At 35.6% G+C, this 141,793-nt stretch overlaps 2 protein-coding genes and 1 long non-coding RNA gene across 10 annotated transcripts in view; 2 read left to right on the top strand and 1 right to left on the bottom strand.

Annotated features, from left to right (window-relative positions):
* Positions 1-29,123: 29,123 nt before the first annotated feature.
* Positions 29,124-114,088, bottom strand: LOC136027884 (uncharacterized). Of its 6 annotated transcripts, none has more exons than XM_065705306.1 (7): positions 113,972-114,088; positions 94,594-94,670; positions 87,847-87,950; positions 71,884-72,007; positions 50,526-50,740; positions 35,645-36,666; positions 29,124-29,908 (listed from the first exon to the last, which is right to left on the bottom strand). In XM_065705306.1, exons 3-6 carry the CDS (start codon positions 87,945-87,947, stop codon positions 35,667-35,669), a joined length of 1,440 nt encoding a protein of 479 aa, XP_065561378.1. In that variant the 5' UTR covers positions 87,948-87,950; positions 94,594-94,670; positions 113,972-114,088; the 3' UTR covers positions 29,124-29,908; positions 35,645-35,666. The 6 variants fall into 6 exon arrangements, with proteins under 6 accessions (XP_065561378.1, XP_065561377.1, XP_065561380.1 ...); XM_065705305.1 differs by lacking the exon at positions 113,972-114,088 and adding an exon at positions 102,291-102,425; XM_065705308.1 differs by lacking the exon at positions 113,972-114,088 and adding an exon at positions 102,291-102,369 and having other exon boundaries at positions 94,594-94,667.
* LOC136027885 (uncharacterized) lies at positions 102,503-115,029 on the top strand. The gene is made up of 2 exons (XR_010617684.1): positions 102,503-102,594; positions 114,731-115,029. It is a non-coding gene; the product is annotated as an uncharacterized LOC136027885 (long non-coding RNA).
* A 14,730-nt stretch (positions 115,030-129,759) lies between these two features.
* The window catches only part of LOC136027883 (myb/SANT-like DNA-binding domain-containing protein 3), a 105,939-nt gene continuing 93,905 nt past the window's right edge, over positions 129,760-141,793 (top strand). For 2 of the 3 annotated variants that reach the window (XM_065705300.1, XM_065705299.1), the window contains exon 1: positions 129,760-129,904. In XM_065705300.1, the coding sequence (XP_065561372.1) occupies positions 129,831-129,904 (74 nt within the window). In that variant the 5' untranslated portion in view covers positions 129,760-129,830. Of the gene's footprint in view, positions 129,905-130,322; positions 130,515-141,793 lie in introns of those variants that run through there. The other variant, XM_065705301.1, reaches the window with a different exon arrangement.

The following is a 141,793-nucleotide window of genomic DNA, read 5'->3' as shown; positions in this document are numbered from 1 at the left end:
AGGTAAAATTATATGACAGAAAGGTTATGAAGTTTTTTAGTTACTTGTCAGGGCAATTCGCAGTTAAGCTGAAATGAGATGGTACCAAAGAATCAATCAGACTCATCGATGCTCTACAAAAGGGAAAAGGAATGAAGTTTGCACAGAGAGAACTTGTTTCCACCTCCAGTTATTCCTTGAAATACTTGCATTTGGGCCAGTTTCAATTAGAAACTTAAATAAAACTTTTCCGCACGCAGACGATAGTCCATAAAGGACAATTACTAACCACCTTATTCCCTGAGTTCGGTCGGTAGTACAACTTTTGATTGAGTAATGAAGAGTTACTGGAACTCTGCCAGAATAACCTTATTATAAATACTAAGCACCAATTTTTTCGAAAATTGGAAGTGCACACTGGACGGAAAGTCCAGGGAGATGTGAAAAACGGAAGTGAATAGGAATAAGACATGTTCGTTTGTTAGTTTTTAGTGGTACCCTATTTGTCATTCAGTTGAAAAGCTGCCAGCTCGTTGCCTAGTCTCTTCCTGTTGGATTTACAAGGTATTGATTTATCCAAACTTTGTTATACAGATGATATTCTCCAGGACCACTGGCGGGTCGGAAAATTGTTTTCGTGAAATTTCCAAAAATTATCGTTAAATTGGCTTATCCCTAAATGCAACAAAATGTGAAATTTGATTCTCATTGTGTTAGGTGCGACTAGAGGTGATATTGTAAATATAGATTTGAAAATGTTAAAGTTAAGCGTTGTGATAAGTTGACTTATCTTGGTCTCCCAAATGGTAAAAATTTTCAGAGAACTAAATTACCAATGTTAGCAAATATTGAGAGTAAAATCAACCGTTCATATGGCACGATAATTAGTTCAAAATTCAATTTAAATATATGGAAGCTTTGCAACACAGTATATTCACAGTATGTTTATTTCCATAGTATGTTTCTGTATGTTTTACAGTATCTTCATTATATTTCTTCCTACAGTATGTTTCTTTATGTTTCACAGTATGTTCTCGAAAAAGTTTATGATAGTTGACATGATTTTATGTCAAAATACCACAATTCAGGAATAACTGAGTATATTAATTTGCGATTTTTAGGAAGGTATAAGGGACAGGATCAATTGACCAAAAAGGTAATATTTGCACGGTACTGCTGCTACTACAACCACCACCACTACTACTACTATTACTACCACACTACTATATTTACGATATTGAGGGGAAATTTGAACTAAAGTAAAACAGTTCAAAATAGGGGTGAAACCTTTTTATTGACAGTGAACAGATATAAAATTTAACTGGATATTTCGGACACATATACAGTGTTCATCATCAGCAGTAAAACTTCTAGTTCACTGTCAATAAAAAGGTTTCATCCCTATTTTGAACTGTTTTTTCTTTCGTCATGGAAAGGCAGTGTCGTCTTCGAAGTTATCAATTCGAATTAAATGAAAAAACACTATGTGCACGCGTATTGTCAAAAGACCATATCTCAACAATGGATTTGGTATAAAGTTGGAACTTTCAGAGAATGCTTAAAGTTGAAGAGGAATTGATCAAAAGACGATATGTGCACACTACTAGAAATATTACTATCATTACAACTGCTAAATATATTACTACTACTACTGCTACTACTACTACTACTGCTACTTTAACTACTACTTCTATAAACACTAGTTGTAAGATTAACAGGATAAGGATGAAAATATCAAGAAATATCTGAATATAGAGGTTATCAAAAGGACATATCAGAAACGTCGTAGCAACGGTTAATTGTTTCAAGTTGAAGCTTCAAGGACTTGATGAGAAGGATTTGGTTCAACTGATCAAAAGGCAATACGTTAATATTACTGTTGTTAATAGTTTCAATGATATCACTTTTAATACTACTACTATTAATACTAATACTACACTCTGACAGCTATTACAACTATGCCTAAGGGTATAACAGTGAAATTTCAACATTTTGAGGGGGGTATTAATGTGAATCTTTTAGGGAGCGTTTAGGGGGTGTTTCAATTAAACAAAAAAACTGTATGTGTGCATAGCTTTAAAGGAGCTAGTTTTATTGGAAATTGAACGTTCTAGTGCCCTTTTCAAGAGTAAAAGCGATTGGAGGGTAAGCAGTCCTCATCCCAAGCGAATTCCTTTTCCAAACAGATTTAATCAAGATTTTGAAACAGCCATTTTGTTCAACAGAGTTGAAGGGTCCGCCATTGCAGACATTCTTTCAAAACCTTTGTCCGTACTTTTTAATTAAATTACTTCTACTGGTAAGCTCCCTGATTGTTGGAAATTAGGTTTTGTTAGCCCCGTAAAAAAGAAGGGTAGCAAACAAAATTGTGCTGGTGTCTGGCTCATTAATCTTACTTTAATAGTAAGATTACTATAATCACCTTATATGAAAGCTTTTTAGCAGATTGGTTGAAAGTAAGAACAGTCCCAAATTTTGACCAATGGCAATGCGGAAATTTGCGCTCTACTTCTACCACAGACTATCTTGTTCACCTCTAGGACACTATTAAATAAAAAAAAAAGTTTTTTTAACTGCAAGTAAGGAGCGAAACTAAAACTTAAACAAACAGAGATTATTCCGTATATGAAAGGGGTCACTCACCGCAAATGAATAAATAAAAATAAATTTGAATATTAATTTTTTTTTTTGCTAAATGGCTTTCTCATATTTTTGATCGGACAATTTTGATAAAAAAAAGGGGTGAAGGAGGAGGCCTAGTTGCCCTCAAATTTCTGGCTACTTAAAAATGACACTGGATTTTTTTGATTTTTTTACGAACGTTTTTGTTAGTAATAAACTTAGGTACCTTACAAATTAACTTACGTAACGAACTTCTATATTTGTGTATTTTTTTTACGTATATTATCTCGCTTATTACATTAGAGTTTGAATTTTTTCCCAAATCTTTAAGAATGACCCCTGAATCACAAAGGCCGTAGAATAAATAGCTGGAATTTCTAAAAATACTTTAGCGTAAAGAGGAAGGTATTGTGGAGGAGACGAACCTCCTTATATACGTGATATTTTATATTCGATTTTAAGCTTTAATGCTGGTCATTACTTCCAGCTGAACTTTTTTTTATTTATTTTCTCTTTTTCTTAAATAATACTAGAAAATCCTGCACCCCCTTCACGGATATTCTCTTCCATCATGAAAAATTCTTCCATGGAAAAATTCTCCAACATGAACCCCTCCCCTCGAACCATCCCCACCCCAACGTGAATAAGTCCCCTGAAAACGTCTGTACACTTCATAATAACCATTACTACATGTAAACAATGGTCAAAGTTTTTAACTTGCAGCCCCTCCCCCGGGGACTGTGGGGTAGTAAGTCGTCCTCAAAGACATAGTTATTAGGCTTTTGACTAAGCTGACCAGAATGAAATCTCAAAATTTTGAATAGAATGTCAATAGAATGTTTAATAGTGATATCAATAGATCAATAGAATGTTTATTAAACTAAAGAAAAACTATTTCAATTAAGGTGAATAGAACTACATTTAAAAATAATTTTTCAAAGAAAAGTAAAAAAAGCTTTTGAAACAAAGGTGAAGAGCCATATTAAGCCTAAGATGAGCGGAAATGAATTCAAATAGCAATTCAAACATAAACAAACGTTCTGTTTTAATATGGCTATTTACTTTGTGTTTAACTTTTTTTTAAGATTAGTAAGATAAGTCTGCAAACCAAGATCAAACAGTTCGTGGTAACGAACTGTAGTAAGGAGCGATCCGGCTCAATAGTAACCAAAACTCTAAAAAATTGAATTTTGATATCAATAGCTACATCAAAAGAATCGCATTTTAATGCTGATTTTAAATATATAAGTTTCATCAAGTTTTACCCATCAAAAGTTACGAGCCTGAGAAAATTTGCCTTATTTAGGAAAATAGGGGCAATGACAGGAAATGACACCATCAGATTCAGCGTATCAGAGAACCCTACTGTAGAAGTTTCAAGCTCCTATCTACAAAAATGTGGAATTTTGTATTTTTTGCCAGAAGACAAATCACGGGTGCGTGTTTATTTGTTTGTTTTTTTTTTTTTTTTCTTTTCCCCAGGGGTCATCGTATCGACCAAGTGGTCCTAGAATGTCGCAAGAGGGTTCATTCTAACGGAAATGAAAAGTTCTAGTGCCCTTTTAAAGTGACCAAAAAATTGGAGGGCATCTAGGCCCCCTCCCACGCTCATTTTTTTCCCAAATTCAACGGATCAAAATTTTGAGATAGCCATTTTGTTCAGCATAGTCGAAAATCATAATAACTATGTCTTTGGGGATGACTTACTCCCCCACAGTCCCTGGGGGAGGGGCTGCAAGTTACAAACCAGTGTTTACATATAATAATGGTTATTGGGAAGTGTACAGACGTTTTCAGGGGGATTTTTTTAGTTTTGGGGGTAGGGTTGAGGGGAGGGGGCTATGTGGGAGGATCTTTCCTTGGAGAAATATGTCATGGGGGAAGAAAAATTCAATGAAAAGGGTGCAGGGCGCAGGACGAATCTGGTCACGTTAGAAAAAAACGTCAAATTCAGAGCTTAATATACAATGCTCGGTGTTTGGAGTCTCTCTATTATGGAGTATAATTTGAAAATAATACAACTATACGAGCGATAAAACATATATACCACAACCATAACTCGACTAACAAAAGAACTGCTAAGAGATAACACAACTATAAAGCGAAAACAGGTGAAAACTAACGGGAAAATAAACGAACTAAGAGGTGGAAGGGGCCCAGAGAAAAAATATAATCCTTTTCCAATTTTGAGCCTAACTTCCGCAAAGGAGTAATAAGCCCCGAAATACTGAATTATTTTCTTTTTCCTATAACACCGGGGTAAATGAAACAGAAACTTACAATAGCAGAAATATAGTATACACAATTCAGCCAGATCTTGTTTTCTTTTCAGGATAGGTGAAATACCAGATAGGAAAAGTATTGAATGGTCGCAAAAACTAGTGTATAGCAATGCAAGCGCTTTTCGATAATAATGACCACGATTAGCTACTATTTTACCATAACCCGCTTTAAGTTTTCTTTAATATGCCGTACAATATTGATCCTAGAAGCTAGTAGATTCCAATAAATATGAATGCTTGACCGCCGCAAATCAGAGACACAATGGATGGAGAAGTTAGAACGCGGATTTCAAATGGGCATAGACTTTGCAGTAAAGACTAGGTACTCACACTTATCAATATTCAATGACATACCAACAGTTTTGAAATGTTTTGAAATAGATGATACGGAATTCGAGAGGCTAGATCTGGAACGGCTAGATCTAGAAATTTATCATCCGCATATGCAATACAAGAGACATTTACCAAATGAAACAGTTCGTGGTAACGAACTGTAGTAAGGAGCGACCCGGCTCAATAGAAACCAAAACTCTAAAATATGGAATTTTGATACCAATAGCTACATCAAAAGAATTGCATTTTAATGCTGATTTTAAATATATAAGTTTCATCAAGTTTAGTCTTACGCACCACAAGTTACGAGCCTGAGAAAATTTGTGTTATTTTAGAAAATAGGGGGAAACACCCCTTAAAAGTCATAGAATCTTAACAAAAATTACACCATCAGATTCAGCGTATCAGGGAACCCTACTGTAAAAGTTTCAAGCTCCTATCTACAAAAATGTGGAATTTTGTATTTTTTGCCAGGAGGCAGATCACGGATGCGTGTTTATTTGTTGTTTTTTTTTTTGTTTTTTTTCCTGTTCCCAGGGGTGATCGTATCGACCCAGTTGTCCTAGAATGTTGCAAGAGGGCTCAGTAAAACGTAAATGAAAAGTTCTAGTGCCCTTTTTAAGTGACCAAAAAAAATTGGAGGGCACCTAGGCCCCCTCCCACGCTAATTATTTTCCCAAAGTCAACGGATCAAAATTCTGAGATAGCCATTTTATTCAGCGTAGTCGAAAAACCTTATAACTATGTCTTTGGGGACGACTTACTCCTCCACAGTCCCCTTGGGAGGAGCTACAAGTTACAAACTTTGACCAGTGCTTACATATCGTAATGGTTATTGGGAAGTGTACAGGTGTTTTCAGGAGAATTTTTTGGTTGGGGGGGGGAAGGGTTGAAAAGAGGGGGATATACTGGGGGAACTTTCCATCGAGAAATTTGTCATGGGGGAAGAAAATTTCCATGAAGGGAGCGCAGGATTTACTAGCATTATTGAAAAAAAACAATGAAAAAATAAATATGAAAAAGTTTTTTTCAGCTGGAAGTAAGGAGCAGCATTAAAACTTAAAATGAACAGAAATTATTACCCATATGAGGGGCTCACCTCCTCCTAATACCTCGCTCTTTACGCTAAAGTATTTTTAGTAATGTCAACTATTTATTCTACGGCTTTTGTGATTCAGGGGTCATTCTTAATAAATTGGGCCAAAATTTAAGATTTAGTGTAAAGAGAGAGGTACTGACGAGGGGGCGAACCCTCCCATATGTGTAATAAAAACACGAGAATAAAAAATTCTTTACGTAAGCTAGTTTATAAGTTACGTATATCTTTTACTAATAAAAAGATTCGTAACAAATTAAAAGTTCTAGTTGCCTTTTTTATTAACCAAAAAATTGGAGGGCAACTAGGCTTCCTCCCCCGCTCTTTTTTTCTCAAAATCATTCGATCAAAACTATGAGAAAGCCATTTAGCCCCCCCTCCCAAAAAAATGCAAATTTCGTTTTAATTTTTTCTCTGCGGAGAGCCAAAATCAAAACATGCATTGATTCAAAAACGTTCAGAAATTAAATAAAAAAAAACAAGTTTTTTCAACTGAAAGTAAGAAGCGACATTAAAACTTAAAACGAACAGAAATTACTTCGTATATGAAAGGGGTTGCTTCCTCATCAACGCCTCGCTCTTTACGCTAAAGCTTTTTACTGTTTTAAAAAGAAGAGTTGAGAGAAAGAGTCAAACTTTAGCGTAAAGAGCGGGGCGCTGATGAGGAAGCAGCCCCTTTCATATACGAAGTAATTTCTGTTCGTTTTAAGTTTTAATGTCGCTTCTTACTTTCAGTTGAAAAAACTTGTTTTTTTTATTTAATTAGAATATTAGAGGCTACAGTGATGGCAGTAGTCATGTATGGTTCTGAAGCACGAGCGCTCCGAAAAACGGAGGAAAATTTGCTTGATTTTTTCCAGAGAAAATACCTGCGAATAGTTTTGGTTTTTAAACAGTGGACTGTACAAAAATTGTGGTTTAATACCCCTACTTCTAGGGATTATAATGAGAAAAAGGTTGAGATGGCTAAGTAGTGGCGTAGCAAGGTCTTTTGACACCCGGGACGGAATTTCAACTTGTCTCCCCCCCCCCCAACAACAAACATTTAAACATTGTTGAATCAAATTTGTCTATGGTGGAAATATACAATTAAAAAAAGCTATTTGAAGTGTTTAGATTAAGGAGTGAAAGGAAAAGTAACTTGCGTGCTGTATAATATTGGTATGTAAGCATTTTACTGTAAATAACATAAATTTAAGCAAAATACAACATTTTTATGCATATGAAAATTATTATTACAATATCAAACAACATAATTTTTATTCTTGGCTCACAATAAGCAAGGCTAAAATGGGCAAGGGCTTATTATAAACGTTTTAAGAAGAAATAGAAGAATAGCTCTAGTTTTCGTATTTTACTATAGGCCTATCCATTTTTTTTGTACTTTGACTTCAAACACCCAGGTGATTGAATGATCTGCACGAATTTACAAAAAATTTACTGAATTTAAAACCCATATCTTCATTCATGGAATTTTGCAAATTCCATTGCCTTTCCTAAAAGACCATCCCTATTATCATTCAAAAATGCCTTTAAACTCATAATTTTGATAAGGCACTTTACGAAACTTATTTCAACAATTTGCAGGTATTTTTTGGTGTGCTTGACTTCTTCAAACAGACTTTTCCATAAACATAAAAAGCACAAAAATAAGAAATTGCACATCGAAGTCTACAAATTTTGAGCTGCTCCTCTAGTGTCGAGAGTTTCTGAAGAATCACAAAGATTTTCAATGATATCGAAAATCTTCTTAAAGCATTTAAACACTGGCTTAACAGCTTCATAGTGAGCACTCCACCTGGTCTCTGCAAGTCGTTTGACCGTAGCTTCAACATTTGCTACGAGGACATTCCATCTGTTTGTTGAGCAAAAAAACATGCAAACTTTCCAAAGTACCAAAAACTGTCATGCAGGAAGGAACTGTAGCAAAAGAGTGCACTCTTCAAAGATTTAATGAATGGTTGGCATAAGGTACAAATAATGCTTTAGGCTTCAGCCAACAAATACTAGCTGGCACTCCTGAATGTATTCCAGCCGTTTCTGGAGCATTGTCAGCAGACTGCTGTATCCAGACCATCTTCTTCAATTGCATTTAAAATATCCTGTGTAATATCCATGGCTTTCTTTCCTGTAAGCTGATTAAACAAAAAAAAAACAAGTTTTTTTTAAATGAAAGTAAGGAGCGACATTAAAACTTAAAACGAACAGAAATTACTCCGTATATGAAAGGGGCTTTTCCTCCTCAACACCCCACTCTTTACGCTAAAGTTTGACTCTTTCTCTTAACTCTACTTTTTAAAACAGTAAAAAACTTTAGCGTAAAGACCGGGGCGTTGAGGAGGAAAAGCCCCTTTCATATACGGAGTAACTTCTGTTCGTTTTAAGTTTTAATGTCGCTCCTTACTTTCATATGAAAAAACTTGTTTTTTTTTTGTTTAATTTCTGGACGTTTTTGAATTAATGCATGTTTTGATCTTCGCTCTCCGCACATAAATAATTAAAACGAAATTTGCATATTAAGTTTTTTTGGCTAAATGGCTTTTTCATAGTTTTAATTGGAAGATTTTGAGAAAAAAGGAGTGAGGGAGGAGGCCTAGTTGCCCTCCAATTTTTTGATTACTTAACAAGGAAACTAAAACTTTTAATTTTTTTACGAACATTTCCATAATTAAAAAATATACATAACTTACGAATTAACTTACGTAGTGAACTTCTGTATTTGTATGTTTTTACTGCGTATATGAGGGGGCTCATCCCTCGTCGATACCTAGCTCTTTACACTAAAGCTTAAATTTTGTCCCAATTCCTTAAGAATGACCCCTGAATCACAAAGGCCGTGGAATAAGTAGTTGTAATTACTAAAAGTACTTTAGCGTAAAGAGCGAGGTATTACGAGGAGGTAAACTCCTCATATGCGTTATAATGTCTGTTTGTTTTCAGTTTTAATGCTGCTCCCCACTTTCAGTAGAAACAACTTTTCTCTAGTTTGGTCAAGTGCTCTCTGAGTACAGGGTCATACTTTGATAACAGTTCAATCAGTTGAAAATTTTAATGACCTCCCCCTCTCTGCATAGGTACCTTGCTTTCCCTTCTTCATTGTAGAATAAGTTTTCAAACATACACTTTTATATTTTCAGACCCCTGAAAATTAAACAGAATAGCAAAAGAAAACAAAATTTAAACTCACGGTCCAGCCTTTTAAAATAATTCAATTTGCATCGATGCTCAGAATTACAGTGAGCGTAAACGCGTTCAAATGAAATTCCTTACCACGAGTCACACGAGAGTCTTTGATGAAATGATATAGTCTTGTAAACATTATGCTTTTACTAGCATAGGAAGAAAGGTTAGTAATTCAATGATCTATGTCTGGTTTTTGATGTGTAGTAAATAATTGAGACAAAAACTTTGGAAAGTGGGGAAAAAATTTTGTCAAGTTAAGTGAAAGTGATAGTTACTAAGGGTGGATCGCCACTAGTGATAAATCACTAGGGGTGGCAACCCTGAACAAAAGGGGATTTTCGTGGAACCGATCTTTTCTCGAGAAGACAAATTTTCGGGGAAATCCCCAAAAATTTGGGGATAGTGGAAGCCCTGATATTTTCAGAAAAAATCTGCCAACAAATTTTACTAGGCCATGCAAACTGCCAAGTATCATTGCTACTATGCTACCTCCTTTCTGCACGGAGCACAACTTGTGTTTGACAGCTTTTCTTTGAGCCAAAATTATATATATATATATATATATATATATATATATATATATATATATATATATATATATATATATATATATATATATATATATATATATATATATATATATATATATATATATATATACTAGCTGTTGGGGGCGCTTCGCGCCCCCCAAGCCCCCCCCTGCGCGCTTAAGTCGTTACGCGCCATATTAGTTACGCGCCATTGTAGTTGCGTCCCTGTGTCCCACCTGTGAATATAGATAGATATATATACATATATTTTTAACTACGTAAAACTTGCGAATATACAACATTCTTGGCCGGCCCATTGTCTGTGCATATAAATAGATTGTCAGGTTTACCGACTCTTGAACATGCAACATATAATTGTCCATGGGAAAAACAATCTGTATTCAGATCTATACCTCATTATTCTGATGATTGCCCTTGAGCTTTGTTGATGGTGATTGCTAATCGAACATTCCCTGTGTCCCCGTCGTCATTTATATATCCCCCTGTGCCCCCCGGCGTCCCTGTTGTAGTTGTTTCCCTGTGTCCTGGTCGTCATTTGTGTCCCGGTGTCCCAGTCTGTAATTTCTCTTTGAGTGTCGCGGTCGTCATTTATATTCCCTGTGTCCCGGTGTCCCGGTCGTCATTTTTGTCCCGGTCGTCATTTGTGTTCCGGTGTCCCGGTCTGTAATTTCTCTTTGAGTGTCCTGGTCGTCATTTATATTCCCTGTGTCCCGGTCGTCATTTGTGTCCCGGTGCTTTGTTGATGGTGATTGCTAATCGAACATTCCTTGTGTCCCGGTCGCTTTCTCTTTGAGTGTCCCAGTCGTCATTTATATTCCCTATGTCCCGGTGTCCCGGTCGTCATTTGTGTCCCGATGTCCCGGTCTGTAATTTCGTCAGTCGACAAACATGACGTCAGTCGACACATAAACATAAGGTCAGTAGACAGACACACAGACAAACAACTTATTTTTATATATATATAGATAGATGTCCCGGTGTCCCGGTCGTCATTTGTGTCCCGTTGTCCCGGTCTGTAATTTCGTCAGTCGACAAACATGACGTCATTCGACACATGAACATGACGTCAGTAGACAGACACGCAGACAAACAACTTATTTTTATATATATAGATATATATATATATATATATATATTGTTCAGAAAAAAATCTGCCAACAAATTTGAAAACCACCAAGTAGCATTGCTACTCCGCTACCCCAATTTTCGCACCGCGGGCCCTAATCAATCATAAGTCCTTTTAGATCCTTTTTCGTCACCCCTCCAGGACTGGCATCCGGAGCGGTCCAAATTGATCCTTTTTTGGCTACGATTTTACATAAAGCGCAACCAGATTTTGTTGGAGTTTGGACAAGTTTTTTTCTGGATAAGCATTCCAGGGGCAATTATTCCTTGGAGATAAGTTTTCCCGAAGCAAATTTAACTGGGTCAAATTTTCCAGCGGCCAATTTTCCTTTAGAGCAAACTTTTTGGGGACGTATTATCCAGAAGTAAGTTTTCCAGGGGCAAGTTTTGCTATTGAGGTTGTTGTTGAAGGATTTTTCATTTAATAGTTCACTGTAGTAAATATATTCATGGGACATCCTTTAGCCTCTTTCGAAAAGAGGAGGGGGCAAGTTTTTTTCCACTAAAAGTGGGTGCAAACCTCAGAAGGGGTTTGGTAGTCTTTGAGCGATGCATTCAAAACGCCTTTTGTTTCTCATTAAGGGCAGATTATCCTGAAGAATGCATAATGGGTTTGAGGAAGCCATCTTTTTTGCTCCAGTTCCTCGTATTGCTGGATTTAAGCTTGCATTTACTACTCTTTACTAGATGAAGGTTTTTTAAACGTAAGATTCTATTAAACTTCTCCGATGTTTTAAAGCGAAAATGAGGGGATGAAGATCGTGTAGGCGTCGGTGGGTATAAACTGGCATGAGCCACACGTGAAGTAGGTGTGCTGTACAAGGCTTCTGATCTAAGTTTCCCTTGTGCAACCTAAAGTGTACTGCGCATGGTTTAACAGGCGGCACTCCAAAAGTGAACCTTGAGCTAAAATTAAGAAAAAAACAAGAATTGGTATTAGTCTTGGAAATAGCACCAAGGTTGGTTTAGTACTTTAAACTGATAGATCACTCAAATAATTGACAAGCTAAATATAATACCGGATATTTGGTCTAATAGCAATAAACAAGAAACTTCCGATATTCTTTAACAAGGTGGAGAAAATTGAAAAAGTTATGAGGTATGTCATCGCTATTTTCTTGATTGATGAGATTAAAAAAAACTCAACTTTTTGCAAACCTTAGCCTTGAAACAGTATCCTACAAATTTGATTTTTCAGGTCAAGTACAAAATTCGGAGATTTATTTCAAACGGTTATTTGGACTCAATCTTTTAAAAACGATCTGCCTTTACATTTTATTTATTTCTAAAGATAATTTGAACTCTTTTTTCTATAGTGTTTAAACCCTACCTCCTTTTCACAAATGTATGGCTGTCATTGGGGTAAGGGTGAAAGGGAGCATTTAATTTCCCTTGCCCCCCTAGATTTTGAGGCTGTGTTTATAGCTTACCTCCTTTTCATAAACATACGGCCGTCTTTGGGGTAAGGACTAAAAAAATTATTTGACTTCCCTTACCCCCCCCTTGATTTCGATAAAACGAAAAAAATCGTAAAGAAAATAAAACAAGGATAATAAGAAATTGAAGAAAACTATGCAAATATTTATGTCAAGACCTCCGTTCGACCGTCTTCAATGCAGAATAAAATAATAAAAATAATACAAATAATAAAAAAATTAAATTAAAGTAAAAACTAAAACTACAAGAAGAAGATCCTCTCTAGGTAACGATGAAAGGGTAACTGAATAAAAACACGATAGTGAATATAAGATTATGTAAAGCCTTTTCAATGGCTAAATGCCTACCAGATTTGGTGTTATCAGAGAACCTATTAATTCATTATAAATGGTGCTTAGATTCGTATATTTTCTGGGAACGAACTGAAAGTAAGCTTTGGCTTGGGTTAGTAGCAATCGAAACTGTAAAAAAGGAATTTCGATAATAATGGATACATCAAAAGCATTGACTTTCTATTCTGGTTTCAAAGATGTTAAATTCTTTAAGTTTCAAGTTACCCATTAAAGGTTATGAGCTTGAGAAAATGTACCCGATTTTCGAAAAATTAGAGAAGCATCGCCAAGGCAATTAATCTTAATGAAAATCACACCATCAATTTTAGTAAATGAAAGAACTTAGTTACGGGGTGGTTTCAAGCTCCTATCTACAAAAATGGGGATTTTTGCATTTTTCTGATGTTAGATAACCAGAAGATTGATCAACTGGAAAGCTTTTCTCAGCTGAATAGTATGATTAGAAAAGATGGTGGATACAGTGAATCTATAAAAAGTAGATGGTGGATATAAAAAGTAGAATACTCAAGACTCAGGGTGTTTTCACAGTCAAAAAAGGTTTTGAAGAATTGAAAGATAAGTCGTCGAACAAAGCATTAAATATTAGAAAGTACGGTACTGACAAGGTCAAGTATCTTTCTATAATGCGGAGAAGCAATTGTTAACAGCTTTCTAGAGGAGCTGTATAGCTCCTAACTTTGTAGCTTTCTAGATAGGTTTTATTTAGGTAGCTATGTAGCTTTTAGGCAACTGTCCGGCTGAATCTATGTCAAAAAGAAAAATGTGCGAAAAATGTGACTCTGTCCCACTTCAAGGGCTACAAAAGCAAGTTTAAAGTGGTAAGGGCAGATTTTATGAAAGGATGGCAGATTGCCAAAGATTATTCTTTTCGGCCGTACATCTGAAATCAAACGAAAAGTAACTAATCTTCGAATGAGTTGTAACGAGGTCAGAAAAAAATTAAAGAAAATTCGAACTTTGTGGAAGGGATTATATATGGGAGGCTTTGAATGGATTGGGGTAAAGCAGGAGCTTGCGTTGCAGTGTGAGCCTTTGGTGGATTGATGCTACAGTGCATGTTAGTAGTAGTAGTATTAGTAGCTGGGGAGTTTCCTCAGGGTAAATGCGAGTTTGAATGCTCTTTACCTCAAATGCTCTTTATCTCAAGGTAAAGAGAAAGTTTGAAAATTATAGTACATTCAAAGCTAGTTTTATGTAAGTCTGTTTGCGTTGATAAGAGGTTACTTTTTAAGTTTAATATTTCATTTTCTGTTATACAAGTAGCTTTTACTTGAAATAAATATCATATCATGATTCTCAATCAGATACCAGATTCCTTATATTGCAAATAGACTTAACTTAGTAGAAATGTCCCGAAATTTCACAAGTCGATTCTATTTGAAAAGACATATTTCAAAAATAAATCTTTGCCTGGATGTCGGGATTGATCAATAATAGATTTTAGTATGTATTTTGCTGTGGTGTTCTTGCGCTGGGGTGGCTTCCTCTATGATCGCCTACCTTGTATGTTTTTTTTCTCTCGTATGTTTTTTTTTGTCTTAGTTTTTTTTTCTCTCTCTTTTTGGAATTATTAGTATGACGAGACGTTGTGTTTTTTTATGCATTTGTGCTGCCCCAGCCTTACGAGCTCTGCTCTCTGTTGGGGCATAATATTGTTTTTTTATATTTTTAATTTGAATTAATAAATATTGATTGATTGATTGATCATCTTCATACTTATACATAATTGGAAGTAGGGGCACGTTCAGCATTATTAATGCTTTACAATGAATTGTCCCTTGAAAACATAAATATTACGATCGGAAATGTCATTTGGCACTTCAAGTTCTTCTTTAAAATATCTCAAGGGGTTATCTTTTCAAGGGCAATTTTCATTTTCAAAGCAGTGTTATGCACAGGCTAGAATCAAACAGTTCATGGTAGCGAGCTGTAAGTAAGGAGCGACACGGCTCAATAGTAGCCGGAACTCTAAAAAACGAATTTTGATACCAATAGGCACATCAAAAGAGTTGTATTTTTATGCTGATTTTAAACATATAAGTTTTATCAAGTTTAGTCCAACTCATCCAAAGTTACGAGCCAGAGGAAATTTACTTTATTTTCGAGACAAGGGGGGAACCCCTAAAACGTCATAGAAACTTAATGAAAATCACATCATCGGATTCAGCATAACAGAGAACCTTATTGTAGAGGTTTCAAGCTCCTATCTGTAAAAATGGGGAATCTTATATGTTTTGCCAGAAGAAAAATCACGGATGCGTGTTTGTTTTTTTGTTGTTTTTTTTTTTTTTTGCCAGCGGTGATTGTATCAACCCACTGGTCCTAAAATGTTGCAAGAGGGCTCATTCAAATGGAGATCTAGTGCCCTTTTTAAGTGACCAAAAAAATTGGAGGGCAGATAGGCCCCTCCAACGCTCATTTTTCCTAAAATCGCCGGATCAAAATTTTGAAATAGCCATTTTGTTCAGCATAGTCGAAAAATCTAATAACTATGTCTTTGAGGATGACTTAAGTCCCGAGGGAAGAGCCGCAAGTTATGAAGTTTGCCCATTGTTTACATATAGTATTGGTTAATGGGAAGTATGCAGACGTTTTCAGGGGGGATTTTTCTGGTGGGGGGAGAGGTTTACGTGAGGGGATCTTTCCATAGAGGAATTTTTCATATACATGAAGGGGATGCCGGATTTCCCAGCATTATTTAAAAAACCATCAGAAATTACATATATAAAAAAAGTTTTTTCAACTGGAAGTAAGGAGCAACAATAGAACTTAAAACGAACAGAAATTGTTACGTACATGAGGGGGTTTGCCCTCTCGTCAATACCTCCCTCTTTACGCTGAAGTTTTCTTTAGTTCTTTCAAAAGAGCAATTTATTCTAATTAAACAGCCTTTATGATTCAATGGTCATTCTTAAAGAATTGAAACAAAATTTGAAGTTTAGCGTAAAGACCGAGGTATTGACGAGGGGGCGAACCCTCTCATATACGTAGAAATTCCTTTTCGTTTTAAGTTTTAATGTCGCTCCTAACTTTCAGTTGAAAAAAACTTGTTTGTATTTTTATTTAATTTAGTGTAAAAGCCCGGGCAGTTGGGACGGCTCATCCCATGATGGGTGCCATCGTTTTTATATTAAACCAGTTATGATATTAAAAAACAGCAGAAACTAAAATTTCTTATAAGCAAGTTTATTCAAATTTTAGTAAAGAGCGAAATTAAAACTAAAAATAATTATCTCATACATGAGACGCCTACGACCTGTTCAGTCCCCACATTATGTGCTAAAAAATGACGTCTTTCCATGAATACTTCAAGAACAAATCCCCTTTTAGAAAAATAAAGTGATAAACAGTTTATTAATCTTTTTCACCATGACTCGAGAATGGAAGGTTGATTTGTTTACATTTGACTGAACAGTAAAACTTTTCGTTTAGGTGTTTGAAAGACAATTGGCAATTAAAACATCTTCAATTACCATCTTGTGGGACTTTCAGCACTCTGAAATACTTTCACTTAATTGTTATTTAAACTTTAGCTTAAAGAGAGGGGCGTTGATTGCGCGGCAGCCCCCTAATATACATGTTAGTTTTTGTCCCTTTTGATTGTTAATGTTACTTTTTACTTTTATTTGAAAAACCTGTTTTTTTGTTTATCCAGACAACGAGCCTCAATTGCATATATATATATATATATACATATATATATATATATATATATATATATATATATATATATATATATATATATATATATATATATCAAAGGCGAGGCAAGGACCCCATGTCATATGTAAATTATCGTCCCATTACAGTATCGTGTTTTTTAAGTAAGTTGCTTGAACATTTATTACTATCAGAAATTGAGTCAAATTTTGATTTTACGCCTTTTCAGTTTGTTATTCAGAAAAGTTTCGGTTGCTCCCATGCACATCATGTTTTAAGCCGACTCATGAGAGTGCCGTAAAAACTAAAATGTCTTTATAGTGTCTTACTGTTGACGATTTCGGGGCTTTCGACAATATTGCGCATTCTCAGGCTCTATTTTCCCTTGTGTCTTCAGGGGTTAATCCTTCTGTACTATGTTTATTCTCTTCTTGGTATTAAAAGTGTAAAATTCAAGTTACCTGGAATGGCCAAATATCTGACCCGGTAAAAATTAATAAGGGAGTTCGGCAAGGTGCCGTGTTGTCTCCTAGTATATTTAAATGTGTGCTTGCATCGTGCCTGCGTCCCCTTAAAAGTTCTGTTTCTTGTTGCCCGAACTCGCCATGGATTGCTTTCCAATTTTACTATATTAACAAATGAACTATCTAAGATCGGACTGTCAGTTAATGCTTCAAAATGCGAGTTTATTTGTTTTAATAGCCCTTATGCGGTCGCTCCATTCGTTGCTGGGAACGCAGTTCTACCATGTTCTTCTTTAGTTAGTTGGCTAGGTCTGTGTTTGGTCCAACACTTTCCACCACCTGTGCATCCCTGGTGAATCAAGCCGTGAAAAACCTACGCATCGCTTACGGAAAAATATCCCCAAACAAAAGCCGTTGCCACCGCAACGGTTTGTGCATGATTTGTAACGCTTATTGCACCCCTGTGCTTTTGTTTTTATCAGGCATGGCTCATCTGTTTCGTAAGAAAGATCGCAATACTCTACGTGCGGCTTATTTCAGATATTGCAAATTCCTCCTGCGCTTTCCTAGATGGTACCGAAACAGAAAAATATTTGCTCGATTTGGTTTAATAGATGTGCCTTCTCGTATTCGTTCTTCTAGTGATGGTTTATGTAAAAAGACTAGTAGTTACCCTTCCGAAATTTTAGCTTTAAATTAGCACTAGACACTACTAAATGATGATCTTTACATTTAACTTCAGTAACAGCACTCCTATATACACTAATTCAGAAAGACAGGGATTAAGAGAAATCTGTAAAAATCTTTCTTGCTAAAATTATAAAATTTAGTTTGATTATGACTTAATTGTTTTATATGTTGTACAACAATGTGTCTTTGGGATAGATGAGAAAAAAGATGAACAAAAACTACAAGAGAAACTATGAAATCAAAAAAGTCAAATAATTGAAATCTAAAACATTAACAAACCAAATATGCAATCCGAATTAGCAAGAAAAGTGGTCTCTTTTGTCAGTCCAAGTTTTAACTGTCACTAATTTTGGCAAAGTTTCCCCCGTGTAAAATTTCCTCTGTGAACTTTTAGTTTTTGTTCAAATGAGCCCTCTCCTTATTCTCTAGGCCCATTGGTTCGATACGATCACTCGATTACGCTTAAGCTCTTAGCACTCTTAAAAAAGAACTCCTTGTGATTTTTGCACTCCTTGTGATTCAGGAGCCGTTCTTAAAAAATGGAAAAAAACAGTCAGACTTCGCAGAGAAGAAAAAATAAACAAAAAAAACTTATGGCCAAAAATACAAAATTCCACATTTTTGCAGATAGGAGCTTGAAATCGCTACAGTAGGGTTCTCTGATAGGTTGAATCTGATAGAATGATTTTCATTAAGATTCTTTGACTTTTTAAGGGTGTTAACCCCTATTTCAAAAATCAGGTAAATTTTCTCAGGCTCGTAACCCTTGATAAGGAACACTAGACCAAATAAAATTTATATATTTGGAATCAGCATAATAAGTCATTTTCTTATATATCTATTGGTTTAAAAATTCTGTTTTTTAGAGTTCTGGTTACTATTGAGCCCCCCGCTACTTACTTACAGTTCGTCACCACAAACTGTAAAGGTTTTGCCACTTTTAAAAAAAGCTTCCTGCTCTAATTAAAGAGTCCCTATGTTTCAGTTGCCGTTCTGAAGAAATTGGGACAAATAGCCAAACTTAAGATTAAAGAGCAAGGTATTGAGGAGGGGACAACCCTTCAGATACGAAATAATTTCTGTTCATTTTGAGTTTTAATGTTTCTCCTTACTTTCAGTTAAGAAAAACTTGTTTTTTATTTAATTTCTGATTGTTTTTCAAATAATGCCGGTAAATGTGGCTCATCCTCCATGAAAAATCGTCCCTCTCAAAGGAAACTTCTACATGGAAATTATATCCCAATTAAAGTGCAAATTACCTCCAGAAAGTTCCATCCTTGCTAAAAATCCCCCCATAATTCCTTGCGGACTATTCAACCTGAAAAAATTTTCTTAGAATACTTACATTTGAAAAAGACTTCAATTTCTAATCGGTTTTTGGATCACTCTGTAAATGCCCCCCTCCTTGTCAAATTTTTCATGGAAATCAAAATACACAGAAAAAACACCTCCCCCCAGATAATTCCCCCGGACGATCTCCATATGCAAAATTGAGTTGACAAAGACAATGTAAGATAATTAACAAGACTTTCCTAGAGGAATTCTGTCACATCTCCCAAGTGTAAAATTTTCCCTTGAAAATTCACCCCCCTTCCCAGAAATATTCTTTCACAAGAAAATTCTCTCTATGGAAACCCACCTTAAGCACAAAATCCCACCCCCCCCCCCTCGAAAAATGTATGCATTCTTCTCAATAACTAATACTATGCGTAAACAATGGGCAAATTTCAGAACTTACAGGCCTCTCACTGCGGTCTGCGAGGGGGTTATTTTTCTCTTAAAGAGATATTTGTTGGATCTTTCAAATATATTGGAAAAAAAAGGTTATCTCAAAATTTTGATAAGATAACTTTGCAGAAAGAAGGGGCGTGGAGGGGGTCAGTAGCCCTCTAAACTTCTGGTCACTTAAAAAGTCACTAGAACATATTATTTCCGTTTGAATGAACCCTCTCCCTATGTTCTAGGACTATTATTTCGATACAATCACCCATGGAAAAAAACAAACAACAAATAAACCCGCGTCTGTGACCTTGCTTCTGGCTAAAATAGTCGAATTCTACATTTTTGCATATAGTAGCTTGGAAATTCTACACGAGGGTTCTCTGGTACGCTGAATCTGATCATATGGTTTTAATTAAGGTTTCTTGAAGTTTAGGGGGCGTTTCTCCCCTATTTCAAAAATGAGGCCAATTTTCTCAGGCTTGTAACTTTTGATGGGTAAATCTAAACTTGATGGACTTTATGTATTTGAATCAGTATATTAATGAATTTCTTGATATCAAAATTCAGTTTTTCAGACTTTCGGTTACTGTTGAGCCGAGTTGCTCCTTACTTATAGTTCGTTACAACGAACTGATTGACTGTGTTTTGAGAAGAGTAACTAGTATTTAGATACCTGAATTTGAATTTGAATTAAGATTCAGAGAATCACACTTATAATTGTCCTACATTTTATTTTATTTTTTAAATAGCGACGAAGACCACACTACCTTTCCATAACAAATCAAATACAAAGTAGAAACAATAGGGGAAATCTTTTCAAGATAGTGGAAATCAGTTCTGTGAAAATTTCGGCCCTATGTCCACGGGCCGTCTTCAGCACAATACGAGAACAAGAAAGAAAATATGGGTAAATTTATAGCAAACAGTATTACTGGCTTTTGTATAAAGTGAATATACCATTCAATGCCTTTTTTATGCTCTTTACAAATATAATAATCACTTCTACCGGAAATTCATATTTAAGCACTTTTTGACCTCTTAAAAATGACCTAATTATGGGGTATGAAAAAGGCTTAAAACATTGGTCTCAGACTTTAAAACATTGGACTCAAACTTACCGTTTCATTATAAATCCATTTTTTTAATGTTATATTATCACAAGCACTGTAAATCATCACAAGCACGTGTAAAATCACAAGCACTGATTTTCCACGATTAAATTGGATAAATAAATTTCATCAATGTTATGGCATTTTCTTCTTCCTTGTCGCCGAAATTTCAATTAAAGCATGCGTTTTCGGTCGTTTTTTACAAAATAATAGGAAATTTGAAATTGCAAATCTATAATAGTTTAGAAATAAATTTGGGCTATATATTTGCAAATCAGGGAGGTGGGGGTAAAGCATAGCATATATTGAATACGTAAAATAGCCATTGTTGTATTTAATATAGGTAAATTTATATCAAACAGTATAACTGGCGTTCGTAATAGTCGGCTTTCATATTTTTGACCAAAAACGCATGCTTTTATTTAAAATTCGATGTCAATGAAGAAGAAAACATCATAACATTGGAAAAATTAATTTATCCAAATTAATATAGTAAAATCAGTGCTTGTGGATTATATTACATTAAAATAAAATGGATTTATAATGAAACAGTAAGTTTGAGATCAATGTTATAAGGTATTTAAGGTTTGAGACCAATTTTCTTAGCCTTTTTTATACCCCATATTTAGGTCATTTTTAAGAGGTCAAAAAGTGCTTAAATCTGAATTTCCAGTAGAAGCGATTAATATATTTGTAAAGAGCATAAAAAAAGGCATTGAGTGGTATATTCACTTTATACGAAAGCCAGTAATACTGTTTGCTATAAATTTACAAAAATATGTATATATAAATAAACTTACATTAAATTGTGAGAATTAAAACTAAATAATGTTATTTAAAAACTTTTTTTAAAACAGCCCTAGCATCCTTACTTGAACAAATTTCAACCAGGATTGACAAAAAGAATGAAGTGAGAATATATGCATTATGGAGCAGAGATCTGGGGCTATCGGAAAGGTCCAAAACTTGAGGTGGTTATGATGAGATATTATAAGAGGATGTTAGGCCTATGGGATTCGTTTAGTAATTTGGTAATCCAGGAAGATTTAGGGATAGTATCGCTGCGATCTATGAGGCTAGTGACCATGGTGAGATATTGGGTTAGGATACTGGGTATGCAGAGATTTACGGTAGCAAAGGCAGCATACTTAGATGCGTTGAGACAGAATAGTAAAACAGGGTGACCGGCGGAGATTAAGGATATCTTAGATAAGTGTGGATTAGGGGAATGGTGGAATGAAGGAAAGAGGATTATGGGTATGGAGGAAATAGTAATAAGGGAGGTACAAGAGAGGTTGAAGAACCAAGAAATACAGATATGGTGGGCAAGTCTGGATCGTTAAAATTGTATAGACAGATAAAGGGTAGTTGGGGGGAGGAGGTATTTTGGAAGGTTGGGTTAAGTAAAGAGGATTTGAAGGCTTATTTGGATTCGAGGGGAAATGGATTTTTGATTGGGGAGAAAAGAAAGTATCAAGGGAGAAAAGGGGAGAAGGTAGAATCTATTGCTTGTCCTATGTGTGGATCTCAGGATGAAAGTTTAATACATTTTTTGTGTGAATGTGTCGAATTGAATGATTGGAGGCGAGAGATTTATGGTAAAGAAAAATTGAATGAGATATGGATCCTAGATAGAATGAAAGAGACAAATTTCCTGAGTATTAAAAGGATAGCAAGATTTGTAAGGATTGCAGCGGCACATCGGGAGCGTTTTCTTTAAATAGTATTAATTTAATGTAGTTAATTTGTTGTTTGTTTGTTGTTATGTAATTTTCCTATGGCCCACGGGCTTTTTCTGGAATAAATTATTATATTATTATTATATAAACTCATTCAAACTAAAGAGAACAAAGTGATTAAATGCAATTTCTCAGAGCCAACCTTGCTTTTTTAGCAGCCTGTCTCAAAGGCCTTTTCGTAGCTGGTTCAGTACTATTATTAAATAAAAAAAAACAAGTTTTTTCAACTGAAAGTAAGGAACGACATTAAAACTTAAAACGAACAGAAATTACTTCGTAAATGAAAGGGGCTGCTTTCTCATCAACGCCCCGCTCTTTACGCTAAAGTTTGACCCTTTCTCTCAACTCTTCTTTTTAAAACAGTAAAAAACTTCAGCGAACTTATAGCAAACAGTATTACTGGCTTTCATATAAAGTGAATATACCACTCAATGCCTTCTTTTATGCTCTTTACAAATATAATAATCGCTTCTACTGGAAATTCAGATTTAAGCACTTTTTGACCTCTTAAAAATGACCTAAATATGGGGTATAAAAAAGGCTAAGAAAATTGGTCTCAACCTTAAATACCTTATAACATTGATCTCAAACTTACTGTTTCATTATAAATCCATTTTATTTTAATGTAATATAATCCACAAGCACTGATTTTACTATATTAATTTGGATAAATTAATTTTTCCAATGTTATGATGTTTTCTTCTTCATTGACATCGAATTTTAAATAAAAGCATGCGTTTTTGGTCAAAAATATGAAAGCCGACTATTACGAACGCCAGTTATACTGTTTGATATAAATTTACCTATATTAAATACAACAATGGTTATTTTACGTATTTAATATATGCTATGCTTTACCCCCACCCCCCTGATGTGCAAATATATAGCCCAAATTTATTTCTAAACTATTATAGATTTGCAATTTCAAATATCCTATTATTTTGTAAAAGACGACCGAAAACGCATGCTTTAATTGAAATTTCGGCGACAAGGAAGAAGAAAATGCCATAACATTGATGAAATTTATTTATCCAATTTAATCGTGTAAAATCAGTGCTTGAGATTTTACACGTGCTTGTGATGATTTACAGTGCTTGTGATAATATAACATTTAAAAAATGGATTTATAATGAAACGGTAAGTTTGAGTCCAATGTTTTAAAGTCTGAGACCAATGTTTTAAGCCTTTTTTATACACCATAATTAGGTCATTTTTAAGAGGTCAAAAAGTGCTTAAATCTGAATTTCCGGTAGAAGCAATTATTATATTTGTAAAGAGCATAAAAAAAGGCATCGAGTGGTATATTCACTTTATACAAAAGCCAGTAATACTGTTTGCTATAAATTTACCCATATTTTCTCTTTTGTTCTCGTATTGTGCTGAAGACGGCCCTTGGACATAGGGCCGAAATATTCACAGAACTGATTTCCACTGCATTGAAAAAGATTTTCCCTATTGTTTCTACTTTGTGTTTGTTTATTATGGAAAGGCAGTGTAGTCATCGTCGTTATTTTTTTTTTTTTTTTAATAAAATGTAGGACAATTATAGGTGTGATTCTCTGAATCTTAAATCAAATTTAAATTCAGGTATCTAAACACTAGTTACTCTTCTCAAAACACAATCAATCAGTTCGTTGTAACGAACTATAAGTAAGGAGCAACTCGGCTCAACAGTAACCGAAAGTCTGAAAAACTGAATTTTGATATCAAGAAATGCATTAATATACTGATTCAAATACATAAAGTCCATCATGTTTAGATTTACCCATCAAAAGTTACAAGCCTGAGAAAATTTGCCTCATTTTTGAAATAGGGGAGAAACGCCCCCTAAACTTCATGAAACCTTAATTAAAACCATATGATCAGATTCAGCGTACCAGAGAACCCTCGTGTAGAATTTCTAAGCTACTATATGCAAAAATGTAGAATTCGACTATTTTAGCCAGAAGAAAGGTCACAGACGCGGGTTTATTTGCTGTTTTTTTCATAGGTGATTTTATCGAAATAATAGTCCTAGAACATAGGGAGAGGGTTCATTCAAACGGAAATAATAGGCTCTAGTGCCTTTTTAAGTGACCAGAAGTTTAGAGGGCTACTGACCCCCCTCCACGCCCCTTCTTTCTGCAAAGTTATCTTATCAAAATCTTGAGATAACCTTTTTTTCCAATATAGTTGAAAGATCCAACAAATATCTCTTAAAGAGAAAAATGACCCCCTCGCATATTTGGTTTGTTAATGTTTTAGATTTCAATTATTTGACTTCTCTGATTTCATAGTTTCTCTTGTAGTTTTCGTTCATCTTTTTTCTCATCTATCCCAAAGACACATTGTTTTACAACATATAAAACAATTAAGTCATAATCAAACTAAATTTTAAAATTTTAGCAAGAAAGATTCTTACAGATTTCTCTTAATCCCTGTCTTTCTGAATTAGGGTATATAGGAGTGTTGTTACTGAAGTTAAATGTAAAGATCATCATTTAGTAGTGTCTAGTGCTAATTTAAAGCTAAAATTTCGGAAGGGTAACTACTTTCCGGGAAGCTATGTCGTTGGTAGACGGTTCTATTCCAACTGAACCACCGTGTAACTGAATCCCTGTGCATCTGAACCAACTGGAAACCCGTATGACTGAGCTCTCGGGTAACTGAACCCTCGTGCAACTTAATCCTCGTGTTAAGATGTGTTTTTTAAAGTTTTTGTCCCCCTTCCCACAAAAACAGGTAAACCCCCCAAAAAATTCCTGGATACGGCCCTGGTATTATTTATGTTATTTGTTTTTATTTTAGATTTCCCATTATTTTCTCTTTCTAGTATCTTAGTTTCTCTTGTTGTTTTGTTCAACCTTTTTTCTTTTCATCCGCTCCGAAGACAGATCATTTTACAACATGTAGAAAAATTAAGTCATAATCAAACCGAACTGGTAATTTTATAAAAAAAAACATTTCCACGGTTATATACATAGGTTTCTCCTAAGTTTTGTCCTTAAGAACCATTCTAAGCCTACCCTATAACTAGATTCCTAAACAAGAAAAATATAACAATGTTCAACTTTAAGGTTATTAGCGCTATTCTTATTATTAAATAAAAAAAAACAAGTTTTTTCAACTGAAAGTAAGGAGTGACATCAAAACTTAAAACGCACAGATATTACTTCGTATATGAAAGAGGCTGCTTCCTCATCAACGCCCCGCTCTTTACGCTAAAGTTTTTTACTGTTTTAGAAAGAAGAATTGAGAGAAAGAGTCAAACTTTAGCGTAAAGGAGCGGGGCGTTGATGAGGAAACAGCCTCTTTCATATACGAAGTAATTTCTGTACGTTTTAAGTTTTGATGTCACTCCTTACTTTCAGTTGAAAAAACTTGTTTTTTTATATTTAATTTCTGAACGTTTTTGAATCAATGCATGTTTTGATTTTGGCTCTCCGCAGAGGAATAATCAAAACGAAATTTGTATATTTTTTTTGGGGGGGGGGCTAAATGGCTTTCTCATAATTTTGATCGAATGATTTTGAGAAAAAAAGAGCGGAGGCGAAGCCTAGTTGCCCTCCGATTTTTTGGTTAATTAAAAAGGCAACTAGAACTTTTAACTTTTTACGAATCTTTTTATTGGTAAAAGATTTACGTAGCTTATAAATTAGCTTACGTAAAGAATTTTTGTATTCTCATGTTTTTATTACATATATGAGGGGATTCGCCCCATCGTCAGTACCTCGCTCTTTACACTAAAGCTTAAATTTTATCCCGATTCATTAAGAATGACCCCTGAATCACAAAAGCCGTAGAATAAATAGTTGAAATTACTAAAAATACTTTAGCGTAAAGAGCTAGGTATCATAAGGAGGTGAGCCCCTTATATGGGTAATAATTTCTGTTTGTTTTAAGTTTTATTGCTGTTCCTTACTTCCAGCTGAAAAAGCTTTTTCACATTTATTTTTTAATTTTTTTTTTTAAATAATGCTAGTAAATCCTGCTCTCCCTTCATGGAAGTTTTCTTTTCCCATGACAAATTCTCGATGGAAAGTTCCCCCAGCATATCCCCCTCTTCTCAACCCCTCCCCCCAACCAAAAAAATCCTCCTGAAAACGCCTGTATACTTCCCAATAACCATTACTATATGTAAGCACAGGTCAAAGTTTGTAACTTGTTGCCCCTCCCACGGGGACTGTGGGGGAATAAGTCGTCCCCAAAGACATAGTTATAAGGTTTTTCGACTACGCTGAATAAAATGGCTATCTCAGAATTTTGATCCGTTGACTTTGGGAAAATAATTAGCGTGGGAGGGGGCCTAGGTGCCCTCCAATTTTTTTGGTCACTTAAAAAGGGCACTAGAACTTTTCATTTCCGTTAGAATGAGCCCTCTTGCAACATTCTAGGACAACTGGGTCGATACGATCACCCCTGGGGAAAAAAAAAACAAAACAAAAAAACAAATAAACACGCATCCGTGATCTGCCTTCTGGCAAAAAATGCAAAATTCCACATTTTTGTAGATAGGAGCTCGAAACTTCTACAATAGGGTTCTCTGGTACGCTGAATCTGATGGTGTGATTTTCGTTAAGATTCTATGACTTTTAGGGGGTGTTCCCCCCTATTTTCTAAAATAACGCAAATTTTCTCAGGCTCGTAACTTTTGATGGGTAAGACTAAACTTGATGAAACTTATATATTTAAAACCATCATTAAAATTCGATTCTTTTGATATAGCTATTGGTATCAAAATTCCATTTTTTAGAGTTTTGGTTACTATTGAGCCGGGTCGCTCCTTACTACAGTCCGTTACCACGAACTGTTTGATTCACGTTAATACCCAAAAATGAAGGAGCAAAACCGTTGTTAATTACCAATTAAGACAAGCCAGTGCAAATTTAAGATATATAATAAACAATCAAACCTACCAATGCATATGTGCTTAAGGGGAGGAAATCCTTCTTGAATGTTAAAATAAGACGGGCTTTATATAATATTAAATAAAAAAACAAGTTTTTTTAAATGAAAGTAAGGAGCAACATTAAAACTTAAAAGAACAGAAATTACTCCGTATACGAAAGGGGCTTTTCCTCCTCAACGCCCCGCTCTTTACGCTAAAGTTTGACTCTTTCTCTTAACTCTATTTTTAAAACAGTAAGAAACTTTAGCGTAAAGAGCGGGGCGTTGAGGAGGAAAAGCCCCTTTTTTTCCATTTTTTAGAGTTTCGGTTACTATTGAGCCAGGTCGCTCCTTACAGTTCGTTACCACGAACTGTTTGATTAATTAAAAAAGAACAAGTTTTTTTTTTTAAGACGGGCTTTATATAATAAACAATCCCTTAACTAGCCCCATCCCTTAGATTGAAAAACCTACTTACAGTTTTTTTTGGGGGGAGGGCAACTTTGGTGTGATGTCCTCTTCATGGACAATGTTTTAATTTGGTGCGAAAAACTGAATAAAGCGAAGGTTGAAATGATCAGACCAAAGATAATGGGTAATTCATAAAAGTGGAAACCTGCCCTAGTGTAAAAAGATCGCGGACGTCATCTAATTATTGAACACTCTTGACATCTTTGTAGTTTAATAATATCCCAAAATTACTCTAATAAGTGCAATGGTCAAAATCAGTGTAATAATACGTGTATTACCTCAGTTTTAAAAGAAATACAACTGTGAAGTTTGAAAAAGAATTACCAAGAAATGTCAAACGCTAGATGACGTTGATGATCTAACACTAGCGTCAATGTCCACTCTTATAAGCTACCCATACTCTTTGGATCATTCCTAAAAGGGATGCAGTACCAAAAAGACCCGTGGAAGCTGCAGTCTAAAGATTCTAAAGCATTACAAACTTATTGATAGCTTCTCAGTCAAAATGAGTTTATGAAAAACTATTAAAAAGTTTATAACTGTTTACCATTAACTAATTTATTCAGCTCCAAATAAGAATCTAGTTTAAGTAAGCAGTCGCAGGCACTTGTGTATATAGTTGAGCAAATGTCCCCATTCCCTCCCCTTGCTCTTGCCAGAGACCAATTATTTGATTACTTCATCCAGAACTGTATAATGTAGACAAGCGGCCTACATTCGGGAATGTATCCCTAATGTACTTAATTCGATAAAACAAGGACTGTTCAGGGGGGGGGGGGTTCCTCTAAAAATTCAGAGCTTTAAGGACCTCCTGGGTCTGAACCCAACCTTGAGCCATAGACTATCCTGTAAGTAATCAAAGCTAGCTGCGTCTATATATTCCCACTGTGTCCCTTGATTGATTGAGTTGTGCTCCTCTATCTGAGGGGCACAAGCTCCTCAGATAGACCTTCACTGTCGTTTTATGGACAAATATATAGTCAAACAACCAACAAAATTGTGAGAGATCTGTTTTCGTTTTAATACAGCATAAGAATTAAGTACTGGCATATCATATTATTTGTTGTAGAGAGCACAGCTTAGATACTAATACAGTTATGAAAACTCCTATCTTGCCCATGAGAAGCTTTTGGTACAGAGCTCTGAACTTGGCGCCTCCTCCAAGCCCGCGTTCCGACGCGTAGATCGTACTGCAACACCATAGTCGGGAATACAGTTATGAAAACTCCTATCTTGCCCATGAGAAGCTTGAATAGTTTTGTTGAATACGTGCCAGTTTCCTGTCTCCAACCACTAGCATCGCTACCGCGCACTGTTCTCCAAAAATAAATCGAGTTTTGATAACTATTGGTATCCAAGCTGTGGTAGAGAGGCATTGAAACTACATTGTATCGTCCACTTACCTTTTCTGTTTCACCTACACCCAAAAAAATATAGAAAATTGTTTGTATAATCTTCGTATAATTAGAGAAAAATGTTTAATTACAAAATAATGCATTGGAATCTTCACAAAACTTAAAACCAGCAAAATTTTCTATCTGTACAAGCTAAAATATTTTCATAACGTAACTTATAAATAGCTATCACAGAGACATCTAGGATTACAATTGATTTTGTCACGTCAGTTGATCAAAGTAGCTTATTGGAATTGTCCAAGTCCCAAAACAGTGTCTTTACTATTCCTCTTGCGCTAATTCAAAAGGGGATATAGTGCCCGTAATAAATTTTAGACGATATCGGTAAAACTGGTAAAAACGAGAACAATAAATATTTATGAGCCAGAATTAGATCAATTGATCTAACACACTTCGTCTAATATTTTGGATTATAAATACCCCTTCGTCAATGTCTCACATAGCGCCGTTTGAATTAGAGCAGCCGATTTGATCTCTTTCGCTCCAGAAAAAGATGTCGCTAACAGTCTTTTACTTATCAGGATGGTCACTAAATCAAAGCATTCGTCTTGAAGTATTCGTCTTGAAGTATTCGATTTGAAGTCCAGTCGAAGTAAAATGCAATTGCCGCTCACTAATTCAAATTAATTAGTTATCATTTTCTAGTCACAATTGCCAACAAGCAAATCTGAGAACCATTAAAATGGAAAGTATTACACTGAGCCAATTAAGTGCCAACTTAGCCAAAAAATGAATAGCCAAGAGTTCTGATAATTCGTCCGACGAAACGAAGCACGCCAATAATATTGAATCGTTGTAAAAACGGCCGCGTCTAAAGAGGAAAAGAGCCAGTCAGGTCAAGTCTTAGTCATAAAGTATATAACGCCTTTTGAAAGTTCTAGAGTCTTAACTAAGGTAGCTAGGCATATCTCGGACACGAATACATTGCGGACATAAGCGCAACCACTTTGTATTATGGCTAAAATTAGTTTTACGGTGACTGGCCGCATTTCTGGAAGTGGTGACAATGATTTTCAGAAAAAGGGTATATATTTGTTCACTGTAAGTGCGGATATTTTTATAGAGTATCGATCTACCAATGCAATATCGCTTAGTGCCAATATGTTGGAAGCGATTCGAGTATCGTGTGAAGTTATACCTATACACGAGCTGGGTCGCCATCCCAAATGATTTATCACTATTTCAATGGGTTTTTCTTTCTTAATGTCGTAATAATTAAATAAAACCGGCTATTTGAAAATGAAAATTATATTGTCTGGGAAAGCAGCTAAATTACAATTTTAGCGATTTTTTGTGACTTAGCATTTTTTTTCAACATTTTTGTAATTTTTTCGCCTGGTGGCAACCCTGGTCAGATATACCCACTGATTCATTTGTTAAGCATTGTTAAGTTAGAAAAGGGTTTGGTTTTTTAAAAAATCGGTGGGGGAAACTGTGCAATTGTATTGCAGGCTAAGGCAGATCCAGATTGCAGGCGTACACCGCCAGAACGGACGGGAGGGCCTGGGCCCCCCTAGATTTTTCTTGGCGCTCTCTTTTCCTATTTTTTCATCACTTTTTTTAGAATAAATTTGTCAATTTGGTCAATTATTGACACCATCATTACACCCCCCTCCAGATTTTGCTCATTGGCACCCTTGCCATACCGGCCCCCCAAGATTTTACTCTAGATCCACCCCTGCCATAGTACTTAGGTATGCATAAATCTTTTCCCTCCCGTTTTCTTTGGCTTACTATATGAATCTGATTAAATAAGAGCATTATCCAAGAAGCGATTTTTAGCCGATTATATAGAAATATCAAAATACTGAATTTAGTCTTTAATTTAAATTAAAAATGGCAGTTTAAAATATTTCAAAACACGTAAGCGCTGTCAACCAGAACTTGCTGGGATTTGGGTCCCGAACATGCTTAAACTTTGGGTAAACCTTTAATATTTCCTTGCGAGTTGAGGAAAAGTATGTATCCTGTTCCCATTCCAAGGTATAGTGGAAGGGATGAAGAACAATTTTGTACCACAGGACCTTAGGAGGAAGATTTTGGATTGCAAATATACTCAAACTTTCTTTAAAGATTTAAGAAGTCATTTTTAAGTTTAGGAAAAGTATAAACCTCATTCCCACCCCAAGCTATAAATCAATGTCAGGTCAAGTATTAGTGAGAAAGTAGGTAATACTTTATCGCAAAGTCCAAAAGTCTTAACAATATGAACTGATAGTATTTAGTCAACGATTTGAAGCACAAGTTTATCGCTTCGAAAAATTTAACACACAAAAGCACTGTCATACAGCTTGCATCATTAAAATATATACAATATATAATATATCAATAATACATCTAGTGATTTGGTAGAAATATTACCAGCAGAACAGAAGCAGATATATCTGTTTCACACCTCTTTATCTCTCTCTATCAAGCAATATCGGTGACTCGAGATATTAGACCAATCAAGAACAGATCTGTGCTGGTTTTTTTTTTTGGGGGGGGGGGAGAGTTTTTGGGTTCCAATTACACCCAAACTTTTGATGGAGATTTGAGATTTCTTTTAATATAAGGGAGAGTATATACCTCACCCACGGCCTAAGCATAGTCAACTCACGCTTACAATCAAATAACCGACAGCTGATAACAGAAAATTTATCTCCTTTAGATTATCAGTGAAAGTACTACCCCTCATTCATCCCTTAACGGTATCTGAATTAAATTCCATCAAATAAAGTACGGATAAACAAAAATCCTAAATCGAATCAGATACTGAACTAGAAATTTTTGTTGAATAGTCGAAAGTAAAATAATAGCTATAAATAAAACAATGAAACGTTTTGCTGTTATGTTACAGGTGTCGTTATACATAAATTTTTACGAAGCAAAGTATTAAATCTGAAGCGTATATTTTCAACGGAGTCTTACGGAAATGATTATTAAAATTATAAGTTAAAATGAATTTCAAAAAAATTTAAAAGAATAAAATAAGACAATTATATGGGCCCAGCGCTCGCTTTTGAATTCACTGCGTCTTTATTGTCGGTCGAAGGAGATTTGGGGTGAAATGTTATTTTTTTAGGCATGTTTGAATAGAAATTAAATAAAGTTATTGATAGAAATGAGGGCTGATAGTTTGCCACTGGGCCAAAGGAGAAAGTTTACTTATTATTGTCCTATGCCTGGATGAGAGCGTATATCACTTCATGTGTCGGTGTGAGGAGCTGACTGATTGGAGATTTGAAGTGTTTGGTAGTGGGGATTGTGATTTTTAGTGGTTGGTGAGAGTGTGTGCGAATGAGTGTTTTATGGCTATCAGAAGCTTGGTGAGATTCCTTAGTTTTGGGATGAATCATAGAAGTAGATTTCTGTAGGATTATTTTAGGCTAGGATTTGCGCAATTTCTTTGTAATTGCTCTTTATTTTATTTTTTGCCCTAGCCTTTGGGCTTTTAGCGCAAATAAATTTTATTCTGTACGAGAGAATTTAATACTGTCGCCATTCTACATTGCAGTGAGATAATAATCCATAGTCAGTTTTCAATTCAGATTAGATTTAGGATTAATTACATGACAGTAACAATTTTAAGGATAAAATTTTCAATTCAGGTTAGATTTAGGATTAAGTGCATTATTACCACAAATGTAATGTTGTCAATGTTTAACGTTGACAATGCTAATAACGTTGACAATCACTTTCACCACTGTTCTCACAACTCATCGGCATTAGAATAAAATCGAATAGATTTCAATAAAACATAAAATCAATCGTTAAGCTATAACAGCCAAATAACGTAATAACTTTCCAATTTTATACTGGATTTCCTAACTTTCTTTCAGCAAATAAAAATCCAACAATTCTTTCTTTTAAGTGGACATTACAAGTGAAACGAAAATTAATAAGCAAACTTCACCCAGGTTCTGATTGTAAAGCAAAGCGGTATCCAGGATTTTTTCAGGGGGGGGGGGGGGTATTTTTTAGAGGCAGGGGGTATTAGAAAAATCGAAAACACATCAAAATTCGTGTATATGCACTTTGTTAGGTTTTTACTAGTCAAAAAAAAAAAAATGTAAGAGAGGTAAGGGTCACAACCCTGAATTCCCCACCCCTGGATACAGCCTTGCTGTAGAGGGTAAATTTTGTCATAGGAAAAAAAAATCATGTGACGTTAAGTAAAATCAGACTAGCATGTTAAAATGAAATTGAAATTTTATAACCTTCCCAAATAGTTTCCTAAAAAAAAGAGGTTCCACTGGATGTAAAATAAAAGTAGGATATCAATAGGAGCCTTTTATCTTGTCATAAAATTTTTTTTTTTTATTTTAAACATAATTTTACTGGCAGGAGAAAGAATGATCCGAAAGTAAATAGAATTTCCGTCCACACGAAAGCATTTTCACTTCAGCCTGTCACTGCCAAGCTTCGACAATGATGTCCATTTTAAACTGAAATCTAAAACTAATTGAAAAGATAGGTCATGAGTGACTCACTCTAGAATGTATGCTCTGCATCACCAAATGAAAATATGTCTTAATCCCAGTGAATATTCGGTTAGCTTCTTGTTTTGATTACAATAAAATATCGCTTCTCTTGGCAATAAAATTGCGTTTAAAATGAAAAAAATTCCTCTTGGAAGTAAAGCAGTGGTGAATATGCCTTATTGTTTAGAGGAAAAACAGTAATTACTCTCTTGGACTTCTGCATTTAAAACTGAGTATTATTTCTATATTCTTTTCTGTGACGTATTTCATAAAATCAGATTTACTCCTTATTTGCGGATTGGTAGGTAAATTTGAGATTGAAATTCCTACTGCATGCAGCAGAGCCTGGTGGTCAAGTCTGACACCATTTTAACACCTGATTGGTTCTTTTGTGTGAAGTTGTAAGCGAATAAAAAACAAGAAAAATTTTTGAGTCACGAACTTTAAATCAAACTCTCTATTTTTCTGTGAATTTACATTCAGTAATTGTGAAAAACAGTAATTACTCGCTTGGACTTCTGCATTTAAAACTGAGTCTTACTTCCATGTGTTCTTTTCTGTGACGTATTTCATTTACTCTCTATTTGTGGATTGGCAAGTAAATGTGAAATCAATATCCCTCCTGCATGCAGCAGAGCCTGGTGGTCAAGTCTGACACCATTTTAACACCTGATTGGTTCTTTTGGGTGAAGTTGTAAGCGAATAAAAAACAAGAAAAGTTTCTGAGTCACGAAATTTCTATCAAACCTTGTCAATTTTTTTGTTAATTTACAATATTTTTTTTAGATTGTCATACCGGGAGAACCCTTTTTTCCGGAAAATCTCTGGAAAGGTTTGAAAGAACTAGAATGGCTAGAAAGTACAAGAAATTTCGGGAAAGACTTCACTATTTCAGTCACACACACCAGACAAAATCACTTAATCGTTTTAGCTTGACAGAACTTACCCTCTTCTGTTAGATTTGGCGTAAGAATAAAAAAGAAAAATTAGATTCACTAAAATGCGGTTAGAAAGCCATGACAGCAGGCAAAGGCAGTTACAAATTCATAGATTGACACACAACAAAAAAAATGTCAAAAAGTTGTTAAAAAGAAAGTTATAGAATTCATTATTGACGCATTTACTAGATATGGAAAGCTTTTAGAAAGATTTGGAACGCTTTTTGCAACTATTCTTTTTATTTTTTTATCTGGATTATCTAAATAATAAATCTTGGCTTCCCGTTCAGCTATAAGTTCAGCCGTATCCACATATTCTATAAACCATATTTAAACCGCCGATGCTTCCCCTCAATCATTCACAAGATAACAACGATGGAGTTTTTCAAGGACACTTTTCCTGGAGAGGGGTGGCTAATAACTTCAAATATGTAGGGATAAACGATAAAACTTTTACAATCTTGTTTTTCAAGGTTAACTTCAATCATTGACATCAAAAATGGCATAATTAAGTGGAAGTTCTTCTTGTGAGTGAGCTCATGGTTTGTCACTTGATCGATGTTGCGATCGGAATTTGGACTGAAGGGGGGGGGGGGGGTTATCGGTTCATATATTTAAGAAAGGGTATTTAGCAGTAAAAATATAATTTTAGGGACTTATATTCATTAGATAACCAAAAATGCGTGTTTTTAAACAGATTTTCAAAACTCTTCATCTCCCCTCCTCCTAGATGGACTTCAAGCTGCAGAATTGAAACATTGCATCAGCCTAATAGTTAGCACAGTAAGTATCAAATTTTTCATTAAATTCTGAAATCAGCTAAAATTATTTTGGCAAGGCTTTGGCTAATATTTAAAGTTAGTTATTTTTATTTTTATCTCCCCACTTTTTCATTTCTTTGTATCCTCAATCAGGTTTACAAGATCAACTTTTAAGTTTTCACAACATGTTTATAAGCATTTAATGCCTTTTTGCAAATTTTATATTCTTTTCTAAAAGTTTTTAGCCACAACTGATATTAAAAACAGCCAGATGGCCTCCATACCTCATTGAATTAATTTCAAGAAAACGAGTTCTTTTTTCACAACCCATGAGTGCAAGCAAGTACAATACTTAAAACAGATAAACTTCTCAGTTAATTCTTACCAATAATATTATCACCATAAGTTTAAGCAGTACTATCCCCTGAATAAAATTGACTTGGAGGCACGTATATGTCAGTAATTTCCAATTGGCTGTCACGTGCTACACTGACACCATTAATTGCTACGTTCATGGGTTCACTAATAGCTACAGGGTACTTTGGAACATTAGTGCTCACAGAACTGACATCTGAAACAGTTAGTGCTGTTGTTGGGTTACGGGGAGGAGGCTCTGGAGCCCTCTTCTTAGCCCTACTGTGAGAATAGTTCAGCTTGCGTGGGGGTGAAGCAGGCATTGATGCTGATACAGTAGGAACCACAACGGGTGAGTGAAGAGGGACGGAGACGACTGAGTGGGAGATTGTGATTGGTGCAGTGAATGTGGGCACGTTTTTATCTGTCTTAACAGACGAGGGATATTGTGATGTCACATTTTTCGTTAGCCAAAACCTTCTTTCTTTTCCATGATCTTTTATAAATGCTTTTACGTAAGCATGACCTCTATAGAAATAGACAATAATGCATAAGAAAAACAATAGCGTAAAAAGCAGCGCTCCTAATATAACCAATCCAGCAACATAAGGTGCCAAATGTGGCACATGATCATATCCTTCATATACCCCAGGATTTGAAGGTGTAGTAACTGGCAGCTCTGAAGTTGTGAGATTTTCTGTAGTTGTAGCCATAGTAGTCGTCGTTGTTGGTGGAGTTTTGGTTCTTCTCGGTGGTGGCACATATGGTGGCCTTGGGCGACCTGTAAGAGGTACTCTGGTACTTGGTTTTGGAGTCGGAGCAATGGTGGTGGTGGTATTATCTGGTAGACCGTCGTCTGTGATGGTAATGTCAGCGCAGGCGCGGAATTCTTCCTGTGTGCCGCATCCTACCTTGCCAGTACCGTCTGGACACATCCCCCAATTGTTGCCAGCTATATAGCGCCACTGTAGGACACAGTTTAAACAAGTTAGGTCCTCTGGCAATCGAAACGTCGGTTTGAATACTACGTTACTTCCAGGTCCTGGCTGCCACCTGAAAAGTAATTTTATTTATAAAAGTGTTCAAATAAATTTAAAGAACGCTGAGCCTTCAAAGATATTGTAAAGATAGTTGATGAATAAACATCCTGCTACTGCTAATTTTAGTCACTGTCCAGACACTGGCCGTCCTGCCCAGTGGCTGAACATGAGGCATGGTATTTTGCCCAATGTACTTCCAAGATTTTACGAATTGAAGCCGTTAACAGCTGCCAAAATCATGCCCCAGGAGACGAATCTCAGGAACATATGTATTAAGGTCAAATTAGTAGTTTTTCAGGCTAAAAATGAACAAAAATTCCACTATGTTATTGTTCAGCGTCTTTTGTCATTAGAAAAGGTCAGACTACAAAAGGTAAAAAAAAACTCTGTTGAAACAACAAATTCTGTATTAGAAATAAAAATGATGTTTTAATGCCTCTTTGCATTCCATACCGTCTCTAGTTTGATATTGCTGCCCCAGATTTATTTTTCCAGCCATGTTTTCAAGAACATAGCCGAAAGGTTTATATTTCTTCTGAGAAAATTATGTCAAAAGACAACTGCCAAAACTTGCACCAAAATTAAAAGATGCTTAGATTACCATTAGTCTCATATATATTCATTCGCCGAGTGAGAACTGTTATTAATATTTCTTATATTTCTTAGACAATGATCTACACGTGCTTAAAACTGAAAAAAATTTCCCCTTTTCAAAAATTTTCAGCCAAGTGTTTTTCGGTATAAAAAACAGAGCAGATTTAAAAAGTGCGTTTCAATCAAACAGTTCGAGGAAACAAACTGTAAGTAATTAACAACTTGGATCAATAGTACCCAAAACTCTGTAAACCCCCCCCCCCAAACAGCCTTTTTATCCAAAGTCGTCCAATCAAAATTCTGGAACAACCATTTTGTTCTGCATAGTCGAAAGGTCCAATAACTTTGCCCTTAGGAGTAATATGACCCCGCACAGCTCCTGAGGGAGGGCTATAAGTTATAAACAATTTTTGAGAACACACTGGATAATAATATCAAGATGAAAAACCGTAAAGAAGAGAGAAATGAGGATAACAATAGCCAGTCAAAAAACGAAGAGGACAATGCAAATATCAAACAGTTCGTGGTAACGAACGGTTGTAATGAGCGACCGGGCTCAATAGTAACCAAAACTCTGAAAATGGAATTTTGATACCAATAGATACATTAAAAGAATCAAATTTTAATGCTGATTTTAAATATATAAGTATCATCAAGTTTAGTCTTATCCCTCAAAAGTTACGAGCTTGAGAAAATTTGCCTTTTTTTAAAAAATAGGGGCAAACAACATAGAATCTTAACGAAAATCACACCATCGAATTCAGCGTATTAGAGAACCCTATTGTAGGAGTTTCAAGCTCCTATCTACAAAAATGTGAAATTTTGTATTTTTTGCCAGAAGGCAGATCACGGATGCGTGTTTATTTGTTTGGGCTGTTTTTTCCCCAGGGCTGATCGTATCGACCCAGTGGTCCTAGAATGTTGCGAGAGAGCTCTATCTAATTGAAAGTTCTAGTGCCTTTTTAAATGACCAAAAATAATGGAGGGCACCTAGGCCCCCTCCCACGGTAATTATTTTCCCAAAGTCAACGGATCAAAATTGTGAGATAGTCATTTTATTCAACATAGTCGAAAAACCTTATAGCTATGTTTTTGGGGACGACTAACTCCCCCCCAGTCCCCGTGGAAGGGCTACAAGTAACAAACTTTGACCAGTGCTTACATATAGTAATGGTTAATGGGAAGTGTACAGACGTTTTCAGGGGGATTGTTTGCTTGGGGGAGGGGAGAGGGTTATGCGGGGGAAACTTTCCATGGAGGAATCTGTCATGGGGAAGAAAATTTCCTTGAAGGGAGCGCAGGATATTCTAGCAACTATTAAAAAAAAACAATGAAAAAATAAATATGAAAGTTTTTTCAGCTGGAGGTAAGGAGCAGCATTAAAACTTAAAACGAACAGAAATTATAAATTTATCCGAAATCAGTTTCAAAAGTAGCTATATGCATGTTTTTATTTATTTAATTCTCACCCCCTCGGTGATGCCTGCTTAATTCATAATTCAAAGTTACCAGCAGATTCTTATTAATTCTTATTGGCTCAAATTTCTATTTTTTTTTATTTTGCTTTTACGGAAACGAGCTATTTTTCACTAATCATTGATTACTTGTTTGCCTCTCATTTTCAGGCAATCTAATGGTCCTATGTCAATTTTAAATTTTGAATCAGCCTGCCTGAGACTCTAGAAAGGTGTGACTTTCTAAAAGATAACAAACCGTGCACTGGTCCAATAGGAGAGCCACACACATAGACAAATAAATAACAGGCAAACAAATAATAAAAACACTATAGGTAGTAATATTCCTATGCTCAAAAACATCTAGATGGGATACCAACATATGTACAAGCATAAAAAACATTTAAATCCATTTTTCAGTACAATTACAACTTTTCAATATATTTGCCACTCTCCCGACGTACTATTCAATATATTTCCCAACTATCAAATATATTGGAAAATTTTCTATCATAATGGAAGAACCGAGCGTGCTGAACCTGAAAGAACCTAAACACAACTATTTCATTTTAATTCAAAAGTAGCTTTTTTGCTTTTACAGACACGAGTTATTCTTCACTAATCATTGATTACTATGGTTTCAGCCACTTTCCTTGATTTTCAAGCCAATGTTTTTTCCTCGCTATTCAAACCAAGGGACGGTAAGCTACCTGTTTAGGGGTGTCAGACAAGGCGGTTCTAATAGTGTACTTCTGGTTTTTTCTGACTCTATTTTAGGAGTTACCGGTCATTATATTTCTTAGTAATGTACGTGATCATCTGCTAGCCACCGCTGTATCTTTTACAGGAATGTCCACAGGATTTAGGCAACGAAAACAGATAATATTTGATAATCTGAATAATTACAAACCTTCTTCTGCCATTTAAATACCCCTGGCCTACAAAGATATTTTGTTCTTCTACTACTACTACTAACAACTCACTGCACCACCAAGCTGCCTGAGGCAAACGCAGCTACGCACGCTGCTTCTCCATCCCAATCTATTCAAAGTTTTCTTCTTTACACCATCCCAGAAGGTTCCCACTTCCCTTAAATCTTTCTTTACGAGATCCTTCCACTCCAGTCGCAGACTATCTCCTTTGCGTTCAGCTGAAAAGGCCAAAACAGACAATCTTTTTTCTTGGTTCATAAAATTTTGTATAGTTTTTTGGTTCTTAAAGACAATCTTTGTTCTATCACTTCTTAAATTGTGAAAAATATAATACCATACTTAAGCCATGTTAGGAGTGTTTAACCATTTCAAATGTTTACTCCCCTATTCAATGGCAAAAACGCCTTACCATAGATGAGCTCTACTACTCCCCCCCCCCTTGGGAAAGTAATTTTTTTTTACGACACTGTAAATACAAATTCAATCATTTACTTAAATGTTGTTACCATTGGTAAATGAGGTAAATGAGTGGTAAATGAGGAATTCAAAGTATTTGACGTTTGATGCAATTAAAGCCTTAGGTTTAACGGTAAAGTTGTTTTGAATTTTGGGTAATAATGACTTTATAATTATAGTTTGCGAAGATATGCTCTACTTTGCTGATAAATTTGAAAAGTATCAATGAACCACAGGCAAATAAACCCGCCTTCTGATATGATATTGGGTAACGGTAATTAAATAAATAAAAACAATTTTCAAGTTTAGAAATAAAAACTTACACATTGAATAACAAGAGCTAAGAGCTCATATGGCACTTGTGACAAGGCCAGAAGAGCTAAGAGCCAAGACCTCATATGGTATGAGCTCTAACAAAATTCTAAGAATCAATAGGTTGATTTAAAAGGAAAATCAGAGGCTTAATGCCGGTCGGGATTTTTAAATAAGAGCTCAGAGTCACGATGTCCTTCTAAATATTAAAATTCATTAAAATCCTATCACCCACTCGTAAGTTATAAATACCTCATTTTTTCTAATTTTTCCTCTCCCTTTAGCCCCCCCAGGTAGACGAATCTGGGAAAATGACTTTATCAAGTCAATTTGTGCAGCTCCCTGACACGCCTACCAATTTTGATCGTCCCAGCACGTCCAGAAGCACCAAACCCGCCAAAACACTGAACTCCTCCCCCCAACTTCCCCAAAGAGAGCGAATACAGTACGATTACGTCAATCACGCATCTACAAAATTTGCATATTCTATCTTCCCAGCTTCATCCCAATTCCTCTACTCTAAGCGTTTTCCAAGATTTCCGATTTCCGCCTCCAACTCCTTCCAATGTCAACAGATCCAGTCGAGATTTGAAATTAGAGCTCTGAGATGTGAATTACTTCTAAATATCAAATTTCATTAAGATCCGGTCACTCGTTCTTAAGTTAAAAATACCTCAATTTTTCTAATTTTTCAAATTAACCCCCCTAGCTCCTCCAAAGAGAACGGATCCGTTCCAATTATGTCAATCACGTATCTAGAGCTGGTACTTATTATTCCCATCAAGTTTCATCCGATCTCTCCACTCTAAGCGTTTTCCAAGATTTCCGTTTCCCTCCTCCAGCCCCTATGTCCCCGCATCCGATTCGAGTCAAAAATAGAACATCTAAGATAAAAGATCCTTCTATATATCAAGTTCCATTAAGATCCGATCACCTATTCGTAAGATAAAAATACCCCAATTTTCACGTTTTCCAAGAATTCCGGTTTCCCCCTACAACCCCCCCCCCAATGTCACAGGATCTGGTCGAAATTTCAAATAAGAGCTTCAAAGCACAAGATCCTTCTAAATATCAAAATTCATTAAGATCTTATCACCCGTTCGTAAGTTACAAATACCTTATTTTTTCGAATTCCCCCCCAACTCCTCCAAAGAGAGAGGATCCCGTCCAGTTACGTTATTCACGTATACTAGACTTTTTTATTCTTCCCATCCAGTTTCATCCTGATCTCTCCGCTTTAAGTATTTTCTAAGATTTCTGACCCCCCCCCCCAATGACGCTGGATCTGGTTGAGATTTAAAATACGAAACCTGAGTTACGAGGTCCTTCTAAATATGAAGTTTCATGAAGATCCGATCACTCCTTCGTAAGTTAAAATACGTCATTTTTTCTAATTTTTCAGAATTAACCCTCCTCCCCCCAAATTCCCCCAAACAGAGCGGATCCTTTCCAATTATATCAACCATGTATCTAAGATTTATGCTTATTTTTCCCACCAAGTTTCATCCCGATCCCTCCACTCTAAGCCTTTTCCATGATTTTAGGTCCCCCCAAAACTCACCCCAATGTCACCAGATCCGGTGGAGATTGAAAATAAGAGCTTTGAAAAACGATATCTTTTTAAATATCAAATTCTATTGAGATCCGATCACCCGTTCGTAAGTTAAAAATACCACATTTTTTCTACTTTTTCGGAATTAACTCCCCCCCCAAATACCCCAAAGAGAGCAGATCTGTTCCGGTTATGTCAATCATGTATCTAGGACTTGTGCTTATTTTTCCCACGAAGTTTCATCACGATCCCTCCACTGTAAGTGTTTTCCAAGATTTTAGGTTTCTCCTCCTAACTCCCCCTCCCCCAATGTCACCATATCCAGTCGGGATTTAAAATAAGAGCTCTGAGACACGATATCCTTCCAAACATCAAATTTCACTAAGATCTGATCACCCGTGCGTAAGTTAAAAACACTTGTTTTTTCTATTTTTTCCAAATTAAGCGCCCCCCCCCCAGATGGTCAAATCGGGAAAACAACTATTTCTATTTTATCTGGTCCGGTCCCTGATACGCCTGCCAAATTTCATCGTCCTAGCTTACCTGGAAGTGCCAAAAGTAGCAAAACTGGGACCGACAGAATTTGCGATTGCCATATGTCACTTAATTAATACCAAATGCCATAATTACACACTAATCGGATATTGCATTATGAAGTGTTAATAAAATAGGATATTCGGTTACATCCGATTTTAATCTGAAATAAATACAATTTTTGAACTTGAGTTTAATATTTTTCCAGTTGAAGTACCGGGGGGGGGGGGCTTGGTAATTGTTTCGTAACTTCGCTCGATAATAATCGCTTCGTGATTATAACTTTTGCAGGCATATTATCTTCTTTTAAGAAAAATTTGATTAAAACCGTTCACCTTTTTTGGATTATTCTCATGAAAAATGTATTTTTTGGTATTTTAATAGAAGAAATTGAAAAAACCACAATCTCCCAGCCCCCTCTACTCCAAACATACCTTCGTGAATTGACGCCACTAGACCAGCAACTATAGGAAATTAGAAGAGGGCTCACTAGAAGGGACACTTAAAACTGAAGCACACTCTTTAAGCATCAACAGATCAAATCATAATAAAAAAAAACTTGGGCCACCAAACAATTGTTTCCCGGTCATTGAGCCTTGGTAGGCGATGTATATCCTTTTTCCTTTTTTTATTATTATCTGAATAAATATCTATCTGTGAATCTGTGTATCAAAATGTGTATCAGATAAGTGGTTGTAGAATACCTGAAATGGCCTTATTCCAAAGAAAATTTGAAACTCAAGCGCCTTGTTTAAGTAGCTACAGATGTCGTACAGCAAGGAAGCACCATAAATTATATGCACCATTTTTGCACCGTTTGGTCCGAATGGGACCTAATTTTATAATCAGTGACAATTATGCAATAATTGTAGCAGAAGTTGCAAGAGATTGGGGCTTTACACGGAGGCTGAACCGTTTAACCGTTATTCATCCGTCTAACACTATACCGTGCAATGGTAAGCCTTTATACTTCTCAGGACTGGGCTTTTTTGTCACGTGCTTCTTATGGGAATCGTAAAAGATTGCAAGTTCGACAGAATAAAGCCGTTCGATTGTTGGGAGTTAATGACAGCATCTCGTGACAACCAGACTGCAATTTTTGCATATAAATGCTGGAATAATCATTGTGTTTAGTACTCAGTCACTTCCTTCGTGTTCATAGTGCCCTTCACACATATGAAGCCACATTATTATACAGGACTTCATTGCAGATTCTAAAGTATGTTCTGGATTGTAAAAAAGAATTTATGAATAACAAAACTTGATATAGAGTAAATCTGATGATTTTATGTGAAAAGCCAGTTTGCGCGTAGGATTTACTTGTTTAGCATTATTTTGTTTAAAAAAAAAAGTATTGATTCGCGAGAATTCCTGAATTGCAATGAAGAATCCAATATTATTTTGTATTAAACAGAACAATTATTGTGCCTTCTAAATATGACGTACTTAAATCAATTTTTCCCCAAAAGTATGGCTTTTACCAATTTTCTCAAACTTCTGACCCATCCAATTTTCCCCAAAGAATATGGAGCCGTTATCCAGAAGAAATAAATAAATATATAAATACCCAATTATTGTTCGGTATATATATATATATATATATATATATATATATATATATATATATATATATATATATATATATATATATATATATATATATATATCTTTATTAATTAATTTAAGTATTTTAAGGTATGAACCGTAGCAGGCAAACTTGATGGCAGCCCCCCTGGTTTTCTGTTAAATAGTGTCCCTGATTATAAATATTTGAAAAAGGGCTGGTCTATTCATAAGACCTACGTTTATTTTACTAATCAGGTTTTCTTTTTCATTTACTATGCGTGGATTATTCCCACGTGTCACGGACATTATAACTGTGCACTAAAGCCAATTAACTGAATGTTGTTTTTAGTTTTTTTGTGGTTTTCTCATTTTACGGGTATTTTAATAACATATTATATGAGGAGATTATTACTCCTGTATGTACGATAATGAAAATGACACCTGTCTCAATACTATTCTTTTTACCGTAAAGAAGCTGCATTGTTGATTTTCAAATCTAATTCATATTTTTACCGCGGGGTTGTCCAATTCAACAACTCTGGTTGTCGGCGTTTTTAGGGTTGTCCAATTTCAAAAACCCTGTACACCATGCAACAGCAAAGGTCAAAGGCCAAAGGCCTACAGGCCAAGTTGAACTGCGCTGTGCAATGCTTTAGTGAAAAGCGGCAAGAGAGGAGTGTCCCTACGCGGGGCGCGGAGTGCACTGCATTTAGCAGAGCAAGGGGCACTCTGAGATGTAAACAAGGTGAAGAGGAGTTACTAATCCCTATTCCCTTGGTTATTAGTAATATTAGATACAAAATTTGATGTACAGTCAAATATCAAGTTTCGTTTCATCTCAAATGATATGGCACTACCGGGGCTTGAAATTTGTAACCCAAATCATTTTTAAAAAAAGATCCGCATGCAGGACCCTACATGCTCTAAAAACCTGGAGCCCTATATTTGTTTTTAGATCTCGAATCAGAGTGTGTTTTTCTTTTTTTATTTCGAATTATGGAGGAGATTAAAACTCCTATTTTTCGCGGTGACGACAGAGACAATTACCCTAATGCCGAAGGTGTTTGGACTGGCAGCACGGGCATACACAGGGGGTTGGCCTCATAGCTCAGTCCCTGTACCCTTCCGAAATCCTAATTTTTCGATGTTTTGGGGGATTTCTTATTCAAATTATCAAATTTTCAAAACGTGTGACAATGAGAAAAACTTTCATTCTAAACATGGTAAAACAAGCTCCTTTTAGTACTCCATCTTCCCCCTTGCCCCTAGGGAAATCTTCTAGCAGCCCTCTTGAAGCTCATTCAAGTATATGTGTGTTGCAGTTTCAATATGGGGAAACGTTCGTTGCTTTTCAGGATTTTCTTCTACTATTTTGTTTGTTATTAATTTGTAAACAATTTATTGTTTATTAATTTTTTTTTGATGTTCCTTATTAGTTTTGGATCATATACGATTTATTTTGTCGAATCTCGACAGGCACCTGATTCCAGCTAAATTTAATTACGTTGGTATTTTGATTAATAAAATACATTCATGCAAATTATTATTTTGAACATTTTATCAATTCAGGTACTCGTGTTAAAATACCACCGTTTTTGAACACAGCTAGTGATTCTCAGCAGGACTCGTGGCGCCATCAACAACTCGAATGAGCTTACAATCAGAGAGAAAGGGGGAGTACCCTCTAAGTGGTATGGACTTAAAATCTAAGCCTAATTATAGCCACGTTTGTCAAAAATGAAGCCAGGATTTACGAAGACGACGTGCTCTCCTTAAAACATAAGCCATTTTATATATATATATATATATATATATATATATATATATATATATATATATATATATATATATATATGGCTTGAAACTTAAAACCTAAGTCATATTACAGTCACGTTTGTCAAAAATGAAGCCAGGATTTATGAGGAGCCGTGCTTATGAAGGAGGCGTCGAATTAATGACCAATTATAGGTCATTTTAAAGGTTAATTTGTTCCTATGTATTTTATAGTTATAGTAAGTCCTTTGTATCTTTTCCCAGATCCAGCATAGAGACAGGGAAACTGCTATTTTATTTAAGAATTAACTACGCTTCTTGACTACTATGGTCCCTGCGTCGACCCTGCAGGGCATTCCTGCAGCGTGATTCGATCTCTGGGTCCCGTATTACCAAGCTAAGGTCAAATCCACTGCGCCACCACAGGACAACTGCTATTTTAACCTTCAATCATTTCGAACTTTAAAATTATTGCCTTATACTACCAAGGACAGTGAAAAAATATCTGATTTTTTGAATTGGTAAAACAGGAACTTACTCACCAAATAAAAAAAAAAAAAAAAAACAACAAACAAAAAAAGCTGATGTCAAAAGGAAAAGAAATGTTGGCGAAAAATGAGCGAAAATTTGGCTAAAACACACTGCACCAAACAGCTTAAGAAAGCGTTCTTCGAAAGTATAGCTGTCTTTGGGAATGAACAGACTGTTAATATTTGAATATTTACAGACTAATAGCGTTGCCAAGTTTACCTAATTTATTCTCCAATTTGTTTTAATGGTTCAACGTGGCAATACTGAGCGAAATGTGACGCAGCCCTACGAACTTCATTACTTTTAAAACTATAAGTTGTCTTAGAAACTCGTATCAGATATGAATACTTCTAAAATGGGTCCAGGAGTGGACAAACAACGTTTTATCCAACTATCTTTAGTACTTCTAATCATCCTTGATTTTTCAATCACGAAATTTGAAATTCAAAAATTAAACAATACTTATTTCTCCAAAGTATGCACCCAAAATTTTAAATGTAATCTAATCATGCGTAATTTTGTATTTACCTTGCGATTAATGTAGCCCGGACAAAACTTTCAATATTTATGATTTTATTCAATTATATATGATTTAGGAAATGGAGAGAAGGAGGGTAAAATATTTCCGTCTAATTCTGGGTTTTAGATTTTTAATCTAAGTCTTTGATTTGTTTTTATTATTGCTTCATTTTTTTTATTTTTTCGAATTTATTCTTTGCAGTTTGTATATATATATATATATATATATATATATATATATATATATATATATATATATATATATATATATATATATATATACAGATTTTAGTGCTCATGTCAGTTTTTTAGCTTTATTTTTCGTCATACTACATTATCTCCTTACAGCTGTTTCTAAGAAAGAATAATTTTTGTTGTTATGTATGAGTTACTTATGTTGGTATGCATGTTGTTATTTATGAGCTATGTAGTTTTGAGCAATTAAGTGAGCCAAATAAGAAAAAATAATATGGGTGAGAATCAGAGAAAAATTAGCTAAAGTCATATTACAAAAAACACAATAACAAGGTGTAGTTTTCGTTTGAAATTATTGTTTTCAATGAACAGGTCCCATTTAGTTCGTATTGACGACAAGCATAGTCAAATTTTACTAATTAATTTTGTTTATTTATTTTCACAGTTGACCGTGACAGCAATGAAAAAATCATCAGGCAGAAAAGAATCAACAGGAAAACCTTATAAGAAACTTGTTGTTTCCAGGTGTGAATTGACCTGAAACGGCAAGGGGTCAGTTGACAAAAATATTTGTACTGTGGCGATTTTTGATACTTTTTCTATGTCAGTTTTTGTTTTTCTACTTTCCTTTTTGATACTTTTTCTTTGTTTGTTTTTCTATGTCAGTTTTTGAATGCAGTTTAGATTAGGCCTCAGAAGCGGTTCTAGGAGGGAGGGATGCAGAGGGGGCGCTTTCTCGGCGTAAAGGTTTAAAATTTAATTTGCGCGAGAAACAATTTTTATATTCGGAAGAAACATAAAAAGTAGGCATCGAGCGGTATGTTTCATTTCATTTTGCAATTTTATTTTTATTCAATTATCAAACAGTTCGTGGTAACGAACTGTAGTAAGGAGCGACCCGGCTCAATAGTAACCAAAACTCTAAAAAATGGAATTTTGATATCAATAGCTACATCAAAAGAATCACATTTTAATGCTGATTTTGAATATATAAGTTTCATCAAGTTTAGTCTTACCCATCAAAAGTTACGAGCCTGAGAAAATTTGCCTTATTTAGGAAAATAGGGGGAAACACCACCTAAAAGTCGTAGGATCTTAACGAAAATGACACCATCAGATTCAGCGTATCAGAGAACACTACTGTAGAAGTTTCAAGCTGCTATCTACAAAAATGTGGAATTTTGTATTTTTTGCCAGAAGACAAATCACGGGTGCGTGTTTATTTGTTTGTTTTTTTGTTGTTGTTTTTTCCCAGGGGTCATCGTATCGACCAAGTGGTCCTAGAATGTCGCAAGAGGGCTCATTCTAACCGAAATGAAAAGTTCTAGTGCCCTTTTTAAGTGACCAAAAAATTGGAGGGCATCTAGACCCCCTCCCACGCTCATTTTTTCCGAAAGTCAACGGATCAAAATTCTGAGGTAGCCATTTTGTTCAGCATAGTCAAAAACTATAATAACTATGTCTTTGGGGATGACTTACTCTCCCACAATCCCTGGGGGAGGGGCTGCAAGTTACAAACTTTGACCAGTGTTTACATATAGTAATGGTTATTGGGAAGTGTAAAGACGTTTTCAGGGGGATTTTATTTTGTTTGGGGGTGGGGCTGAGGAGAGGGGGCTATGTTGGAGGATCTTCCTTTGGAGGAATCTGTCATGGGGGAAGAAAAATTCAATGAAAAGGGCGCAGGATTTTCTAGCATTACTATAAGAAAACAATGAAAAATAAACATGAAAACATTTTTTCAAATGAAAGGAAGAAGTAGCATTGAAACTTAAAACGAACAGAGATTATTACGCATATGAGGGGTTCTAAAAATACTTTAGCATAAAGAGCGAGGTATTTAGGAGGAGATAAATACCTTGCTCTTTATGCAAAAGTATTTTTAGTAATTTCAACTATTTATTCTACGGTCTTTCTGATTCAGGGGTCATTCTTAAAGAATTGGGACAAAACTTACGATTTAGTGTAAAGAGCGAGGTATTAACGAGGGTACAAACCCCCTCGTATACATAATAAAAACATAAGGTTATGAAAATTTGTTACGTAAGTTAATTCTTAAGTTACGTATATTTTTTACTAATAAAAACGTTCGTTAAAAATTAGAAGTTCTAGTTGCCTTTTTAATTAACCGAAAAATTGGAGGGCAACTAGGCCTCCTTCTCCACCCCTTATTTCTCAAAATCGTCTGATCAAAACTAAGAGAAAGCCATTTAGCCAAAAAAAGAATTAATGTACAAATTTCATTTTAATAATTTATGTGCGGAGAGCCAAAACCAAACATGCATTAATTCAAAAACGTTCAGAAATTAAATAAAAAAAAACTAATTTTTTTAGCTGAAAGTAAGGAGCGACATTAAAACTTAAAACGAACAGAAAATACTCCGTATATGAAATGGGTTGTCCCCTCCGCAATCCCTCGCTCTTTACACTAAAGTTTGACTCTTTGCCACAATTATACTTTTTAAAACAATTAAAAGCTTTAGCGTAAAGAGCGAGGGATTGCGGAGGGGACAACCCATTTCATATACGGAGTAATTTCTGTTCGTTTTAAGTTTTAATGTCGCTCCTTACTTTCAGCTAAAAAAATTAGTTTTTTTTAATTTAATTATAGTAAGGGCACCGTTCATCGATGAAAATAATCAATAAATTATTAATTAATTAATAGAATAAAGATAAAAAAAACAATAACTAATAGTCACATAATTTAAATAATAAATAATGAAAGTTATTATTATTTAATTTTTAAATTGATTTTTTTTGCTACTAAATAGAAATGTTGTTGAAATTTGTCCTGAAAATTTTTTGGGAGACATGGGGGGGGGGGCTATTCGAGGTTTTGCCCTGGGCGCAAGAGAAGCCAGAACCACCACTGTTGAACCTGTCTGTCATTTAATTGTTCTGTAGCAATTCTTAAGAAGGACCTTTTAGTCTCCTAGTTTATTGATAAATATACAACTAACATATACAACTAAATATATACAAATATGTATTTGTATATATACAAATTATATACAAGTATATATATAAAAATATATTTACAAACATATATATATATATATATATATATATATATATATATATATATATATATATATATATATATATATATATATATATATATATATATATATATATATATATATATATATATATATATATATAATATATATATATATATATATATATATATTATATATATATATATATATATATATGCATATATGTATATATGCATATATATACATATATATATATATATATATATATATATATATATATATATATATATATATGTATATATATATATATATATATATATATATATATATATATATATATATATATATATATATATATATATATATATCGTATGTATGTATTTGTATATATACAAATATTTACTATAAAAATGTATAAAATATACAAATGTAATTATATACAACTAAATACTCACTTCTCTCCTTCTCCGTCTGCCCTTTTCAGTACATGTTTATCGAAACATTCGTTCGTTTCTGGTTCTCTAGGATTTTCAGTTTGGCATATTCGGAATTCGAAATGTCCATGGTGGTTTGCTGTCAATTCTATACCAAATTCGACTTCAGATCCTTTTTGATATGTTCGCACAACTGTTCCGGTTCCATATTTCCCTCCTCCTTCATTGGGGCGGGGCTAAAAATATGAGAAAATCAGAATGTTGTCCCTATCCGATGGCTAAGTAAACTCTCCTATAGAGGACATCTTAACGGAAGGCCAAATTTGCCGAATAATTCTTTAAAAGAAAATACACATGTATCAGACATACGGACCTGACCTACCCTCGAAATTCAAGAGGGTATAGGAAGCTTGTGGGTGCAGAAAAAATTTTGAAGTTTCAAAAGGTCCTTTACGTATTTGCTTGATTAGATTGATGGTAAAGGACTTGGGCCCAAACTTTACCAATCAGGAAATCTGAGTTTTGCAAACCGTTTGATTGCATTGTAAAAGGAAAGGGTTTCCAACAAGCGTCACAAGTGCCTCTGAGGTGCAGAAAAGGATCTCTGGGGTGCAAAAAAATTCCTTGGGGATTGTTTTGGAGAGTATTTCAATGCAGTTGCATACGAGTGTACATAAACAAAGCAGTATCAAAAAACAATAATTGGAAAACATTTGAGAGCTATAGCTGTAAGAAAAAAGTAGCAGTACTGCCAATAGAGGAAGGGTGTTTGCCTTTCGTGTTCTCTATATTCTGAAAAAATAAATGTTTTGTATCTTCATTTTAAAAAAGTGAAAGATTTTATTTTATCTCCCTACGTTTTGGCAAATTAGCCAAACTGGCGGGATAAGTAAACCCTGATTTGCAAATAACATGACTCTTTATCCTTTATTAAGCAGCTTGTAAAAGCATGTTCGTCTCTTTCCTTATAATACTTGGTATTAAAATATGGCCAAAAATGTGGACCAGACCAAAACTCATTAGTTACAGACCAAAACGTTATGACGGACCATTAGATTCAGCATATTAGACAACACTACTATAGAGGTCTCAAATTCCTATATACCATCACAGCACCATCAGGGAATTAGAGTATGCACCACCATCACCATCACAGCACCACCATTAGAGTATCAGAGAACCCTGCTGCAGGGTTTTCCTTTTTTTTCAAGCTCTAATCTTTAAAAATATGGAATTTGCATTTTTTTTTTTTTTGCCACAAGGAAAATCACGGATGTGTTTTTATTTGTTTGTTTTTGGTTTTCCACAGGGGTGATCGTGTCGAAACAGTGATCACAGAAGAACGGGAGAGGACTTATTTCATCGAAAATCAAAAATTCTAGTGCATCTTCAGTAAATCCAAAAGAATAGAGGCTAATTAGCCGCACCCCCACGCCCCTTTTACCGGAAGGCATACGATCAAATTTTGAGACAAGTATTTTGATAAACATAGTTGAAATGTCCAATAACTATGCCTTCTGGAATTATATGACCCCCCACGGTCCCTGGGGAAAGGGCTGTAAAATATATAGTTTTCCTATAGTAAAAGTATTTGCAAATACTTTTTGCATAGCACAAAATATTTGCTATTTGGAAACATATGTATTTTTGTGGGGGGGATTCTACTGGGGAAATTCTCCATGGAAGAGTTTTCCGTCGGGAGTAAAATTTTCCGGGACAAAAATTTCCACGGGGTGACGCGAGGAAAGAGGATTTCCTGGAATGATTTGAAAAACGGTCAAGAATTGATATATATTCAGTTTTCAACTTAATTTCGCTTGGTTGAAAGTGAATAGCCTACATCAGTTGATGCTTTTTTATGCTCTTTCGTGATTCAATAGTGGTTCTGGGGTAAATCACATTTTGAGCCCTTAAGGGGCTAAAAGGGCACAAAATAGCCCATAATTTTGAAATTGTATAAAAAGAATTGCTTGAGAGAAAAAATTTTTATTTGCAGTTAATTTAGGAATGGTAATTATTATTTTTTGCCACATGTAAATCTTAATAGTAAAATGTTATTATGAAAACAAATTTGCAGGAATTTTTAAAAAGAGTTGAAACTCTTCGAAAATGACGTCACAGCAAAATTGACGTTTGAATAATTCCATTGTAAAAGTAAATTAACTTAACAACAAAGTTTGTGAAGTAAAAGTGCAATATTAGTACGCAAAATCAACAGAATTTAACTTTACACTGCAGTTCATGACACTATAGCTTTGCAGAAAGCTTTTTTTGCATTGAATACCTTTGGTAATGATGAAATTTCATAAATAATTTTTTTCTTGTCTTTATTAATTCATTTTAACTAAAAGCCTTGACATATTTGCTTTTATATTCGTTTAAAACAAATAATTTAAACCGTCTTTATATTTCAGAGAGACATGCTTCGTCATAGTGCTTTTTTTTCCTTTTTTTACTGATGAATAATTTTTTTAATTTCTTTTCTGATTCGATAACACCCAACTTCTGGAGTATAATGATTGCATTAGTCACGTTTTTCTTCTTAAAATTGCTTCAAGCATGGGTGTGCTGTCTATGCTAAAAGATCATGGAACTTAGGCATTGAAAAAATCCGCAAACATTTTGCAAATTACCTGAATGGCTGAACTCCAAACAATAATGTATCCGTTGTTTCTTTTGCTACCATTACAACTTAACTAGCCAAAATTGGAATCTTTTTAAGACCATACAATTCTACACTGAAAAAATCCGTTAAAGCTGTTTTTAATGATATAACTGTTGGACACCCAACAATTTAATTTTCTGACCAGAAAATTAATCCTGTTAATTTTCAGGAGAAAAAAATCTCCTGTTTTTTTGGTTTGCTTGTTTTTTTTTATTTTTATTTTTATTTATTTTTATTTTTTTATTTATATTTTTTTTATTTATTTATTTATTCAACTACTAGTCTTGGTGCACCAGATTCCGCCAAAGTTAAACCCACAGGACAAATATGATTGCCTAGTTTTTCTTGAATTATACCAGCCCTAATAGCTAAAATAATTTACAAAATCGGGCTAATTTTAGCCTGTTTTCACCTCAGTTTTTAAAATATGAATTAATTTTTTAAATCTGATTAGATGGTAATTGGCTATAAATTTCATCACTGATAACAAAAACTCCTCCTTCTTCCCCTTTCTCCTCCTTTCTCAAAATATTCCTCTTTGGTCTCCTCCTAAGAAACCAACAAAGATTCGTAGGTGAATTCACGGCTGATTCTTTTAATTTTACACCAAGTTAATAAACAACAAAGAGAGATAAAACTCTACAAAAAAAAAACTTCAAACGAGACGACGGCCAGTAGAGAGGAAAGACTAAAACAACGCGGAGATACAGGCGAAATATCCGCGTTGTTTTAGTCTTTCCTCTCTACTGGCCGTCGTCTCGTTTGAAGTTTTCTTTTTGTAGAGTTTTATCTCTCTTTCTTGTTTATTGTCATGTCTGGCCAGTTCGGCTTAAGAACTTTCATACACCAAGTTAATCTTAGTCGCCCTTTTCCTGCGAAGACTCATTCACTTTCCATCACCTGTACGTCTCGGAGGACCATATGTGTCACAGAATTCTACCGCGTGCGGTACAGTTCCACCACGCGTTGCTATTTCCACAACGCTTGGCACAGTTCCACCAGGCTTTGAACACTTGGAACGAGGTATATAGATGATTCTATCAATTTTGCACCAAATCCTCTTTTTCCTGCAAGGGCTTACCCGCTTTCCGCCACCTGATCTGCAAGTTAGAATACCACGTTTGCCACCCTGTTACACCACGCCTGGCAGTCTCTGTAGCGCTTAGTATAGTTCCACCACACTTGGAACACTTTCGCCACACTTGGCACACGCCACCTAGTGTACGTAAATACTGAAAGTCGGCGATCCCTCGTGTTCGTGCCCTTGTGGCAAGAACTAATCTTGTTTTTTGGTCGTACTACAATCTGAGGTCATGTCACGCTTGTCCAGAAGAGGGGGCTAAGGGAGGAAAAATTCCCTTATGATTGGTAAAGTTTTACCAATTATGCTAAATTATGCTAAAGTTTATAATTGTTTTAACAAGTAAAACTATAGCAAAGAGTCAAACTTTAGCGCAAAGAGGGAGGGATTGCGGAGTGGACAACCCATTTCATATACGGAGTGATTTCTGTTCGTTTTAAGTTTTAATGTCGCTCCTTATTTTCAGTTAAAAAAAACTAGTTTTTTTTTTATTTTATTTCTGAACGTTTTTGATTTAATGCATGTATGATTTTGGCTCTCCGGACATAAATTATTAAAATGAAATTTGCATATTCATTCTTTTTTTGTCTAAATGGCTTTCTATTAGTTTTGATCACGATTTTGAGAAAAAAGGGGTGAAGGAGAAGGCCTAGTTGCCCTCCAATTTTTCGATTACTTAAAAAGGCAACTAGACTATTCAATTTTTAACGAACGTTTTTATTAGTAAAAAATATACGTAACTTAACAGTTAACTTACGTAACAAACTTTTATATTTTTATTATGTATATGAGGGGGTTTGTCCCCTCATTAATACCTCGCTCTTTACACTAAATCTTGAGTTTTGTCCCAATTCTTTAAGAATGACCCCTGAATCAGAAAGGCCGTAGAATAAATAGTTGAAATTACTAAAAATACTTTAGCATAAAGAGCGAAGTATTTATCTCCTTCTAAATACCTCGCTCTTTATGCTAAAGTATTTTTAGAGCCCCTCATATGTGTAATAATCTCTGTTCGTTTTAGGTTGTAATGCTACTCTTTACTTTCAATTGAAAAACCTTTTTCCTGTTTATTTTTTCATTGTTTTTTTTTATAGTAATGCTAGAAAATCCTGCGCCCTTTTCCTTGAATTTATCTTCCCCCATGACATATTCCTCCAAGGAAAGATCCTCCCACGTAGCCCTATCCCCTCAACCCCACCCCAAACCAAAAAATCTCCCTAAAAACGTCTGTATACTTCCCTACTGTATGTGAACACTGGTCAAAGTTTGTAACTTGCAGCCCCTCCCCCAGGGACTGTGGGGGAGTAAGTCATTCCCAAAGACATAGTAATTACGGTTTTTGACTATGCGAAACAAAATGGCTATCTCAAAATTTTGATCCGTTGACTTTGAGAAAAACATTAGCGTGGGAGGGGGCCTAGGTGCCCTCCAAATTTTTGGTCACTTGAAAAGGGCACTAAAACTTTTAATTTCCGTTAGAATGAGCCCTCTTGTGACATTCTAGGACTACTTGGTCGATACGATGACCCCTGGGGAAAAGAAAAACAAAAAACAAAAACAAATAAACACGTACCCGTGATCTGTCTTCTGGCAAAAAATACGAAATTCCACATTTTTGTAGATGGGGCTTGAAATTTTTGCTACAGGGTTCTCTGATACGCTGAATGCGATGGTGTGATTTTCGTTAAGATTCCATGACTTTTAGGAGGAGTTTCCCCCTATTTTCCAAAATAAGGCAAATTTTCTCAGGCTCGCACCTTTTGATGATAGAGACTAAATTTGATGACACTTATATATTTAAAATCAACATGAAAATCTGATTCTTTTTATGTATCTTTTAGCATCAAAATTTCGTTTTTTAGAGTTTCGTTTACTATTGAGCCGGTTCGCTCCTTACTACAGTTCGTTACCACGAACTGTTTGATTAAATATATATATATAAAAAAAAAACTCAACTGAAAGTAGGGAGCAGCATTAAAACTTAAAAAAAGGAAATTATTCTGTATATGAGGGGTCACCTCTCTTTTAATCTTTTTAAGCCAAAGCCTTAAAATTCTATAAGAAATACTTATTATTCCAATTCAACGACCCTTATGTTTGAGCAGTTTTTCTTAGGGAATTGTGAGACTATTCAAACTTCAGCTCCCCTCAAATACGGAATAGTCTCTGTTTCGTTTTAAGTTGTAATCCGGCCCCTTGCTTTCAGTTGACATTTTTTTTTCCATATATTTAACCTGTCTGAAGGAACCGAAACAGCCACATAATCGTAGCTACTCCGGAAGTGGGTTACATACACTAAGTCACGTAATTCTAAGAAAAGTTTGGGACAAGGTATCAGCGGAAGGAGGGCGGATTTGCTAGAAGGAATAGCCCTCCAGTATTTTTGATCACTTAAAAAGGCATTAGAACTGTTGATTTTCATTCGAATAGCCCTCTCTTGATTTTCTATGGAGCTTGAATCATGACAATAAGGCTGATGAAAAGACTTTCATTAAGATTGCTCGAATTTTTGGGGTTGTTCCATCTTTCTCGAGAATCAAGCAAATTTTCTTAGGCTCGTAGCTTTCGACGGGTAACATTACACTTAATGCTATATTGTATAATATTGGTTAGATTCATTTGTCATTATTATTTCAGTTTGGAGAATATTTGTTTGAGTATTACTTATTTATGCATTCTTATTTGTAATTATACATTACTTATTATTTATTATTTATATACATTCTTTTTTATTTTCTTATTCTTTACACATACATATTTTTATTTATAAATTATTTATTTTTACATTCTTCATAGAAAATGAACAGAGAAGATGTCGCGTCGGGTTTATTTTATTAACTCGTAGTTCGAGGTAGGGCCCGAAAAACAGAGATCACGATTTACGATGTATTGAGTTCGAAAAATACAAATAACATAAGTTAATAACATAATAACATAGGTAATAACATAAGTAATAATATTACGCTAATAGTTAAAAAAATTAATTTTAAATTTAAAATAATTTGAATTAATATAATAATATTGTAAATAAAAGTAATCTGTACATGAACAGAAATGTCATTAGGACAAAATTTATATTTTTTTTATTCTTGAAGAGATTGACAGAACTTGTCTACATAGTTTTTATGCTTGAATAATTAGCTAATTTGGAGACTGAAATATTTTGAATTCTGCTTTCCAAAAACTAAATCATGAAGTTAATATGTTTTAACTTAATGATCTAAGCTATTCTAATTCCCATTAGTTTTATAAAGTACTGGCAATAGTGAAGGTGGAAAATTATTGTTTGAATTGTTTAAGTGGAATTTAGACAATCAAATAGAACTTCATAAGCAGTTAAGGAAATAATAGGTAATAGCGGGTGCCAAACGATACAAAGAAATGTAAGTGAAAAATTAGCCAAAAATATAAGCCACGGCCAAATATCAGCCAAAAATATAAAATATAACCAGGGGTGTTTCCGGGGAGATATAGGCCTAGGGCCAGGCCACCTGGCCAACAAACAAAAGAAATGCCTATAAAAATCAAAATTTCAGGTGTGAATAGACCTAAGATGGGTTCAGGGAGCAAAAATTGTTTCTATCCGTTGTACTTAGTACTTTAAATCTTATTTAGCAGTGAAAATGTGTTCAACTACTGTGGTCCTGTTCAAAGAGTATGGGTAAATTGTAAGGGAACTGGCGCTACTGACGAAAAAAAATTATCAACACCATCTAGGGCGAGGCAACACTTGGCATTTTTTCAAGCACTGTAATCATTTTTCTGTCAGAAACAGGTAATATACTTATTGTTACCCAAGTTTCACCAATTTACTGAATTAAATCAATCATTCTTATTATACTGAGGGTACTTACGTGATACAGCCCCGGCCACTCAAGTTGTTCATCCATTGACGCACTTTAGAACCAGTTTCTTTGTTTATTTCTTTAAGCTTAGCGTGAGACAAGACAAAGTAAAGTGATTAAATATATGGGAAATTTATAATTTGGGCTATATATTTGCATATAAGGGGGGGGAGGAGAAGTAAAGTATTTGGACAGTTAGAAAACAATTCTTATTTCATAATATGCAGATTATTTGTACCTAATAAATTTTCCATGCAGACCTGCTACAATTGACCCCCCCCCCACTAATGTGCACATATATAGATCAAATTTGTTTCTGAAGTGTTGTATTTTTATCATACTTAGGATTAACCTAACTTTACTTCTTGAGTCGTCGGGCCTATATCATGCAAGTATGCATACAGAAAAATCCCGAGTATCGCTAAACTCTAGATGGTGTTGATAGCTTTTTTCGACATTAACACCGGTTCCCACTCTTATAGGTAACCCATACTCTTCTGTTTACACACCCTCAGACCTTGCCAAATAACGCAATTATGCATTTAAATTTAGCCGAAGTGAAAGGACTTTTACCCCCAGCGTCTGCCGCAAGTATATGCTGAGTCACTTTACAGCATGGGTATGTTTACCCATCCTGAGCAGATCTTTTCCTTTCGAGGATTCGGTAATTATATATTTACTTTCGTTACAAAAAAAATTATGATAATAATAAGCGAAATAGTTTCCAGTTGGATCATGCTTCACTAAATGCAGAGGATAGTAGAGTGTTACTAAAATATTAATGAAAGACGTCTGGTAGTTAACCTTGATCTTAAAAATATTTAATTTGATCATTCAGTTGTCCGGACGTTTATATCTAGAAGCAGTATCATGTTGTCATCAAAGAATTGCATGTAGATAATAATGAAATGGACTAGAATATATAAAATAATTTTTTTCAAGAATCATGGTTAGAGCGGTAGCTAGCTGCAACCTAGTAAAGAGCAAACCACAGCCCATAGTAACCAAAAAAAAAACGCGTCTAGAAAAAAAATTATTATGGAAAAATTGCCATCTGACACTGATTCACGAATGGTAACTATTATTTCGAGTTGACCTAAAAGCAAAAGTTTATTGCGAAAAGAAATTTACGGTGATTTAAAAAAAAGCCTGAAACCCCTTGAAAATGGCGTCAGATCATAATTAAAATTAAACCATTGGAATCAGCATGGTCAAAAATTATATCTATAGTGAAATTACAATCACCCTCCTTGAACAACAAGGAAAATCACTTTTTTGCATGGGAAGCACCGATCTATCCCCCGTTTTTTTTTCTTGTTTTTTTTTTGCAGGGCTACAGGGTGACCAGAACATCATAGAAAGATGTGAAATAGCTCATTCGGACGGAAATTAAATTTTCTAATGTCGTTATTAAGTGACCAAAAATTTTCGAAGGCAAATAGCCCCCTTACAAGCCCCCTCCCCCCAAAGTCGTCCAATCAAAATTGTGTGATAGCCATTTTGCTCAACATAGTTAAAAGGTCCAATGTCTATGGCTTTTGTGTATCACCAATATACATGGCGATAAGATCCTCCATAGTCCCTGGGGAAAGGGCTATACGCTGTATTGATATCGGACGTAACGCTTTCACACGTATCGCTATGACAGTATTGTAATTGGGCGTATTAGTATCAAGCAGGTATCGGGACCGGGCATATCAGTACTGGGTGTTTGGCTTATAAACATAAGGATTCCTTGGGCTTGTAATAAATGCTGCACAGAAGGAACAGTTTGGTTTTCTCCCAAATCGGAGCACAACTGACTGCTTGGTTAGACTTGAGGACCAAATAAAACAGGGCTTCAGGTGCAAGAAAGATACATTTGCAGTTTTCCTAGACATGAAGTCTGCTTTTGACCGAGTTGACCTGGATAAACTTTTAAGGCCGTGATTAAGTGAACTTGAAAACATCGAGCTTCAGAATTGAAGTAAGGTTACCCTTCTGTCTTTTAATTCTCTAGAGATCGGCGATTGTCAAAACTTCAAATAGCACCAATTATCAAGTCTTGTCAAAGGTTTTGATTGACAGCTTCCTTTGGTGAGATGCTTCAGCCGAGAAATAATAATATATTTGACAGTGTCTTGCAAAGCTTGGTTACCGACCAAGGGAGATTAGAAAATGAGCAAAAGAGCACTATCATTCTCAAGTACAAAATGCCCATGTATATGCAACTGTGACGGCATGCATAGAATGCATTTTAAAATTTATTGTTTTTTCCACTTTATTTCCTAGGGATAGGATATTTAAAATACCTCATTTCATTAATTCGAAACTAAACAGCGAACTTAGTTGAAAGCTTTCTTCGAGGATTCTTAGAAAACCAAAGTTTTCTTACAAATTAAATTAAAAAAAAAATAAAACTGAAAGTAAGGAGTGACATTAAAACTTAAGACGAACAGAAATTACTTCGTATATGAAAGGGACTGCTTCCTCATGAACGCCCCGCTCTTTACGCTGAAGTTTTTTACTGTTTTAAAAAATAGAGTTAAGAGGAAGAGTCAGACTTTAGCGTGAAGACCGGGGCATTGATGAGGAGACAGCCGCTTTCATATATGAAGTAATTTCTGTTCGTTTTATGTTTTAATGTCACTCCTTACTTTCAGTTAAAAACACTTGTTTTTATTTAATTTAATTTCTTAACGTTTTTTAATCAATGCATGTTTTGATTTATGCTCTCCACAGATGAATAATTAAAACGAAATTTGGGTATTTATTTTTTTGGCTAAATGGGTTTCTCATAGTTTTGACCAAACGATTTTGAGAAAAAAATAGGAGCGAGGAAGGAGGTATAGTTGCTCTCCGATTATTTGGTTACCTGAAAAGGCAACTAGAACTTTTAATTTCTTACGAATTTTTTTATTAGTAAAATTATTAGTAAAAATAAATTTTACTAGTTAAAGACATACGTAACTTACAAATTAGCTTATGTAAGGAACTTCTGTATTCTCACATTTTTATTACATATATGAGGGGGGCTCACCCCCTCAACAGTACCTCCCTCTTCACACTAGAGCTTAAATTTTGTCCCGATTTCTTAAGAATGACCCCTGAATTACAAAAGCCGTAGAATAAATAGTTGAAATTCTAAAAATACTTTAGCGTAGAGAGCGAGGTATTAGGAGGAGGTGAGCCCCTCATATGCGTAATAATTTCTGTTCCTTTTAAGTTTTAATGCTGCTCCTCACTTTCAGTTGAAAAAACTTTGTCATATTTATTTTTTCATTGTTTTTTTTTTAATAATAGTAGGAAACCCTGCGCTCCCTTCATGGAAATTTTCTTCCTCCATGAAAAGTTTCCCCAGCATATCCCTCTCTTCTCAACCCTGCCCCAGACCAAATGAAAACACCCCTGAAGACGTCTGTACACTTATAAGGATTTAGTTATAAGGATTTCCGACTACGCTGAATAAAATGGCTATCTCAGAATTTTGATCCGGTTACTTTGGAAAAATAATTAGCGTGGGACGGGGGCCTAGGTGCCCTCCGAGATTTTGGTCACTTAAAAAAGGCACTAGAACTTTTCATTTCCGTTAGAATGAGCCCTTTTGCAGCATTCTAGGGCCACTGGGTTGATACGATCACCCCTGAAAAAAAAAAAACAAATAAACACGCATCTGTGATCTGCCTTCTGACAAAAAATACAAAATTCCACATTTTGCAGATAGGAGCTTGAAATTTCTACAGTAGTGTTCTATGACTTTTAGGCAGATCACGGATGCGTGTTTATTTGTTTTTTTTTGTTTTGTTTTTTTTTCCAGGGGTGATCGTATCCACCAAATTGTCCTAGAATGTTGCGAGAGGGCTCATTCAAACGGAAATAAAAAGTTCTAGTGCCCTTTTTAAGCGACGAAAAAAATTGGAGGGCACCTAGGCCCCCTCCCACGCTAATTATTTTCCCAAAGTCAACGGATCAAAATTGGTCATTGTCTTTGGAGACGACTTACTCCTCCATAGTCTCCGTGGGAGGGGTTACAAGTTAAAAACTTTGACCAGTGCTTACATATAGTAATGGTTATTGGGAAGTGTACAGGTGTTTTCAGGAGAATTTTTTGGTCGGGGAGAGGGGTCGAAAAGAGGGGGATATACTGGGGGAACTTTCCATCGAGGACTTGGTCATGGGGGAAGAAAATTTCCATGAAGGGAGCGCAGGATTTACTAACATTATTAAAAAAAAACAATGAAAAAATATATATGAAAAAGTTTTTTTTCAGCTGGAAGTAAGGAGCAGCATCAAAACTTAAAACGAACAGAAATTATTACCCATATGAGGGGCTCACCTCCTCCTAATACCTCGCTCTTTACGCTAAAGTATTTTTAGTAATGTCAACTATTTATTCTACGGCTTTTGTGATTCAGGGGTCATTCTTAATTAATTGGGCCAAAATTTAAGATTTAGTGTAAAGAGAGAGGTACTGACGACGGGGTGAACCCTCTCATATGTGTAATAAAAATATGAGAATAAAAAATTCTTCACGTAAGCTAGTTTATAAGTTACGTATATCTTTTACTTATAAAACCATTCGTAATAAATTAAATTTCTAGTTGCCTTTTCTTATTAACCAAAAAATTGGAGGGCAACTAGGCTTCCTCCCCCGCTCTTTTTTCCCAAAATCATTCGATCAAAATTATGAGTAAGCCATTCAGCAAAAAAAAAAAAAAAAAAAAAAATCAAATTTTGTTTCAATTATTACTCTGCGGAGAGCCAAAATCAAAACATGCATTTATTCAAAAACATTCAGAAATTAAATAAAAAAACAAGTTTTTTCAACTGAAAGTAAGGAGCGACATTAAAACTTAAAACGGACACAAATTACTTCGTATATAAAAGGGGCTGCTTCCTCATCAACGCCCCGCTCTTTACGCTAAAGTTTTTTACTGTTTTAAAAAGAAGAGTTGGGAGAAAGAGTCAAACTTTAGCGTAAAGAGCGGGGCGTTGATGAAGAAGCAGCCCCTTTTATATACGAAGTAATTTCTGTTCGTTTTAAGTTTTAATGTCGCTCCTTACTTTCAGTTGAAAAAACTTGTTTTTTTATTTAATATATTTAAAATCAGCATTAAAATGCGATTCTTTTGATGTAGCTATTGGTACCAAAATTCCATTTTTTAGAGTTTCGGTTACTATTGAGCCGGGTCGCTCTTTACTACAGTTCGTTACTACGAACTGTTTGATAAAGTTGGAGGACAAGCAATATAAACAAAGGTATTTTATTTCAAATGACAATACAATTAAGTATGTAACTACAAAGAAGGATAGAATGTAAGGAAAATGAATTTTCCTGTTACCGGTACTAGACGATTAATCTTATAAGTACGGCTCTTGTATTGGAACCCCCTGTGGAACTTTGGGATCAAAGCATCAATGAAGAATCCTTTCAGCTTGGGAAAAATCTTTTCGGTCCAAAAGCCTGGATTGCGGTCTATCTTTTCAATGTAGAAGTCTTTCTGGGTAAAAATCATGAAAAAGCAAGTATATAGCTGAGCACATTCAAGCTGACTGATTGTACTTGGTAAAAGTAGTCGTGGCCTCGTTTGGGGTTGACCAGTCCATTCTTTCCAACTTCCATGCAATAGTCCGCCTTAGACTCTTTTCGGTTCTTTATCCACTAGCCTATCCCCAAATTTCTCGCAGTTTCGCAGTTCCATACCTCGCTTTGATTTAATTTTCCCCATGATTTCGGCTTTGTGTGCATAACTTTCCTGAAGGCTCCTGACTATTTCTCATTTCTATGTTTCTTCATTGCATTGAAATAATTTATGAAAATTTCACACTATTAACAAGCAGCTGATTATTCCAGCTTGTCATTTTCGTCTCTAGGGGTTATTATCGGCGATCTGAAACGATTCTTTATGGCAACCGACTTGTAAAAATTTCAGGTAGCTGAAAATATTCTAGGGGACTGTTAGAAAACAGGAAAATACATCAAAAAATGGTTCCAATCATCTTATAGGTTATTGTCTTCTGCACATGATAGTACCAATTTTGTTCCAAAAGCAATATCCTTCATAGAGTACACTTGTGAAAAATCCCTAGACATTTTCTAAGATTTCTAAGCAATTAGAGGAAATAGAACAAAATCCTTTCAAACATTTTGTAGCATCTTCAAGAAGCTATGGCCTGATATTAAAAGCGGCATCTTCCGCCAATGAATACTTGAGTACTTTTTAAATATAAATTTTCAATTTAACATGGGATTTTCGAGTTCCATCAGTTCACTTAATCACCCCCTTAAAGAAAACAGAGGAAATAGGTATACCTGCCAATTGCATAATTTGGAGTTCTAGCTTTTTGAGGAATCGTGAGGTTAGGGTAGCCTCTAGTGGGTATAGTACAAATTTTCAGGTTAAACATGATTTGGTTCTACCTCAAGGGGGAGTTTTAAGTCCTATTTTGTTTGTAATTTATTGCAGTGACTTGGAAATGTCCACTGTCCTTGACTGCAAAGCCTATATATATGCTGATGACATTGACCTGGTAACAACTGGGAAAACACCTCTTCTTTTACAGTCGGTGATGCAAAAAGCATTAAATAATGTTCAACAATGATGCAGCGAGAATAATATGACATTATCACCTGAGAAAACAGTTGGTATGCTTTTCTCAAAAAATAATAATACTACAGTACCACAAGTAAATGTTGCAAATCAGCCTATTAGGCTGGATGACTCTTTCTGCTACCTAGGTCTAATTTTCGATAGTAAAATAATATGGTTGAGACACATTGAGTATTTAGATAACTTCGAAGGCCACACTGCCTTTCTATGACGAAAGTAAAACAGTTCAAAATAGAGATGAAACCTTTTTATTGACAGTGAACAGATATAAAATTTAACTGGATATTTCGAACACATATACAGTGTTCATCATCAGTTTTAATGCTGATGATTTTGTCTATTTTGAACTGTTTTACTTTCGTCATTGAGTATTTGTTAGGCAATATTAAGATTAGATTAAACCTTATAAATGTAATGGGCCTAGGGAAAAGGGGTGCTCCTTTAAAGTGTCTTAGTAAAATTATAAAGCATGTTATTGTTAGTAAGCTTCATTACGGTAGCTTTATATATGGTGATGAATCATCACCAGATCACCAGTCAGAAGAATCTAAAAAAATTAAATACAGTGTTCCACAGTGTACTTAGGCGATCCATTGGCTGCCTAAATAGTACCCCTATTCCAGCTATGATGATTGAATTGGGGGTGAGCACGCTTAAGCTAAGACGTGATAGGTTACCTGTGAAGTATTTCACTAAAAAATCTACTTTAAATGAGGATATAATCAAGATGGAAATTATAAATAATTATAATAGTGATGTTAGTTTCAAGGATAGGAATACTCCAGCTTTTTATAGGCGTAATAATTTGCTTTCAAATGAGTCCTCAAATATAGTACCCATTAATGAGATAGTTTTTGAGGATAATATATTGAATAAGCTATGTGCAATAAAGAATAATGTGCATTTTCCTGTACCTGATCGTGGGGATAATAATAACTTGACTCTCAAACATGACTGGCTAAGACAAACTGACCACTTAAGAGACCATACACAAATTTTTACTGATGGCTCTAAGTCGGATAAGGGTGCTGGCTGTGCAGTGGTGATCCCCAGTATGTCAGTTTCATGTAGTTTTAAGTTACCAGGCAGCCTGTCTATTTTTTCAGTTGAGATGATTGCTATATATAAGGCATTGGATTTTATTAAGTCACATGGGCATGCCCGGAGATGGATGGTATGCTCTGACTCAGCATCAGCCCTCAAGTACCTGATGAATGAGCATGAACCTAGTCGTGAATTAGTTTGTAATATCCACCAAATAGTTAGGTCGTTAGAGCTTGTGGGAAATAATATGTTTTTAGTCTGGGTTCCAGCACATGTGGGAATTGCTGGAAATGAATCTGCTGATATAATGGCAAAGTGGGGTATTTTAAATGGTCAGAATATAAGTGTAAAACCCACTCAAAATGAATATTTTGCATGTATTTATAAGGTGTTATGTGATAGAGAGACCAATCTATAATTTTATAAGAAGTTGCATAAATTCAATTTTAGACATTTATGACTATAAGGCACCACCTGATGGACTTGTGCATAATGTGAGATCTGTTGCTGTTACTGTTTTTAGATTGAGGACAGGTCATGCCAAAACCCGTTCAGTTTTACATAAATGGGGGAGAGTTAGCTCGCCCTTCTGTGATATTTGTAATGTGTATGATGATCTTAGGCATATTCCCATGAAGTGCACAAAATATGAAGTACAAAGAAATTTGTTTAGAACCCAAATTATAAATTGTTTTGGTGCATTTACAGTGAGAGCAATCCTAGGTCAGGCTAAGTCCCCTAAGTGGGTCCATAGAAAGACTATGTTGTTGTTGACTAAGTATATAAAGAGTTGTAATCAACATAACATACTCTGATTTTTTTTTAAGTTCTAATGTATTGACTTTTATATTCATTGTATTGACATTTCTATTTCATATTTATGTTTCCTTTTATAGATGCTTTAATTGTAGTCACTGCATTAACTTCTATTTTTATTGTATTGACCTTTTTATCTATTTATTTCTTCTGTTTTTCCTGTTTCTTCCTGTTTTTATCGGTGACCGGTGTTTCACCCCCCCCCCCCCCCCGGCGATTACCCCCCCCCGGCGATTACCCCCCCCCCCCCCCCCCCGGAAAATGTCCCCTGTGGAAAGTGCCCCGGAAAGCTATTGCTCCTATCTACGTACTTTTTCAGCTCTACCATGTGTAAGTGCCATATAGCACAAAAAATGGCAATTTTGGAGCCACTTCTTAATTGGAAAATCTTGGAAGTATAAAACAGTACCATTATAAAAATTATGGTCTAAAACCTTTAACTGGAGATTGACAAGACCCCTCCGGTATACTTCCCCTCCCACCCCCCTTAGTAAGTCTCATTAGTCAGAGAATTCACTATGAACTATTTCACATGGTCAGCCGAAGTTGAGGCTCGCAATATGATTTTTAAGATATCGAATGTTCTTCAGAGGAAAAAATTCATAGAATAACAAATAATTGAATCTTCAAATTTCAAATGATCATTCCTTGACGTACCTTCTCCCTCCTTCTGTTTGTAAAAATTCAGCTTCACCAAATATAGTTTAATGGTCTCACTCTTTATAATAAAAACTTAATTAACTCAATGTTTCATAATAGCAAATTACAAATGTATTTTCTGAATAATGTCCAATAACTATGCTTTTGGTGACGACATAACCCTCCATAGTCCCTATATGTCCCTAAATTAGGTACATAAATATACCTTAGTAACTTGAAAATATAATACTTCAGAAACAAATTTGGGCTATACATTTTACATTAGGGGGATAGGGGTAAAGTATAGCGGGTCTACGTGCAAAATGTGTTGTACAATTATTCTGCATATTATGAAGCAAGAATGGTTTTCTAACTTCACACTGCCCAAATACTTTACCCCCACCATCCTCTAATGTGCAAATATTTAGCCCACATTATATGTTTCCTAACAATTTTGTTACTTGTTGTTGTCTTGTCTCACGCTGAGCTGAAAGAAACTAACGAAAGAAACCGGTTTCACAGTTCGTCATTGGATGAAGAACCTTAATGTTGGCGGTATAATGCACAGGTATCGTTACACAATTATGATCCTATAAAAACCAACAGATTGTAATTCTATCTTCAGCCGCCGTAGTTCAGTTACTAGGGCGTTACACTTTGAATCAGAATGACAAGGGATCAAATCCTTAATAGGGTATTTTTTTTTCTATTATGGTTTTGTTCCTTATATATGATTATTTTTCAGCTATTTCACTATTTTTGTCAATTTTTTTGTGAATTGTAAAACGTTCTATATACTACTTTTGGAACAAATTGCGCCCCAGACCCCAAACCCCTTGTCACTTGGGGATGGGAGAAGTGTAGGCATATAGTTCTGGAACCTCTCAAAGTTGTACATTCAAAGAAGGATCACTTATTATTATATTTTTTCATTTATATTATTTACTTTTTATAATATTGGATGGACATAACAAAATTATTTGTAATGCCCGGCTCAATATTAAAACCCGGCTCAATAGTAAACGAAACTCTAAAAAACGGAATTTTGATGCTAGAAGATACATCAAAAGAATTGGATTTTCATGCTGATTTTAAATATATAAGTTTCGTCAAATGCAGTCTTTGTCATCAAAAGTTAAGAGCCGGAGGAAATTTGCCTTATTTTGGAAAATAGGGGGAAACACCCCCTAAAAGTCATAGAATCTTAACGAAAATCACACCATCACATTCGGGGTATCAGAGAACCCTGTAGCAACAATTTCAAGCTCCTATCTACAAAAATTTGGAATTTCGTATTTTTTGCCAGAAGACAGATCACGGGTGCGTGTTTATTTTTATTTACTTTTTTTCCCAGGGGTCATCGTATCGACCAAGTGGTCCTAGAATGTCGCAAGAGGATTCATTCTAACGGAAATTAAAAGTTCTAGTGGCTTTTTAAGTGACCAAAAAAATTAGAGGGTGCTTAGGCCCCCTCCCACGCTCATTTTTTCCCAAAGTCAACGGATAAAAATTTTGAGATAGCCATTTTGTTCCGCATAGTCGAAAACCATAATAACTATGTCTTTGGGGATGACTTGCTCCCCCCAGTCCCCAGGGGAGGGGCTGCAAGTTACAAACTTTGACCAGTGTTTACATACAGTAATGGTTATTGGGAAGTGTACAGACGCTTTCAGGGGGAATTTTATGGTTTGGGGGTGGGGTTGAGTGGAGGGGAATATGTGGGAGGATCTTTCATTGAAGGAATATGTCATGGGGGGAGAAATTCAATGAAAAGGGCGCTGAATTTTCTAGCATTATTATAAAAAAAACAATGAAAAAATAAACATGAAAATCTTTTTTCAATTGAAAGTAAGGAGTAGCATTAAAACTTAAAACGAACAGAGATTATTAGGCATATGGGGGGTTCTTCTCGTCCTATATACCTCGCTCTTTATGCTAAAGTATTTTTAGTAATTTCAACTATTTATTCTACGGCCTTTCTGATTCAGGGGTCATTCTTAAAGAATTGGGACAAAACTTAAGATTTAGTGTAAAGAGCGATGTATTAAAGAGGGGACAAAGCCCCTCACATACATGATAAAAATATATGAATATAAAAGTTTGTTACGTAAGATAATTCTTAAGTTACGTATATTTTTTACTAATAAAAACGTTCGTTAAAAATTAAAAGTTCTAGTTGCCTTTTAAGTAACCGAAAAATTGGAGGGCATTTAGGCCTCCTTCCCCACCCCTTATTTCTCAAAATCGTCTGGTCAAAACTAAGAGAAAGTCATTTAGCCAAAAAACGAATTAATATGCAAATTTCATTACAATAATTTATGTGTGGAGAGCCAAAATCAAATATGCATTAATTCAAAAACGTTCAGAAATTAAATAAAAAAAACTAGTTTTTTTTACTGAAAGTAAGGAGCGACATTAAAACTTAAAACGAACAGAAATTACTCCGTATATGGACTTTTCCTCCTCAACGCCCCGCTCTTTACGCTAAAGTTTGACTCTTTCTCTTAACTCTACTTTTTAAAACAGTAAAAAACTTTAGCGTAAAGAGCGGGGCATTGAGGAGGAAAAGCCCCTTTCATATACGGAGTAATTTCTGTTCGTTTTAAGTTTTAATGTTGCTCCTTACTTTCAGTTAAAAAAACAAGTTTTTTTTATTTAATAGCACTAAAAACCTATGTGCTTTTTTTTCTGTAATATTTTTCTAGTCGTCAAGTTACTTTCCAACTTTTTTTTGTTTATTACTATTACACACCTGTATATCTAAAGTATTTTGGTTTTTATCAGGGGGGAAAGATTGGGAGATGATTAGTAAAATAATTCAGACATACCGACATTTGCATTTAGGTTTTGACACCCTTAAAAGTCTTTATAAAAATAGTTACTCTTTCCCAACTGTCGAGGTTGACCCACCTTCAGAAATCTTCTACGCCATTTGTGTAGCTTGTACACCATTTGTGCAGCACCATTGGTGTAGCTTGTACACCATTTGTGTAGCAAGTGTAGCTACACCATTTGTGTAGCTTGTACACCACTTGTGTAGCATGTGTAGCTACACCATTTGTGTAGCTTGTAAACCATTTGTGTAGCATTTGTGTAACATGTGTAGCTACACCATTTGTGTAGCATTTGTGTAGCATGTGTAGCTACACCATTTGTGTAGCTTGTACATCATTTGTGTAGCTTGTACACGATTTGTATAGCATTTGTGTAGCATGTGTAGCTACACCATTTGTGTAGCTTGTACACCATTTGTGTAGCATGTGTAGCAACACCATTTGTGTAGCACCATTTGTTTAGCTTGTACACGATTTGTGTAGCATGTGTAGCAACACCATTTGTGTAGCTTGTACACCATTTGTGTAGCATGTGTAGCAACACCATTTGTGTAGCACCATTTGTTTAGCTTGTACACGATTTGTGTAGCATGTGTAGCAACACCATTTGTGTAGCTTGTACACCATTTGTGTAACATGTGTAGCAACATTTGTACACGATTTGTGTAGCATTTCTAGGCAATATTTGAAAGACGAACAGAAATTAATTAAAAACAGTTTTGGTACTTCCTTGTTATATAGAACACACGCAAGAATTGAAGTTAGATTAATAATAATGAAATATACCTAAGCAAAATAAAAATATAATAATGTAGAGACAAACTTGGGCTATATATTTCCACATTAGGGGGGAGAGGGGTAAGGCATAGCATATATTAAATACGTAGCCTAAACAAGCCTGTTTTAACCTAACTTAACCAAAATACTAACTAAATGTTGAATTGAAATATAGCTACGATGTATTTTCCCACCAAGGCGAAGCTAATTGTCTGGTATAAAGGCTTTGAAAACCAGTTATTGTCTTATGTTCGCGATACAATTTCTCGCGTGTGTTCAATATAAAAAGGAAGTACCAAAGTTTTTTTTTCAACTGAAAGTAACGAGCGACATTAAAACTTAAAACGAACAGAAATTATTCCGTATATGAAGGGGATACTCACCCCTCCCCCAAAAAATAAAAAATTTCATTGTAGTGTTGCTTCTACATTAAATTTAAATTAAAAATGGGCAGATTAATTTAAAAAAACAGAGTTTTCTTTTGGGAAGTAAAGAGCGACTTTGAAATTTAAAACGAACAAAAATTATTGGCTCACAGCCTATCTAACATACATCAATAAAACTAGTAAAAATAAACCAACTAATTTCCCAGCACCACATTAAAATGTTTGATATGGACCAAAAGTATATTTTTCCTAAATAAATGTTGCCCCCCCCCCAAAAAAAAAGTTAAAAGGTAGGAGTGAGTAACCATAATTTTAATTTTTTCATTTCAAATGAGCAGCTTCAACGTTGAATTTAAAATGACCAGAAAATAAAATTTCTAAAACAAGCAGCCTTGACCTTTTAATCCGTTTAGCCCCCAAAGCCCCCCGTTTAGCCCCTAAGTATTTCCCCCAAGTAATTCATCGCTTTGTCTGTGACTAAATATTGTTTTACAAAATATGATCAAAGCTACAACTCTGAAGCGATTTGTAGCTAAGTTGAAATGTTCTCATCGAAGGGTTAGCCACATTAAAACCGTGTGCACCAAGGCGCACGTTCCAAGCATCTGGTGCAAAGAAGCGTGGCGTGGTGACAGTTGTGGTACCATTAGTTGTGCACATGGGCAACCCCTTGTTGGTAAGCAAAAGTGTTCAGCGACTTACCACTGGTAGATCCCAGGCGTCTCCACAGGGTCCACATTTTCCTCTATTTTTAGAATGTTGTCTTGAAAAACCACCACAGTAGATTTCATGATCGTTAAAATTATTTGGCGTACCAAATCCATACCTAAAAGAAAAATGTCAAAAATCTCTGAGTTTGTCAAAAATTATTTTAAATTTTTGATATCAGCTGATTTCATCAGGGAAATTATCAATAATCCAATAACGCTCTACTAATATATCATATTTCTTATAAATTAAAAAATAAAAAAAGATAGAATTTCTACAAAAAAAACTTCAGTACCAGTAAAAATAATCAGGATTTAACAAATCTGATTCCTCTACTATTATGTAAAAATTTAGCACATGATTTAGAGCCCAACGGATTATGTTAAGGCTTAATGAACTTCCAGACGTCTTAATATGTTCCGTGAGAAAAAAAATTTGCAGAGGAGGGGGAAGTGGAAATTCAAAAAGTCAAAACTAGGCAAACAATATGAAAATTTAAAATTCTCTAGGAAAAACGATATGAAATCTCAAAACTTGAAAATAGGGAGAAACACCCCCTAAAAGTAATAGAATCTTAATGAAAATAAAACTATCAGATTTAGCGTATCACAGGACCCTACTGTAGAAGTTTCAAGCTCCTATCTACAAAAACATGGAATTTTGTTTTTTTTTTGTTTTGTTTTTTTTGCCAGAAGACAGATCACGGTTGCGTGTTTGTTTGTTTGTTTGTTTTTTGTTGTTTTTTTTTCCAGGGGTGATCGTATCGACCCAGTGGTCATAGAATGCTGCGAGAGGGCTAATTCCAACAGAAATTGAAAGTTCCAGTGCCCTTTTTAAGTGAAAAAATTGGAGGGCACCTAGGCCCCCTCCCACGCACATTTTTCCTCAAAGTTACCACATCAAATTTTAATGATAGCCATTCTGTTCAGCTTAGTCAAATACTTAATATCTATGTCTTTGGAGACGACTTAATCCCCCACAGTCCCCGGGGGAGGGGCTGCAAGTTACAAGCTTTGACCATTTTTTACATATAGTATGGTTATTATGAAGTTTACAGAAGGGGGACTTTTTGCGTTGGGATGGGGGTGAGTCGGAGGAGGAGGTTACGTGGGAGGATCTATCCATGGAAAAGTTTATCACGAGGGAATAGAATTTCCATGAAGGGGGTGCAGGATTTTCTAGCATTATTTAAAAAAAAAAACAAAAGGAAAAGAAATACATTTTTTCCAACTGAAAGCAATGAGCAGCTTTGAAACTAAAAACAAACATAAAATATTACGTTTATAAGAGGGTTCGTCTCCTCCACAATACCTTGCTCTTTACCCTGAAGTATTTTTGGTAATTTCAACTATTTATTCTACGGCCTTTGTGAGTCGGGGGTCATTCTTAAAGATTTGGGACAAAATTCAAGCTTTAGTGTAAAGAGCGAGGTATTGACGAAATTTAAATTTCGTTTTATTTATTCATGGGCGGTGAGCCAAAATCAAAACGTGCATTAATTCAAAGAACGTTCATAAATTAAACGTTCAGGAATGGTCGCAGTTGGTCCAACGAATCTTTCTAAGCCGAAGGGTGATTTTAAAAGCGTAATAAATTAAAAAAAAAAAAATAATTTTTTCAACTGAAAGTAAGGAGCAGCATTACAACTTAAAACGAACGGAAAATATTACACATGTGAAGGGGATGGCCCCCTTCCAACAACTCGCACTTTACGCTAAAGTTTTTAGTACTTTTAAAAAAGCATCCTATTGTTTTATTTAAACGACCCTTGTGTTTCAAGAGCCGTTTTGAAAGAATTGGGACAAAACTCAAACTTTAACGTAAAGATCTAGGTGTTTAGGAGGGGACAATCCCTTTCATATACGTAATAATTTCTGTTCATGTTAAGTTTTAATGTTGCTCTTTACTTTCAGATGAAAAAACTTTTTTTAAATTTAATTTCTTGTCGTTTTTAAGAACGCCAAGAAATCTGGCCCCAACTCCACGGAGAAATGCCCCTCTCCACGTGATATCCTCTAGACAATCCAACCTTGGTCAAAATTTACCCCGGACAATTGCACTTAACAGCTCCGCGCGCAAAATTGAGACAGAGAAGAAAAAGCAAGACATTAAAAAGAATTTTATATTGAAATTCTGGCAAACTCCCCCAGTGTATAATTTCTCCTGATAACTTCATCCCCTGGAAGCTTCCCTCCCTATAGAAAATCCACCCGTGGAAAAAAACCCGCAAGACATTCGCCCCCCTGAATGTGTATACATACTTCACAATAACAAATACTATGGGTAAAAAAGGGCAAATTTTAAAGCTTAAAGACCTTTCCACTGGGGTTGTGGAGTGGGTGGGTCATGTTACATCCAAAGGCATAGTTATTGGACTTTTCAACTATGATGAGCAAAATGGCTATCTCAAAACTTTCACCAGACGACTTTTGGAAAAAAGGGGAGGGGGCCAGGTTGGCATCTAATCATTTTGCTCACTTAAAAAGGACACTAGAGCTATTACTTTCCTTTCGAATGACCCCTCTCACGAAATTCTAGAACCCCTAGAGCGGCACCCCAAGAAGACAAAAAAATAAATAATGAAACAAACACGCGTCCGTGATCTTTCTTCTGGCAAAGAAATACAAAACTCTACATTTTTGAAGATAGGAGCCTGAAACCACTATCGTAGGGATTTCTAGTACGCTGAATCTGACGATGTGATTTTAATTAATACTCTAATACTTTTAGGGGGTGTTTCCCCTTTTTTCCATAAGGCAAATTTTCAGGCTTGTAGCCTTTAGTTGGTACGAATAAACTTAATGGAACTTGCATATTTGAAACCAGCATAATAAGCTGATTTTTTTTCTAGTATATCTATTGGAATCAAAAATTCCAGTTTTTAGAGTTTCGGTAAATATTTGGCCCGGTCCCTTCTTACTTACGTTCGGATTGTCAATTACAATCCTTACTTACAGTTTGAACTATCTGATTGTGAAAGCTGCTAAACATATTCAAATATCTAGCAAAACATATGCTAACATATTCAATGTTATGCTAACATATTCAATATAACATATTCAATATAACACATTCACATATGCTAGCATATGTTAACATATGCTAACATATTCAAATATATTGTGAAAGCTGCTAAACATATTCAAATACCTAGCATAACATATGCTAACATATTCAATGTTATGCTAACATACTCAATATAACATATTCACATATGCTAGCATATGTTAACATATGCTAACATATTCAAATATATTGTGAAAGCTGCTAAACATATTCAAATATCGATATTCAAAAATCTAGACTTTCACGCCTAGACATGTGCTGTTGTTTGAAGTACCAGACTCATCACCAATTATGGATATACTGGTTACGAAATATTCAGTATTTAAATAGGAAAATAATTTATTGTGAAAATGTCGATTATATGGTGAAAACCGACATATCAGAGGCAAAATTCAAACCTTGCATGAAAAATTATGGTTTTGTAATTAAAAGTCAATATGAGAAAGGTACTTAGCCAGTTGGATTTAGATGGCTGAATCGATACATTGACCTTCGGAAATCATCACTGGAAAATGTGGGCTCGAATAAATCTTTCAAAAAAGGTATTACACTGAAAAAAAAATCTGGTGAAAACATATCCAAGTTTGATTATTTTTAATTGTCTAGTGTGAGCAAAATGAATGAGTTTTTAGAGGTTTTTTGAGTTCAGGGTGCTAGAATAGATTTGAAAATAAATGTCAAAAAACTACGTCACTAAGGCTAGGAATAAGTTATTGAAAATTTGACGCTGGGTAACGAGAAGGTTGATCAGGTGGACAGCTTCACTTACCTCGGTAGTATCAAACAGTTCGTGGTAACGAACTGTAGTAAGGAGTGACCCGACTCAATAGTAAACGAAACTCTAAAAAACAGAATTTTGATGCTAAAAGACACATCAAAAAGAATCGGCCTTTCATGCTGATTTTAAATATATAAGTTTCATCAAATGTAGTCTTTGTCATAAAAAGTTTCGAGCCAGAGAAAATTTGCCTCATTTTAGAAAATAGGGGGAAATATTCCCTAAAAGTCATAGAATCGTAACAAAAATCTCACAATCGCATTCAGCGCATCAGAGAACCCTATAACAAAAATTTCAAGCTCCTATCTAAAAAAATGTTGAATTTCGTATTTTTTGCCAGAAGACAGATCACGGGTGCGTGTTTATTTTTTTTTCCAGGGGTCATTGCATAGAGGGCTATGTGGGAGGATCTTTCCTTGGAGGAATATGTCATGTGGAAGAGAAATTCAATGAAAAGGGCGCGGGATTTTCTAGCATTACTATAAAAAAAAAACAATGAAAAAACAAACATGAAAAAGTTTTTTCAATTGAAAGTAAGGAGTAGCATTAAAACTTAAGACGAACAGAGATTATTACGCATATGAGGGGTTCTAAAAATACTTTAGCATAAAGAGCGATGTATTTAGGAGAAGATAAGTACCTCGCTCTTTATTCTAAAGTATTTTTAGCAATTTAAACTATTTATTCTACGGCCTTTCTGATTCAGGGGCTATTCTTGAAGAATTGGGACAAAACTTAAGATTTAGCGTAAAGAGCAAGGTATTAACGAGGGAACAAACCCCCTCATATACATAAAAAAAATATAAGAAAATAAAAGTTTATTACGTAAGTTAATTCTTAAGTTACGTATATTTTTTACTAATAAAAACGTTCGTTAAAGATTAAAGTTCAAGTTTTCTTTTTAAGTAATTGAAAAATTGGAGGGCAACAGGGCTCCTTCCCAACCCTTATTTCTCAAAATCGTATGATCAAAACTAACAGAAAGCCATTTAGCCAAAAAAAAAGAAATAATATGTAAATTTCATTTTAATAATTTATGTGCGGAGAGCCAAAATCAAACATGCATTAATTCCAAAACGTTCAGAAATAAAATAAAAAATACTAGTTTTTTAACTGAAAGTAAGGAGCGATATTAAAACTTAAAACGAACAGAAATTACTCCGTATATGAAATGGGTTGTCCCCTCCATAATCCCTCGCTCTTTACGCTAAAGTTTGACTCTTTGCCACAGTTCTACTTTTTAAAAATGAAAAACTTTAGCGTAACGAGCGGGGTATTGCAGAGGGGACGACCCATTTGATATACGGAGTAATTTCTGCAGTGAAGCAGTGAAGATGTTAAAAGTAGAATAGCCAAGGCTCAGGGTATTTTTTCACAATTAAAAAAAAAAGGTTGGAAGAATAGGAAGATAAGTCTGCAAACCAAGATTTGAATATTGGAAGGTACAGTGATGACAGTGGTCAAATATGGCTATGAAGATTGGGAGCTCCGAAAAACTGAGGAGATGCTAGATGGTTTCCAGAAAAATTGCCTACGGATTGTTCTGGGTACCCGGCTGACTGATCGTATTTAAAACAATAGGCTGTATGAAAAGTGTGGTTCAATGTCGCTTTCTAGGGCTATTGCGAGAGGAAGGTTGTAATGGCTAGGGCCCGTTCTGCGGAAGAAGGATGACAGATTGCCAAAGATTGGCCTTTTAGGCCAATCGTCTAGGGCTCAAGAGAAAGCAGGTAGTCCGCGGTTGGGGTGAGAGGATGTCATAAAGAAAATTTAGAGGAAATGGGAACTTCTTAGGAGTGTCTGAGGAGGGAGGATTTGAATAGATTGGGATGGATGAGGGGTGTGCATGGCTGTGTTAGCCTCAGCGGCTTGGTGCTGTGGCATGAGTTTTCGATAGTACATAGTATCCAGGCAGTTCATTATACCCTGTGTCAGCTCAAAAGAGAGTACGCTAACTATTAAGAGTGAAAGACATTTGGGGGGGGACTATAAAATGTTTATCTTCATACATAAGTGGATTAGATCGAGAGTCGATTTCAATCTTGGGGGAAGAGAGGACAACTAGTAAAAGCGAACGTTCGCATTTATTTTATTATTGAAGACATACAAAAGTACTACTTTATGCGTATATTTTTCCTTTCAGTGGGGAGAGGGAGTTCACTTAGAGCCAAAGTAGGCCACTATCTAGCAAAAAATGGGCGGTTAATTCAAAATATTCTAAATTAAAATGTGACAACTAGAGGAGAGCAGAAAACTAAAAACCGAGCATCGATTCTTTCCATCTTGTGTTGCAGGCCAGCTGTTAGTGCAACAAAACAAAGGTCTTATTTCTGGCATTAAAATATCGCAAAAAGCAATTTTGAATTCAAAATCCTAAATTCCAGAATACTAAGGATGATTCGAATTGTCGAATTCTAAACCGAGCAGGCATCAAGCAGTTGCCGAATGGCACATATTTTCTCACTTTCGTGGAAATTTTCGGAGGTGGCTTCGCATTCAGTTCTTCAAATATTTCTTTAAATTTCACCATATTTACTCGAAAACTGGTGTCTTCGGCGCAATTTCGCTTTTATGTCAGCATCATCTTATAGTGGGCATACAGTTGAGCAGGTAGAGTGGTGCCAATTCACCAATGTGTATGGGTTGGGGCAAGGGTTGTTTTCCCTTTTTTTAACGAAGATATGAAAAAGTACTCTACAAAACTTACAGGAGGGCATTTTATTTTTGCTCTTTTGATTTTTATTTATGAGAACGCAAAAAAGCTATTTTGCAAAATCTAGAGGTGGCAATTGTTCCCACTTGTATTGGCACCTCTTTAGGCATTACAGCTAGTTCGACGAAGCATCTTAGTTCACAGGCAATGGAACCTTCAGGGGAAAGATGGTTCAACTACATCGTTTGAATTTTTTGTAATTTAAATAACATAAAAACACTCAATCTTAGAAACTGACCTTCGTTTTGGTTACATAAACTTATCATATTAGGAATTTTAAGTGTCACATAAAGCTGTTGCAGGAAGGAGAGTTTGTTTGAAATTATGTTTTTTCTCTGCTCTATTTAACCGCAGGAGAGCAGAAAAATAACTTGCCAAAATTTGCAAAGGGAAATCCTAAATAATTTCTAAATAAACAGAAAATCATGCAGTAGAAGATAAAAAACAAGAGCTAAGAGCTGATATGGCACTTGTGGCGAGGCCAGAAGAGCCAAGAGCTCATATGGTATGAGCTCTAACAAAATTCTAAGAATCAAAAGATTGATTTAAAAGGAAAATCAGAGGCTTAATGCCGATCAGGATTTAAAATTAGAGCTCTGAGTCACGATGTCCTTCTAAATATCAAAATTCATTAAGATCCGATCACCCGCTCGTAGGTTATAAATACCTCATTTTTTCTAATTTTTCCTCTCCCTTTAGCCTCCAGATGGTCCAATCAGGGAAAACGACTTTATCAAGCCAATTTGTGCAGCTCCCTGACACGCCTACCGATTTTCATCGTCCTAGCACGTCCAGAAGTACAAAACTCGCTCTGAGACATGAGTTCCTTTTAAATATCAAATTTCATTAAGATCCGGTAACCCGTTCTTAAGTTAAAAATACCTCAATTTTTCTAATTTTTCCAAATTAACACCCCCCAGCTCCTCCAAAGAGAACAGATCCGTTCCAATTATGTCAATCACGTATATAAAACTTGTGCTTATTCTTCCCATCAAGTTGCATCCCGATCTCTCCACTTTAAGCGTGTTTTCCAAGATTTCTGTTTTCACCCTCCAGTCCCCTATGTACCCAGATCCAATTCGAGTCGAAAATGGAGCATCTGAGACATAAGATCCTTCTGTATATCAAGTTTCATGAAGATCCGATAACCTATTCGTAAGATAAAAATACCCCAAATTTCACGTTTTCCAAGAATTCCGGTTTCTCCATCCGACTCCCCCCAATGTCAAAGGATCTGGTCGGAATTTCAAATAAGAGCTCTAAAGCACAAGATCCTTTCAAATATCAAATTTCATTAAGATCTGATCACCCGTTCGTAAGTTACAAATACCTCATTTTTCCGAATTACCCCCCCTCCAACTCTACTAAAGAGACCGGATCCGGTCCGGTTATGTCAGTCACTTATCTTCGACTTGTTTTTATTCTTCTCACCCAGTTCCATCCTGATCTCTCCGCTTTAAGTATTTTCTAAGATTTCCGGTCCCCCCCCCCTGCCCCCCAATGACGCTGGATCCGGTTGAGATTTAAAATAAGAGATCTGGGTTACGAGTTCCTTCTAAATATGAAGTTTCATGAAGATCCGATCACTCCTTCGTAAGTTAAAAATACGTCATTTTTTCTAATTTTTCAGAATTACCCCCCCCCCCCCAATTGCCCCAAATGGAGCGGTTCCGTTCCGATTATTTCAGTCACGTATCTAAGACTTCTGCTTATTTTCCCCACCAAGTTTCATCCCGATCCTTCCACTCTAAGCGTTTTCCAAGATTTTAGGTTCCCCCCCAACTCCTCCCAGTGTCAACAGATCCGGTCGCAATGACAGGAAGTGGGAAAATTATTCAGTACAAGACTTGTAACAACTTTGCGAATCTACATATGCTGACAGAGTATTAACATTTAAAATAGCGAGTGAATTTTCTTTAGGAAAACACTGAACTTCATTAATATTCTTTTGTAGAAAACCATTTTAAGGGAACCTTTTATGCCAGTAGGAAAACTGTAGAAAATTCTAAAGATCTGAACTTTTCTTAGGTACTTGCACAAAGGATTCTCTTTTCACGTACGCCCCTACGTTGGCGGTTCTTAGATTGCTAATCCATACTCTAATCAAATAAAAAAGAAGTTTTTTCAACTGAGAGTAAAGGGGTAACATTAAAACTTAAAACAAACGGAAATCATTAAGTATAGAAGGGGTTCGTCCCTTTATCAATACCTCGCTATTTATGCTAAGATTCGAACTTTGTTCTAATTCTTTAAGAATGACCCCCTGAATAACAAACGCCGTTTAATTAGAATAAATAGCTTTTTTGAATATACTAAAAAAAAACATTAGTGTAAAGAGTGAGGCATTCACGAGGGGATGAACTCCCTCATCCATGTAATAGTTTCTCTTCGTTTTAACTTTTAATGTTGCTCCTTACTTACAGTTGTAAAAACTTTTTTATTTAGTTTCTCGACGTTTTTTTACACAATGCTGGGAAATCCGGTTCCTCCTTCATGGCAAATTTTCTTCCCCCCATGAACAATTCTTCTATGGAAAGATACTCCCACGTAACTCCCCCCTCCCTCACACACCCAAGCACACTGGAAAAAGTCCTCCCTGGAAACGCCCGTATACTTCCAAATATACAAAACTATATGTAAACAATGGGTAAAGTTCATAACTTGCAGCCCTTCCCCCACGGATTGGGGGATTAAGTCATCCTCAAAGACACAGTTATTATATTTTTCGACTATGCTGAACAAAATGGCTATTTATAAATTTTGACCGGGTGTTTGAGAAACAAGAGCTAAGAGCTCATATGGCACTTGTGACGAGGTAAGAAGAGCTCATATGGTATGGGCTCTAACAAAATTCTAAGAATCAATAGATTGATTTAAAAGGAAAATCAGAGGCTTATGCCGGTCGGGATTGAAAATAAGAGCTCTGAGTCACGATGCCTTTCTAGATATCAAAATTCATTAAGATCCGATGACCCACTCGTAAGTTATAAATACCTAATTTTTTCTAATTTTTCCTCTCCATTTAGCCCCCCAGATGGTCAAATCAGGGAAAACGACTTTATCAAGTCAATTTGTGCAGCTCCCTGACATGCCTACCGATTTTCATCGTCCTAGCACGTCCAGAATCACCAAACTCGCCAAATCACTGAACCCCTCCCCCCAACTCCCCCAAAGAGAGAGAATCCGGTACGGTTACGTCAATCACGTATCAAGGACATTTGCTTATTCTATCCACCAAGCTTCATCCCGATTCCTCCACTCCAAGTGTTTTCCAAGATTTCCCCCTCCAATTCACCCCAATGTCAAAAGATCTGGTTGAGATTTGAAATAAGAGCTTTGAGACATGAATTCCTGCTAAATATCAAATTTCATTAAGATCCGATTACCGATTCGTAAGATGAGAATACCCCAATTTTCACGTTTTCCAAGAATTCCGGTTTCCCCCTCCAACTCTCCCAATGTCACCAGATCCGGTCGGGATTTGAAATAAGAGCTTTGAGACACGATATCCTTCTAAAGATCAAATTTCATAGAGATCCGATCACCCGTTCGTATGTTAAAAATACCTATTTTTTTCTAATTTTTCAGAATTATCCCCCCAACTACCCCAAAGAGAGCGGATCCGTTCCGGTTATGTCAATCATGTATCTAGGACTTGTGATTATTTTTCCCACCAATTTTCATCCCAATCCCTCCACTCTAAGTGTTTTCTAAAATTTTAGGTTCCCCCTCCCAAATCCCCCCCCCAATGTCACCAGATCCGGTCGGGATTTAAAATAACAGCTCTGAAACCCGATATCCTTCCAAACATCAAATTTCATTAAGATCTGATCAACCGTTCGTAAGTTAAAAATACATCGTTTATTCTATTTTTTCCGAATTAACGGGCCCCCCACTCCCCCCCCAGATGGTCAAATCGGGAAACGACTAATTATAATGTAATCTGGTCCGGTCCCTGATACGCCTGCCAGATTTCATCGTTCTAGCTTACCTGGAAGTGCCTAAAGTAGCAAAACCGGGACCGACAGACAGACCGACAGAATTCGCGATTGCTAAATGTCACTTGGTTAATACCAAGTGCCGTAAAAATGAGCGTGGGAGAAGGCCTAGTTGCTTTCCAAGTTTTGCGGTCACTTAAAAGACACTAGAACTTTTAATTTCTGGGCTCGAATGAGCTCTCTCGTGATATTCTAGAATCACTGTGTCAACACGATCACCTCTGGGGGAAACAACAACAAAATAAAAAATAAATAAACACACATCCGTTGTCTTTCTTCTGGCAAAAAATACAAAATTCCACGTTTTGCAGATAGGAGCATGAAACCTCTACAACAGGGTTCTCTGGTACTTTGAATCTGATGGAGTGATTTTCACTAAGATTCTATGACTTTTAGGGGGTGTTTTTCCCTTTTTTCGAAAATAAGGCAGATATCCTCAGGCTCTTTACTTTCGATGGGTAAGACTAAACTTGACGAAACGTATATATTTGAAATTAGCATAAAAATCCGAGTCTTTTATGTATCTATTTGTATCAAAATTTCGCTGTTGGCAGTTTCGGTTACTATTGAGCCGGGTCGCTCCTTACAGTTCGTTACCACCAACTGTTTGATGAATCAAATTATGAATTGCAATTATTAGATTAAACTAACCTAAAACTTTTAAGGAAGAAGATTAATTTTATATTCGAATACTGGGATAAGAAAACCTAACTAAGAGAATTTAAATTGTTTTTTCTACAAATATGCACAGTAATAATTCGTGATTTGGCTGAAGTAAAGTGTTTGCCTATCGACATTTCACTATCACTCTTATCAGCATTAAAGTAAAAGCGCAAAATAATGACAGATGACTTAGATATCATGACTTCTTGCGATTTGTGACGGCTTTACCGGAAATATTTAATTTCGTACTTTACAGGAGCATGACACCCACGAACACGGTTGATTGCCTTGGCATGCGAAAAGAGGCGAAATTTTTATCAAATCCAGGCTTCCAAAAACTTTGGTTGCAACAGCAGTCTAATAAAGATACGTAGTCTTCCTTTGAAAGGATCGCTGTCTCCTTCACGAGAAAAGGGCCGGGATGATATTACAAAAATAGGCAATTAGAATGGGTAGCTATATATCTTAGTTCATCAACAATTTATAGGCACACACATACGTTTTTTTCCTCGGGGGGAGTCCAGTAATGAAATATTAAATGTTATTTGATCGGTAGGAAGTTCAAAGAAATACAGAAAAACTTATGATTTTAGGGGGATGGGCCCTGACCCCCTGCCTACGTCCCAGTAATATGGGAATTACTAGCATCTCTGACATCTGACAACTTAATCTGGCATATGACAACTCACATCTGGCGTAATATTATAATACATATTTTATAATTTTATAATAAGAAATATTTTATTTATTATAATTTTATAATAAGAAAATTATAAAATTTTAAAGAACATTTTGAATAATTGACATCAAACAGTTCGTCGTAACGAACTGTGGTAAGGAGCGACCCGGCTCAATAGTAACCAAAACTCTAAAAAATGGAATTTTGATACCAATAGCTACATCAAAATAATCGCATTTTAATGCTGATTTTAGATTTATAAGTTTCATCAAGTTTAGTGTTACAGATCAAAAGGTACGAGCCTTTGAGAAAACTTCATAAGAAAATTACGGAATTTTAAAGAATATTTTGAATAATTGATATAATATACAGCGTTATAGGATTGAAGCGGGAATTTCTATGCAAGTGATATTTAAAAAAATAATAGCAACTATTTGTGGTTAAAATCCAGTTTAGGCAGCGCCTATTATAATTGTACAAACATTTCCAGATTGTGTATTATTATTTTTTTATGGTTGTACATTTGTTTTTTTTTTCAAATCAGTACTGTTCTCAGAGCAGTTTGTCTTTAGTCACTAAATCTCAACGTATTTTTGCTTGAAAATGGCGTTTTCATGTGTTTCCCCTCATATGACGACGTTATCTTATATTAGACATCTATTTTGGGATTTCGTATCAAGAACAACTATTAGGAAATCGAATTCGTAACTAAAAACATATTAATGAAGCAGGCTAAAGAAAAATTGCATTATTGCATTGTTGTCATTCAAGGAGATGAGAGAATACATTACGTGCCTTTTTCCTTCTTTTTTTTATTTTTGACTAAAAGGTATCAGCTGTAACAAATCTTAGTAGGGCAAGAAAACCAGTTTAGTCTTGTGTTGGCTTCTTGAGCGAACGTAAACAAAAGCACAAAACTGGTCTTAGAAGATGCCAGTATGTCAGTAGACGAAAATACTTGCGAATTGTGCTTGCAGTAGGCCTATTGGACATTTTTTTAGCTTCCGTATTTCATCTGCAACTGAATCATTTTAAGAAAACAGAAAAAAAAATCTTGTTTTTACAAAAAATATTTAATTCGTGACGAAAATCTCTACCAGGAAGGATCAGTAACTTCCTTTTGCAAAATAATTACATCACAAGTAGTTAAATGTAAAGCATTTTGGCCACCGAACTAAAAACTCCTTAAAGGTTATTGGCATACAGCTGTATTTGGAAGTTCTGCATCTGGTCCTTTTTAGATTCAACAAACTACTGAGGCCTTTTCCTTCTAACAAAAGCCTAACTTGCTCTACTTCTGCCTGAAGTTTGAAATATTTTATTTGCTACCACTAGGCCTGAGTAAAAAAAAAGCAAGAAAAACATAATTTTTCATAAGTGAAATAAGTTCTTAAAAGTCTAAAAATACATAATGTTGTATTATATCGAAAAAATTCCACCAAAATATACGTTTTTATTTCATTTTTCCGAATTCGGCACTTAATTCAAACATTATTTGCATGATTTACCATTTTGCGTGTTTTTAAAGCTGAATTTTTTGGCAGTTTTGTTCTCGGGACTGGTGACTAACGTACAGGCACACTAAAAAGATACCATTTTTCATCAGCAAAACTAAAGCCTTAGTAAAAAAAAAGAACAATCGCTTTACAAAAAAAAATACTTTCCGATGCATTACCGTATGTATCGAAAATTTGTTCTGCGGAAGCACCCGCTTTTCATTTTATCTTTCGAATTCGGCACTTTATTTTAGTTTGACATTTGACATTTTTGTTATTTTACAAAGCTAAATCTTTAGTTTTTTTGCTCGATACTGATGACTAAGCCTTTAAAAAATTTATCCTTTCTTCGGAGAAGTAGGGCCAAAAAATCTGAAAATCTGTGATTTTCGTTAAGATTGTATGACCTTTAGGGGGTGTTTTCCCCTATTTTCGAAAATGAGGCAAATTTTCTCAGGCTCGTAACTTTTGATGGGTATAACTAATCTTGATGAAACTTATATATTTAAAACCAGCATTAAAATTCGATTCTCTTGATATAACTATTGGTATCAAAATTCCATTTTTTAGAGTTTCGGTTACTATTGAGCCGGGTCGCTCCTTACTACAGTTCGTTACCACGAACTGTTTGACAGGCAAAATATTTGTGTGACCGTTCTTTTTCTTTCTGCCAGTAAGAGAACCGTTGTTTCCACAAGATTCTCTTCCTTGGTTTTGAAGAAACCCCTGATGAACAGAACAACTAATTTGATTGCCACAAACACACTTACAGTAAAAAGCAGCACCATCTAAATGAAAAAGAGTATTACACAAACTATGTAAAACATGTTCTGCTTTCAGTAGAAGCACAAATTACACCTCAGTCATATTAGGGATTAGATGTGGCGACTACACCACACTTATTTGTAGCCACATCAGCTCGTTTTTATGGCTTCATTGCTATTTCTGATCGTCTTATGTTTAATTTTTTTTCATAGTAAATTATTTTAGTCTCAAGCTTGAGTTTCTTTTTATTCTGACTTCCAATCGTTGCTACTACTTAAATTTACTCCTCACTTCCCCGACAGTAATGAAAATCTATCTGGAATGGCTTAAATCTTTTAATAAGAGAATCAAAATAAAATTAAAACCATTAATACGAGAATAGCCTAATAATAAAATCTAAATATTTCAGCTTTACATCCGGAAGCCAAGATAAAACTAACCTAAATAAAACACTCAAAGAAAAATACAGCACACGCTATTAAAAAAAAAAAAAAATGACGGAAGTAAAATTCACGTTTAAAAAACATATAATAAAGCATCAAAACACAAACAATAAAGCAGCAAGGCAAGCTACCCATGTATGAATAGGCCTACTATTGTTTTTTTTCCAGATTACTTCTGGATATAGACACGTTATAGACACGTATATAGTGTCGTATATACACGTATATAGCTTCTCATAGACACGTTATAGTGGCTAGTCCTCTGAGAGATTATGATAACAGGTCCTTTATCTTTGAGACGCTCTCCCTATACTGGGACTTGCGTAATAGTTTTAAGGTACTGAATCCCCTTAATATTAGCCTATGATTAATAATCACCAGCATCAAAAATCCTTCAATATAAATTGTGCTGGAAATCGGAAGTCATTTCCAAAGAATGCTCTAATTTTTATATGTTCTGTCTAGTTTTTGAGACGCTTGTGCTGCAATTTAATTTTATATTTGTGATTAGTGATTTCAAAAGTCTTTAGCACCCTCTCTTACATCACCCCCATTTATGAGAAGTTAACTTACTGTGCCTTTCAACTAGATACCTTTATTTCGATTTCAGGCTCAAAATTACAAACACCAAGTTAAAAAAAAAAAAAACTTTAATATAAGACTAGGGTAGATTTTGAAAGCCATTTGTCAAACATGTTCTGGAATTTCATTTATGTATTTTATTTGTTGTTGTTTTAAGTCTCTCAAATTCACTTCAAAAACTCTTAAATACCTACTTTGGTGACCATGCAGTATTCACCATTTGTGAACATAGAAGACTATTCACTGTGTTTTGCACTTCCTTAAGAGCCCCACTTTGGGTCCTCTAAGTAAACAGATCACAAAAACACTTACATTAAATTTGTTTCAACAAGGTAGAATATGTCCTGTCTATTAAAGCCTTTATTTTCAAGGTTTTATTTGAATAATTTAAACCCCATGTTCAGATTTTTTGGACTGTTTGGCAGTTCCGATTAAAATGACGAATTTGAAGTCTTTATTGGATACCAATTGCACTACGAGGAGACTAGACCCACAAAGTTGGAGAGAGGATTATTCATTCCCCTCCGATCACATTCTGCCTTTAATAGGGTTCCAGAACTTTAAATATGCAATCAAATGAGCTCTCTCCAAGCTTTCTGTAATCACCTATTCTTAATAAGACTTGAAGAAAATAGCAAAATATAAAAGACGTGTGACATGCAAGCGTTTATTATGTGCCCAACCTCTGTGGAACATCGGTTGTTTGTCTCAAGGGATCTAATCTCCCCTATCAGTTAAATGCTCAACCTCTACCAGTAGTCAAATTTTCCTTACCTCCAAGCAGACGATCTCGATGGGGGATCGATCAGCCTTCCATGACCCTTAACTCCAGCTCCAATTGCAACAACAAGTAGACATTGAAGGAATAATTCCATACTCTTAAAAAAAGATATTATTTAGATATTTCTGGCTCAGGGGAAGTAGATGGAGACTTTTTCACTTAAAAGACATGAACAGAAACATTGCTTGTAAAAGGTGTTAGGAAGTGAAAGGTGTTAGTGGTGATCCCCTTAAACTGGGTCAAAAAGTGCCAATCAGCAGAACTATTACCTACAGTTTTTTTTCGGAATTTTGGGTATAAACTATACTGTCATTTGAAGTGCCAAAGACATCGATATACAACTATTTTAGCTCTCTGTGCCCATCATTCGTCAATAAATACCAGTAAAACCACAATTTTCTTTTTTTTTACTTTCGGCTGTTTCAAAACTATGAAGTTTTTAGTGCAGTACCACATATCTGACAGTGTTGCCAGGCTGAAACGTCAAGATAAATAACTTAAACTAGTTAGCTCAGTAGAATGCACTTTCTATCGGTAAAAACTAACATATTAAAAATGAACTAAGTCTCAAAGAAAGCTAAAACTCCAAAGGAAGGACACAGCTTCTTAAATTGTTTGGCTCCCTCTGTTTTAACTTAGTTTTTACTCGTTTTTCACCTCTGATTTTTTTTTTACGTTTACTACTGCAAAAACTGTAAAGCTGCTTATGGATGCCTCTGTAGTCATAAGTAAGGTTTTCGAATTTTCCTTTTTTTTTCAAGATAATAAGGCAGAGTAAGTATCCACGGTAAATTTTTTTATATTGACTTAAATTCACTGTCTTGGTAAATAAATTACCCGTTTTTTTTTTCGTTTCAATTGTAAATAGGAAGACAGTGCGGTGTCATAAATTATTTACGAATATCCCATGGGTAACAAAAGACAAATATTCTTGGATTTAGGAAAAATACAATAAAAAATTCACAGTGTCTCAATAAAAATGTCCCGTTTTTTATACATTTGCCTTTCAATTAATTCATTGGACCACACTGTAAAAACAGTTTTTAGGGTTATAATAAGAAAAATGAGATGCCTAGGGTACGTTCTACGGATGAAAGATGGCATAATACCAACGAAAGCCCTTTTCGTGCAACCTTTTGAAAGTAGGTCATCCTTGGTTGGGATAGGGGGATGCCGTAAGGAATAATTAAAGGGAAAGTTAAACTTCCTGGGAGATATAAAGACGATGGCTTTGAATAGATTCGGATGGAGCTTTGTTGACATTACGTAAAAAAAGCTTTTAATTGTTTTAAAAAGCAGAATTGTGGCAAAGAGTCAAACTTTAGCGTAAAGAGCGAGGGACAACCCATTTCATATACGGAGTAATTTCTGTTCGTTTTAAGTTTTAATGTCGCTCCTTACTTTCAGTTAAAAAAAAAACTAGTTTTTTTTTATTTAATTTCTGGACGTTTTTGAATTAATGCATGTTTGGTTTTGGCTCTCCGTACATAAATTATTAAAATGAAATTTGCATACTAATTCTTTTTTGGCTAAATGGCTTTCTCTTAGTTTTGATCAGACGATTTTGAGAAATAAGGGGTGGAGAAGGAGGCCTAGTTGCCCTCCAATTTTTCGGTTACTTAAAAAGGCAACTAGAACTTTTAATTATTAACGAACGTTTTTATTAGTAAAAAATATACGTAACTTAAGAATTAACTTACGTAACAAACTTTCATAACTTTATATTTTTATTATGTATATGAGGGGGTTTTCCCCCTCGTTAATACCTCGCTCTTCACACTAAATTCTAAGTTTTGTCCCAATTCTTTAAGAATGACCCCTGAATCAGAAAGGCCTTAGAACAAGTAGTTGAAATTACTAAAAATACTTTAGCATAAAAGGCGAAGTATTTATCTCCTCCTAAATACATCGCTCTTTATGCTAAGGTATTTTTAGAACCCCTCATATGCGTAATAATCTCTGTTCGTTTTTAAGTTTTAATGCTACTCCTTACTTTCAATTGAAAAAACTTTTTCATGTTTATATTTTCATTGTTTTTTTTTTTTAATAGTAATGCTAGAAAATCCTGCGCCCTTTTCATTGAATTTCTCTTCCCCCATGAAATATTCCTCCAAGGAAAGATCCTCCCACATAGCCCCCTCCCCTCAACCCCACACCCAAACCAAAAAAGTCCCCCTGAAAACGTAGGTACACTTCCCAATAACCATTACTGTATGTAAACCTTGGTCAAAGTTTGTAACTTGCAGCCCCTCCTCCAGGGACTGTGGGGGAGTACGTCATCCCCAAAGACATAGTTACTGTGGTTTTCGACTATGCGGAACAAAATGGCTATCTCAAAATTTTGATCCGTTGACTTTGGGGAAAAAATGAGCGTAAGAGGGGGCCTAGCCTCCAATTTTTTGGTCACTTAAAAAGGGCACTAAAACTTTTCATTTCCGTTAGAATGGGCCCTCTTTCAACACTCTAAGACCACTTGGTCGATACGATGACCCCTGGGGAAAAACAAAAAAAATAAATAAATAAACACGCACCTGTGATCTGTTTTCTGGCAAAAAATACGAAATTCCACATTTTTGTAGATTGGACCTTGAAATTTTATATATAGGGTTCTCTGGTACGCTGAATGCGATGGTGCGGTTTTCGTTAAGATCCTATGACTTTTAGTTAGGGGTTTCCCCCTATTTTCCAAAATGAGGCAAATTTTCTCAGGCTCGCAACTTTTGAGGACAGAGACTAAATTTGATGAAACTTAAATATTTAAAATCAGCATAAAAATCCGATTCTTTTGATGTATCTTTTAGCATCGAAATTACGTTTTTTAGAATTTCGTTTACTATTGAGCCGGGTCGCTCGAGCGCTATGCGATTCAGAAATAGTGGTAAAAATGGCAAGGCACACAAAGTATGGCGGGACGAGCGGCACTATGAAATTTACACCAGGTGATAGAGTAACTGATCCCTCTATTAGTATATCAGTTTGTGACAAAATCCTGAATCAAATGGATAAAAACCAGTAGGCTGAAATAAAGCTTATTCACCCGAAAACCCGGTGGTGTAAAGATTTCTTCAGATAAAACCTGCTTCAAATTAGTAGGTCAAAGAGAGTATTTCAAGAATTTTGACACAAAAATAAACATGTATATTGTGTTGCGTATCATTCGTCATGCAAAACAAGTGTATGTAATAGAAAACTTATTTCATAGAAAAAAAGAGTTAACTAGAACAGAACACGAAGGCGTGTCAAAATGTCTGACGGTAGCCCTTAGTTAGCGATCAAAAAAAAAATTTTCTGGGGGACATGGTCACTTCAAACTCTTCACTTTGGTCTGTTTTGCCGTATGCTATAATTGCTAACACTGAAATTCCAGAAGCACCGTATGAAAGGTTTTAATACAAACCATTAAGAAAAAATCCAAATGGAAATTGTAATACCCATTAGGTTAAATAATAATAGCATACACTGGAAATTTATTCTAAAAAGTATGGGTAATTTATAAGAGTGGAACTAGCACTAGTATCGACAAAAATCCATCAACACCATCTAGCTTTGGCGACACGGAACATTTTTTCACGTTTTGTAATTGTTTTCAATCAGGAACTGACGTCAGACACTTACTTCTATCCTAAATTTACCAGTTACCCTAAATATGATAACTAAATTTATTGTTTCATCGAAAAAATGCCTAGTATTGCCAAACGCTAGATGGCGTTGATAAGTTTTTTTTTGTCGAAACTAGCGCCAGTTCCCACTCTTATAAGTTATCTAAACTCTTTTATCTATAATATATATATATATATATATATATATATATATATATATATATATATATATATATATATATATATATATAGGGGAGTCAAGTCCATTTAATTTTCGCTATAGATTCTCCAAATATGAGGATAACAGAGGAGCGAATCTGCAGGTGGCTTAAAAACTCCGACTCTGCTTATGTGCCTGATTGTGGGAACAGAACTTCCCCCTTTTTTGGCCAGAGGTAATTGAAATAGATAATGTACCGATAGTGGTAATTTTGTCTTATAGCCACCACACTCAAGATCTTGTATTGCAAACATGAGACAATAACCGGTTTACATGATTTTTTTTTACCAGACAATATTAGCTTTGGCTCGGTGGGAAACTCCATTGTAGCTATATTTTAATTAAATATTTAGTTGGTATTTTAGTTAGGTTAGGTTAGTTTAGGCTACGCAATATAATGCGGTCTGACCGGCCACCCTTCCATAATTCTTTGTTGTAGTTTCCGGAATTTTGTTGATAAAGTATTATATTTTCATCATATTTTGTTTTATTTCATTAGCATCAGCCAAACTTCACTTCACGATAGAACTTAAGCGAGGTGGCTATAAGACACAACTACCTAGATAATATCTTACTTTATACCAGTGTTAAGTTTTCATAAAACCTAGCCAATCGTGTGGGTAATGCAGTATCTTATTCCCTCAAAGTATCTCAAATCCTTAGGGGAGGGGGGTAAGGGGACTTGTATTTTATGTTGTGGAAAGAGGACGAAACATTTTTCTCTGGTCCTTAGAAAAGGACACAAGCTACGGTGCTATATATTTTCTTATGGCAATCGTCTATTTCGCTTTTCGCAATATATTTTTTAATTTTAAAAGAAAACATTGACATATTGTCGAAGGAAACAGATCTTGGGTCTGGCGCTTCTTCGTGGTAATATCTATGCAGCGAAATGTAAATTTCGTAGCTTTTCCCTGTAAAAACTCCGAAAAAGTGTCAATGCCTGTCCCAAAGATGTCAGTGGTCGATAAATGGAAAAGACACGAGAGTCCCACCCTGCATTGGACATTTATTTTGATGCAGGAGAGATTAAGTCAATTGAATGGAAAGTAAAAAGGTAAAGATTACGGCAGTTGGACTTTTCAGTCCCTATGGGGGTGCAAATTTCAGTTTCATGGCCCCTGAACCAGGAAGTGCAATGGGGGGGGGGTTAGGGGCCACCCATACTTTGCTTTCGTACACCCTTCCTTTTTACCTTCCCCAGATTTCTCCACGTACCCAGTTAAAGCTGGGTCAACTCTGGGTGAGCTTACAGAGTCACGCCAGTAACCCCCGTTCCAAACCAAATAACAAGCGACACCAGGAATCGAAGATTTTCTAGAGGCCCAAAAGCGGTAACTGGCTCCATTCACTCTAAGTAATATCTTGATAGTGAATAAGAAAAGAAAAAAAAAACAGATACCACTCCTCTAGTTTTAGGGGACGATTCAAAAGACAGAAGACGAAGTGTTGCCTCCTTGTATTCAAAATAAAGTGCCTCCGCTTCTTTGCAAATACGTTCAACGTATTTGAACGTGTTGACACATGTTGAACGTGTCGAACGTATTATACGTTTTATACGTATTGTAATTTCTACGTATTATAACGTATTATACGTGTCGAACGTATTATACGTGTCGAACGTATTATACGTATTATACGTGTTGACACATGTTGAACGTATTATACGTTCAACGTAAAATACGTTCAACATGTAGGAAAGGAGAAGATGCGAAGACGGCTAAAATCTCAAGACGGAATACTAAATAGGGTAAAATGCCACCAACTATGGTGGCGTGGGAATGTTATACCAAATGAACTCTTGTCATTTCTCGGAGATAACACTCGAAGCAATGTTGCGTGGGCAACAATCACAAGGAAGACCACATAAAAGGTTGACTGAATAGCTATGCGGTAATTGCGTGTTATAGCGACCACACTCAAGAAGTGAAGTTAGGTTAATCATAATGGAATAGGCTATACCAAAATATGATAAAACAATATTTTAGTAACAAAATCATGGAAACTACAACAGAGAATTATGGAAAGAAGGCCGCCCAGAATGCATTATACTAAATACCTAACCTAACCTTCTCTATATATTAAATATTTAATTAAAATATACCTGCATAGTACTTTATCTCGCTCAGGCTGTGCCTGTTATCTCTAAATGGACGCAGAAAACCAGTTACATTATAGATCAAGAACAAAGTATAGTTGCTACAAAAGCTAAGTACCAAATATACCTCCAGTGCATATTACAACTAGAACAGTATTATAGAATATCGTTAGATAGATCTTCACACCGAGTTCGTACCAGTCAGCGAAGAGGAAGGAGGGTGGAATGTGCCCCGTGAAGGACGAGGCTTAAGAAGTGATATTTGCTAGTTTAAGGCCTCTTTTAAGTCAAACACAGTAATTGAAACATTCTTACTTCGCTATGTTCAGAGAAGTTTCATTTATCGGATTTTCAGAGATAGTCCCAGTTTAATTAAATCACAGGAGATCCCAAAACTAATTTAGCTGGTTTTGTTCAGTGTGTTTTCCTTTTCTTTTTTTCTTTTTTTAGCTTTTTTATTAGCATTAACAGTTGACGAGAAAGAAGTGTATAAAATAGGAGACAGAATATCAGCAAAGTTAATGGTTAGCATATAGCCCCAACTCCTACATTACAAAGGGGGATTCAATTAAACTGGAATTACCTCAGAAAACTCAAAAAAAAATTGAAGTAATAATTCTGTTATTATACTGTTTAGTTTACAAAAGGAGGTTGACTAAGCTGTTGTCGTAGCTACCTTAGAAGGGGAAATTTTGTATTGAGTAGGCTACTAATTTAATAAACTAATAAAATAAAAAAGTAATAAACTTTAAACTAGCTGTAACATTCGACTGGTGCCGAACCCGGTGGGACTGAGGTGGGAATGAAAACACGATTTGCTCACCTTGTGTTTTTCCTTTTCAATAGTTCGCTCAAAAGCAGTCCAACATCTCTAAGGTATAACAAAGTTTTTTTTCACTGCTAGAAGAGAAAAAATATTTATTTATTCTACAATCTCCCAAAAAAATAATTATACACAATAAGCATAAATAATAATAAAAAAACTGGTAAAATTCTAGTTAATTGACTTCTTGCTATCTCGGAAAGTGTTTAGGTTAGGAAAATGAAACTTTCAGGCATGGGTCTGCAGGCTAAAGTATGTCCCGGGAAGGTATTTTAAAGTACCCACCTCCACTCCTTCTCCCTCTAGAGGGCCCTGAAATTTGCCTACATGACAGGTCTATACCTATTGACAAAACAACATTTTACCTTAATTTTCAGTTACTAGTTGCTTTTTCTCTGCCTTTAGTTCTGAAAATGCAATTCCTGTTATTTGAATAGAATTTTGAGCCATATCAATGTTTTTTTTTCTTCAAAATTTAGAAAATGTATTTGAATATCTTTAAAACCTTATAAAATGGAATTGAGCAAAGTTATGAAGCTGAAAACAATTTTGTCGTACTTCATTTAAGCAGAAGATCTATTTTGCAAGGTTTCACTTTTATAACACACATATTTTTAAAGGTCATCAAAGGTCAGAGCCTTCTAGAGGGAGAAGGAGTGGAGGTAGCTGCTTCAAAATACCTTTCCGGGACATACTTTAGCCTGTGGATTCATCCCTGAAAGTTTCATTTTCCTAACCTAAACCCTTTCTGAGATAGCAAGAAGTCAATTAACTAGAATTTTACCAAAAAAATTTCATTCGCTTTCATAATTGACTAAAGAAGTATATTTTTTTTCCTCCTGAATCTACGAGTATAAATGAAAACAAGGAGCGCAAAACGAAGTGTACTTTACATAACATATAGATCAAATTCATCGAAGTTGTCATTACGTAACAAAATTAGTCAATGGGTTGAGGTGAAGATCAAGTTATTTTCAATCTGTTTGTGCTCTTTGTTTTAACTTATATTCATAGATTCTAGAGAAAAAAAGTGCCTACTTTTTAGTCCATTTTGAAAACAATCCTTGGATTTTTTTTATTTTGTTATTTTTGACTTTTTAACCTTCTGTAAAAATAAAAAAAAGGGTATAGATTCTAGAGAAAAAAGTGTCTACTTTTTAGTCAATTTTGAAAACAAGCCCTGGATTTTTTTTTTATTTTGTTATTCTCAACTTTTTAATCTTCTGTAAGAATAAAAAGAGTCTATAGGCCTGTATTCTAGAGAGAAAGTGTCTACTTTTTAGTCCATTTTAAAAATAATCCTTGTTTTTTATATAGTTATTTTTGATTTTTAAATCTTCTGTAAGACTAAAAAAGTCTATAGATTCAAGACAAAAAAGTGTCTAATTTATAGTCCATTTTGAAAACAAGCCTTAGATTTTTTTTAAATTTTATTATTTTTGACTTTTTAATCTTCTGTAAGACTAAAAAAAGTCTATAGATTCTAGAGAAAAAGCGTCTACTTTTTAGTCCATTTTGAAAACAAGTCTCGTATTTTTTTTCGATTTTTTAATTTTTTACAAAACTAAAACAAGTCTATAGATTCTAGAGAAAAAAAGTATCAAGTTTTTAGTCCATTTTAAAAAACAAGCCTTGGATTTTTTTATTTAGTTATTTTCAACTTTTTAATCTTCTATAAGATTAAACAAAATTTAGTCTTTCCTAAGGCAAAAATTTGTTATTTATACTGAAAAATTGAAAATGGTTTTAAAATGCCTCACAAAATTAACAAATGTGTGTGAAAAACACATAAATAAATAAAATATGAATAATTATCGCAGTTTTTTTCTACCGCAGTGTGAAGCAGTTATAGCAACACATCATACTGCATATAACAATAACTTACCTTACCTTATAACTTACCTTATAACTTATAGCAAAAACTTATTGTATATTTAATCAGTGTGATAATTCGTCTAAATCAAGCAGAAACGAATTGTGAAACTCCCCCTACTTGTGCTCAAGGCTTTCAATCTACAGGGTCAATAGTTTTGGTCAGTAGACAATTTATAAAAAAAAAGATATGGGGCGAGGAACTTGAACAAGGGGAAATTTCGATTTTGTATTTTTGCGTTGTCATCGAGATATGTTCAAAAAGAAACCGAGAATACGGGTAAATTCAAAACCCAAACATATAACAAGAAAACCGGGACATTCCAATGATTAAACTATTGCTTTTGCTCTGTACATAATAAACTAATAATGTTTAAGCGTTTGGTTTATTTCATTTATTTATTATACAAAAAATGTGTCAAGCTTATGACTTGCGCAACAATGAACAATCATCTTGGCCGTATATTAACAAAGGGGATAAATCCCGACTCGTTCGTGATCTAAGGGACCACTCAGGAAGAGTTGGAAATAATGACGTTACAATACATTGTCGAGGCTCAAAGGAGCTCCTTCTTAAATGAATTACAAAAGACTGGATCTATGTTTAGGAAGAAATGGCCATTGCGCGGCAGAATGACCTCTAGTTGGGCTAAAGTTGTCTTGTAGCATAAAATGGCAGTAACCAACAATTTTCCTTCGAAGACATGTTCGAATACTCCCCCCCCCCACCAACCATTCAACGTTTTATAATAGTTTCATAATAGTTTAGAAGCAATAATTAATCATATAATAATTCATATATGCTATTTATATTATATCTTGCGTAATCGACGAAGCAATCATTTTTGCTCTTTTTAACTCCGCTCTTTACTTCCATAAGAAACAATTCGTTTTTATGGCACTTGGTATCTATCAAGTGACATATAGCAATCGCAAATTCTGTCAGTCTGTCGGCCTGTCTGTCCTGGTTTTGCTACTTTAGGCACTTCCAGGTAAACTAGGACGATAAAATTTGGCCGGCGTATTAGGAACCAGACCAGATTAAATTAGAAATTGTCGTTTCCCTAATTCGACCATTTGAAGGGGGAGCAGGGGGACGGTTAAACCGGAAAAATTAGAAAAAATAAAGTATTTTTAACTTCCGAACGGGTGATTGGATCTTAGTGAAATTTGATGTTTGGAAGGATATCGTGTCTCAGAGCTCTTATTTTAAATCCCGACCGGATCTGGTGACAATGGGGGAGTTGGGGGGGCCTAAAATCTTGGAAAACGCTTAGAGTGGAGGGATCGGGATGAAACTTGGTGGGAAAAATAAGCACAAGTCCTAGATACGTGATTGAAATAATTGGAACGGATCCGCTCTCTTTGGGAGAGTTGGGGGGAGGGTTAATTCCGAAAAATTAGAAAAAAAAACGAGGTATTTTTAACTTACGAAGGAGTGGTCGGATCTTAATGAAATTTCATATTCAGAAGGACCTCGTAATCATTTTAAATCTCGACTTGATCCAGTGTCATTGGGGGGAGGGGGGACTGGAAATGCTGGGAAACGCTTAAAGGGGAGAGATCTAGACGAAACTTGGTGGGAAGAATAAGCACAAGTTCAAGATACGTGACTGACATAACCGGGCTGGATCCGCTCTCTTTGGGGGAGTTGGGGAGGGATGGGGGGGGGGTAATTCGGAAAAATTAGAAAAAATGTGGTATTTGTAACTTACGAAGGGGTAATGAGATCTTAATGAAATTTGATATTTAGAAGAATCTTGTGATTTAGAACTCTCATTTTAAAATCCCAACCAATTAGGTGACATTCGGGGAGTTGGAGGGGGAACCGGAATTCTTGGAAAACGTGAAAATCGAGGTATCTTACGAATGGGTAATCGGATCTTAATGAAACTTGACATATAGAAGAATCTAATTTCTCAGATGCTCTATTTTCAATTCGAGTCGGATCCAGAGACATAGAGGGTTGGAAGGGGGAAACAGAAATCTTGCAAACCGGAAATCTTGGGAAACGCTTAGAGTGGAGAGATCGGGATGAAACTTGATGGGAAAAATAAGCACAAGTTATAGATACGTGATTGACATAATTGGAACGGATCCGTTCTCTTTGGGGGAGCTGGGGGTTGTTAATTTGGAAAAATTAGAAAAATTGAGGTATTTTTAGAGCGGGTGAGCGGATCTTAATGAAATTTGATATTTGGAAGGAACTCATGTCTCAAACCTCTTATTTCAAATCCCAACCAAATCTGTTGACATTGGGGGGAGTTGGTGGGGGAAACCGGAAATCTTGGAAAAGGCTTAGAGTGGAGAGATCGGGATTAAACTTGGTGGGTAGAATAATCAAATGTCTTAGATACGTGGTTGACGTAATCGGACTGCATTCGCTCTCTTTGGGGGAGTTAGGGGGTGGGGTTTAGTGATTTGGCGAGTTTGGTGCTTCTGGACATGCTAGGACGATGAAAATTGGTAGGTGTGTCAGGGAGCTGCACAAATTGACTTGATAAAGTGGTTTTACTCGATTCGACCATCTGGGAGGCTGAAGGGATAGGAAAAATTAGAAATATTGAGGTATTTTTAACTTACGAGTGGGTGATCGGATCTAAATGAATTTTGATATTTAGAAGGACCTCGTGACTCAGAGCTCAAATTTTAAATCCCGACCGGCATTAAGCCTCTGATTTTTCTTTTAAATCAATCTATTGATTCTTAGAATTTAGCTAGAGCTCATACCATACGAGCTCTTAACTCTTGGCTTTTCCGGCCTCGTCACAATTGCCATATGAGCTCTTATTTAAATTAATTTTCAATAGCAGCGGAAAGTAAATATATATATATATATATATAAATATAAATAAATATATATAAATAAATATATAAATATAAAGTAAATAAGTAAATATATATATATATATATATATATATATATATATATATATATATATATATATATATATATATATATATATATATATATATATATATATATCTCGCTATAGAAAATACAAAGAGCATATATAATTCGTGCTAATATATTGGATTATTGCGGGGAAAGGAGGGGGGACTAAAAAGCAAAGATACGATTAGGAATGTTATAAGTAAGCATTTTAGAATGCTTTATAGTAGTTTTCAAAACTTTATAGTGTTTCCTTTGGCAGTATTCATAAACTAGGCCAACACATAAAAAAAGACAATAGCCTATCAGCAAACTTCGGAACATAATCTAAGGTCAAACCTAGCTGGGTAATTGTGTATTATAAGCCACTCGCTCAGTTTATCAAACAGTGCGTGGTAACGAACTGTAGCAAGGAGCGACCCGGCTCAATAGTAACCAAAACTCTAAAAAATGGAATTTTAATGCTGATTTTAAATATATAAGTTTCATCAAGTTTAGTCTTACCCATCAAAAGTTACGAGCCTGAGAAAATTTGCGTTATTTTAGAAAATAAGGGGAAACGCCCCCTAGAAGTCATAGAATCTTAGCGAAAATCACACCATCAGATTCAGCGTATCAGAGAACCCTACTGTAGAAGTTTCAAGCTCCTATCTACAAAAATGTGGAATTTTGTATTTTTTGCCAGAAGGCAGATCACTTTTAGGGGGTGTTTCCCCCTTCTTTCATAAATAAGGCAAATTTTCTCAGGCTCGTAACTTTTGATGGGTAAGACTAAACTTGATGAAACTTATATATTTAAAATCAGCATTAAAATGCGATTCTTTTGATGTAGCTATTGATATTAAAATTCAATTTTTTTGAGTTTTGGTTACTATTGAGCCGGGTCGCTCCTTACTACAGTTCGTTACCACGAACTGTTTGAAAGTATTTTCAGTAATTTCAACTATTTATTCTACGGCTTTTGTGATTCTGGGGTCATTCTTAATGAATTGGGACAAAATTTAAGCTTTAGTGTAAAGAGCGAGGATCTGACAAGGGGGCGAACCCCCTCATATATGTAATAAAAATATGAGAATACAAAATTTCTTTACGTAAGCTAATTTATAAGTTACGTAAATCTTTTACTAATAAAAATATTCGTAAAAAATTAGAAGTTCTAGTTGCCTTTTTAATTAACCAAAAAATCGGAGGGCAACTAGGCTTCCTCCCCCGCTCTTTTTTTCTCAAAATAATTCGATCAAAATTATGAGATTAACCAAAAAAAAATGCAAATTTCGTTTTAATTATTCCTCTGCGGAGAGCCAAAATCAAAACATGCATTGATTCAAAAACGTTCAGAAATTAAATAAAAAAACAAGTTTTTTTAACTGAAAGTAAGGAGCGACATTAAAACTTAAAACGAACAGAAATTACTTCGTATATGAAAGAGGCTGCTTCCTCATCAACGCCCCGCTCTTTACGCTAAAGTTTTTTACTGTTTTAAAAAGAAGAATTGAGAGACAGAGTCAAACTTTAGCGTAAAGAGCGGGGCGTTGATGAGGAAGCAGCCTTTTTCATATACGAAGTAATTTCTGTTCGTTTTAAGTTTTAATGTCGCTCCTTACTTTCAGTTAAAAAAACTTGTTTTTTCTTTATTTGCTTTATAAAATTCGAGAACAAACCATTTTTTCGTTAATTTCTTTCAGCTTAACGTGAGACCAGACAAAAACAAGTGACAGAATAGATGGGAAAATGATAAAATTCCAGTTGATTGACTTTTGGCTATCTTGGAAAGGGGTTAGGTTAGGAAAATTAAAAACTTTTAGGGATGAGTCTAAAGGCTAAAGTATGTCCCGGGAAGGTATTTTGAAATACCCACCTCCACTCCTTCTCCCTCTAGAGAGCCCTGGCCTTTGATGACCTTAAAAAATATGTGTGTTATAAAAGTGAAACCTTGCAAAATAGATCTTCTGTTTAAATGAAGTACAACAAAATTGTTTTCAGCTTCACAACTTTGCTCAATCTCAATTATGAAGTTTTAAAGATATGCAAATACATTTCCTAAATTTTGGAAAAAACATTGATATGGCTCAGAATCCTACTCAAATAACAGGAATTGCATTTTCAGAACTAAAGACAGAAAAACGCAACTAGTAACTGAAAATTAAGGTAAAATGTTGTTATGTCAAAATTTCAATAGGTATAGACCTGTCATGTAGGCGAATTTCAGGGCCCCCTAGAGGGAGAAGGAGTGGAGGTGGGTACTTCAAAATACCTTCCCGGGACATACTTTAGCCTTTAGACCCCATCCCTGAAAGTTTCATTTTCCGAAACTAACCCCTTTCCGAGATACTTTACTCCTCCCCTCTAATGTGCAAATATATAGCCCAAATTTGTTTCTTAAGTATTATATTTCCATCATATTTTGTGATATTTCATTAGGATTGAGCGTCCAAGAAACAGTTTACAGTATACCCAGAAATTCTAATTAGATGAAGCCCTTAAGTGAGTGGCGTATAATACACAAGTACCCCTTGTGACATTAGAGGGGGCGAGGAGAAGACTGTGACGGCAGGGTATACTTACGTTTTTTTAAGTTTCACAACCAAACACGGTAAATACACACAAATATCATTAGCGATGAGATTTTACCAAAAACCCGTAAGGACCATGTGTCACCCTTTAACACTTTAAGGACTCAAAATGGAATCTGATAGCGAATATCATATTTGGAAAGAACGTTAAAATATACATCGAGCGGTATGTTCTTCTTTTAACTAGCAAGTTAATCCTAACACAAAATGTACCGAACATATTCTTGGTTGGGTCATGACTCATGATAAATACCTTGAAATTTTATTTCGTAAAAGCGTTCACTCCTAACTTAGTGGCGGGAATTAAAAAAAAATGGAAAAAGTAACAAATTAAAAAGCTAAAAAATTGGCGTACTTACAAAACTTCACAAGAAAAAACTTCAAATCAAAAAATTCGACAGCTAAAAATTTATCCTTTGTTACACTTGAATGCTGCAGGTACAACTAGATTTTATCACCTTATTGATCAATGCTCATAGCAAGGCGGCATTACCGAAGCACGGTACAGTGAACGGGTAGAAAATTCACCACCTACCACAACCACACCCAAATCGACATTTAAAAACTAGAACTAGTCTAGTCAACGAAAAATATGATTTTAAAAAAACTAAATGACATTTCCCAAATATTGGTTCAACGAATATTCAGCAATAAGAAAAAAAGGTAGTTTTTTTTCTATTCTTGTCAGCAAATATAAAAACTCCATTTCATTTAAACCATGGAAATGAACCACTTGCTATTCTTCAGAAATAACGTCTCCCCGAAGATAAGGGTGCCCACTCCATAGGGCTTGAGGAGCCTTGTTGCCCCCCCCACGGAAAAAGAAACGTATATATATATATATATATATATATATATATATATATATATATATATATATATATATATATATATATATATATATATATATATATATATAGGCAAAGCATATGTATTGTAGTGTTAAAAATTGACTTTATTATGGCATTAAATACAAAAAAGCTTTTTTAACTGAAAGTAAGGGGCAACATTAAAACTTAAAACGAACAGAAACTATACCGTATATGAAACGGGCTGTCCCCTCTTCGATGTCCCGCTCTTTACGCTAAAGTTTGACTCTATAACAAATCTACTTCTTAATAAAAAAGTTTAGGTAAAGAGCGAGGCTTTGAGGTGGGGGCAGCCCCTTTCATATAAGGAATAATTTCTGTTTGTTTGAAGTTTTATTGTTGCTCCTTACTTTTAGTTAAAAACATGTTCTTTTATTGAATTTCTGAACATTTTTGAATTAATAAAGCTTTCGAAGATTGCTCCCCGTGCATGAACAATTAAAACAATTTTGCATATTAATTTTAGCTTTTTTTAACTAATAATAATCTTATAATAACTTAAGTTTCATTTTTTTCTAGCTATTTAAGAATGACTCCTAAATCACAAAGGCTGTTTAATTAGAATAATAATTTCAAAAGTTAAAAAAAAAAAAATTAGCTTAAGAGTAAACTATTTAGGAGAGTTAACTCCCCGTCATTTGCGTAGTATTTTGTATTCCTTTTAAGATTTAATGTTGCTCCTTACTTTCTGGGGAATTTCTTTTATTATTTAGTTTCTGATCATCTTTTAGTAGTACTGGGAAATCCGGTGCCCCCTTCATGGAAAATGTCCTTCCACCATGAAAAAATGGTCCATGGAAAGATCCTCCCACGTAATGTTTTCCCCCTTCCCCCACCACCAGATAAAAATTCCCCCTGAACACATCTGTTTGCTTCCCAATAATCAATTCTATATGCAAAAAAAGGGCAAATTTCAGAATTTGCAACCCTTCTCCTGGGGACTCCAGGAGATTAATTCATCCTTAAATACATTGTTATATTTTTCGACCATCCTGAACAAAATAGCTATCTCATAATTTTCATAGAGTGACTTTTGGAGAAAATGAGGGTGGGAGGAGGTCTAGTTGCCTTCCAATTTTTCAGCCACTTAAAAAGTGCACTAGAACTTTTAATCTATGTTCGAATGAGTCGTCCAGTGTGTCTATACGTTCACTCCTGAAAAAAAATGACACTCATTCGTGATGTTTCTTCTGTCAAAAAATACAAAATTTCACATTTTTGCAGATTGAAACCTGTACAGTAGGGTTCTCTGATGCGCTGAATCTAATGGTGTAATTTTCATTAGGATTCTTTTACTTTTAGGGGATGTTTCCTCCTTTGTTTGAAAATAAGGCAAATATTCTTAGGCTAGTAGCTTTTGATGGGTAAAACTAAAGTTGATAAAACCTATATATTTGGAATCAGCACAAAAATCCAATTTTATTATGTATATTTGGGTATCAAAATGCCGTTTTTTTGTAGTTCAGTTACTATTGAGCCGGGTCGCTCCATACTTACAGTTCGTTACCACGAACTGTTTGAAAACTACGTTTTTTAAACTTGTGCTCAGGCATATACACAATAATCTATTTTGTATGGGAGGAGGGAATGCAAACTAATTTAATTAATAGTTTGAGAATAGGGTACCCGTATATTTTTAGAAATTTCTGATTGGGGGTGAGTGCTAGGTCTGAGCATCATACACGTTCGAGGTCACACCCCGATTGTATTATGTCTTCTTTAAATTGTTTTTCAGATTCCCCTCACTTCAAAAATCTCCGATTACACTTGAACCAAACACTTTTGCACTATTCCCTGAATAACAGGGAATTTTCTCTCAATAAAAGCTTTTTTAACTGAAAATAAGGGGCAACATTAAAACTTAAAACGAACAGAAACTATACCGTATATGAAACGGGCTGTCCCCTCTTCGATGTCCCGCTCTTTACGCTAAAGTTTGACTCTATAACAAATCTACTTCTTAATAAAAAAGTTTAGGTAAAGAGCGAGGCTTTGAGGTGGGGGCAGCCCCTTTCATATAAGGAATAATTTCTGTTTGTTTGAAGTTTTATTGTTGCTCCTTACTTTTAGTTAAAAACATGTTTTTTTATTGAATTTCTGAACATTTTTGAATTAATGGAGCTTTCGAAGATTGCTCCCCGTGCATGAACAATTAAAACAATTTTGCATATTAATTTTAGCTTTTTTTAACTAATAATAATCTTATAATAACTTAAGTTTCATTTTTTTCTAGCTATTTAAGAATGACTCCTAAATCACAAAGGCTGTTTAATTAGAATAATAATTTTAAAAGTTAAAAAAAAAATTTTAGCTTAAGAGTAAACTATTTAGGAGAGTTAACTCCCCGTCATTTATGTAGTATTTTGTATTCGTTTTAAGATTTAATGTTGCTCCTTACTTTCTGTGGAATTTCTTTTATTATTTAGTTTCTGATCATCTTTTAGTAGTACTGGGAAATCCGGTGCCCCCTTCATGGAAAATGTCCTTCCACCATGAAAAAATGGTCCATGGAAAGATCCTCCCACGTAATGTTCTCCCCCTTCCCCCACCACCATATAAAAATTCCCCCTGAACACATCTGTTTGCTTCCCAATAATCAATTCTATATGCAAAAAAAGGGCAAATTTCAGAATTTGCAACCCTTCTCCTGGGGACTCCAGGAGATTAATTCATCCTTAAATACATTGTTATATTTTTCGACCATCCTGAACAAAATAGCTATCTCATAATTTTCATAGGGTGACTTTGGGAGAAAATGAGGGTGGGAGGAGGTCTAGTTGCCTTCCAATTTTTTCAGCCACTTAAAAAGTGCACTAGAACTTTTAATCTATGTTCGAATGAGTCGTCCAGTGTGTCTATACGTTCACTCCTGAAAAAAATGACACTCATTCGTGATCTTTCTTCTGTCAAAAAATACAAAATTTCACATTTTTGCAGATTGAAACCTGTACAGTAGGGTTCTCTGATGCGCTGAATCTAATGGTGTAATTTTCATTAGGATTCTTTGACTTTTAGGGGATGTTTCCTCCTTTGTTTGAAAATAAGGCAAATATTCTCAGGCTAGTAGCTTTTGATGGGTAAAACTAAAGTTGATAAAACTTATATATTTGGAATCAGCACAAAAATCCAATTTTATTATGTATCTTTTGGTATCAAAATGCCGTTTTTTTGTAGTTCAGTTACTATTGAGGCGGGTCGCTCCATACTTACAGTTCGTTACCACGAACTGTTTGAAAACTACGTTTTTTAAACTTGTGCTCAGGCATATACACAATAATCTATTTTGTATGGGAGGAGGGAATGCAAACTAATTTAATTAATAGTTTGAGTTTAGGGTACCCGTATATTTGTAGAAATTTCTGATTGGGGGTGAGGGCTAGGTCTGAGCATCATACACGTTCGTGGTCACACCCCGATTGTATTATGTCTTCTTTAAATTATTTTTCAGATTCCCCTCACTTCAAAAATCTCCGATTACACTTGAACCCAACACTTTTGCACTATTCCCTGAATAACAGGGAATTTTCTCTCAATAAAAAACACTGTCCCTACCGTCCCTACTGTCCCTACCGAGTTTCAGTGGTTGCACTCGATATTTCTTTTCGTTTTTTATGTATATCACTGCAAGTTAAAACTTAAATTCTTTATGCATTTCCGTTCATCATAACTTTTTAGAAGCCTTCTCTCCCTCCCTACTCCCACTTCAAGACAAACTGCGAAAGTATACGGTTTCGCTTGAAATATGGAGCGAATAGGTGAAAAATATAAATACCAGACATGCGCATAGAAAAAATTATAATATAAGTGAAATAGAGATTAGAATTAGATGTCGGGTCAACAAAGAAACAGGTAAACCAATTAGGTGGAAACAGGTGCAGACAAAAGTCTCATTTGCCTCCTTCCTCCCCAGATTTTGCAAAATTCCTTTTTTCAGCATTTTCATTGAAAAATACTTTTAATATATTTGCATTAAAAAGCATTGAGAAAACAACAAAATTACCCCCCGCCCTTAAACTTCGAAAGTGCATTTTGACTACCCCTTCCTCGCTGAATTTATCCCCCTGTGTTGAACTTGATTCTTTGTTATCTTTACTGGATTCGGTACAAAAGGAGAATCCATCACATTTTAATAAAGTGGTGCTGTTTGGTTTCCTTTTCTAACATATGCATAAGGAATAATGGGATTGGCTTACAAAAATACATCTCAGATATAAACCAATGAAACTAAAGCACAATTTTATCCTGGAGAAACTGGAGACAGATGCGAATCTACGGCATTTTTTCGGGGGTAAGATGGGTCCACATCCGGATAGTCTAGAGACATGGGCTATGTAATAATTTTTTCTCCATATTCTTGGGGGACAGCCACCCCCCTCCCTCCCCAAACGACGCACCTGATAGCAGATTAATATTTATTTTAATTTTTTTGGTAAGACACTACATTTTAAAAATTCTTGGTTTTAAGAAATATTATAAAAGAAACACGAACAATTATGTTGAGCAAAGTCAAAATAGTGCGCCACAACAATCCTGGGCTATTTAATCAAGGTTCATAATAGAAACTGGGCACCCCCACCCGGGCCATAATAACAGACGGGAGAGGAGCAAGGACCCTCAAATGTACACTCAGCAGGAATAATCGGTGCGTGGATATGTCCTGTGGGTACAAACCTTCTCTCAGTAATGGGTTGAACAGACCCAGGCTTTGGGATGCAGAACACCACCGTGGAAGGATCTTCTATGGAACGACGGAAGGGTGTGAAACCCAGATGTATGGACAACGGCCTCTGTAATGGACTGCCTCGACCTTTTCATGGTACCTGCAAGACTGTGGACCTTGCGCTCAACTCTACTCTGTCTTGAGGAGTGGCGCCACTCGAGGAGGTTGTAGCCTAGTAAACGACACAGCATTCGCAAGGGATTCTGATTAGTGGATAATTTTTCTGAGCTTGGTCTATTTTGATGGTCATTTTTGGGTTGAAAAATTTCTTTGTAGCTAATTTATCTACTATGGGATGCCCCCCCCCCTTAGTAGCATAATATTTGTAAACACTAATTTATAATGAGTCAGAAGTAATAGGCTTGAGATTGTCTCTGCACGATTTCAACTCTTATTGATAGAAGAGTATCGCCAAGTGCTGAAAACCATGTTGTGACCAAGATGGGCCTAGGATTGCACAAAGACTCCATTTAACTGGAGGGACTTCTTGTTATCCGGTTCTAAGCCGGCTTAAGCGCTTCGGTGTAGACTGGAGAAGATATGTTGGTCCCTGTCGTGCACTGGTATCTGGGACCATTGCTTTTCCTGAGGCCAAAACAACTTCAATGATTTAAGGAATTTGAAAATTGGGACTTCGAATGTTACAACGTTAAAATATTACTATCGTACTGACATTTGACGGACAAATTAAGACGCTTCAAATTGGACTTGTTACGAGTTTCAGAAAATTACATCCCATGGGTAGGAAGCACGAAATTAGGTGGTTCATTTACTCAGGCAGGAAGGGTGGGGTACATAGACAGGGAGTAGGGCTCAAGATGAACAAGAAAGCTGCTTTTTAGACCGGGAAGGCATCAATAATAGAATACTGATGGCCCATTTTATGACTAAAGGTTCAGGGTTCCAGTTGTAGCAATATAAGCCCCTCTAGGACCGACTGACAGAGATACTAGTGACTCAGACGAATTTTGCTTAAAGTTACAGGAGCAAATAGACAGGGTCCCAGGTAGATTTATGGTATTTTATTAGGAGATTTGAACGCCCAGGTTGGTGGAAATAGGTATAGATGGTATCCTAGCCTTGATACATTTGGTCTAGGAAAAGAAAACAGTAATGGCTACAGACTGCGGCAATTTTATCGGTATAAGAATCTAGTTATAACCAATACAATGTTTGGTCACAAAATGGCCCATAAGTTAACGTGGTATTCACGTGATGGTGATGTTAACTGTAAATCGAAGACTGGCAGAATTAATGCAAGATACTAGAGTATGTAGGAGTGATGTTATTGATGTTAAAAGGAAAGATCCCTATCTTGTAGTGTCTAGGGTTCATGTTAAGCAAAATTATCGGAAGGGTAACTAACTCCCGGGGAGTTATGATATTGGCAGACTCCAAGATGAGATTTTGAGAAAAATTTCCAGGAACAGTTGAATACTAAATTTAAGAGTTTAAAATTTGACAGTACAGAAGATGGACATAATAATTTTAGGAAAACAATTTGTGAAGTTGCTGATGGTTCCCAGGGAAGAGAATTAGGAACGCAGCTAGGAATATTAGTGAAAAAGCTTTATGTTTAATAGAGAGGACAAGAAGGATTGAAAAATAGTAAGGCCCCAGTTGCTGATAATATGGTAAATACATTCTTAAATAAAGTGGCTCTGAGGTTAGAAATAAGCTACTAAAGCATATGAATGTGATTTTTGAAAAAGGAAGAGTACCTTGTGATTTTAGGAAAACCCTAGTTAAACCACTGATTGGGTGCCCATATGGGGGAGGGCAGGGGAGTTTGGCTTCAGCCGTCCTGGCTGAATGATGCTGTCTTGTATTTTTATATTTTTGTTCTGATATTTCTATTATACAGTAGTGAAAGTGCATATTAGATCAGGTAAGCCAGGGGTGGATCTGGGATTTCCTTTAGGGGGGTGCATAATAGGTTGTTTCGATAAACTTCGCGAACTGTATTTGATAGGCATAAATTAGTGATTTAAATTCTCAGGGTTTCAAGCTATGGAGATTTCTAATTGATTTTTTTTTTTTTAATCTTGATATTTTCAGATATTCAATTCAAACGTTTAAATATCAATATGTCTTTTGAGCATAAAAATTAAAATTTGAAATTTGACTCAGATTTAGCATTAAATAAGAAAATTTTTTCTATAAAAAATTTGATTAAACAACTAATCATGGAGATATGATTGGATGGCATGTTCCAAAATAAGTATTAAAATCCTCAGTTGTATATATAGCAGTTTAGACAATTTTATGCATAAATAAATGCAATCCTTATACAAAAACATAACTGTATTTTGTGACTGGCTGGTATTCAGAAGGTGAAAAATTTTGAAGTAATATTGCAGTTGCGTTCTGTTTTTTTGGTTAAACTCAAGTTGTGTGAATTTCATCTTTTTATAATTTTTTTTTTAATGTTTGAAAAAAATTAGGGTCATTCCAAAGATTGAAACTGGCAATTCAGAGACCCATCTATACCAGCTAGATAAAAAAAAAAAAAAAAAAAAAAAAAAAAAAAAAAAAAAAAAAAAAAAATATTTGCCTTCTTTTATAAACAATTTTTCGAAAATCTATTCTTCTTAAATGATTACTCCAACTTTTTAAGGTGTATTTTGCCTCATATACTTAGTTTTAAGTATATACTTATAAGAACCTTGATCAAAGTTTAAAGAAAATGACCTTTATTTTAATGTTTTAGGATGCACAGAGGTGATTTGTCATATAATATAGAGCTTTAATTAGATGAAAATAGGCAGCAAAATTGCCACCATTTGCTCACCATAATCCGAAACTTAAATTAATAATTTTTGCATGTCTCATACATTTACTTTCTATCAGACAATTCCTCTAAGAAACAACAATGTCGTAAAAACAACCCTGCTTCGCAAAAAAGCACACCCGAAAAACCAAAACAGACACCCAAGAAAAGTAATTATATCAATTTCTTTGCCTCATTGCCATAGCAAGACTCGAAAACAAATTTCTGACAGTAAAAAGAATTAAATATTTTGCTTTTCAGCCCCGTTGTGACAGCACAATCCTGAAATATCATTTCGACAGCCTAAAGAAGTTATAATTTTAAATTATCCCCTCCTTGTTATTACGAAACGAAAATTTTCACCTCCCAGTTGGCTTTTGTCGTAAAACGGACAGATTCCCGTAATAAACCTACATTTAATTAAATACTTTTTGGCAGTACGCGTCATTAGTAAAATCTAACAGAGGCCACACAAAGTAACTAAAACATTGTTTCAAACTTGTTTGCAAAAAGACTGAGTTTTAATAATTAAAAACTTATTAAAAACTGAACATTAAAAACTGATTACAAAAGAATTTCTTTTCTTCCCGACCCAAATCAGAGCAAGCGGATCCAACCACAAATCCACTGCTACGTCAGAGGGGCGAGGCACCCCCTGGATCCGCCACTGATGTAAGCCCCTCCATAAAAATCAGCCTATGGGAGCCCATGAACCACAATGTAAAAAAGGTGATAAGAGTGAGTGTGATCATTATCGAGGCATTAACCTGGTCTCTCTAGGTAGCAAATTAGTGGGTAATATGATAGTTTTTAGACTGAGAGATCCTGCAGACAGCGTGATAAGAAAAGAAAAGTGTGGTTCTAGAAAGGGTAGAGGATGTGTCAACCAATTATAAACTCTATTGTTTATAATTGAGAAGTGCCTTAGTTGTCAAACACATTTTGTCTTTAGTTTTATAGATTATGAGCAAGCGTTCGATTATGTTGATAGAAGCGCTTTAGCGAAGTTCTTATCCTTGTGAGGTATACCTGACAAATACAAAAAAGTGATTAGGGCTGTGTACGAGAACGACACTGCTGTGGTTGAGGTAGGAAATGAGGCTAGCATCTGATTTCGTATTAAATCAGAAGTTAAGCAGGGTTGTATTCTGATTCCCCTTTATACGGATCATTTTGATGGACTTTGTCTTAAGGAGCAAAGTAAAGGCAATGAGAGAAAACGGAATCAAATGGGGAGGGAAAATTTTCCTGGACTTTGATTGCTAATGATTTAAGCATCCTAGATGAAATTGTGAAAAAAAATGAATGAACTTCTAGAGGTTTTGCAAGTCCAGGGTGCTATAATAGATCTAAAAATTAATGTTAAGAAGACTAAGTCGCTAAGGCTAGGAATAAGTGAAGATAAAGAGGTTATGCTGAGTAATGAAAAGATGGATCAGGCGGACACCTTCACTTATCTTAGTAGCATTATTAGTAAAGACGATGGGGTCACTGAAAATGTTAAAACAAGAATAGTGAAGGCTCAGGGTAACATTGCTGCGGTTAAGGTAGGAAATGAGCTTAGCAGCTGGTTTGTATTAAATCACGAGTTAAGCAGGGTTGTGTTCTATCCCCCTTTATATGGATCATTTTGACGGACTTTGTCTTAAGGAGCACAGGATAGGCAATGGGAGACCACGGAATCAAATGAGAGGGAAAACTCTCCTGGACTTAGACTATGCTGATGATTTAAGTATCCTAGGTGAAAATTTGAGCCAAATGAATGAATTTTTAGAGGTTTTGCGTGTTCAAATGGCTAGAATAGGTTTGAGAATTAATGTTAAGAAGTCTGAGTCACTAAGGCTAGAAAGAAGTGAATATGAAAAGGTGACGCTGGGTAAAGAAAAGATTGATCAGGTGGGTAGCTTCACTTACCTTGGTAGTATTATTAGTAAAGACAGTGGGAGCAGTGAAGATGTTAAAAGTAGAATAGCCAAGGCTCAGGGTGCTTTATCACGGTTGAAAAAAGTCTGGGAGAACAGAAAGTTCAGCCTGCAAACCAAGATTGAAATATCAGAAGCTACAGTGATGACAGTGGTCAAGTATGGTTTTGAAGCATGGGCACTCAAAAAAGTGGATGAAGGTTTGCTAAATATTTTCCAGAGAAAATGCCTAAGGGTTGTTCTGGGTACCCAGCTGACTGACCGTATTTCAAACAGTTGGCTGTACGAAAAATGCGGTTCTATCCAGCCTTCTAGGGCTATAATGAGAGAAAGGTTGAGATTGTTTGGGCACATTCTGCAGATGAAGGATGACCGATTGCCGAACATTGTCCTTTTTGGCCAACTGTCAAGGGCTAAACGGAAACTAGGTCATCCAAGGTTGGGGCGGGAAGAAGTTATAAAGAAATATTTAAGAGAAATAGGAACCTTCTGGGAGGGTGTAAAGAGGGAAATTTTGAATATATTGGAATGGAGGAGGAGCTTGCGTATCTGTGTTGGCCTCAGAAGGCTTGGTGCTGCGGTGAGTTGTTAGTAGTATTAGTAGTACTAACAGCACTATTACACCCCATGTGTACTTGGTCACTGCCAATACTCCATTCTAAATCTTCTTCAACATAAATTAAGCAAAAAGATTTATACTCTACCCCCCTTCCAAGAAAGCAAGACATATTAGTTCCTTCAATCCAAATTCTCCTACCATATTATGTTCTTAAGATATTTGGAAATTCTTATTGTTTCTAAAAGCTGCTGTTTGGTCTTTTCTAGCTCGTAGATATAGCTAGAAAACGGAAATCTTGAATTACCAATGTTGATTATCACGCATTTACGAGTAAAGAGCGGATATATATATATATATATATATATATATATATATATATATATATATATATATATATATTCTATGTATATTATATATATATATATATATATATATATATATATATATATATATATATATATATATATATATATATATATATATATATATATTCTATGTATATTATATATACATATATATATATATATATATATATATATATATATATATATATATATATATATATATATATATTCAAGTTCAAGTACTTATCTATCTTAATGACTAAAGTAGGATAACAGTCTTCCTTTCTCTTTCTGTCTTTCTTTTTTGTTTTTACTTTTTATGTTCGGTTGTGTAATGAGTGTTTGTTTCTGTGTTTGTGCTGTTGCATTAGTGATTTTTTTTCACTATATTTATATATATATATATATATATATATATATATATATATATATATATATATATATATATATATATATATATGTATATATATATATATATGTATAAACATATTGAAAAAAAATTGCTAATGCAACAGCACAAACACAGAAACAAACACTCATTACACAACCGAACATAAAAAGTAAAAACAAAAAAGAAAGACAGAAAGAGAAAAGAAGACTGTTATCCTACTTTAGTAATTAAGATAGATAAGTACTTGAACGAGGCCTTAACCCTACTCACCCATCCAATTATATAGGTCAAACAGCATAGCCATACACATTCAACCGAAAAGAATAGTCTATGGACAGGCAGTCGTGTCGTAAGTAAGAATAAGTAAGTATAAGTAAGTAATTAAAATTATAATTCAAACAAATATTTCCAAAGCGGATCTGACTAGGGGGTAAATATATATATATTTTTTTTAAGTATTCTTACCTTTATATTCTTATGCATCATAACCGAAATCGTTTCAGGCCAATAATTTCTTCAAGGAAGGGTTCTTTGCTCCCACTGATTATATAGAATTTATCATAGACACGGTACAAATTTTATTTATTAATCACAATGTTTTTTTGTTTTTTTTTTTTGCAAACTGCGTCTTGGTTTGCGGTTTCCTTTGGCGTCATTCTGTATTATCTGGATGATAAAAATAAACCCACAAGTTGTTTGGCTGCAAATGGGTTGCTTTATTTCCAAAAGGACTGTCACCCCGACGATGTCGGGGTAAGGATGAACATCGAAAGAAATTTTGGTTAAAAAGACCTTTTGAGGTTAAATAGACCTTTTGAAGAGATCCAGAGCCGTTCAAAGGGGGTCCGATTAGGGCCAGCTTCCCCGGGTGCCGTGGCTGAGGGAAGTTGCGTCAGAGTGGGGGAGTTCCCAATTTGATCAAATTTTTCACTTTGATTCAGCTTTTTTGTTTATGTTTGAGTCGGGAGGGGGCACTGCAATTAATTCTTCCCCAAGAATAATCACTGCTTGAGATTGTAAGGAAAAAGTAAGCACAAGTACTCACTTGTTTTTCTTTAATATAGGGAGGCGAAGTATTTTCAATTTTGATCTATTGGTATTGGTGATTCAATTGCTAGAATGTGACTCACTGGTGCTCATTAACCCTAATATATACTAAGTAGCGTTGTTTACCCTTTTGGGGTTTTATATCTCTCTTCTTTTCATTTTATGTCTTTCTTTTAGATAACAAATAAGAAAAAGTGGCAAGGCTGGGCCTTCAAGAAGAGGGTGATGGCTTATCAACTACTGAATGTCATATGCACCAGGTGACGTCAACCTTGGGGAGCGGAAGCGTCCCATGCATAAGTAACATATATAACTACCAAAGTGCGTCATGTCGCGGAAAGAAGAGGCTCTACGAAGCGTACGAAACGTTCAGGGTTGCCATCCCTAGTGACTTATCACTATTTCTATTGATTTTTTATGTTGCCTACTGTTTTTTATCTAGCTAGTGATATATAGTGATTTTTGTTGTGAAACAACTGATTTTTTTGGTCAATCTAGTGATTTTTAAAATATAGCGTATGGATTCATGATTCAATCGAATTCAATCGAAATGCAGATCCTAATATGTTCCAAATTTACATTTATGCAAATATGCCACCTCTGAAACTTTTGATTTTTCACCGTATTTCCGTATCAGATATAGACATCACAGCGTTATCATCAAACAGTTCGTGGTGATGAACAGTAGTAAGGAGCGACCCGGCTCAATAGTAACCGAAACTCTAAAAAAGGAAAATAGTTACATCAATATTAATATTAAAAAAAAAATTGTTATCAATTTTGATACCAATAGTTACATCAAAAGAATTGCATTTAAATGCTGATTTTAAATATATAAGTTTCATCAAGATCAGTTATACCCATCAAAAGTTACGAGCCTGAGAAAATTTGCCTCATTTTAAAAAATAGGGGGAAACACCCCCTAAAAGTCATACAATCTTAACGAAAATCAAACCATCAGATTCAGCGTATCAGAGAACCTTATTTTAGAAGTTTCAAGATCCTATCTACAAAAATGTGGAATTTCGAATTTTTTGCCAGAAGACAGATGCGTGTTTAAACACGGATGCGTGTTTATTTGTTTTTATGGCACTTGGTATTAACCAAGTGACATATAGCAATCGCAAATTCTGTCGGTCTGTCTGTCGGTCCCGGTTTTGCTACTTTAGGCACGTCCAGGTAAGCTAGGACGATGAAATTTGGCAAGCGTATCAGGGACCGGACCAGATTAAATTAGAAATAGTTTTTCCGATTTGACCATATGGGGGGGGAGTGGGGGGCCAGTTAATTCGGAAAAAATAGAAAAATGAAGTATTTTTAACTTACGAACGGGTGATGGGATCTTAATGAAATTTGATATTTAGAAGGATAATTTGTCTCAGAGCTCTTATTTTAAATCCCGACCGGATCTGATGACATTGGGGAGAGTTGGAGGGGGAAACCTAAAATCTCGGAAAACACTTAGAGTGGAGGGATTGGGATGAAACTTGATGGGAAAAATAAGTACAAGTCCTAGATACATGATTGACATAAACCGGAACAGATCCGCTCTCTTTGGGGTAGTTGAAGGGGGGGGGGGGGGTAATTCTGAAAAATTAGAAAAAATTAAGTATTTTAACTTACGAACGGGTAATCGGATCTCAATGAAATTTGATATTTAGAAGGATATCGTGTCTCTGAGCTCTTATTTTAAACCTGACTGGATCTGGTGACATTGGGGGGGGGGGGGAAATTGGGAGGGGGAAACCTAAAACTTGGAAAACACTTAGAGTGGAGGGATCGGGATGAAACTTAGTGGGAAAAATAAGCACAAGTCCTAGATACGTGACTGACATAACCGGACCGGATCTGCTCTCTTTGGTGGAATTGGGGGGGGGGGGGGGGGTTAATTTTGAAAATTGAGGTATTTGTAACTTACGAATGGGTGACCAGATCTTAATGAAATTTGATATTTAGAAGGATCTTGTGCTTTAAAGTTCTAATTTTAAACTCCGACCAGATCCTGTGACATTGGGGGGGGGAGTTGGAAGGGGAAACCGGAATTCATGTAAAACGTGAAAATTGGGGTATTTTTATCTTACGTATAGATGATCGGATCTTAATGAAATTTGATTTTTAGAAGGAATTCATGTCTCAGAGCTCTTATTTCAAATCCCGACCAGATCTTTTGACATTGGGGGGAGTTGGAGGGGGAAATCTTGGAAAACGCTTGGAGTGGAGGAATCGGGATGAAGCTTGGTGGATAGAATAAACAAATGTCCTTGATGCGTGATTGACAGAATCGTACTAGATTCGCTCTCTTTGGGGGAGTTAGGGGGAGGGGTTCAGTGATTTGGCGAGTTTGGTGCTTCTGGACGTGCTAGGACGATGAAAATTGGTAGGCGCGTCAGGGAGCTGCACAATCTGACTTGATAAAGTCGTTTTCCCAGATTCGACCATCTGGGGGGCTAAAGGGAGAGGAAAAATTAGAAAAAAATTGGGTATTTATAACTTACGAGTGGGTGATCGGATCTTAAATGAATTTTGATATTTAGAAGGACATCGTGACTCAGAGCTCTTATTTTAAATCCTGACCGGCATTAAGCCTCTTATTTTCGTTTTTAAATCAATCTATTGATTCATAGAATTTTGTTAGAGCTCATACCATATGATCTCTTGGCTCTTAGCTCTTCTCGCCTCGTCACAAGTGCCATATGAGCTCTTAGCTCTTGTTTTGTTTGTTTTTTTGTTTTTTTTTCCCCAGGGGTGATCGTATCGACTGAGTGGTCCTAGAATGTCGCAAGAGGGCTCATTCTGACGGAAATTAAAAGTTCTAGTTCCCTTTTTAAGTGACGAAAAAAAATTGGAGGGCACCTAGGCCCCCTCCCTCGCTCATTTTTTCCCAAAAGTCAGCGGATCAGAATTCTGAGATAGCTATTTTTTATTCACCATAGTCGAAAAACCTAATAACTATGTCTTTAGGGACGGCTTACTCCCCCGCTGTCCCCGTGGGAGGGGCTGCAAGTTGCAAACTTTGACCTGTGTTTACATATTGTAATGGTTACTAGGAAGTGTATAGACGTTTTCAGGGGGGATTTGTTGGTTTAGGGGGAGGGAGAGTTGAGGGGGATTACGTGGGAGGATAGTTCCATGGAGAAACTTCTCATGGGGGAAGAGAATTTCAATGAAGGGACGCAGGATTTTCTAGCATTATTTGAAAAAACAATGAAAAAATAAGAAAAGTTTTTTGTACTGAAAGTAAGGAGCAGTATTAAAACATAAAACAAACAAAAATTATTACGCATATGAGGGGTTTACCTCCTCTTTATACCTCACTCTTTACGCTAAAGTATTTTTAGTAATTTAAACTACTTATTCTATGGCCTTTGTGATTCAGAGGTCATTCTTGAGGGATAGGGACAAAATCTAAGCTTTAGTGTTAAAGAGCGACGAAGGTTGAAACCCCTCATATACGCAATAAAAACATACGAATTTAGAAGTTCGTTAAATAAGTTACGTACATTTTACCAATGAAAACGTTTCTAGAAAATCAAAAGTTCTAGTTTCTTTTTTAAGTAGTCAAAAACTTGGAGGGCAACTAAGCCTCCTCCCTCGCTCCTTTTTTCTCAAAATCTTCCGATTAATTGTAATTAATTAATATGGAAATTTCGTTTTAATTATTTATGTGCGGAGAGCCAAGATCAAAACATGCATTAATTCAAAAACGTTCAGAAATTAAATAAAAAAAAAACATGTTTTTTAAATGAAAGTAAAGAGAAACATTGAAACTTAAAACGAACAGAAATTACTCCGCATATGAAAGGGGCTTTTCCTCCTCAACGCCCCGCTCTTTACGCTAAAGTTTCTTACTGTTTTAAAAATAGAGTTAAGAGAAAGAGTCAAACTTTAGCGAAAAGAGTGAGGCGTTGAGGAGGAAAAGCCCCTTTCATATACGGAATAATTTCTGTTCGTTTTCAGTTTTAATGTTGCTCCTTACTTTCATTTAAAAAAACTTGTCTTTTTTATTTAATCAAGATAAAAGGCGAAACTATTGTATCATGAAATTGCAGAAATGTTCTATACTTCCTATTTCACAAAATTTGTTTAGGTCAAATTTTTGACTTCATATTTATGGTTTTTTCTCTCTATTATCTAACAGTCCTAAATTGTATTTTCTTCTGTTAAAACCTTTGCAAATGGAGTGAATAGTGAATATGAATACACCCTCTATCTGCAACTAGAAAAGAACTGGAGTCATTGAAAAGTAAGAAGGAAAGAAAACATTAAATATAATTTTCTAAATGAAAAAAGAAATCGTTGAAAAAGTAAATAGGACTTGGTGCTTTTTTTTATAGAATATGTAATATAACTAGATACATTAAATTGATTGTAGTTTGATGACTGAATCGGTTGGAAGGAAAGAGGGGGATATCTACTCTGGGAATTGTCTAAAAGTTTTAGTCTTTACTTCTAATATCTAATCAAAACTCCAATAATTCCCCAAAGTCTCTTATTTGTAATTGATAATAAGCGCAGATAACGTCCTATTCTTTAGGTTTTCGGATTTTTGTGCTAACATATCAAACAGTTTATGGTAACGAACTCTTAGAATGGGCCGACAATAGTAACCAAAACTTTAGAAACGAAATTTTGCAATCAATCAATGTATCACCGGTTTATTATGTTGATTCCAAAAATATAAGATTCATTAGGCTTAGTTTTACAAATAAAAGGCTACAGGAAACTGCTAAAATTTGCCTGAAAGAGGGAGGAAACACCCGCTAAAAGTCAAAGAATTTTAACTAAAATTTAACCGTTAGATTCGACGTATCAGAGAACCGTGCTGTAGAGGTTTTAAGCCCCTACTAGCAAAATTTCGCTATCAGTGTTGAATTCGTATTATTTGCCAGAAGAAAAACCACGGATGCGTGTTAATTTTTGCTGTTTTTCCAGGGTCAGTTGTATCGAGCCAGCGATCCTAGTACATCGGGAGAGGGCTCATTTGAACGGAAATTTCTGGTGTGCATTCTATTGAACAAAAATATCAGACGGCTACTAGCCCCCCTACCACCTCCCTTTTCTTCTCAATAATTGTTGAATGCCTTGAACTTGTATAACTTGGGCTATATATTTGTGCATTGGGGGGGGGGTGTTGTGAGGCTAGGTTAAGAGAGGTTAAGCTACCTTACCCCTACACCAGTGGCAAATCACAAGTATTTTTATTCGGGGTAGAAGTGGGGTCCATATCAAGATCGTCAAGGGGCATGGGATATATTAAAATTTGTTCTCCATATAATTAGGGAGAGGGTAATTATCCACTTGCCCCCCCCTCAAACGATGCCCCTGTCCCACAACCCCTAATTTTCAAATATATTGCCCTAATAATTTTATTATACTACTACTAATAACAACTCACCGCAGCACCAAGCCGCCCAAGGCCAATACAGCTACGCAGGCTCCTCCTCGATCCCAATCTATTCAAAGCCTCCCTCTTTACACCCTCCCAGGAAGTTCCCATTTCCTTTAAATCTTTCTTTATGGTATCCTCCCATCCCGTACGAGGACGACCTGCTTTCCTTTTAGCCCTAGACGGTTGGCCGAAAAGGACAATCTTCGGCAATCTGTCATCCTTCATCCGTAGAACATGGCCTAGCTATTTCAACCTTTCTTTCGTTGTAGCCCTAAAAAGCAGAATTGAACCATATTTTTTCGTATAGCCTACTGATTAAAATACGGTCAGTCAGCCGGGTACCCAGAACAACCCGTAAGCAATCTTCTGGAAAACAGAGACATATTTGGCCACTGTCATCACTGTACCTTCTAATATTCTAATCTTGGTTTGCAGACTCATCTTCCTGTTCTTCCAAACTTTTTTTTTAATTGTTAAGAAACCACCTGAGCCTTGGCTATTCCTCTTCTAACATCTTCACTACTTCCACCGTTTTTACCAATAATACTGCCAACCTGACCAATAATAATAATACTTTACCAATAATACTGCCACTTAAAGCTGCCCACTTGACCAATCTTTTCGTTACCCAACGTCAACTTTTCGTCTTCACTTATTCCTAGCCTTAGTGACTTAGTCTTCTTAACAATAATTTTCAAACCTATTCTAGCACCCTGAACTCACAAAACCTCTAAAAGTTCATTCATTTTACTCACACTTTCATCTAGTAATCTTAAATCATCTGCATAATCTAAGTCAAGGAGAGTTTTTCCTGCCTTTTTCATTCCGTGATCTCCTATTGCCTTTCCAGTGCTCCATAAGACAAAGTCCATCAACATAATCCATATAAAGGGGGAAAATAATCCATATTTTATAATAATATAATATAATATAATTGTATCAACTAATATAAACTAAAGTACTATTTTCATCATATTTTGGCAATTTCATTAGGATTAACATATCTCTACTTCTTTGGTGTTTTAGTAATTATACCAGCTCAACTAGAGTGAAAAGAAAATAATTTCTTTATTTTTGAAAAAAAAACTGAGGTCTTGAATCAACAAGAAAAAAATTAAAAAGAAAAAGCAAATGTTCCGATTAATTCACTGATGACCAATTTCAGTGATAGGGGTAAAAGCCAACTATACCAATTCCAGAGAATATAGGGATGAAGCAAGGATTCTGTTATGTTATCAACATAAATATGCAAAAAGGTATTTTTTCAAAATTTCAAGGGTAATTTTCGCTTTAGAAAAAAAACATCAATCTAAAGGTATTTTCCCACACCTAGGGGGGGTAGGGGTAATTTTACCTTCTCCTGTATTTTCTTCTGTATAGAACATGGTAAAGAAAGAAAAAATTTACTAATTACATTGATAAAGAGTTTTACAATTCTAGTGATTTCTATTCAATAATCTAGTAATTTATGCGCTAATTAAGTGATTTTTCGAGAATCTAGCGATTTTTTTCGTTCAATGGCAAAGCTGCATATATGATATACATCAGATGGTGGAGCACGGTGATTTCTTGCTGATGGATATAAAGGGGCAGTACCTTTTGGAGCTCAGCTTCAAAGGGTTTCTGCACGATGATTTTTCGTTCATTTAATGATAAAAATGTATATTGTAATTTTTAATCTTGCATTAAAGGTAAAGAGGGAGCCGGCACGAAGCCAAGTCCCCAGGGCTGGCTCTCAATTGGCCTGATTACACGAACTTCGAAAAAAGAATAAGAAATGAACGGTTTTATCGACTTGAATTCGGAAAGATATTTTTTTGTTATCAAACTGCTTCAAGGCTCAGGCCACTGAGCCCCATGGTCACCAAAGAGATGTTTTACATGCCTGCCCATATTTGAATGGGTAACTAAAAGCCTCTTTTTTAAAACTTAAAATGCCGTTACCAGACATACACCTATAAGAACATTCTTCAAATCTTAAGCCTTCCTTACAAAAAACAAGAGCTAAAAGCTCATATGGCACTTGTAACGAGGTCGAGAGAGCCGAGAGCTCACATGGCATTAGCTCTAGCGAAATTCTATGATTCAATAGATTGACTTAAAAGGAAAATCAGAGGCTTAATGCCGGTCGGGAGTGAAAATAAGAGCTCTGAGACACGAGTTTCTAAATGTCAAAATTCATGAAGATCCGATCACCCACTCGTAAGTTAAAAATACCTCTTTTTTCTAATTTTTCTGGTTTCATCCCGATCTCTCCACTCCAAGCGTTTTCCAAGATTTTTGGTAACCAAGATTTCTGTTTCCCACTCCAACCCCCTAAGTCCCCGGATCCGATTTGAATTGAAAAAGGTGCATCTGAGACATAATATCTTTCTACATATAAAGTTTCATTAAGATCCGATCACCTATTCGTAAGATAAAGACACCTCAAATTTTACGTTTTCCAAGATTTCCGGTTTCCCCCTAAAACCCCCACCAATGGCACAGGATCTGGTCGGGATTTAAAATAAGAGTTCTGAAGCACAAAATCCTTCTAGATATCAAACTTTATTAAGATCTAATCATCTGTTCGTAAGTTACAAATACCTCTTTTTTCTAATTTTTCCGAATAACCCACCCCCAACTCCCCCAAAGAGATCGGACCTGGTCCGGTTATGTCAGTCACGTATCATGGACTTGTGCTTATTCTTCCCACCAAGTTCCGTCCTGATGTCTCCACTCTAAGAGGTCCTTCTAAATATGAAATTTCATTAAGATCCGATCACTCCGTCGCAAGTTAAATATACCTTTTTTCTGATTTTTTAGAATCAACCCCCCCCAACTCCACCAAAAAGAGCAGATGCATTCCGGTTATGTCTATGACGTATCTAAGACTTGTGCTTATTTCCCCCACCAAGTTTCATCCTGATCCCTCCACTCCAAGCATTTTCCAAGATTTTAGGTTTTCCCCTTCAACTCCCCCCAATGAACCGGATCCGGTCGGATTAAAATAAGAGCTCTGATACCCGATATCCTTCTAAATATCAAATTTCATTAAGGTCCGATCACGTGTTCGTAAGTTAAAAATACCTCATTTTTTTTCCATATTAACCGTCCCCCACTCCCCTCCAGATGGTGGAGTTGGCAAAATGACTATTTCTAATTTAATCTGGTCTGGTCCCTGATACGCCTGCCAAATTTCATTGTCCTAGTTTATCTGGAAGTGCCTAAACTAGCAAAACCAGGACAGACAGACCGACAGAATTTGCGATTGCTATATGTCACTTGGTAAATAACAAGTGCCATAAAAAACAAGAGCTAAGAGCTCATATGGCACTTGTGACGAGGCATGAAGAGCTAAGAGCCAAGAGATCATATGGTATGAGCTCTAACAAAATTCTATGAATCAATAGATTGATTTAAAAGGAAAATAAGAGGCTTAATGCCGGTCAGGATTTAAAATAAGAGCTCTGAGTCACGATGTTCTTCTAAATATCAAAATTCATTAAGATCCGATCACCCACTCGTATGTTATAAATACCTAATTTTTTTTTATTTTTCGTCTCCCTTTAGCCCCCCACATGGTCGAATCTTGGAAAACGACTTTATCAAGTCAATTTGTGCAGCTCCCTGACACGCCCACCAATTTTCATTGTCCTAGCACGTCCAGAAGCACCAAACTCGCCAAATCAATGAACCCCTCCCCACAACTCCCCCAAAGAGAGCGAATCCAGTACGGTTCCAGTCACGTATCAAGAACATTTGCTTATTCTATCCACCAAGCTTCATCCCGGTTCCTCCACTCCAAGTGTTTTCCAATATTTCCCCCTCCAACTCCCCCCCCCCCAATATCAAAAGGTCTGGTCGGGATTTGAAATAAAAGCTCTGAGACATGAATTCCTTCTAAATATCAAATTTCATTAAGATCCGATCACCTATTCGTAAAATAAAAATACCCCAATTTTTACGTTTTCCAAGAATTACGGTTTCCCTCTCCAACTCCCCCCAGTGTCACAGGATCTGGTCGGAATTTAAAATTAGAGCTTTAAAGCCCAAGACCCTTCTAAATATCAAATTTCATTAAGATCTGGTCACCCTTTCGTAAGTTAAAAATACCTCGATTTTCCAAATTACACCCCCCAAACTCCACCAAAGAGAGCAGATCCGGTCCGATTATGTCAGTCACGTGTCTTAGACAGGTTCTTATTTTTCCCATCCAGTTTCATCCTGATCTCACCGCTTTAAGTATTTTCTAAGATTTCCGGTTCCCCTCAACTGCCTCCCCTCCAATTACGCAGGATCCGGTTGAGATTTAAAATAAGATATCTGAGTCACGAGGTCCTTCTAAATATGAAGTTTTATGAAGGTCCGATCCCTCCTTCGTAAGTTAAAAATACTTATAATTTTTCTATTTTTCTTTTTTCTAATTTTTAAGAATTAACTCCCCCCCCCCAAATAGAGCGGATCCGTTCCAATTATGTAAATCACGTATCTAAGACTTCTGCTTATTTTTCCCACCAAGTTTCATCCCGATCCCTCCAATCTAAGCGTTTTCCATGATTTTAGGTTCCCCCACCCCAAACTCCTCCGAATGTCACCAGATCCGGTCGGGACTTACAATAAGAATAATAATAATACTTAAATAATAAGAATTTAAAATAATTAAAGCTTTGAGACACGATATCCTTCTAAATATCAAATTTCATTGAGATCCAATCACCCGTTCGTAAGTTAAAAATACCTCATTTTTTCTAATTTTTCAGAATTAGCCCCCCCCCCCCCCCAACTACCCCAAAGAGAGCGGATCCGTTCCGGTTTATGTCGATCATGTATCTAGGACTTGTACTTATTTTTCCACCAAGTTTCATCCCGATCCCTCCACTCTAAGTGTTTTCCATGTTTTTGGTTTCCATGTTTTTCAGAATTAACCCCCCCCCCAGCTACCCCAAAGAGAGCGGATCTGTTCTGGTTATGTCAATCATGTATCTAGGACTTGTGCTTATTTTCCCCATCAAGTTTCATCCCGATCCCTCCACTCTAAGTGTTTTCCAAGATTTTAGGTTTACCCCTCCCAACTCCCCCCAGAATCACCAGATCCGGTCGGGATTCAAAATTACAGCTCTGAGACACAATAACCTTCCAAACATCAAATTTCATTAAGATCTGATCAACCGTTCGTAAGTAAAAAATACTTCAATTTTTCTATTTTTTCCGAATTAACGGGCCCCCCAGTCCGCCCCAGATGGTCAAATCGGGAAAACGACTATTTCTAATTTAATCTGGTCCGGTCCCTGATAAACCTGCCAAATTTCATCGTCCTAGCTTACCTTGAATTACCTAAAGTAGCAAAACCGGGACCGACAGACCGACAGAATTTGCGATTGCTATATGTCACTTGGTTAATACCAAGTGCCATAACAAACAAAAAACAAGATCTTTTGGAATCTCCCCAATTCGGTAAATATTTAAAACTAATTTGTCTATTTTTTATTTGTGTCTTAAGCGTACTAAGATGCTTATCTTTAAGTCTTCAAATTGTACCTATGTTATGTAAGCAAACTGATTTGGCGTCGCTCCATGGAAACCTTGTCCCAAATTTGTATAGTTAAAGCTACTTATGAACAGACACCTCAATAAAAGTAGACATATTTTCCATCTTATTTTGCTAATTACCAGCATCACATGGTTATCATTCATAAGTTTGCGAAGACCGTAGAGAGGAGTAAATTAGACGCGGGCATACAAGATGTGGTCTCTTCGGGCCCGTACACCATCCCAGACCTGGATCAAGTCCCCCATTTCGATAGAATTATTTATTAAACTCCCCTAAGTCAAGCACCAATTTGTAAGAATAAGCCAATTTCTACCATTTGGGCTAGGGTAATCCAAGAAATCCTGGCAACTGCGAACCTTCGAAATCAAACACGTTATCATTTTTCACCCAACTCTCTTTACTTCGAATAAAACCATCTCAGAATATGAAAGCTTCTCCATCAACCGAAGCTTCTCTATGGCGATGGAGAGCTTTTCTACAGGGGCATACCTCCAGCATTTTTTATTGGGGATGGGGCCAGAGATGTCTATATTCAGATAGTCAAGGGGCATGGGCTATATAACAATTTTTCTACAAATTACTGGGGAGGGGCAACACCCCCCTCAACGACGCACCTGATTCTCCATATCCATCGTGGCTCAACAGGGTCACTGTCAAGGAGCAAACTAGTTAATCCCTACGCGGATAATCGAGTGTAAATAGTCTGTCATTAGAAACTTTTCTACTAACATAAGTATAGCTTTCTTATATCCAGAGCCACCAATGGGTTTACTAGGCCCTGTTGCTTTGTGTTTACATAATTACGGTAAAAACCGTTTATTCACAAGCCAATCATATTTCAATGCATTGAAAAATAACTTCTGACTATCAGTTGAAATAAATAAATTCCTTGCCTAAACAAGAGCTAAGAGCTCATATGGCACTTGTGACGAGGTTGGAAGAGCCAAGAGCTCATATGGTATGAGCTCTAGCAAAATTCCAAGAATCAATAGATGGCTTTAAAAGGAAAATCAGAGGCTTAATGCCGGTCGGGATTTAAAACAAGAGCTCTGAGTCACGAGGTTCTTCTAAATATCAAAATTCAGTATCTAGGACTTGGGCTTATTTTTCCCACCAAGTTTCATCCCGATCCCTCCACTCTAAGCGTTTTTCAAGATTTTAGGCTCCCCCACTCCCCCTAATGTCACCAGATCCGGTAATGAATTAAAATAAGAGCTCTGAGACACCTTATCCTTCCAGACATCAAATTTCATTAAGATCCGATCACTCCTTTGTAAATTAAAAATACCCCATTTTTTCTAATTTTTAAAAATTAACCCTCCTCCCCTAACTCCCCCAAAGAGAGCGGATACGTTCCGGTTATGTCAATCACAAATATAGGACTAACGATTATTTTTCCCACCAAGTTTCATCCCAATCCCTCCACTCTAAGCGTTTTCCAAGATTTTAGCCCCCCCAGCTTTCCCCCATTGTCACCGGATCCAGTCGGGATTTTAAATAAGAGCTCTGAGACACGATATCCTTAAAAACTTCAAATTTCAATAAGATCCGATCACTCCTTCATAAGTTAAAAATAGCTACCACCAAAACAAGAAGAACAATAGGGGATTTTTTAAGACAGTGGGAAATAAATTAGAATGAATATTTCGGCCCTATGTCCAAGGGCCGTCCTTAGCAATATAAATAAGAAAAAACAACTTACGAGAGGATAAAATCAATAAAACTAAAATGAACAGTTTTTCAAAATAGTCCAAGCATCCTTACCTCAGCGAAGTTCAACCAGGACTGAATAATAAATTATTATGAAGCGAGGTAATTCAATGAAATGAAAGAAAATGATTTAAAAAGCAGGTTTTTAATGCCAGCCTAGCTTTTTTCGCTGCTGGTCTTATAGGTCTATTTGGGACAGGTTCTGTGTTAATATATATATTGGTTTTTTATAATATTTTGTAAGGTCACCTTTAATTAAATGTGTGTATAAAGCATTCAGTGAATATTCTCCTAAATCCCTATTTAAGGAAATATTATTATTAATCTTAAGTCTGATTTCAATTGCTTCTCGAACTACTTGCTTTATGCCTAGATCCGACCAGATCCGACCAATAAATCTCGACCAGATCTGGGGACATTGAAGGGAGTTCAATGACTACACATACAGTGAATACAGTGAAGTAGTGAAGTTGAAATCAGACTTAAGATTAATAATAATATTTCCTTAAATAGGGATTTAGGAGAATATTCACTGGATGCAAGTTGCAAACTTTGACCAGAGTTTACATATAGTAATGGTTATTGGGAAGTGTACAGACGCTTTCAGGGGGATTTTTTTGGTTGTGGGGAGGGGCTGAGGGGGGAGGGTTATGCGGGGGGAACTTTCCATGGAGGAATTTGCAATGGGGGAAGAAAATTTCCATGAAGGGGCCGCAGGATTTTTTAGTATTTTTTGAAAAAAATGAAAAAATAAATATGAAAAGTTTTTTCAACTGAAAGTAAGGAGCAGCATTAAAACTTAAAATCTGAACCATTTGTTCTACGGCCTTTGTAATTCATGGGTCATTCTTAAGCATTTGGGACAAAATTTAAGCTTTAGTGTAAAGAGCAAGGTATTGACAGAGGGGACCCCCTCATATACGTAATAAAAACATGCGAACGTAGAAGTTCGTTACTTAAGTTAATTCGTAAGTTACACATATTTTTACTAATAAAAACATTCGTAAAAATTCAAAGTTCTAGTTGCCTTTATAAATAACTAAAAAATTGGAGGGTAACTAGGCTTACTCCCGCGCTCCTTTTTTTCTCAAAATCGTCAGACCAAATCTATGAGAAAGCCATTTAGCCAAAAAATAAATTTATATGCAAATTCCTTTTTAATTATTCATGTGCGGAGAGCCAAAATTAAAACATGCATTAATTAAAAACGTTCAGATATTTAATAAAAAAAAGCAAGTTTTTCGAACTGAAAGTAAGGAGCAACATTAAAATTTAAAACAAACAGAAATTACTCCGTATATGAAAGGGGCTGTTCCCTCCTCAATGCCCGGCTCTTTGCGCTAAAGTTATTTACTGTTTTAAGAAGTAGAGGTGAGAGAAAGAGTCAAACTTTAGCGTAAAGAGCAGGGCGTTGAGGGAATAGCCCCTTTCATATACGGAGTAATTTCTGTTCGTTTTAAGTTTTAATGTCGCTCCTTACTTTCAGTTTAAAAAAACTTGTTTTTTTATTCAATTTGAAGACAGGAGTGATGAACACAAAATTCAGTGCATACATAAAATTCAGAGTACATATTTGACCATTCGGGGGTGGGCTGGGTGTAAAGTAAATTTGTGACGGAAATGAATGTTATATTTGGATTAAAGGTGAAGTTCTGATTCTAAGGGTATGTCTATTTCTTAGCTATCTTAATAATCAGTGAACAAAAAAAATTACCAAAATAAATGATAGTAAAGCACTTGTATGCTTTCTGTATTTTGTTTAAGAATGCAACAAAATATGAAAAATCCTACGATACCTTCGGTACGGTATCCTTGATTGTCAAGTAGGTAAACACCTTAAAATACCTTAGGGGAAGGTTTCACCTCAAATATATTTACAAGATACTAATATTGGCACAGGACGGTAAATTTTTACCCAATTGTGTCATGATTTTGTTCGCAAAATCCAATTCCGATAAGCTCAGGTGACGAAAACTAACTCAACATGACGGTTTCTGGCATTCGCTGACATTATTTGCTCAGAAAAATCTTAAATGTGTTCTTTTACCACGACCTATTCAATAGTGGCGGTACACCTAAAATTCACCCTCCTACCCCCTCTGTTCCAAATATGCATTAAATAGCAACGTGATGCATCGATTAAATTATTTGGACTTTTCTATAAAATATGCATACCCCCCTCCCGCGGCCCCCAAGAATAGTATAATGGTTTTAACAAAATTATGGAAACTACCACAAAGAATTATGGAAGGGGGGTCGCCCAGAGCGCAGTATATTAAATAAATTACCTTACCTAACCTAGGTAGGCCTACCTTTTTTGGCCCCTCAACCCCAAAAAACCCTAATCAGAAATGTTGTTCACGGAGTGAGAAACCCCTGTCCGCCAAGCGAGCCAAAGGAATTGTCTTGTTAAAGAAGTTGCCTGACTAGTTTTTGTCTTATGCACGTGTCACAAATTCTCGAGTGTTTACTATATAACCGATAAGTATATAAATAGATTCTATATCGGGACAATTCCAGTCACCTCGCCTCTGAGATGATTTAAACTGCTTAGAGATAAAGTCCTGATTAAGCCACCAATGCTTACCTAAATTTGAACATCTGGTAACGTGCAATGTGAGGGGGTACCCACTTTCAGAAATCTCATGCAAGAAATATGGAGGAAGAGCGCCATGTTTGACATAAACTTCGCCAAACGTGGTGAAACTTTATTACACAGGTGACGCTCTGAGATATATAACAAGTGGTGGAAAGTGGGTACCCCCTTGATACAATTTTTATTTGTTTACCACTAGACCGTCCTTTTTCAAAGCTTTGCACTATTTTGTGAAAATCAGGAGAAGTCCCCAACACTTCTCTAACCAGGGGAATCGGCTCTAGAAAATGAAGGAGGGAGGAAATGTTTTGCGGTTTTTTGAATAAAAGTTTTTTAATCTAGCGGGGAGGTTTTCTTGTCTTTTTTTTAGTGAAAATACCCAAATCAAGTATTTTCAGAATCTTTTGCTTCTACTAGAATTAGTTTAATCCCCGTTATGAATGAATAATTAACCCTAATTGTAAGATATTCTTCTTTGCTTCGTTATAGTCAAATTAGATGGCGTATGTGTTGCCTTGCTTCAGGTGAAAAACTGACAAGATGCCAATGCATCTATAGATGAGTAGCTAAAGCACACAAAAAGTGGTTTTTGAGTGTGCCCTCGAGGTGGTTCTATCTCCCACTCTCACTCCCTCGCCAAAGCATTGACTAAGGAGTCCAAGTAGTGGTTTAGTGAGATAAGATTTTGCTTTTAGTATGGCTACAAATTAAATTGTTATTTTCCGGATAAACGGTAGGAATTTATGTCGTTACATTAATTAGACTAAATTGTTTTAGGAACGGTAAAATGATTAGCCTGAAAAACTTAATTGGGATTGTAGAAAGACGATTGATCTGAGATAGGACTATAGAATAAAATGTTGATCTTGCAATGTATTTATTTCAAACTAAAAATGTTTAGGCTATTGGAAGTTTAAGATCCATGTGCAGGAGTTTTGTTGAGTAGGGTAAAAGGTCGGGATATAACTCTACATTTTTGAAAAGTTGCGCCTTTTCGCTCTGTTGTCTAGAAAATAGATAAAGTTTTGCTAAAGTAGTATTTGAGGGGAATTCCACCCCACCCCTAAAATCTTTGAATGTTAGCCTTGATTATTTTGTTCATTAGTCTAGCGTAATAGGCTTAATTAATCTCGGCCTAGCCTAATTGCAGGGGCGTCATTTGCTATGGGAATGGGGGGGGGCAGCTGTCCCCTCTAGACCCAAGTTTGTCAAAACTATACCTCAGTTTGACCCCCCCCTCCTTCTGAAATTTAGTTTCTGCAACAAATTTTGTCAAAACTAAGATAAGCCTGCATAATTCAAGTATCGAGAGAAACAGGTCAGTTTTTTTTAGTATACCTTTGCCTTATGGTAATATATGGATAATTTTTCAGTTTTCATTGTCATTTTCTCTTGATTTGAGAAAATTGGCTCCAAATTTATCCCCCCCCCCTAATATTTCGACGAAATTATGCCACTGCCTAATTGAGGTAGGCTATCTTGCGTAAATGCGTGATTACACCTACCCACAAGCGAGAAGAGCCCAAGAATTACAAACATCCTTAAACACCCTGCTTTTAAACACCCTTACAGGCTTTTGATAATTAGATCGCCAAGGAAAAGTGTTCCAGTCAATCCTAGTTAATGTTACATATAAGGCAGAAATCAGAAAGGGGAAATTGAAATATAGGTTATCACTTTATTTTCTATTCAATGCGCTTTCCAAATAGAATATTCACTTTCAATTGTATCCCAGTCCTCCCCTAATGGGGCAAGATATAGCCCTAAGCTACATACAAAGCTTGTTGATTTTTGTGTATAGCCTAGGGCTACATCTGCTCCCAATAGGGGGAGGGCGGGGACTTCGGGATAGGGTATCTTGGGCAGTGACTATTGTATTTGGAAAAACATTGAATGGAGAATGTAATGCTCTTGTATTTCCTTTTTGTCTGGTTTCTGTCCTTTTAGCAATCTTAATCCTTCCTACAAAATTACGTCGGGGCAAGTCTGCTTTTGGGTCTACCTTTTCCTGAGATCTTGATCTTTCTAAGATGGCTCGGATAATTTCTCATAACACAAAGTAGTTAGAAATGCCGAACGCTGATAATTTGACAATTTCATGACGTTAGTTTACACAAGGCCGACAAGGACCATAAAGAGCTTTCAGGACCATAATGAGCCTAAGGGCAGACTTGATTTCAGTCGATTACTCACAAAACTTTTGACTTCGTCCTGTATATGACCCCTCTCCCCCGCTAGCCCTCTGGATACCTAATTCGTGAGATATTTTTTGCCTTTTCTGCCCCTTTTGTGACCCTGAAAATTTATTTTTGCCATGATATATCATGGGTGGGACGGGGTAAAGGATCAAAGGTCTTTCAGTCACAAAATTACTCTAATTTTTGGGAGCTCTAGATTTTTTAACTTTCTCTTTCTTTAACTTTCAAGAGGAATGGTAGCCCCTCGCCGACTGTCGTGAGGTGGCTTGACTCGTTCTGCAGAACAATTTGGCTCGGCTTGTGAAATGAAGGCTCATGAAATGACGCAACCCAAGAAATTCGTCTCGTGAAAATGACGGATCTCCAAAAACAAATATTTCACACGTGATCATTCACAATCGAAAGAATCAACTTGGGAATGGGTTAGCTACGTTTTTGGTAGAGAATTCGGCAAAACAACAAAGGACATTCAAATGATGAAAAAAAGATCTTCAGATTTCTTCTGGGGTAGTGGGACAAGACCGTACATTGTGAACCTACCTGAATTTCTCTCTTAAAGGTACTTACGTATTATCCAGAACACAATCAAGAAGTTTGCTTTGTTTGATCGGAGTAAACCGGTTTTTCTTTTGCATTCGGTTATAATTAGCTTCTTTTTTCGTGGAATAAACTACGATGCTGGTATATTTTAATTAAATATTTCATATATAGAGGTGGTTAGGTTAGAGTAGGTATTTGTTATAATGCGTTCTGGGCAGCCTGCTTTTCATGATTCTTTGTTGTAGTTTCCATAATTTTGTTTCTAAAGTATTATATTTTCAACATATTTTGGTATATTTCAATATGATTTACCTAACTTCAATTTTTGAGCGTATTCTGGATAATACGTAAGTATCATTGAATTTATTATATCCTTTGTGTTTCGCAAAATTGTTTCTCGGTGGAACTGGGAGAAGAACATCAAAGTTATGTGTAATACGTCTAATGAAGGCCACCTGCAAAAAACTTCGGCCTCTGGGTCTAGATCTGCAAAAAGTGCAAACATTTTTTGAATATGTTTCAAATGAAAAGCTAAGCAGCCAATTGGGTGAATCACAAATAGTACCTCATTTTGATTGTCTGCATCCAGACTTCAAGATCGTCCTTTTGGTCATCCATCTAGTGCCAAACGAAAAGTAGGTCGTCCCTAAACCAGAGGGGGAAGAGGCCGTAAGAAAGGATTTAAAAGTAATCGAAACTCCTTGGGAGAGATTATAAAGGGAAGCTTTGAATAGATTGGTATAGGGATAGAGCTTGTGCAGCTGTGTTGGCCTCAATCGGCTTTATTCCATAGCTGCTTGCAGCTGTTAGTTTTGAATATATTGGTGTAGGATAGAGCTTATGCAGCTGTGTTGGCCTCGATCGGCTTTATTCCATAGCTGCTTGCAGCTGTTAGTTTTGAATATATTAGTATAGGATAGAGCTTCCGCAGCTGTGTTGGCCTCAATCGGCTTTATTCCATAGCTGCTTACAGCTGTTAGTTTTGAATATATTGGTATAGGATAGAGCTTGTGCAGCTGTGCTGGCCTCAATCGGCTTTATTCCATAGCTGCTTACAGCTGTTAATTTTGAATATATTGGTATAGGATAGAGCTTGTGCAGCTGTGTTGGCCTCAATCGGCTTTATTCCATAGCTGCTTACAGCTGTTAATTTGAATATATTGGTATAGGATAGAGCTTGTGCAGCTGTGTTGGCCTCAATCGGCTTTATTCCATAGCTGCTTGCAGCTGTTAGTTTTGAATATATTGGTATAGGATAGAGCTTGTGCAGCTGTGTTGGCCTCAATCGGCTTTATTCCATAGCTGCTTGCAGCTGTTAGTTTTGAATATATTGGTGTAGGATAGAGCTTGTGCAGCTGTGTTGGCCTCAATCGGCTTTATCCCATAGCTGCTTGCAGCTGTTATTTTTGAATAGATTGGTATAGGGATAGAGCTTGTGCAGCTCTGTTGGCCTTAATCGGCTTTATTCCATAGCTGCTTGCAGCTGTTAGTTTTGAATATATTGGTATAGGATAGAGCTTCTGCAGCTGTGTTGGCCTCAATTGGCTTTATTCCATAGCTGCTTACAGCTGTTAGTTTTGAATATATTGATATAGGATAGAGCTTGTGCAACTGTGTTGGCCTCAATCGGCATTATTCCATAGCTGCTTACAGCTGTTAGTTTTGAATATATTGGTATAGGATAGAGCTTATGCAGCTTTGTTGGCCTCAATAGGTTTTATTCCATAGCTACTTGCAGATGTTATTTTTGAATAGAGTGGTAAGCTTTAAATAGATTGGTATTGGGATAGAGCTTGTGCAGCTATGTTGGTCTTAATCGGCTTTATCCCATAGCTGCTTGCAGCTGTTAGTTTTGAATATATTGGTATAGGATAGAGCTTGTGCAGCTATGTTGGTCTTAATCGGCTTTATCCCATAGCTGCTTGCGAGTCTTGAATAGATTGGTAAGCTTTGAATAGATTGGTATAGGGATAGAGCTTGTGCAACTCTGTTGGCCTCAATCGGCTTTATTCCATAGCTGCTTGCAGCTGTTAGTTTTGAATATATTGGTGTAGGATAGAGCTTGTGCAGCTGTGTTGGCCTCAATCGGCTTTATCCCATAGCTGCTTGCAGCTGTTAGTCTTGAATAGATTGGTAAGCTTTGAATAGATTGGTATAGGGATAGAGCTTGTGCAGCTGTGTTGGCCTCAATCGGCTTTATCCCATAGCTGCTTGCAGCTGTTATTTTTGAATAGATTGGTAAGCTTTAAATAGATTTGTAGAGGGATAGAACTTGTGCAGCTGTGTTCGCCTCGATCGGCTTTATCCCATAGCTGCTTGCAGCTGATAGTTTTGAATAGATTGGTAAGCTTTAAATAGATTGGTAAAGGTATAGAGCTTGCGCAGCTGTATTGGCCTCAATCGGCTTTATCCCATAGCTGCCTGCAGCTTATAGTTTTGAATAGATTGGTAAGCTTTAAATAGATTGGTATAGGGATAGAGCTTGTGCAGCTGTGTTGGCCTCAATCGGATTTATCCCATAGCTGCTTGCAGCTGATAGTTTTGAATAGATTGGTAAGCTTTGAATAGGTTGGTATAGGGATAGAGCTTGTGCAGCTGTGTTGGCCTCAATCGGTTTTATCCCATAGCTACTTGCAGTTGTTATTTCTTGAATAGATTGGTAAGCTTTAAATAGACTGGTATAGGGATAGAGCTTGTGCAGCTGTGTTGGCCTCGATCGGCTTTATCCCATAGCTGCTTGCAGCTGATAGTTTTGAATAGATTGGTAAGCTTTAAATAGATTGGTAAAGGTATAGAGCTTGCGCAGCTGTATTGGCCTCAATCGGCTTTATCCCATAGCTGCTTGCAGCTGTTAGTTGTAGCAGTAGTAGGACTAAGACTGTAAATTATCTAAGACATGTCTGCTTTAGCAAATGCCCCATCGGTCGCTATACTCGTCCAACCAGGATGGAAGATTCGTACTTAGGCCGTACTTTCTTTAAAATTTGTTTGAACAAATCAAGTTCATGCCTTATTTATGATTAAATAAAAAAACTTAGTTTTTTCAACTGAAAGTAAGGAGCGACATTAAAACGTAAAACGAACAGAAATTACTTCGTATATGAAAGGGGCTGCTTCCTCATCAACGCCCCGCTCTTTACGCTAAAGTTTGACTCTTTCTCTCAACTCTTCTTTTTAAAACAGTAAAAAACTTTAGCGTAAAGAGCGGGGCGTTGATGAGGAAGCAGCCCCTTTCATATACGAAGTAATTTCTGTTCGTTTTAAGTTTTAATGTCGCTCCTTACTTTCAGTTGAAAAAACTTAGTTTTTTTATTTAATTTCTGAACGTTTTTGAATCAATGCATGTTTTGATTTTGGCTCTCTGCAGAGGAATAATTAAAACGAAATTTGCATTTTTTTTTTTTTTTGGCTAAATGGCTTTCTCATAATTTTGATCGAATGATTTTGAGAAAAAAGAGCGAGGGAGGAAGCCTAGTTGCCCTCCAATATTTGGTTAATTAAAAAGGCAACTAGAACTTTTAATTTTTTACGAATCTTTTTATTAGTAAAAGATATACGTTTACGAAAAGATATTAGCTTACGAAAAGAATGTTTTATTCTCATGTTTTTATTACACATATGAGAGGGTTCGCCCCCTCCTCAGTACCTCTCTCTTTACACTAAATCTTCAATTTTGTTCCAATTCATTAAGAATGACCCCTGAATCACAAAAGCCGTAGAATAAGTAGTTGACATTGCTAAAAATATTTTAGCGTAAAGAGCGAGGTATTAGGAGGAGGTGAGCCCCTCATATGGGTAATAATTTCTGTTCGTTTTAAGTTTTAATGCTGCTCCTTACTTCCAGCTGAAAAAACTTTTCATATTTATTTTTTCATGTTTTTTTTAAATAATGCTAATAAATCCTGCGCTCCCTTCATGGACATTTTCTTCCCCCATGACAAATTCCTCGATGGAAAGTTCCCCCAGTATACCCCCCTCTTCTCAACCCCTCCCCCAACCAAAAAATCCTCCTGAAAACACCTGTACACTTCCCAATAACCATTACTATATGTAAACACTGGTCAAAGTTTGTAAATTGTAGCCCCTCCCACGGGGACTGTGGAGGAGTAAGTCGTTTCCAAAGACATAGTTATAAGGTTTTTCAAATACGTTGAATAAAATGGCTATCTCAGAATTTTGATCCGTTGACTTTGGGAAAATAATTAGCGTGGGAGGGGGCCTAGGTGCCCTCCAATTTTTTCGGTCACTTAAAAAGGGCACTAGAACTTTTCATTTCCGTTAGAATGAACCCTCTCGCAACGTTCTAGGACAACTGGGTCGATACGATCACCCCTGGGAAAAAAAAATAAATAAACACGCATCCGTGATCTGCCTTCTGGCAAAAAATACAAAATTCCACATTTTTGTAGATAGGAGCTTGAAACTTCTACAGTAGGGTTCTCTGATACGCTGAATCTGATGGTGTAATTTTCGTTAAGATTCTATTACTTTTAGGGGGTGTTTCCCCCTATTTTCTAAAATAACACAAATTTTCTCAGGCTCGTAACTTTTGGTGCGTAAGACTAAACTTGATGAAACTTTTTTTTTTTAAATCAGCATTAAAATGCGATTCTTTTGATGTAGCTATTGGTATCAAACTTCAGGATTGGGTCGTTCAGGATTGGGTCAGCAAAATGTCACTAAACACAGATATTCACAAAATATAACAAAACACCAATGTTTTGTGGGGTAGGCTACACTGATGTTTAATAAACACTGAGTTTTAAACAAAGTAAAATAAGTTAAGAACAAAGACAAGTCTCATAAAGTACCAGTTCACAAATGTTAATCAACAGGAAAAGCTTCTAAAAGCCTGGAAACCAATTGAAAGGAAAATAATATAGGCGCACAATAAGCTAATGAATTTTTTTGTAAGTAATGTTACTGCTGCTGCGGTAAAAAAATTAAATACTCCCCCGTCGCCATCTACAATAGGAATAAAATATAACTGTTATTTATTTATTTGTTTTGTATTATTTTATGTTAAACTTCAATATCATAACTGTTTCTTTTTTTATTTTTACTAAAATCAAAGAATGTGTTGGAACCGACGATCCTTCAATCCGATGTTGAGTGGTCTACCTTTAGCTATAAATTTTGTCACCATTTCAAAAACGAGTAGTACGTTTAAACAATAGGGGCAAGTTGCACAGCTTTATCCTTTTCTGATATATGAAGGGTGTTTCCCCCTCTCCTAAACACTTCACTCTTCTATAGCTTGTTAGACACCAGCAAACACTTCTAAACACCTCTCTCTTCACGATGAATTGCTATTTAGTAGTTAAAAAGAACTTTGTAATGTTCTAACTAAGTGACCCTTGTGTTTTGGGAGTCGTTATCAATGAAACGGGATAAAATTGAAACATTAGTGAAAAGATTGCGATGTTGATGAAGGTATAATTTTCTGCTTTTACGATATGAATTATGTGTCTTTTAAATTTATATGACCCTTTTTGCTTTCTGCTTTACAAATTGGAAAAAAAATCATGTAATTTCTGATGTTTGTTTTAATTCTGTAAAATCCGGCTCGCAGCTCAACGGAAAAATACTCCCTCCCACTGACCATTCTTTTCCTCCTGGACCCAGTATAGGTTTTTTATAACCGAAACGGAAATTTCTCTCGGAATTTGCTTTTGGCTGTTATTACGTATATGAATGGGTTGCCCCCACCTTGGTACCTCGCAATTTATGCTAAAGTGTTGTGAATTTTTAAACAGCTTATTATCCTAATTAAAAGGTCCTTGCGTGCCAAAATTCATTCTTAAATAATTGGAACAAAAAGTCGAACATTAGCTTAAATAATGATATACTGAGAAGGGGGCAACCCCTCTTGTTAATTATTTCAAATTCATTATTTCTGATCAATATTCCGTATATGAAAGGGGCTGTCCCCCTTCAAAGTCCCGCTCTTTAAGCTAAGGTTTGACCCTTTGTCGAAAGCCTACTTCTTAAAACAATAGAAACTTTAGCGTAAAGAGCAATATGTTTGCGAGTGTAGTTATAATAAAAAATATGTAACTACATATTTTAACTACACAAAATATTAACTACAATATGTAGTTAAAGAAAAAAGTATTTAGTTTCCAATTCTTTTGATGTAGCTATTGTTATCAAAATTCCATTTTTTAGAGTTTTGGTTACTATTGAGCCGGGTCGCTCCTTACTACAGTTCGTTACCACGAACTGTTTGAAAGTATTTTTAGAACTCCTCATATCCGTAATAATCTCTGTTCGTTTTAAGTTTCAAAGGTACTCCTTACTTTCAATTGAAAGAATTTTTCCATGTTTATTTTTTCATTGAGTAATTTCTGTTCGTTTTAAGTTTTAATGTCGCTCCTTACTTTCAGCTAAAAAAATTATTTTTTTTTATTTAATTTCTGAACGTTTTTGAATTAATGCATGTTTGGTTTTGGCTCTCCGCACATAAATTATTAAAATGAAATTTGTATATTAATTCTTTTTTTGGCTAAATGGCTTTCTCTTAGTTTTGATCAGACGATTTTGAGAAATAAGGGGTAAGAAGGAGGCCTAGTTGCCCTCCAATTTTTTTGTTACTTAAAAAGGCAACTAGAACTTTTAATTTTTAACGAACGTTTTTATTAGTAAAAAATATACGTAACTTAAGAATTAACTTACGTAACAAACTTTCATAACCTTATATTTTTATTATGTATACGAAGGGGTTTGTACCCTCGTTAATGCCTCGCTCTTTACACTAAATCGTAAGTTTTGTCCCAATTCTTAAAGAATGACCCCTGAATCAGAAAGGCGTTAGAATAAATAGTTGAAATTACTAAAAATACTTTAGCATAAAGAGCAAGGTATTTATCTCCTCCTAAATACCTCGCTCTTTATGCTAAAGTATTTTTAGAACCCCTCATATGCGGAATAATCTCTGTTCGTTTTAAGTTTCAATGCTACTTCTTCCTTTCATTTGAAAAAACGTTTTCATGTTTATTTTTCATTGTTTTCTTATAGTAATGCTAGAGAATCCTGCGCCCTTTTCATTGAATTTTTCTTCCCCCATGACAGATTTCTCCAAGGAAAGATCCTCCAACATAGCCCCTCTCTTCAGCCCCACCCCCAAACAAAATAAAATCCCCCTGAAAACGTCTGTACACTTCCCAATAACCATTACTATATGTAAACACTGGTCAAAGTTTTTAACTTGCAGCCCCTCCCCCAGGTATTGTGGGGGAGTAAGTCATCCCCAAAGACATAGTTATTATGGTTTTTGACTATGCTGAACAAAATGGCTATCTCAAAATTTTAATCCGTTGACTTTTGGAAAAAATGAGCGTGGGAGGGGGCCTAGATGCCGTCCAATTTTTTTGGTCACTTAAAAAGGGCACTAGAACTTTTCATTTCCGTTAGAATGAGCCCTCTTGCGACATTCTAGGACCACTTGGTTGATACGATGACCTCTGGGGAAAAAAAAAAAAAAAAAAAAAACAAATAAACACGCACCCGTGATTTGTCTTCTGGCAAAAAATACAAAATTCCACATTTTTGTAGATAGGAACTTGAAACTTCTACAGTAGGGTTCTCTGATACGCTGAATCTGATGGTGTCATTTTGGTTAAGATCCTACGACTTTTAGGGGGTGTTTCCCCCTATTTTCCTAAATAAGGCAAATTTTCTCAGGCTCGTAACTTTTGATGGGTAAAACTAAACTTGATGAAACTTATATATTTAAAATCAGCATTAAAATGCGATTCTTTTGATGTAGCTATTGATATCAAACTTCAATATTTTAGAGTTTTGGTTACTATTGAGCCGGGTCGCTCCTTACTACAGTTCGTTACCACGAACTGTTTGACAATTCGGAAGACACTACTTTATAGTGACGTATACTTTACAAGAGGGCGAAGAAAATGACATTTTAGGTTATTTGACATTTATTAACTACATGTTTGGTTCTTGTATGATAATATGAAAAAAACTTCGTTTTCTTAAAGAGTTAAAGAGGCTGCGTCCCAAAGTCGAACCTTAAAACGTACAGGAATTAGAAGAGGCAGTTGGGGGGCTGCCGCCCCCCAAACCCCCAGCTTTTAAAGACTCTTTTGTACAGGTTTTTTTTTGTGGGGGGACTTCATTGTTACTAATTACTAGTTTCGGCGCAATGGTTCTCCTGTCCTCTTGTGTTTAACATTTTTCGAAGTTATTCCATTATTCATTCATTTCAATGTTTCGTTAATTAAAAGAGGGCCTTTCCCAAGCCAAGAGCGGGGGGTTAGCAAAAAAACAAAAAACCTGTACAAAAGAGTCTTTAAAAGCTGGGGGTTTGGGGGGCGGCAGCCCCCCAACTGCCTCTTCTAATTCCTGTACGTTTTAAGGTTCGACTTTGGGACGCAGCCTCTTTAACTCTTTAAGAAAACGAAGTTTTTTTCATATTATTTCTGTACGTTTTTCTACAATCCATGGTGGATGTAATTTAATAATTCCTGTACTCCTCGTACAGGAATTAGGAGAGGAAATCCCCCCCCCGCTTTTAAATCATTGTATAAAATAGAAAAAAAAATAGATAGAATGACCGAAATGTTTCTTTTGCTCATAAGAAGCTAATATTCTGTTATCTCTCAAATGATAAGCTGTCCAGGTGTTATCAAAAATTTTTTGATGTTGTGAAAAAAAACCGCCCGTAAGGGACTTGAACCCTTGACCCGAGGATTAAAAGTCTCACGCTCTACCAACTGAGCTAATAACTTGCATCTGTGTAAATATAACTTCTCAATAAATTTTAAAAATTTCAAATTAACATGGGCTCTTATGGAGAGAAATCCGTTAATTAATAGCTAATGCGTGGTTTCTGGAAAACAGGGAAGGAGTTATCGAGCTGAAATTTCGCAGATAAGCTCCTGGGCCATAGGGGACCTTAACTTGTGAATTTCAGCCCGATCGGACAACGTTAAAAGGGGGGGGGGGGTTGGAGGGTCGAAACTTTCGGGGGGTTAAGATTTTCCTACGAAACTTTCCAGGAAAATTACTCGGAGAATTCTGCATCGAATGAGTCTTTGTACACCCAGATCCGATGTCGGATGTGACCTGTAGGCGTCTAGAAAAAAAAGTAAATGAATTTTAAGTGGCTATGCGTGGTTTCTGGAAAACAGGGAAGAAGTTATCGGATCAAGCTGAAATTTCACGGATAAGCTCCTGGGCCCTAGGGGACCTTAACTTGTGAATTTCAGCCCGATCGAACAACGTTAAAGGGGGGCTGGGGTGGACGGGTCGAAAC

This window comes from Artemia franciscana, chromosome 6 (assembly GCF_032884065.1).
Source record: "Artemia franciscana chromosome 6, ASM3288406v1, whole genome shotgun sequence".
Lineage (NCBI taxonomy): Eukaryota > Metazoa > Arthropoda > Branchiopoda > Anostraca > Artemiidae > Artemia > Artemia franciscana.
Note: the sequence above shows the minus strand (reverse complement) of the source record. Positions and strands in the feature narration are given on the sequence as shown.

Bases quoted from the DNA above. Each gene is read 5' to 3' on its own strand.
- LOC136027884 (XM_065705304.1), bottom strand. The intron at 50,741-71,883 runs GTAAGTCGCTGA...TCATATTTTTAG, and splicing joins ACGCCTGGGATCTACCAGTG to CCCCGCCCCAATGAAGGAGG. The intron at 36,667-50,525 runs GTGAGTATTTAG...ATTACTTTTCAG, and splicing joins GCAGACGGAGAAGGAGAGAA to GTGGCAGCCAGGACCTGGAA.